Raw genomic sequence first — 111,697 nt, 5'->3', positions numbered from 1 at the left:
AAATTTTGTGCCAGATAAGAAATATGAAATATAATGTGTATAAGATGTAAATGCAAAGAACGTTGGGCGTACAGATGTCTGCCTTCGTTCCAATATAATGGGACTAAATGGCGCTCGACTTGAGGTGCTTAAAGTGCCAAAAAACAAAAAAACATCTGTAAAATTCAAAACCAGTGACTCTTTGCAAAAATCATGACCTGGTTACTCAAGATAATCTACAGACCTTGTTGTGAGCAGTTTCATCTTCTTCTTCTTTTATCTTTCTAGTAGAAATAAAGTACTTCTGTTAGATTCTTAAGTACTTCTGGCAGATTCTACTGCAGAAATAAAGTAGTTTCTACATAAAACTGCTAGAACAAGGTCTGTGGATTATCTTCAGTAACCAGGTCGTGGTTGTTTGGAAAGAGATGCTCGTTTTGAATTTTTCAAATATTTGTTTTGGGTCTTTGAGCACCTCAGGGCACCTTTATGGCTGATATCTCTAAAACTGAAATATTTACTTTTGATTTGGGGGTGAACTGAAAATAGAAAGTGTTGTTGGCATTTACATTGCAAGTAATACTGGCAGTGATATTGAGAGGTAATTGAAAGTTATATTGCAACAGATAATGGATGTAAAAATAGCACATGGTATTAAACTTAATATTGTAAATGATAATAATAGTGAGTTGCACATGACAGTGAAAGTAATAATAATGGTACAGTAACACTAAACCAAGATGGATTACACAGTAAACATTATACCTGCTAAACATCAGCGTGTTAGGATTGCCACTGTGAGCATGTTAGCATTCTTATTCATTATTTGGCTCAAAGAACTGCAGAGCCTCAGGCCGTGTTCACACAGCCAACAGCACTGCATGAAGAAGACGCAGCATCCTCATCATCTGAATGGGGCCCTGGTGTTGGCTCAGTACGGCTGCTGACGGAGAGAGAAACTTTAACGAAAAGACCCGTGCAGTATCACTGATATTCAAATATGGGTATTAATTATCTGAAGAATGGAGCTGAATCATCAGCTGAGGTCAGAATTAGGGTTCAGATGGATTCAGTGGGGGAAGGTGGGCTTCAAGGGAACATCAGGGAAATTATGGTTAAAAGACAGAACATCACAAGACATTAAAAAATTAAATAAATCTATATATGATTCACTAACATAACATGAAAAGTATAAATTGCTGTGCTCATTACATGATTGATTGATTTGTTGCTCAAGTCCACTTTAAGCCTACCTGGTAAAAACGTTATTCTGCAATTCTGAAAAAAAAAAAAACATTTAATCCTACCCCTATACATGTATATATATATATATATATATATATATATATATATATATATACACCCATATATACACTCATATACATACATATGCCCACATGTACAGACTAATCCTTCATACCTTATATTCCAATCTATTGAACCATTAATTAATTATCTTATTATTTTATCCAGTGTATATTATAACCCATGAACTTTTTGTAGGTTAGCTCTATCCCCTGCTAAAATCTTATGCACAGTCTTGGGTTGTGGACAAAACAAACTGATCAACATTTTTCACCATTTTCTGACATTTTACAGACTTCAAAACTAATTGATTAATTGAGAAAAATTAACAGATTAATCAAAATAATTGTTAGTTGCAGCCTTAATCACAATATTTTTGACCAACTACATCAATATTGATATCACAACAATATTGTAATAGTAACACTTTACTTAATGCAGCCTTTAAAACCAGGAAAAGACAGCACTTATGCCATATCATGATATCACAATATTCAACATTTAAGATGATGTCTAGTCAGATATCACAAGATCAATATTATATTGACATATCGTCCAGCTCTCGTGCCGTGTTTTTGTGTCTGAAGCCTTCAGACTGACAGATCTATTGCTCACTGTCACTGTTTTATTTGATGATTCCTTTTTATGATAGAGAAGGTTTAATGAGGTCAGAGGCTGCAACCACACACACAGAGTTAAAAAGGTGCTTGATGTACGTCACACTCCTTCACTTTCATGATGTACAAGCCTAAATGGAGCGCTGATTCTGTTGTTAAATGACCCTCTGTGGGCTTCCACCAATTGTCCAGTTTCACAGGATAGACTTCCTATTAAAACGCAGCAGCTGGAAAATGAGCAATCTGAGCGAGGGAGCCCAAGTGAGACATTAATGTGGAGGGAGGGAAAGAGAAATGGTTTGCAATTTTCTTCTCCCACCTAAGACACACACTTTACACGAAAACACACACATCAATCTCTCTGCACAGAAACCTATAACTTGTTTTTAGATCTAAAGTGGTTGAACCATAGAGACCATGGAACCGTATGATATAGCAGCTATCTGACATGTTTGTTTCTTTAGATTTTATCACTAAATATAAGTCATACCTCAGCACTAATGTTGAGAAGCCTCTCAGGTCACAGCTGGTAAATGTGTGCGAGCGGCTAATTCACTACGTTATGCAAGCTGCATACGTTCACTATATCCAATAAACAAAATAAACGTACAAAGTGTCAAGAAATTGAATATTCTCACACTTATTTTCCTGAAGAAATACAGCCGTACACCTGCTGAATTTAAGTTTCCCTCTTTTGCCGAACTAAGACGAGCTTAATTGGCTCGTTAAATTCTTGGAAAATTCTCACCAAAACCATCTTTGTTAGTCTGCCCACTCTTCCAATAACCACCAACTCTGGTTTGGTCAATTTAAACCCTTAACTCACCGTGTGAAAAGAGTGCAAGGAGTGTAATTTTGCAGCCTGTTTACTTCTCACTCCTCACCCTGCTCACACTGGTTTGGCGAGTGGGTGTGTATTGTGTCGCTGGATGAGAGTGCAGCGTGGAGCAGCACCTGTCACTCTGTAGACCAGTATATGAGCAAAATAAAATGACAAATACCACCAGAAAAGTCGGCCCAAAAAAGTGGCCAGCGGTGGATTCAGCCCATCGTCGACAGATGATGTATTCGTCCAATCACCCAACCCTAAGACACATCACCAAATGTGCCGAGTCAACATTAAAGCAACTCTCACTCTACATGACTCTGGCAGCAGGTAGCCTTCAGTAAGGGAGTAACCACAGTAAACACAGATAAAATGCTGAACTAAACAGTCTAAAGTGCATGCATATTTCAGAACGTCCAAAAAAAACCATTTGTGTGTAAACGAGAGAAGCATGTGGTGACACATGGGACGTGACTTTTGGTGAAGTCACGACCTGTGAGACATGACTTCACCATCTGGGGAAAATAAATCATGCATGAGACACACAAGAAGAGAAGTGGTTGCTTCCCGGCCTGACCTTTAGTGTGGTATTTGGTGGTATTAATAATTGTTGAGGCAGAAGTACGCCATTTATGTTTATCAACTTTAGAATGACCATAACCTGCAGCAGCTTGAACTTCGCTGCAGCTGCAAAGTTCTGATAGTTTACAATCCATCATATTATAAACTAACACAGTTCGTTACAGCAAGTCATTCAGTTTAGCTGAGACAGATTCAACATCCTTGTTCGCATTCAGAGCCGACTGGTGCACGAGCCCTGCAAACGGCTGCACTGCGTGCGTCAGATCCAGCAGACCTAATATGTGATCACAAAGTTAAAAAGCAAAGCTGTAAAAGAGTTCTCACTCACTTGATGTTAGTTTTCGGATGGATTCTTGGTAAGACTTTGACCGTCTTTCTTCAGTACTCTGTGGGGTGCATTTCACCATTGCCCTCTGTCAAAAGTAAATCCATGGTATGTGGCTGCTTCTGCCAGTCGACTGTTTAACCCAGAAATATTCAGGATAAAGTATAATTCCAGTGTTCTTGCATGTGGAAACAAACAACTGTGGCACATTTTATCCCTCGTGAAGAACGCTGGGACGATATGGACATGTTATAATATTGAGCACAGTTAAGACTAATCAGGTGAACGTTAAGCCACATTTGAACCCTGATGAACAACTAATATAGTGGGTTCATGTGAGACATGACGTTACTTTTTGTGGCACTTCGTACTGCAGCAGCTCAGCTGGTTTTGTTGTTAAATTAAAGCCTCTCTGCTCTGCTGGTTCTGTGTCTGCTGCTGCTGGATGTAAATGTACTGACAGACCTGTTTTACTTATATTTATATGCTTTGGGTTTTCTGCCAAATAAACGCAGTCGAGATGCCTAATCCAGCCTCTGTCTAACTCTGAGAATGAATCACATTACATGTACTAATTAACCTACATTATGGGGCGGACTCCTCCTCACAAAAGGATTACACCTCATTTTCATTCCTATTTAGAGCCAATAAAGATTTTTTTTTCTAATTAGGCAGAATCATGTTCTGAGCATCCTTTATATGCTTCATTATTTTGTTATAACGTGATAGAATAGTCACAGGGAAAATTAAAAAAAAAAAATCCAGTAATATAAATTTAGGTCAGGTTTACAAACTCACTCTCTGACAAAACCACAGACTGTGGAGGCAAAAACAAAGTATGTTGTCATGGAAACGCACCAGTGTCGACTGAAAATGATATTGGTCCTGAGTGATGGGTTGGGGAAAACCAAATGCCTCCTCCCCCAGGGAAATTGGCAAGATTGGAGGCAACGTCAGACTGAATATGTAAATTGAGTGTAACGAGTTGCTAATTCAGTCTGATATCAGGTTAGAGGGCTGCGCGACGCGTCGGGTCACTGACCCAGCTGCTGTATTTGACGAGCTGGATGTAAGAACGTTTTATGAGGGGAGGATAATAGAATTTTTTGGGAGAGCGAGCAAATATATTTCAGCTCTTACTCATCCCAGATAATTTATTTCATTGTTCTTTTTTTTCCCAAAAATAAAATATAAGAGAAGTTCAAATGGTTTCATCAAAAACAGGTCATAAAGGTGAATCAGCAATCCTGCCTTTGTATCAGGGCTTTATAGAGCATCAAAATCAACTGGCAGGACGGACCAATGTGTCGGTTTTCATTACAGAAAAGCTGTGAATCTTTTGTTAGTGGTGGCTGAAAATGATTTTCCATCAGCCTGCGGCAGCCTCCTCTTTCATTTTCCTCTGTGTCATAACAGACGCAGCACACAGCTTGTCCCCACGCTGGGCTTTAATATAACAGTGTTTTGATATTCGGCGCTGTTCATTGGAGCAGCCGTCTGGAGTAAAGGTCTCCGGCACACCTGGCCGCGTGACTCGAGCATCATTAAATTGATTATGAGGGACAGCCAGACATCTGATCTCATCCAGAATCACAATCAGCTCAACACGATGCAAAAAAATACATTTAGGGAAAAACATTATGGTGGATGTTTATTTGCATTGTTATCCTAAAGTCACAGTTTGTTTGACAAATAATGTTGCAAGTATTTTGTCGTTTCCTGTTGCATGGCTAAAACTTTATATGAAAGGGTGTTCATAAGACTGTTATGACACTTGTCCACAATGACTGGATGATTTCCAGCATCACATATCTGATTCTGTGCCCGTCATATTCACACGCTTACTCGGCACGATGGTCACATCATGCACGCAGCAGACACGCTGACCGTAATGTCACAGCCACAGCAGCGCTGATCACAGCCACACACACACACACGCTCAGACACATCCTTGCAAGAAGTCGATGTCAGCGATTGTTTCCAAAAACAGGATAAAGAGAAGACTGACAAAGAGACAGAGTAGCTGATGGTGTCTCCAAACAGCCGTAAACTTTCTGGCTCTTCATGCTAATGTTAAAATGAAAAATGAAAAAATATGATGCATCTCCTCAAACATTTTCTCATCCAGACTCGTTTAACTTCTGCTCCAGTTTTTTTCTCACTGCAAAGCTTCACCATAGCAAACTGTTGCACCGTGTCAGTCTGATCTTAATATAAAAATATAACAAGGTCTGGCTGTAACCTGGAGGGCTTTTGGAGAAAATGTAAAACAGTATTTAATAAATATTTAAATAGTCAATGTTTTATTATGAACATCAAATTGAATTTTAAAAGAAAAGTTGCAAAATTGGAATCAGTGCATCTCTAAATTCAATTTAACATGACATAACAACAACAACATAACATTGTGAACACACCACAGCAGACCTAATTATATAACTTATAGAAACTATTTAACCTTGAGTTTTATCATTATATTGAACTCTCATATGTGATTAACAACAGGATGAGAGAATAGCGCTGCTCAATTAATCACAGTTGCAGTGAAACGGCAGTGTTGCAAAGTGCAGTATCCAAATAGCAGAAAGAATTGCACTTTTTTGAAAAAGGAAAATGTCCATTATAATGAAGAACTGTGGTGCTGCAGAGATGCTGTGGTCTAACAATCTTGAAAGAAGACATGTTTGTTAGGTACAGACCTCAATAAATATCACATCATAATGATTTTAATAGTTTTTCATGAAACATGAAAACTGATTATTTCCACTGATCACATCGCAAATCATGCAGCCCTAGTATGAAATACACAATAACTAGCATAGAAAGTAAGCAGGTTACCAGTGCAGATGCCTTACATTGATACTGCACCATCAGGATGTAGTATGATACAGCTACAGAATTTATTCTTCACAAAGTGACGTATTTGTGATGTTATGTCATCCTGACAGGGATGTAAACATCTAGAAAGAAACACCCTTGTAAGTTTGAAGCAACTACAGTCTGAAAAATTAAAAAGTAAAACTTTATTTATTTTGTGCCTTTGTAACGGACTTGAGGTCGCAGTGATGATGTATAGTGTCTCTGCTCCACATGGTAAAGGATAATTATAATGGAGAACGGGAACATGGCCAGAAGAGAAAACCGGCTTTATCTTTGTGAAGGTAATATTTCTGCTAGTTTGTCTGAAATGGGAGGAAGGTCACGCAGACAAATAGAAACTCTGAGAAGAATAACGAGAGCGAACAGGAGAGAAAGAGAAGGTTACTTTGAGCGGAGATAGAGTGGAAAACCAACCGTCTTCATTCAGCATTGAGGACATGAACTGTTGTTGCTGCCAGAAAACATCCATTTGATAAAATGAAACACATCGATCTGGGAGATTTGGACAACAGACATTTTTTTTTCTTTTCCCCATGAATAAAATTCAGTGTAAATGTCCAGGTAGTGTGTACAGAGAACACAGGGGAGAAAACAAGTTTCTGTGGGAGAGATCAGCTGCCAAAAGGAATCACTGTCTATCTCACAAAAGAAGATATTTTCTGAAACAGTAAACCTTTTATTTAATTTACACTCGATCCATACCCATTGTTCTGTTTCAGCACATTTATACTACAGCAGATTAAGAGAGTATCAAGGCTTTCCAGCGTATTCACCGGGGACTTCAAGCTGAGCCAGCAATATTCCACCGACTTCATATATCAGCACAGTGTGCAGCATTTTAAAAGAACTACTGTGTCTCTGGACGTTCAGAAAGCTTCTCAAATTAAAAAGACAGAGACCAGCATGAGCAGGTTTGCTCGGGGCTGAATTATATCGTTAGCGGCCACTCGGTGTGATTCATAGGTTTGCGGGCCGTTTGTTTGTCGTAGCAGATGCTGCTCGTCTCCCAGGGCTCTCGCCAAACACGCGACACGTGAAGAAAGACCCCGAAGTAAACACAGCATCTTCGCAGCTACCACAGAGTACGATGAAAGGAAATGATGGATTCATGGATGCTCCCTGAGGGGCCACAGTTTTCCACTTAATGATGATATTATAGCAGCTGGTGGTAAAGCCCTGGCATGAATTACAGTATTCACAGCAGATAAAACAGAAGTCACATTATACCTGGAGTCTAGAGCCTAAAAATATGGAAATACTGACACATTATCATGTTGTTTAGTAGTTTTATTTATCTGCAACCAGGACTGTTTTCTACCTGGAATACTGCCTCCAAGTTATTTTATATATTTATATTGTGATTAGGGTTGATTAGCAAACGCAAGGCAGTTTTATTTATAACAGACATTGCATTTATCTTGTGAGGCAGCTGGATTCGCAAGATCACAGGATAACATGAGAGTCCATCTTTGCCAGGCTTCAAGTTATCTGTTTGTGTTTGTGCCAATCAGCATCCTCAGAGGAGCCACTGGCAGCTGCAGGTGTGGTTTTAGGTGTGACAACAGCGAGAAGCGTCCATGGAAACATCTCGTCTTGAACAAACGGTGGTGGCTCCTGAAGAGGTTCTGTTCTGTCGCATCTCAAGTGAAATCCCGACCACGACTTCATGCATTTTCACTGGTGGCCGTTAAAGAAACGCATCATAATATTGTGATATTTATTGAAACTTTGGCGATATCTGATGTCTTATCTTCTACACTGATGCAGCTCTGGGTCTGCCTGTCTGTCACGCAGTGTGTCTGTGTTGATCGGATGATTTCTAACCAATCAGATAGAGCTGGGGGCGGGACATTGAGCCAGACTACAGAGTGTAGTAGTGTTTTAATATGCTTTTTGTTTTTTATATGTTTTCGCTCCTCCTCTGATTAGGGTGACTTTATCTGATTGGATAAAGGTAGTCTGTGTTAGACTTGAACTAGGTTCATCCAATCAACTACCAAGGTTTTTATTTTTGTTTTTTTAAGCGCCTGCCCCTTTCCAAACAGTTTCTATGGACGGCTTCCCAGAGTTCTGTGTAACAAACCATCTGGCGTGTCAGGTTAATGTTTCGTACCCGGAGGTAGATTCAAGGTGCCGCACAGACAAGTGCCAACAACACAGTGCAAGTTAAAACAGCTAGAAGAGGTCAATCGGCAGAGTGCAGATCCCCGCAAGGAAACAGATGGCGAAGCACCTACTGCAATGCCACCACACCTGCCAGATGCAACCAGCAGGGATTTGAAAAGTTCAGCCAACATTAGCATGATGATGAGTCTGGCAGACAGTAACCATAGACTGTATATTAAATAGAATTTCAACCTCTTTAACATATCTGTCTCTGTGTTTGCACTGCAGTACTCATTTTTTGACACACAGTTGTTCGGTATTGTGTATATGTACATGTGTCTTCTTGTCCAACTCTACAAGAAAAGAAATCAGCATGTTTCCCAGAACGTCTAACCAACTAGCTACATTCAGTTTAGTATCATTTAGCTCCATCCACTGCACTCTTCTTTATATGTTCTTAATGAAGAGAGTTTCAATTAATTTAATCAGCTGAAATAGCAGCTTAAAAATTTAACTGATGAAGTGAAATCAGAATTTACTGCAGCCTTCTGTCCCAGCCCTCATCAGGGCATCATGTGAGGTTACAATACACCGAAGGCTGTCACAGATGGAGGTTTAAGTGCAGGGATGTCAGCTTGTTGTGGCGAAAGCTCGTTAATCCTAATTAGTGCCCTTCACTAATGAAGCCATTAGCCCTGTTGTTTAGCCAGAGGCTCGATGCTTCCTGCTGCTGCTGCTGCAGATGCACTTGTTTTTTATCTTGTTCTGTTTTACCGTCACTACTGGTCTTTAATAGACAATAAATGTCAGCACCGTGCACTTTAATATGGCAAATAAGGTCGTTTATAAACAACTTTAACAAATTATATGTACATTCAGTTTTACTTCAGTCACAGGGCTTGAGCCTCGTTACACTTCAGCTGATTGAATTTCACATGCAGGCAGCACAGCCTGTGTGTTCATCCTTTTGAAACTGCATCCCAGAACCACAGATTGATTCTCGAATTAGGCGATACTTCCGAAGAGAAAGTTTTGTAGCTGAGGTTTGCAAGGACGTCTGTTTGTACTCGAGCGGAGGGCGATGGTTGGCCTGAAGGCTGAATACTTATTAATCTGTGGGGAACACAAAATGCTAATGAATGAAAAACTATCTTGGCGGTGAATCTGCCCGTGCTGCACGCTGCTGGAAAGCCACTGGATGAATTATTTGGTAATCGAGCATCATCATGAAGTGGCAGAGAGAGCCACGCCACAGCACAACACAAAGTCAAATAATTCATGAGTAAATAATTCAGTAATCTTTATGTAACCATGTCATTTATGATGTTCCCACTGCTCTTCAATAAAAAGCACTTAAAATACTTTTATGTAATAAAAGATGGATCTCTGTCCCATTATTGCATCTTCACTGTAGAAGAAACTACTGCTGCAAATACAGAAAACACAACAGAAATGTGCAGCTGATACAGAAAAGTTGCACAGAATACATTCAGGGGACACTAAAAACTGATGAATAGTCTTTCTTAGCAGGCTTTTTGTGTTGCTTATTGTCTGCAATAATATCTAAAACATGCAATCAGACTTGTGGGTCATCGACTCCTGAACATCTGTCTCAAGACCGCTTTTTGAAATCTTGGCCTTGTCTTGGTATTGACTGCATTTTTTTTCCGTTTTGTCTCAGCCTCAGAGAAAGAGGCAAGGTTGCCAGGTCTGGGTGACAAAACCAGCCCCAAACCAGCTTCATGGCCAACAAAACCGGACCAGAACCAAACCAACTGCCAGCACTCAGGATATTCTACTGCCAAACCATATACACCACTTCTAAAGTGGAGATGAAAAATGTCTTTTAAAACCTTTTCGATGACACCCCCAGTGTCGCTATTTAGCAATTTATGCAAAAAATCAATTTATTTGTATTTTTATGTAAAAATCATGGAAATTTTGTGCAGTTTTTCAAAATATGATGCATGCTTACATAAGTTAGTGGTACTATTAGTAGATCAGCAGATGAAGACCGAATTGGGCCAAGGTGGAGTGTAGGTGTGTAAGAGTTCTGTGAGATAGACAGGTGACAGGTTATGAAGGGCTTTAAAGGTTAGCAAAAGGATTTTGAAGTTGATGCGCTGTGATACAGGGAGCCAGTGTAACTGAATAAGCAGAGGTCGATGGATGAGTTTATTAGGGATACCAGTTAGGATTGCGTTGCAGTAGTCCATGCGTGAGGTGACCAGGACATTGACAAGGATCTCAGTAGAGTGCTGTGTGAAGGCATGTTTCATAGATAGAAAAAGGCAGTCCCTGATATATTGTTTATATGGCTGGAGAAGGAGAGGGTACTGTCCATGATAACACCAAGACTCTTGACTTGTGTGGAGATGGGGGCATCAGTTATGGAAAGAGAGTGGATGTTTATTTTTGAGAGTGTGGATTTGGAACCAATGAGGAGCAGCTCAGTTTTCTTACTGTTGAATTTTAAGTAGTTGTTTGTCATCCATGTCTGGAGGTCCTTGAAGCAGGCAATGAGTGTACTAGGGGGGAAGAGTAGAGGTGGGGTTTGTGGTTACATAGAGCTGTGTGTCATCAGCGTAGGAATGAAAAGGAATACCGAAATGCTAGAAGAAATTTCCAAGAAGGAGGAGGTAGGTGATGAACAGTAGGGGCCCCAATACTGAACCTCGTGGAACTCCGTGATGGACTGTGGTGCTTTGTGATTTATAGTTCTGAATTTGTACAAATTGGGATCTGTCAGAAAGGTAGGATATAAACCATTTGAACACAGTGCCCTTGATTCCAATATTGGCAAGACAGCCCATGAGGAGTTGATGGGATATGGTATCAAAGGCAGCAGTGAGGTCTAGAAGGATTAGGAGCGAGAGCTGACCAGAGTCAGCTGCCAGAGAAATAAAAAGGGGAGCATGCTAGAGAAAAGTTTGGGAACCACTGAGCTACCACGACAAGTCCCTCTCTAGCTGCCTGTTTGTACCCGAAACACGTTAATATACAGACGCAAATAGTCCTTCCAGTGGACTTTAGAGTCCAACAGAATTGCTGTCTCTACTTTGTAAACAGTAACATAATAAATGTTTAACCATGTCAGCCAAACCTTCTCTAATAAAATTTGGCTACCTTAAACACAAAGAGCTCATTGGCAGAACAAAATAAAATAAACAGCAAGTCAAGTCTGTTATGCAGTGAGACGGCCAGGACAATGTCAAACATTTATCAGCACTTAAAGCAAAAGCATAAAGTGACGTTAGCCATGCTACTGTAGCTAGCTAAGTTAGGTTTTTGCTTGTGATAATCAATGACAAGACAGGCCGCTAGTTTGGTTGTATCTTGCATGTTTCGTTGTTTCCTGTTTGTTCTGTGGATTTGCATTTGGTTAATTATAGATCGTTGTATTTGTCCATGATTTCTGTGATTAATTGCATCTTTTATGTGCATGTTTTTGTGTTTGGATTAGGGGTGGGAATCGAAACCCGGTTCTTGTTGAGAACCGGCTCCCAGTGTTTCAATTCCGTGGAATCGTTTGCCAACTTTGCAAACGATTCCCTTATCGATTCTGCGCAAATGACATCTAATATTATTACCATTATCATTACTATTATCATTATTATTACATTACATAACTATGGTGATAATTACAGACAGACAAAGATCAAAGACAAGTGCATTTTTAAAATAATTTAACTCTAATCCCACCACTTTTTTTGAGTTTTTTGATCTGTTGCACCCCTAGTTAATACTGCAGGTAACTAACTAACTAACTAACTAACACTGCCTATCATGTTAGCGCCATTTGCCTCATTGTAAAACCTGCTATTACTAACTATTAAGATTAAATGAATGCCTTCTCATGCATTACATTTAGATGACCATGACGAGAGACAGAGTCTGACTGGCTCAGAGGCTGGCAGTACTCGCTCCAGTTCACGTCTAGCTTCCTGTTTGTTCTCCTTTTTTCCAAATGAGAATCGATAAGAGAATCGATAAACAACCAAATCGTTAAGCAGAATCGAAAATGGAATCAGAATCGTAAAAAACTTATCAATTCCCACCCCTACTTTGGATGTGTCTTTTTTTGTACTGCAGCAGGTTTCATTATGCTGCAACAGTATTTGTTGTCATACCGATGAAGAAGTTTTCTTCCTTTACTTGTGTTTTGTCTGTGTACAAGTGTTCTTTTATGCCGCAGTGCGAAGAAACTCATTTATTTACTTGTTCAAACCAGATCACACCAAAGCCAGTCTGACAACTCCTCTCGACTGTTTTGATGCTCAGAGGTCTCACGAGGAGTTTCATGACTTCACTTTCTGTCTTGCACGGAGATTGCTCTCATCCTGCCCTCGCGCTCAAAGAAACCCCATCAAGTAAGAGCTTGTGCGTCGCCCCGGGGTGCTCTGCGGCCTCACTACACCTGTCTCAGCTTGGAATTGGCCAGGCAGTAACGTGGATCTCTTTAGATCAGGCCGGTGTGCTCCAGTATCCCATCAGTCTCTCTTTCTCCATATTGATCGCCACCCCGCCTTCTCTTCTGCGAGTAATCACTGGCTGGCAGCGAAGGGAGGATGACAGCGCGTCTTGCATTCTGCATACGGATGAGATGTAATCTGTCCGCCGTCTCCAGCTGGAAGTGCTATCTGGCGTCCGAGGGGCACAGGAGCGGAAATGACTCTGTTCTGTTCAATCATTGTTCTCTTGTGAACCGGGTCCCTCGGACGTAACTGAGAGCTAAAAGATTTTGCTTTTGCAGGCGCACACACTCACACACACACACACACACACACAAGCAGAAGGCTGTCCCTTTGATGAGCAGCATCCTCTTCGAGTGTGTAGTTGAAAGGCGACAGTCTCTGCCACCACTGACCTCTTGGTGTGCATCTCTGGCCCCGGCTCTATTTTCTCAGTGACAGAGAGAATTTGACTCAAAGTTCAAAGTCAACTTTATTCTCAATTCTGCCATATGTTCAGGACATGTAGAAGACTGAAATGCTGTTGCTCTCAGACCCCCCCGGTGTAAACATACCAGAGGTGGCAAAAGTAAACACATCCTTTACTCAAGTAAAAGTGAAAAAGTACAGGCTCTGAAACGTACTCCAAATATAAAAGTAAAAAGTCGCCCACTGAAGGACGTTTCTACCAGCGCTTTGTGTACAAACATAAACGAACCTCACATTTTCTCCGCAGTCAAGCCTCCTACTCTGTTTCATTTTATGTTTTTTATGTTTCTCTTATCTTTTATCTTATGTAATTTTTCATCAAGTTACATCTCTTTCTCTCTCCTTGTCCTTTTTCATCTTGTTACGTCTTATGCCGTGTTTTGTTCTTATATCTTTTACGTTTTTCCATCCGTTTGTCTTTCATCTTGTTGGGTCCTTTTTCATCGACCTACCTTTCTTCTTCTTGTTACGTCCTTTGTGTCGTTTATGTCCTTAACACTGTTTTCTGTCCTGTTAGTCAATTTTCATATTGTTACATCTTTATGATGCTTTTAAGTTGTTTTTCATCTTGTTACAACATTTTCAAATTGTTACATGTTTATCACACCATTCTGTCATCTTTTGGTGTGTTACATCTTTTATATCTTGTTACATTGTTTTTCATGTTGTTATGTCATTTTTCATCTAATTACATCTTTTTCATCTTGTTACATTGTTTACGTTGTTTTCTGTTTTGTTACATCAGTTTTTGTTTTGTTACATCTTTCTTGTGCCATTCGTTTTTTATGTTTTAAATGTCTTGTGTCGTGGATTTTTCATCTTATTATGACTGCTTTGTCTTGTTACATATTTTACATTATTTTTCATCTTGTTATGTCTGTTGTCTATTTATCTATCTATTTATTTATCTTGTTACATCTTTATTGTTTTGTTAAATTACATCATTTTCTGTTTTGTTATGTTGTTTTTGGTCTTGTGTCACATTTTTCAACTTGTTACATCGTTTTTTGTCGTTACATGATTTTTAGTATTTTTTCATCTTTATCATGTCATTACATCATATGCTGTTTTATTATTTATTTCATATCTTGTTGTGTTGTTTTTTGTCTAATTATGTCTATTATGTGTGATATGCACTGATGGATAATTAAAGAATCAACTTTTCTATGTGATACTTATCCATTTTTGAAATTGTTCTTGATGTTGGGAAGGCGGCACGCAATGATGCAAAATAAAAATAATCAAAAATTCCCCTCAGATGCATTAAAACTAAAGTAACAAGCCTGTTTTAAAATGTGAGGCGTAGAAAATACAGACATTTGTAATAAGGTGTAATGAATAAAAGTAAAATGAAAAATAAATACAGAGGTAAAGTACAGATACCTGAAAACTCTTAAAGTTTTAAGTACAGTTACAAACTTTCCACCTCTGAGACACACAGTACTCAAACAACAACAGTTAAAAACAGTGGGATAGAAACAAAATGCTGAGATAGTAGAAAAAGAAGGCTAAAGTAGAATTCCTAAAAGAATACTAAAAAATGTAATATTTACAAGTTAAGCAATAGCAAAGAAGAAACAACTATAAAGTTAATAAGAACTGTATAGTAATAGTAACAGACTAAAAAACTAAACCAGCCTTCAGTTGGCATGAGGATGAGTAGATAATGACTGAATTTTCACTTTTGGGTGAACTATCCCTTTTAAAGTGACTAAACGAGAAAAAAAAACCAAAGTTCCAGGTTGCCTGATCCCTCCTGACATTGCAGTTCTGCAGAAAGCGAACCAGACGTCCTCTCTCAGGTTGGTAATCTGCAGAGAGTCGTGTGATGAAAGCAGCTCAGACTCAGATGTGACACTGCGTGTGCTCTCTGACACGGGATCCAATGCATTCCTTACCAGCGAGACTAAAGGAGCTTGTTAAAACAGCTTTTCTTTGGGGGGGATCCATTGAGGATTCAGACTGTTTGCCAAGTACATTTAAGATTCTGTCTGAGTGGTTGAACTTCAAAAAGAAATTCGGAGCCAATCCGCAGCACACCCACCAATCACTGTCAGAGCCTCCCTCGGTTCTCTTTGCGCGACAGCTTTGGAGATCTCTTCTCCGTCTCCCTCCTAGATTCGGATGGAAGTGTGATTATGGCCTCTTCTGAGTGGCAGCATCAATTTTACACAGCAGAGCTTCACAGCACAGGAAGATTAATTGCTCTACTTTGCCCTCTTGCTACCTTTGTCTTGCGCAATTTCAAACTTTGTCTAGTTTCATAGTTGTCAAAACAAGCTTATCTCTCTTCCTGGGCACAAAGCTGCTGCTGGTTATCTCCGCCAGGCATCATTTCAAGACGCCAAGTTTCATAAAGGTTCTGCAAAGGTTCCTCTAATGTGACTGAAGGTTCTGAAATGTGCGTGTAGTGTAGATGCCTAGAGGGATCGTAGAAAAAGTAGAAATAGCAGGTTTTGTCATTTGCTGTTGGTAAATGCACCGGAAAGATAGTCGACTGTTGAGTCTCTTTATTGCATCCCGAACACAGTAAAATAATGAGAAAAAAAGAAAATACAGACACAGCCTGCAGATACAACCACACAGAGGAATTATTTTTAAAAAGTCGATATAGTAAATACATTGAGCCTCGTGCAAGAGCCACTCGTATGAACAGATTTGTTCTTAAGTGTTGAGTACGACTGATTTAGGAGAAATTGTCGCATTCACCAATTTTCTCATATTTTGAATTTTCATTCAGATATGAACACAATTTATGAAGTCCAGACGTGTTGTAGGAGTTATGCAGTCTGCTGTTATCCAAACTGTTTTTTTTAAATAATGACTATATATTTCATTTGTTTGAAGACATTTTTAGTTTGAAAAATAAATTACACTTCATAATTATGTCTCCATTATCCTGTTTGACTACATTTCAAATTATAATATAAATGTAAATTGACACAAAGTCTGTCATCATTAATTTAATGATGCAGTATAACCTGCTGTCAGGTGTACTGGCTGTATATCTTCACATGCAGGTTTATGAAGTCTCTGTATTGGTGAACATTCTCACTTATTCTGTCCTCTGTCTCCATGATCTTCTTGCGTCATCTTTCACACCTTTGAAGCCATTTTCATATTGAGACATGTCGTCTTTATTTCAGCGGCAGTTCGACCTGCAGGTAACACGGCATTAATGGCACTCGAGTGTCCCATTTCTTTGCTTTAGCAGGTCTTTTAATTTCACTGCTGACGCTGTTAAAATTATAGATTTTCCTTCATGAATCTCTGAACGCAGGACGTCAAACTCTGAACTCACGAAGTTCTTCTTTTCACTCTTTGATGCCATTTTCATGAATGAACACTTGTTGACATGTGGGTCAGGAAGCGTAGCCTTATATGGCATAATTGGAGTGTTAATTATGCTAATTTACAAGTCTCGTGCACGTGCACTCAGATACGCACATGTGGATTATTTAGACATCTGACTTTACAAGCGTTTGCTTATGAAAATGTTCTTGCATGAGGCCCATTGTATTTTAGGAATTTCCTAAATAGTATACATTTAAAAAAAAAGGGAACAGGAATGTTGTGAGAATAGGGCTGCACAATTAATTGCAAATGCAATAAAACTGCAATTTGGCAAAGTGCAATATCCAAACTGCAGAACCAAATCCCAGATTTTTGAAAAAAGAAAACTGTGAGCAAACAGCATTGTAATGATGATGTAATGTACTGTAGTGCTGCATAGCCTGAAAATCTTCTTCTCCAGGTGAAAGAAAACTTGTTTGTTTGGTTCAGACCTCAGTAAATATCACATCGTCACGATTTTAATATTAAATTTAAATTTTACATTAAAACTGATCATTTCCATTAATCATATTCCATATTGCAATCACAATTTCAGTCATATGATAATAATTCCAATATTTTTGACCAAATGTTGCAGCCCTATCTGAGAATGTTAAAAGGAGACGTCTTCTACACCAGTGAGGAACGTTCTCAGAACATTCTGGGAACGTAACCATTACACTCTTTGTACGTTATGCAGTGGTGTTAAATAGGTGCATCACTGCAAAATGAATGCAAAGAAAACACTGGTGTGTGAAACTGATGAACCTGTAGTCATATACTGTACATTTATACTAAATACTTGATTCTGATTGGTCAATTGCAGTATTCTAAGGTTTATTTCTTTATAAGAGACTGTTGCTGTGAAGAACAGGACGTTAGTGTGGACACAGTTCTGAACATAGACCCTCGAGGAGCAATAAAATCATTTCTAACTCAACAGAGGCTCATTTTCAGTTGCCTCCATGTAGAACTAGTTTTAAACAGAGAACAGTTTATTACAGAGTGACAGTGACATGGACTCCATCACCAGGTTTTTTAGTTTTTAGAAAGCAACACAACATAATTTACACAAAGAGTGTAGAACAGGATATTTTGTTTTCTGTTCATGAGAACGTCTTATGGATTTGAGAGCCGTATGGCATTTTTGTTTGTATATTTGTGACATGTTCCGTCACAGTGTGGTCATGCAGAGGCCTCAGGATGTGTTTTCTGGCTCTGGATAGGATTTTGAGTTGTGTTGATTGTTGTGTGTCTTTTTGTGTTATGTATTGAGTCTTATTGTGAGCGTGAAAGCTGAATGCGTGTTGCTGCAGTATTGTTAAAATATTAATGGGGACGCGCAAGTCATTATTATGAAAGAAAACCTCAACCTCAAGGCATGACCTGCTTGCTGCACATCATCCCTTGAATAAATGACACTCCCCTGAAGGACCCTTGGGGGGGTCCCCAAACCCCATTTTGAAAACTACTGTTTTAGGAAACCTCACGCAAGATCCCCACGACCCCCTCCTACATGAACACATTAATACTATAGTGCACAAGAAACTTTTTTCAAACAGATTTGGTGTAGAAGGGTGCAGATCTCAGTAAAACCTTAGAGGGGGACTGTGGAGTTTTCTGCTCAGGGGTTGCAGAGCAGTGCGGCTCTACTGTATGTTGTTCACAAGGTTCATCATTCGAACACGAGTCAGCTCAATTAATATGAATTATTCAGGCTAAAATACCCCCTGCTCCCAGCAGTCTTTCAAGTGAGCAGACTGTTGAACCAAACTCCATTCAAAAAGCAGGTGTTTTATGGTTGGGGCATATTTCTTCACAGTAAAAACTTTAGTTACACCATCCCTTAGACTCTCTCCTGATTCACTTCAATCTACAGGCACAATCGGCAAATGTTATTTACTCTGTAACATTATTGACTAACCTGTAATGAATTGTTTGCCGCACACACTACACGTACTGACCGGCCCAGCACTTTAACAGAGCTCCAGACAGAAGTGATGTATATGGTTCATACCACCTGCAAAAAGAGTGGAAATATTTCAAATTCTATTAAATATTCTAATTTAGAAGTCAAAGTCAACAAGTCATGGCATTGCAGTAGGTGCTTCACCCTCTGTTGCCTGGCAGGCGTCTGTACTGAGCGACCTCTTCTAGTTTAATCACTGTTTTCTTGTCAAAATATATCAGGAGCTGCGTGAACACTTAACTGTCATGCATTATTCAGTGTGGACGGGTGTTCTGCTCTGCTGTGCAACGTGGCATGAACACTGGAGGCATGTGAAGTACACGCCGAGAGCGAGATGTACAACAATGATGTCCCCTCTGTAGTTTGTTGTTACATAAAACTGTATCTTATTACCAGATGAGACAGGAGACAGTGGATGTGTATTCTAAAAGTAAAGGCAGTGACAGTTACTCGCATCCAAACACAACAAGCCTCATGGCTAGTCTGAAACGTTCTGTCAGCTCTGATAGGATCAGATATTTGGTCGAATCCCCTCTGTCGCTCCCCTCTGTCGCCGACTCCCTCATTCTTCCTCACACATCCTCCACTCCGCGCCACAAATGTTCTCTTTCCCCACCATCTGACACTGACACGTAACACGAGCAAGACATGAGTGTCACTTCTGCTCCGTCAAGTTTTAAATTAGCACATTCGCTTACTTATAATTATCTCCTACTGTCTGGAGCAACAGTCTGATTAACTGCAAATTAGTTTCAACTAAAATAAGCATCAGTGTCACAGTACAAATGTTCTCTGTCCTGCGTTCACAAAAAAAATCTTCCTATATTATCAAAAATACTCCTGCAAAGTGTTTTCCTGTTATATAAATTATATATATGGGTCATTGTGACAGATGCATTTACATGTAAGCAGCATTGACCACTTAATAATAATAATAATAATAATAATAATAATAATAAAGATGACAATGGCAGTAATAATAAGAACAGAAGTGATGAAAATTACAATAATGGTGCTAATTAAACAAAGTTTATAAGTGAGCTTAAAGATTAATAAATAATAATGATGAAATATATGATAATAATAATAAATAAATAAGGAAATTGATAATTAACCAAGAAATACATAATAATAGTTAATCATTTATTAAATTAATCCACTGGAGCAGTTTAAGGAAAAAACATGTCCAAATTCTGATTTCAGATTCTTCAATGTGAATATTTTCTGGTTTCTTTTTCCTCTCTGACAGTAAACTGAACATCTTTGGGTTGTGGACAAAACAAGACATTTGAGGACGTCAGCTTGGACTTTGGGAAACACCGATCCATATTTCTTACCCTTTTTCTGACATTTTTTAGACAAACATCTGATCGATTAATCAAGAAAATAATCGACTGATTATTGTTAGTTAGTTGTTGTCCTAATTTGAACTATTTCATATTCATAAAGTTAACATTTAATATGCAAAATGCTGACAAAATGTTACCCATGAATCTTTGCGCGCTCATGTGAGTTGGCAAACCTCCACTGTGTCACTGTGTGACATCTTCATAACTGAGAACTAATCAGCTACGCATTATTTAAACATATTGGCCAGTTAGCTGTATTATTGTCCCCAGTGTACAGACAGTCTGTGAGCCATTATTGACCGATTGACTCTGACAGACCCTCCACCTCAAAAGACCACCGACAAAAGTGCAGAGGATGACGCTAACACAGCTAACATTATCAAGAAGAGGGTCTCTGCTCCGTCTCTCAGGACCCCTGATATATAACATATAGAGATCTTATTTGTGTGTTTGCTGCAGGTATATCTGCCATCATACTGCCACAGAGCTGCTCTGCTCCTGATATGTGGTGCTAACTCACAACAATGGACACGTTTTATTTTTTGTAAAGGAAAAGATCAGACAAGCAGCACAGCTGACAAAAGCTCAGGGGCAAAAAAACAAAACAAAACAAAAAAACCCTCATAGCGAAGTAAAACTTGTAACTACAACCTTGAAACTTTCTGCAACATAAAAAAAATCTGAACTTTGAATGAAGCCCAGTTCAATTTATTTTGTTGTTGTATTAGAGTCAACTCAGGGAATTCTGGATATCTCTTTTTCTGGACATCTCCATAAATCAAAAAATACTGTCAACATCTATAAAAAAAAGTTTGTAAGAATAAAAAGTTCTATAAATCAGGCTTTGAATAATATATGAAGAAAAAGCCTCTGTAAAAACCGTCAGAAGCATAAAACTGGACAGTCTGGTGTAAGCGCTTGTTATGACCCCAAGTTGGGCTGAGGGATGAGGGGTACAACATTAAATAAATTTACCCAGGAGAAAAAAGGAAGGAGAACTGAGACAAAGATGTAAACAAAGGTTCTTTAATTAACAAATGTGTCAAATTAAGTTAACAAATTAAACTAACAAAAGGGTTAACTTAACCTACTAAATTAAACAACACAACACACAAAAGACAACAAGGGTCCATGCTAGCCAGGGAGGCTAACAAGAACACAAGGACAGAAAACAATGAGTGCCTTTGCTAGCTGGCGGGACTAGCAAAGCACATGAGGACACCCACAAGAGTGCCCTTGCCAACCACGGAGGTAACAAGACACATGAAACACAAAGACAAGTGACTTCACTAGCTGAGCACGCTAGCACGCTGCTGCTGCAGGATTAGACTACAGACTAGCAGACTGTAGTCTGCTGAATGGCCCACTGGCCCCAACATGCAGACCTCTGTCCACCAAATGGCCCACTGGCCCTGACTGGCTGCACTCTCCAGGCTTTTAAACACCAGATCCTGATTGCAGAGCAGCTGCACCTGATGCCAATCACTGCAATCTGCAGGGGGGGGGGCAGAACCTGGGCACAGGAGAGCACAGCACCACACAGACACTGTGGCACGTAACAGCACTACTGAAGTGGAAATTTCTGGTTCAACTCATTTTTAGAAAATAAAATATTTAAGAAAATAAAATATATAAAAAAATATATTTTGCAAGACAGTACAGGTGAATAGAGTAAAAACACTAATAGATATTACCATGATACTTCAACAGGTTATTGCTTACTTTAATAATTATGTTTTGTATCACAGGTTAGGGTTTAAATATGGAAATTCAGCATTATATAATTGTAACTTTTGTTAAATTAAGGAAACATACAGACACAAATAGACAAAGTCAAGTAAAATAAACACCCTAAATACGTATTCTGGATGTTTTGTTCATGTTATGAAGGAAAAATAGACTCAAAATCTCAAAATTGACCAGAGAATTAAAGTGAAGTCAAGTACAAACACCTCAAAACTGTTCCAGTAGTTGAGTAAATGTACTATATTACTTTCCTCCACTGAAGGAAAACATTAACAATGAAATCCCCCATGACAATACACAAATTAGGATGTTTTCACAAGTGAGTCTGCCTTGTTATTAGTTGGTAAAGAGGTGGGGGAATAATGTCAGTGGGCTCTGATCTGAGGCTTCGGGGCGGTTATCAGCAATATCTTCTCAACAGAACAAAGCACTGCCTCCCTTTGATGGCAGCCCTAAGTTAGGAAACATGATTAAAGTGCTCTACTTTCTGCTAATCCTCTGAGGGGAAACTTGATAAATCTACTGAGCAGCAAAAAGGACATGGAAGAGAGCCGAGGCGAAAAAAAAAAAAAAAAAGGAGGAGGGGAGGGACGGGGTGGAAGCAGCGTTTCAAAATGCATCTCGTTATTCGTTCTTTACATGTTAAAGACCAAAAACTAAAGACACCTTTTCATTGGCTGCATTTAGTAATTAATGGACAAATAAGCTCAGTGAAATGTTTTGGACTGTGTGCACCCAGAGAGTTTCTTTCCATCCTGACTCCCCTCACTGTCGAGGGCGATGAAAAGTGAGATGACACACTTCACATCTCTCTCATCCTCCGTGCTAAATGTCTTTCATGGGAACTGAAGCGCTGTTACTTGCAATTATCATCCCCTTCCTGCTTCTCAATACTAATCATTCTCTATTTTCCTGCGCCTCAAACCATCTCAGGACGTCTTGCTCTGACATTTTGCATTAAGCCTCAAACTCCTTTTCTGATTGTTTACCACTTACTCTTGCGTTCAGCTCAGTCTTTTGTCTCAGCATTTGCCTGTTATGTAATGGAGATCGTCTCCCACATCTGGGTGGTGGACAACTGGATGATTTTTGCATCTGCTGCAAAAAGCTGCAGGGAAGAGTCCCGAAACCCAGGGAGGAGTTCCGTCTTCCGGTTCACTCGTCTCAAAGTCAGTTAACCATATGTCTCTGACGTCATGCTCACGGTGGAAAGGTCAAACGCTGTTAGCAAAATAATAATGTCGTACTGCTGTGCTTCAGGTTGGAAGTTGTATAAACATTCAACACTTGCTGGGAGTCTGTGGAGTTTATGGCCTTTCTGTGTGGGAGTTTGCATGTTCTCCCTGTCTCTGTATGGGTTCTCTGCGGGTACTCCAGCTTGCCCACAGTCCAGAAACATGCACATTAATCTTCTGAATTGCCTGTAGGTGTGCATGTGCAGTCCCTCCAGGAAGGTGCAATGTTTCGATTGTGAATCCTGTGCTAACTAATGAATTTTAGCCTTGGCTCTGCATCATTAAAAATTGAAAATCAATTGGCAGGTACATGTCATGATATTATTGATTGGTTCTAGCTTACACGTGCTTTCAAGTACCTGTCATATTTTATTCTACAGGAAGATGAAATTAACATATTTTCCATGATTTTGATTTTTGGGTGACATATATTGTTAAATAGGTGCACAACACATCTTTCATCTCAACTTTAAACGTCACCACGCCGAACACGAGTCAGTTAAAGGTGGAGGCATGAGGTTTGTTCATAGGCTAACGTTAGCTTTTTACTCCTGGTGATTGTATTTATGCTTCAGAAATCATAAAAGTGGTGGAGCTGCAACTTAATTATTTTCTTGATCAACAGATGTTTGTTGTTTCCCAAAACCCAAAACCTAAGATGAAGTCCTCAGATGTCTTGTTTTACTCACAACTCAAAAGATATTCAGTTCACTGTCCGGTCCTTCCAGGCGGTTGCAAAGTTGCAAACACAAGAATTGATGCAAATTCAACCACCAATCACCACAACTTTCACCAAAAATTGAGCAATCATTGTTGCTTCCTGCGAGTTCCACCAGTCATAACAGTCCTTTGTGCAGATGTCATATACGTGACTCCCAATGAACAGACTCAGTGTTGTATTATTTATTTATTTTATTTATTTTTTTATTTTTTTGTATTTTATTTTTTCATTTTGTCACAGGTAATGAAAAGAATACAGGGTTTGTCATTGTTAGATACATTTATCATGACTCTATTTTATAATTCTGTGCTCTCAGTTTCAACTGAGTTTGAGATCCAAAGTTTTTAATCCTGAGCCTTAATATCCCGTAATATTCTCCCTGGGACAAGTGGCCTTTGATTTTTAAGAATTATTTAAAAAAAATTAAACAACAACAAACAAACAACAACAATCATTGAAAAAAAATACCTAAAAATACTGCAACGTGCTGTAATTTCTTTAGAAAAGCTGCCCTGAAATAAGACATTTTAGGCCGCAGCAATCTCAAAAACAGCCAGCAAAATCCTGGAAGGACTGACTGTCATGGAGAGGTAAAGAACCCTTTGGTTATCAAAATAGTTGGAGCTTAATTTAATAATCAGTCAATCGTTGACTAATCGATAAATTGTTGCAGCTCTCTTATGAAGATTATCTTGTTGATCAGAGTCAGCATTGTAACATTTTTGTTGAAGGAGCCACTGCAAACTTCCGGGTTCGTCTAAAAGAGCTGGTCATCCCTGCAGCACTCTGTGCATCTTCTTAATCACAAACGTCCCATGCTGAAGTGATTTAAAACACTCAACACCATGGCTCACTTTAAAACACCACATTAATTATTCAGGGGAAAAAGACTGGCAGTGGTGAGCCTGATTCCACGCCTCTTGGATGTGTTTTGCACAATGTGGCCGTGCTACTTTAGAGGATTTATTTCCCACTCTTGTCATCCACCGCCACACTCCTGACTGCTTAAACGTGAGCGTTTTTTAATATTCAGCTGCGCTCTCCCAGGTGTGTGCTGCCAAAACTGTCAGGACCAAACACTTGAGCTGTTCGTCTCCATTTAGCCACAAACTCTTCTCAGCGGACGGGGCAAACAAATGGCTCCAGTTTAGATGTAATGGATTTTAGCGCTGACTGGTGGTAAAACCTCATAGAGTGTCAGGCCGAATCATGAGATAAGATAACTATTAAACCGAGGGTTCTGTCTTCTGCAACGAGAATCGACGACTTATTTTCTGTATTAGCTAATGGTTCGCTTTGTCTCAGGTTTGAAGCTTTGAGACGATTGACTGTGAGAGCTGTATTTTGTAACATAGAAGTAGTCTGAACTCGAGTGGCTGATTCAGTTGCTTTGCCTACTCGTCATGCTGTGGATCTGTACTCCTGCATCTATTTTTGGTGTCTAATACAGCCATCGAGAAGGGTTTTATTATGAAAAGCGACTAAATTAAAGCTTGACTGCACAGCAACAATGAAACATTAGACAAAGACTCACAGAGGGACTATTTTCTGCCATCCCCTCTGTCCATTTCTCTTTAAAAAAATCAATTGCACATGGAGCAATAATTATCCTTTCTAATTTTTATGAAAAACCATAATTCAGCCTTTGCCTCTGAGCCAGTTATTCCATCTTCTGCATATTTTACACATGCCTGTTGTCCCACATTCACGGAAACGCCTCCTGGCTGAAGCCATGTCAAAGAATTAAGGAGAGAAATTGTTGAAAAAAGAAAAATAAAGTGCATGAATCTCTGCAGGCTCAGAGGAGAAAGAAAGGAAGGAGGAAAAAGAGCGAGAAGAGGCTGTTTGTGAAGTTGAATGGCTCTTTGGTTTTCAAGAGAGAGGACCGGCACAATAATCTGGTCACGTTTTCATCTCAGCTTCTGTCATGCCTCGGAGCGTCCTGGCATCCGTCTGAACTCGAACAGTTGTCCGGCCTCCAAGTCTCTGCACCTCCTCGGCTATATTAAGTATCGAGGACCATGCGGGGACACTCAACAAACGCTCGCCTTTCTCTCTCTCCATCCTTTCACCTCCTCCCTCTTCCTCATTCTTCCTCTAATGAAGCCGCTCCAGCAGAGTGAAAACACATTCACAAACGTGTTTTATTTTGGTGCATTCATAATCATTTCAATTTAAAAGCATGATGTAACATTTTCATGTGCAGACACAACACTTCAGAGGAAGGGCTTATTATAATCAAAGAGGAGGGAAGTGCCAGCAGGCCTGCACCTCATCTGTTGTTTTCCTGTTCCTCATGCTTTAATGATCAAATGCCCCCTGGTGGTTCGAAAAAGTCATGTGCATTTTCATCTTCTTCAAACAGCCACTGCTTTTTGTTGTGACATTCTTGGGGCCGTTATTGTTTTCGTTGTCTGTTAACAAAGCTTTCATCTTCAAGAAGTTGCCTGAATATTACAGTGAAACATCTTTTGTCAGCAACAGGGGGATTCAGCCCAGTCAGTGCAAAGTTGCAGCTACATTTTCTAGGTCAGTTTTGAGGTGCTTGTGCTTTACTTGAGTATTTGCATATTATTCTGCTTTGTGCTTCTACTGTACAGTCTGCACTGCATCTCTGATGCAAATACTGTACATTATACAACAGGTAGTACTGACCAAGCCACCTGATAAGTCAACCACACATACAAATCATGTTTAGTGATGATATCATGTCATCACTAAAACTATAGTCTCACATTGCCAGATCTCTCTCCACAGCGTTCAGTGCCAGAGAAGGTCTGGCTCCACCTACACACATTCTACTATACGCCCTGCCTTGTTTGCATTTCTTTAAACCAATCACAAATGTCTTGGGCGGAGCTAACAGTGCTAACTACCAGTCAGTACTGTCAGTAACATTTCATAGAGGCTAAATAACAAGAACATCAAAATGAAATCAGAGCAAAAAACAAGAAACAGAATCATGAAATCAGCAGTGGGACACAGGCAGTGTTTTTCTGCTTTTCATACACACCCTTCATGAATCAGAGCCAATACCACACATAAGAGAAATACAGAGACGTCTTGCACTGTTTAAGGCTTTAAGTTTTTTACAGTCTGGTTTTGGGTATCAACACCATCATCTGAGCTCTGTGCACTAATGCAGAGAGTTCTTTAATCAGAATTAACCTGCTGAGACATTTGTTTTTGCATCGGAGGACTTGATATAAAGTATCACAGACTCATAGAAACAGCTGTTTTGCAGGATCCTTCTCTCTCTCTCTCGTTGACTCTCCTTTCATTTCCCCGCAATTTCCCGTCTGTCTGTGGCTTATTATAATCAGGGAGACTCACACAACATTGTGTTAATTACTGAAGATAAATGTTAGGAGAATTATATTGTAATGAGCAAATAAAGATGCACGACTGGCATATTTTTACTATTATAATATATTTCAGGAACATTGTGTTTAAGAGCTCCCCCTGGATGTCTCAAAGGAGGCTTTCGGGGAGCTTGTGTCCTTTTCAGGGGAGCTGAGCTCCTTTTAGCTCCCCCATAATTTAAACCATGATTACATCTTTAATTTTGTTGGTAGCCTGTTGTATAATCGCAATATTACACTCAAGGGTGAGCTGTAGTGTCATTGTTAGCACTACCTTTTTAAGGAGGCAACGTTTTCCGTTGCCTCTGTGTAAAAGTAGTTTAGTACCTCCTTAATTTAATTACTTATTTTCCTTCAACTCCTGGATGTCTGTGTGATCATGATTATGTTATTTGGTCCCGTAGACACTCAACAGTTGAGCTGTTGCTGTTTGACTTCAGACTACACCAAAAACATCTCTTTTTGATAACTGATGTAAAAAGTAACATAATATTTTTTCTCTTCGAGTCGCTGAGCCTCCTCCGAGCCCTCCAGGGGAGGCTCGCCTCCCACTTTGAAAACCTCTGCTATACAACATTGTGTTTTTCTTCTTTCCCCCTTCTATTTTGTCTTTTCTGTTCTTGAAGACGTGGTATTGATGCTATTGTTACAAAACAGGAGCAAATGGAGCTCTAATTATATGAAATAAACAAGAATATTAAAAAAAAAAAATATTGTAAAGAAGCTTCAGTGGTACGTTTATTGAAGTAAAGGATCTGAGAGTTTCTTCCTCCACTGCCTAAATGTCTTTTCATGTGTGTATGCCACCCCTGATACCCCAAAAGTCTGCCTGAGGCTTTCAAGTAAACTTTGTTCTCTGGAAGACTGCAGAACACATATTGTAAAATAATGGATTCTGGTGGCCTAGTTTTGGCAAAAGAAGCCATTATGATTGTAAAACATGTTTTGTCTTCCCGGCTGCCACAAAGGCGAGTCCTCTGGGAGAAACTGTTCGAGGAATGGCCACAATATATACGATTCGATCAATACTTTTCCACATGAAACACGCAGACCCAGTGAGGGACATTCCCTTTTGTGAGCCAGGGAGCATATAGGGAACTCCGGATTGACCATGTCAGGCGATATACTCTGACGGTCCCCAGAGACGCCTTCTCATGCCTGAACAAAAGGAATCAGCCTTTATGTAACCAAGACTGTAGAATCAGAGGCATAAAAGCCCTGAAATCCATCAATCACATGGGGCACTGACACACCCATCATCACACAGCAAACAGGGCTGAGCAGAGAAACCAGAGAAGCCCCTAAAGTAGGCCATCAACTATTCATTCTGTTGTGATACACCTACACCTATCAGGTGTGACGCAGTCTGTTCTGATTTCACCTGGCGTCTTTACCGGAATCACTGCCGGCCGAGGCAGCGAGGACGTCTCATCACACAGATTGCTCAGAGGGAAGACTGGCGCCATGCATATTTCATGAAGGCAGTCCAGTTTTAGGATAATTCATCTGCTGCTTTAGAAAGGCTGGTGAAAAGCAGCCGAAAGTTACACTCTTTACCAAAAGGGATCGCTGTAGTTTTTAAAAATTAATCAATGAACTGACTTATTAACTGTGCTCCTGTAATGACTTCAGAGGTGGGAAGTAACTAAGTACAAATACTGTCACTGTGCTTAAGTAGAGTTTTCAGGTAGCTGTACTTTACTTTGTAATTATTTTTCTGACATCTATTTTTCAACACCTTACATTTTTAAAACAGACTTGTTACGTTAGTGTTAATGCACTTGAGAATTATTGATAATTTTTATCTTGTATCACTGCGCACCTCTCTCCCAACTACAAGACCGATTTCAACCTAAATGAGGCACACAGAAAAGATGATTCGTCAGTGTATCCATCAGTGTATATCAGGGACGACAGACGTAACAAGATGAAAATGTCAGGCCAACATAACAAGATGAAAAACAAAAGATGATATAATAGGACAATAAAGTAATGAGATGAAAAAGCCTAACAAGACAAAAAAGACAACAAAACAAAAAAAATGTCATAACAGTATGATAAAGATGTAACAATACGAAACATGACATAAGATGAAAAACAACGTAAAATACGTAACAAAACAAGACGTATGAAAAATTATGTAACAAGACAAAAAACAATGTAACGACGAAAACGACATAAAAATGTAATAACACAAAAAAAGACGCAACAGGATGAAAAATGGCATAACAAGACAAGAAAAAACTACGTAAATTATGTAACAAGGTAGAAAAGGAAGTAAACTATGTAGCAAGATGAAAAAGAAGTTATAAGATGAAAAATAATGTAAACTACATAACAAAAGAGACGCAACAGTATGAAAAATGATGTAACAAAACATAAAAGACTTAACATAAAAAAAAAATGTAACAAGAGGAAAAACAACGTAAAGTACATACAAGATGGAAAAAGAAGTTAACTATGTAGCAAGATGACAAAAGTTATTAGACGAAAAATGATGTAAACTACATAAACATGCATAAACTTTGTAACAAGACAAAAAGGACGCAACAGGACAAAAAAAAAAAACAGCATAACAAGCCCTAAAATACATAACATAACAAAATATATCATAACAAGATAAAAAAAACAAAGTGCACTGTGTAATTTGACAAAAAATGACGTGAACTATTTAACATAATGACAATTTACATAAATTGTGTAACAAGACAAACATAAACAATGTAACAAAACAAAAAATGGCATAACAGCTTGATGAAGCTGTACAGAAAAATGTCATGACAAGACGAAAAACTAAGTAACAAGACAAAAACAAGCCAAAAGACGTAACAAGATGAAACAGACAAGAGAAGGAGACTAAACTCCAAACAAAAGGTGAGCTTCAGTTGGAAACAGCCGGTAGAAAGAGAGCAACGTTTTACTTTTATACTTTGAGTACATTTCAGAGTCTGTAACTTTTCACTTTTATTTGAGTAAAGAAGTTGAATCAGTCCTTCTACTTTTCCCAGTCTTTTTTTTACACAAGTGTCTGTACTTCTGCTTGAGTTAAGGATGTGTGTACTTTTGCCACCTCTGAATGGCCTCTCTCACTTGTTATATAAATGACACACAGTGTGAAAAGGACTGTGTGAGTTATCTCTCCACACAGCTCATGTAATCCAGTTCTTAAAAGTCTCCACTGAGGAGCAAAGCCTGTAATTGGAAATAAAGAAGTCAGCCAGACAGTGGGATGATCAGTACTTTATTAAAGTGTATAAAACAAGAAAACACTACAGTTCATGTCATTGTTGTATAACACACTCACAATGTCAATCTCACTCTTTTATTTAAAACCTAATTCCATGCATTTGCTCAACTCTCACACTTCAAGGTGCTTTATGCATAGTGCCAGGTTTATAACACCACTACTCCATAAATAAACCACATGAAATTGGCAGTGATCAATGACTTGCTAATTAAACTAAGGACACACACGCACACACACACACACACACACACACGCACACACACGCACACACACACACACACACACATGCACGCACACACGCACTTTTACTTAGGTCACTAGGTCATTACTAGAGATGCACCAATTCCAGTTTTTAAGTCTGATTTCTGATTTTTTTTTTTAAGGGTCTGATCTGCGAATTCCGATTTTGCAACTTTTCTAGTAAAATTAAATTAGATGTTCATTGCAAAACACTGACTATTAAACAACATTTTCTCCAAAAGTGCTCCAGATTATAGCCAGGCCTTATTATATTGTTATATTAATATTATATACTAGAGGAAACATATTTTCACAAGATTTGACAGATTCTCGATGTGATTTCTCATGATCTCATGTGGCAGCAGATGTAAACAAACAGGAGACTGACGCAGTGCAACAGTTTGCTGTTGTGAACCTCTGCAGTGAACCGGAAGTTAAACAAATCTGGATGAGAAAATGTTTGAGGAGATGCATCAGCACAGGTTCTTTATTCTTCAGCCAGAACAGGAGGTGAGATTTTAACTGTCAGTCTGTGAACAGCAGAAAACCGACTGGTTCCGGTCTCTGGCCAGTCGATCGGTGCATCCCGAGTCATTACGCTGACTTGCATGAATTTCCTGGATACTTACCCTAACCATAAGCACTTCTTGTCTAACCCTGCTGCTTACAGTTCTGATTATTTGAGGCGTGGTTGTATGAGTTACTTATCAATGGTCAGTTATTTACCTACAGTAGATGGCAGTCGACACGCACCCAGTCTGTGAACAGGGTCAGCAGCAAATGATATTATAGCCACCTAAAAAATCAAGGTCAGTTTAAGTGCACCCTATATTTAGAATAATTCACTGCTTTAGTCTGTCATCAGAAAGTCTCTTCTGACAGTTATATAAGCCAAATATCACCGTCTCCATACCAACCAAACTTTTTTTATTTTACTCTGCAGAGCACAGAGCTGATATTCTATCACTGCCGTGATGAGTAAGTTTGTTAAGGTTATTGTTTGACTTGAGTGTTTTAAAAGCATAACTCAGATTCACTACAATTCATACAATAACACAAGCAAACTAATAGATCGAGGCTAGCAACTCCTGTCCTCTGCAAGGTAAAGTGACTGTTTTTGCCTGCAGAGTTTGGTCGGTTTAGAGGGAGCGATAATGCGCTTATGTAACAGCAGTTTCCCATCAGTGAAGGTTACCCACCAGCAAGGTAAAGTGTTGAAAATTTTCTAAATATAGCGTACACTTAAACTGATATTGATTTTCTTTAGGTGGACCTTTTATAAAATATGTTTTTTTGCCGACACCATCCACAGCAGTTGATTACTCAGCTCCTTGCTTCTAGAAACTAGAAGCATGTTGACCCCCATCTACTGTAAGTAATACACTGACTATGAATAAGTACCTCATACCTCTACAAATAATCCCAACTATACTTTTAAAGGCATGGGAACATGGGAGGAAACATTTGGGATAATGTAAGTACACAATTCAACAAAATATATAATCTGGTTTTCAGAGATTTTAATGTCTAAATGTTACCTACTGTATGTTTATGTTTAATCTACTCTAACTTTAACCACTGACCCAAAAATCAGCCCTTCCCCAGTAACTGTTGTAAACTCAGTTAACTGCTGGTCTTCAGTCTGAAATGTATCCCTGAAGTCAGACACACACACACACGCACACACACACAGAGTATATAGATTCTTAATGATTGTAACTGAGATAGTTCACATTCAGATTGATAGAAATTCTGTATGCATTAATGGTTTTAAATTGATTAAATGACACTGTAAGGAATAAATCAATCCATTTGTGTTTTAGTTTAATATGAATAAAGCATGAATTTTACCATTTGATGTTTGTTTTTGCACTCCAGTGCAGTAAATCCACAAACAACCCCACAGTTCAATCGACAATTTCCTGCTCTGCAACTGACGATTATTTTCATTATCAGTTAATCTCATGATTATTGTCTTAACTGATGAATTGTTAAACACCCGCCATGATTTCCTAGAGTCCATGATTACATCTTCAGATTGATTCTTTCGTCAGACAAAACAGTGTCAAACTGATTTACTGTAACCATCTAATGCTTGGGTTGAAAATTTATTTTTTTTACTTAAAGTCCCCATCCTGAGAAATATGTTTTTCTTCTGGTTCCTGTAGGTGAGTGTTTGAGCTTCATTGTGCAAAATGGTGTATGAGCAGAGTTTGCAGCTAGAGGTCTATTTTCACATTCATCTGCTGACGGAATAATCAAGTGATCAAGTGATTTTAAGGGGCGGGCCTAAAAGCATGAAAATTAGCAGAATTATCGATTCTGAAATGTTAATGAGGTAGGAGTAGATGCCTTTTCAAAGATTTTAATAATTGTTCTAAGCGGACTCTTTGAATGTCTTAATGCAGGTCTGGAAGCAGTCTTTTAGGGGGTTCATCGATTGTCACAACAGTTTTCTAATCGCTCAAGTTGCTGAACAAAACTGAACATGCAAGCTTTGCAAAGGTTTTTTGGAGCCATAGCACTGGATTGCGTTGTATTTCCGTTACCATGTTAATCACCTGTGTCCTCACCCTTAAAGCACTGAGTCTGAGTAATTTAAGCAGTGATTATGGCACATCATTCTTGATGTTGTGTAAATGTGGTCAGTATGTCCTTGTTTTGTCTTTGTGTGTGTTTTTTGAAATGTTTTAAACAGATCAACAACAGACATGATAAATATTCAAGCTTGAAAACTTAAAGGAATAGTTTGTTATTTTAGTGAAATGTGCATGGAAATGGTTAGCTTAGCTTAGCACCAACAAATACTGAGTTACTTTTTTCACGTAGGCTTTTGTACAGATTAAATTAACAACATAAAACATATTAATCAGTGAGTTTTAGCAGTCTAGTCTTTATCCTGAGCTAAGGTATTGGCTGCTAGCTGTAGCTTCATTTTTAGTGTACAGACCTGACAGTCCTTCATCCTCTCTTCTAATCATGTGCTCCATTTTGGGAACTTTCAAAAACACTTGGCAGGTATTTGGATGAACCATCTGTCTGTCACGTCTAACACGGGCTAACTTCAATCAATCAATCGAAGCCGGTCTTTTCCATCGATAAAAGCCTCCAGTGCCGTTCTTTACTCTTCTTTCAATGGACAAAGTGGATTCTCGGGCAAATCCAGCTGACTTTGCCTCTCTGTTTGCACTTCTGTTCTGTCTCATTAAATCTAAATGTGTATGTAATGTGTTGTTATCAAGCACAAAATAAGTTTTTTCCGACTTGTACTAGAATGTGTCAGTGTGGATGTGACATCATTCTCAGCTCTATCTGCTGACCTCTGAGATAAATGGAATGCACCATACTTGTCTTCAAGACAGGAAATAATGTTATTTCCCAAAATATTAAACTATTCCTTTAACATATGGAAAATGTGCACAAATGGTAAAAAGAACAAATCTTAAATCAAAGAAGTGAAATTGAATTGAAGTCCAGAGTGTTTTTGTTGTTATCTCAGTAACACTGAGTGTTATTAATCGTTGCTACACCTGCTGTAGTAGCTGAATATAGAGTTGTCTATCCACCTGCGGTACTTGGACACAGCAGTGTAGACTCCAGGAAACTGGGCAGCAGCACATCCGCTCCCCCAGGACACCACGCCGTAGACCCGGCCCTCACATACGAGTGGACCTCCAGAGTCCCCCTGAAACGGCACAAAGGGAGGAAATATAAGAGAAAATGTGTTTTTCTTCCAGACTCAGATTGTACTGAACAAGAATCTTAAAGGACACGTCTTGTGATTTTCTATACTCGTCTTATTTCTTATAAGACTAAAACCAGCACAGAACTGATCCAGCTAACAGGTCTTGTTTGTGCAGCCTCAGCCTGAAATAGCTTGTTCTTCTGTGCCACAGAGCCCAGTTGTTGCGAGCACTGCAGTTTATTTTGACTCAATCCTACACACAACATCCTGCTGCTGGAAACACTCAATCTTGCACTAATCCGCTGCTGAAAATAGTCCCCAACAAATGCACAGTTTACTCCTGCAGAGTAACATTTGCTAAAAAGTACAGAGATCAGCTGCTTTAGGAAATTACTCAGGCTTTTAAAACAATGACTCTTAGATTACTTAAGTAGCAATACTGCAGTGTAAATACAAAGTAAAAGTAAAAAGCTGTGCATTTAAAATGTTAAATAAAAGTATTAGAAGAAGAAGAGGAAGTATTAGTGGTGAGAAGTAAAAAAAGAGTTTACTGGGAAAAGTCTGTACTGTACAATACTGTAGTGCAGATAGAAAAGGGCTGCACATCTATATATATGCAGTAAATTTATTTGTATTACATGTACTGTAAATAGAAAATACACCTCTGATCTTTCATGTAAAGAATATTTGCCACAAAATGACCTCCATGTGATTCTCTGTCACCTGACAGACATTAAAAAACATTCTATATCATATGTATTTATGCAATATACATAAATTCTTAACATATTTGAAAACTGAATTGATCGTTTTGTAGTTGATGGCTCAAACAATGAAAGATTAGAAGCTGTGAAGAGTTCAGCAAAGTCTCTGAGTTTTACAGAACCCATCAGTTTTGGTCGGCAAACCATGTGCAAGTAGTTCTTGTGCAAATTGTAAACAGTTGTACAAACTCTTTTGCATAAATGTTCCAAAACACATGCGGTGCCTTTAATAAAGGTTGAATGAATGAGAAATCCACATCACAGCAATTCTGACTTGAGAATAGAGCTAAAGTGAAAGAGAAAAACTTGATTTCACCATTGATTAAGAAACATTTTTAAAGAAATGTATTTTTTAAAAAAATAGCTGAGTTCCAGAGACAGGGCAGAGACGTCAGAGTGATTTTAGAATATCGTTTTTTGTCTTTACAGTGATGGGACTCGCTGACAGTCAAAAATATAAAAATATTTCATCCTCATTCGTAATGAACAAGGACTTTCCCACAGAGGATATTTTATATTGTAGAAATGTAGGAAATTGTCAGTTTTTGAAGAAATATATCTAATGAAGTTGCATCTAAGAATATAAAACAGTTTCTGTTCTACACAGTGAAATATTTATACAGATTTAGACACAACTTGGTATGAATTCAGAACAACAAAAGGCAAAAGAAAAAGTTAAAACAAGCAATCTTTATAAAACTATCCAGATGATAACATATGAATACACTTTGTAAAAATCTTCTTACCTGACAGGCGTCCTTTCCACCGGCGGTGTAACCAGCACAGAGCATGTTTTCTGTGATCTTGCCGTCGAAGGACTCACTGCTGTTGCATTTGTCTGTCGAGACGATGGGGAGCTTGACGGTGCGGAGGGTGGAGGGGATCTGTCCACCGCTGGGGCTGGTGTATCCCCAGCCTGACACCCGACACACCCTGCCCTCCACTATGGAGGCGCCCTGCCGGGGCAGCAGAGCGATGGAGACGTAGTTGTTCAGATACACCGGAGCCTTCAGCTGGAGAGAATAAACAGAGAGCCACTAAAATGAATTCTGTCCCAGACGGAGTAACACCCTCTGAAAGAAATACAAAAGACTACCACTAGTTTGCGTACTGCACCTTTATAAGCATGATGTCGTTGTTGTTGGTGGTGCTGTTGTACTCAGGGTGGGGAACCAGAAGTTGGGGCAGGATTTCTTGTTCTGTTCCCTCATAGATAGTCAGAGAGTAGTCACCTGCCACTATCATCATTTTATTCACCCTGCAGAGATTAAAAAGAACATTTGTCTTGTTAATATTAAAGGAAACATTTTTGGGTTTATATGAGTGTATTTTTTTAATTGCTTTGACACCTGATACAGGGAGACAAAGTAACACCTGAACTTCCACGTACTTTTACACCAGGGGTGAGCAATTATTTTTCCTGGGAGGGCAGATGAGAAATTAATCAGGCTGCCGTGGACCAGACACAAAGAGATCTGAATAATGGCCGGATCTCTATTAAAGGAATGTTCTGTAGAGAGCACTTCTACTGTTGGTCACCCTTTCTGAATTACCATGTTGAATTGTGGGCAAATATTTTGTTGGCAGTGTCCAAAACTTGATGTTTTACAGTGAACCATGCAGGCTGCATCGGGTTACAACAACAGCAACAACAAAAGTAGAAGAACACAAACAACATGGATGTGCAGCACTGAGTGAATAACGTTTACTGTAATACTGTAAAATATACAGTTCATTATCATTACCAATGAACACAGCACTGACCCCTTTCAAAATAAAGGTCTGATAATAGTTTGATGGTAAGTAAAATGCCACTGACTGTTTGTTAGATTTGTAGTTTTTGGTATTTCCATGATGACTTTGCAGGTCACTTGAAACCTCTTAGCGGGCCGCGTCCACATTTTGCCCAGGTCTGTTTTACAGAAATACAACCCCAGTGTGTAAAGGATACTTCATGGGCACAGGAACACTTCACAAAACCATTGTCAGTAAACATAGTTTGTCACTGCAACTAGAAATGTAGGTTAAGACAGAGCAACACAACTGTCATTGCTATTTTCTAAACCAGCACAGTTGTCATTTTCTTGGCCAGCGCCCCAGCACAGGTAACACAAATCAACTGCATCTTTGATCAACAAAAACCTCAAGGTGATTTCTTAATTTTGTGTTGTATTGTCTTTATAACAATTTACTCCACTGATCAGAGATGCTGCTTCCAGTAATTAATGTACCGCAGTTATGTTTCCATGTGCACTGTAATGTCACAGCAGTCATCCCTCTGTGCCTAATTCTGTGCATTCATGCATAATTCTGCACACAGATAGTTAAGACAGGAGGAGACAGTCCATCTTATCTCACCCACCTGCAGCCCATCTACTGTTGATCATGATGTTCATGATTAATTAACCGAGCCTGTCCGACCTGCAGGTTAACCACAGTGCCTGAATCACCACCACTGGGTCATTTCAGCATCTCTGTTCACTTGTCCTCCTTCTTCTTCTACTCCTGAACCCGTCATTTAAATAGCAGTGCACCAGAGGCAGACGCACCTGCCTCTTAAAGGGAATAAGAGATGATGCTCTGATTGGGTTCATTCATGTTACGCCCCAAAACAAACCTACGATTCATTAAGAGACTAAATACAACCCCTTTGCATCTTGACGCTTACTTTGCACCTATTTCATGCATTGTTTAAATAGCAAAGTGGAGTTGGACACTCTAATTACCCTGGTGCCTTGCACTTTGGACTGTGTGCTGTAGATCATTTAACTAAGGCCCGAAACCATATATCACCATCATCCAGAAACGCTGCAGACTTCTCTGGGCCCGAGCTCATCTGAGATGGACTGACGCAAAGTGGAAAAGCGTGCTGTGGTCTGACGAGTCCACATTTCAGATTTTTTTCACAAATCATGGACGTCGTGTCCTCTGGGATAAAGAGGAAAAGGACCATCCAGATTGTTACCAGCACTAACTTCAAAAGTGTGTCAGTGAAGGTTTCATTAATCCTGAAAGGTACGTACAGGTTTTGGAGCAACACTTGCACATTTTGCAGAGGTGCCCCTGCTTACTTCAGCGAGACGATGCCAAGACACGTTCTGCACGTGTTCCAACAGCGTGGCTTCGCAGAAGACATCGTTCATTGGCTCAGCTCTGCTCAGCACTATTATTGGACTGAATTTACTGTTGATACACTGGGGAGTTTTGAGGACAGATGCTGTTGTTTGTTGAGTGATAGGGAAGTAGGCAACGCCGACATTTGGGAATTTGACTGACAATCAAGTTAAAGACCAATATCAGTTTGTTGTAACATTAGAGCCTGGATCAGACACCAAACATTGTCTGAAATTATTGCTTCCTTATGAGCCAAACTGTCTGTAATATGAAAGTGTTTTGTCAGTGAGCCTCAACACCGTTATACTCTTGGGTCAGATTCCAATGACACAGAGCTCCATTGTTTCTGGTGAGCTTGTGTTACTTTAATGTGCTTTCTCTCCGTCCTGGTAACTTTACAGAATGGACAATCTGATATGGCTGATATTCACGTAATTCTTGGTATGCACATTTATACACACAGAAGTCAAGTTGAGGTCATCATATATCAATAGGCTTTTATTGCTGCGTACAACTTCCTTACAAAAAGCTGAATCGGGACACAAAGCTGTGCAGTATATTGTGACCCGAGTTTACCACTTGATCAGGTTTATTTTCTGCCTGAGGTTAACTTTTACACTCAGTCGAAAATAAATCAAAAGACGGAGAATAAACTCACCCAACGTTACAGTGTGCCGCTGAGAGCACCCAGTACTTATTTATCAGGGAGCCTCCACAGAGGTGCTGACGCTCTGTTGTCTGTATCGACACAATGTACTTGATTGAATGTGGAACTGGTGCGTATCCTCCCACAATACGTTCCTGTGCCTCGTCTCGACCTGCGACACACACAGAGGAAAATAAAGTCGAGCTCAGGCTGCAATCTGAGAGAGGGAAGCACATAAAGCAATCCGCAGGGTTTTTTTTTTTTTTTGCTAAGAGCCACGCAGAGCTAACACAGTTGTAACGTTATTACTGCAGCTGCAGCATCAGCAAGAACAATACGAGTCATAAAGAAGACACTGGTGTGATGCTTCTGGCCCAACAGATCAATGAAAAGCAATCTCATCTCTGAGGTACACTGATTCACAGTGAGTCTGACAATCATTATCTGTCTGATGTTACATAACACACAGTTTTGGAGACAACAAACTGACTCAATTTGGATTTCTACTCTCTGTGTGCTGGTTTGAATCCTTCTGTCAATAGCAATGGTGGAAGAAATAGATTTTTACTATAATAAAAACTACAGTGTAAAAATACTCGGTTACAAGTAAAAGTTGTGCATTTAAAATCTTACCCAAGTAAAAATGAAAGATATTTGCATAAAAGACACAAAAATTACCAAAAAATAAAATGACCACTTCTGCAGAATGGGCATCAAGCTGCTCTGCTTGCAGGTTAATGTTCATGTCTGTGCTGAATGTGGTCACATGTTGCTCCAGTTAATTGATTATATATCAGTTTATTCTGTCACAGTCTACATTCAACATTATGTCCATTTTCTAGATTAAAACGTTTACGGTGTACGGTGAGAGGGGCTGCTGTCTGACTAGTGGCAGACAGCTGCATAACTCCTTAGAGGCAACAGTTAACTGGCATTGTGCATGAATAAATTATTGATAAGCAGTTGAACCAACTAGTATTTCTGGTGCCGACTAGCGAGGGTGGCGATGTTTAATTGTGTAGTCGACTAATCACGAACATCCCTACTACTGGCTTCTTTATGATAGTACCTCCTAGTTAATTAGTTGATTATATTTTGCTTGAATAATCTGAATTTGCAAGCAGCCGAAATGCAAGTGGGTTTTCTCAGGTGGGTGTCTAGCGTCGCCCTCAGGGACAGGGTGAGGGACCCGGAGTGGAGCCGCTGCTCCTTTGCGTAGAAAGAAGCCTGTTGAGGTGGTTGGAGCATCTTGTAAGGATGCCGCCTGGTGCCTGGAGGTGTTCCAGGCACGTCCAGCTGTGAGGAGGCCACGGCGCAGAGCGAGGACTAGTGGTGGGAACTGTTACCCAACTTCAGATAGGCAGCTGAAGATGAATGAATGGAATCTGCAAAGTAACTAAAGCTGTCAGACGAATGCACTGTAAAAAATCATACAGTCAGTGAGGTTTAACGCTGACTGAGAGCTTGAACATTTTACAAGATTGTGATCTTTTTAGAAAAAAATAATGTAAAGACATGCAAACATTTAAATGGATCTGTCCATCAGAACGTGTGATTTATTTTGACTAAAAGAGTTCAGTTAGGCTGTAACTGAACACTGAGGTCACACTCTTTGTCTTTTGTTTTGTGAGTTTAGAGGATTTAATAATTTGCAGTAATTTTATATTCTACAGTTAAAAATGAACATGTGTTTAGTGTTTTATAGGCTTCATAAGGTGCAAACTCACAAGTCACAAATCTTACTTTAGACTCCACGGTTCCCTCTAAATTGCAGTACTTCAGAAAAGAAAAATGCACATGTAACTTTACTTGAGTTATTCTGCAGTGGTGGAATGTAACTAAGTAACTAATTACTCAAGTACTGTACATTTTTTGGGTACCAGTACTTTACTTGAGTATTCCAATTAAATGCTACTTTATATTTTTAATCCACTACATTTTGTCTTAGACTCAATAAAATTTAAAAAAGAGACACAACTTTAATCTTCAGTGAAACAGTGAAATGAGGTTTTGTTGTTAAAATGGTGTTAAACTCGGTGAAGAGGGCTGATGACTAATGATTAATTTCATAGCTGATTAATCAGTCAGTTATTTTTACAATTAAGAAGAAGACATAATTATCCATCCCTGTGGGAAATTACATGTTTTCACTCTTGGTATTTTACAATCACAGGCCCAAAATACACACAAATGCACAAACAGGACACACATATAGTCAGGGTCTGGTGTTTTGCTCTAGGGCACCTAGAGTTCCCAGGCGGTGAACTGACACCTCTCCAGCTTCCAGTCCACATTCTGTACTGACTAGTCCGTGATGGACCAAGCCAAGTCCTTATGGCTAAACTCCATCAGGCGTGGCTGAGTCACGTTACGGCTGCGCCACGTCAGCCGCAGCTGATCGCAGCCGTTCTACACAGTGCTTGTGATTCCACCAGCAGCGTCCCAGAGGCAACTTTCTGCTCCGCCCCACTGTGAATATGCACCAATTCTGTTTTTGACGGATTCCACACCAGTTAGCACAGAGCAGATCAAACGGGCAGGAAGTCAGACACAGAAAAGGCAGGGAGAATCTGGTTAATTTTCAAAATAAAAGACCCCGTGCAGACTCACGATCATAAAGAGAGGACAGAAAAAAAACACTATTTCACCACGTAGCCTGCTTATCCACGGTAGACGCACAAAGAGCAAGGAAAGAGGACCCAATCAACAAAATCTGAGCAAGGAAACACAATCGGGCGGGAAAACGCTCCGCTCCTGAAACACCTCTGAAACGCTGCTGGTGGGGCTTGCAGCCGTGCGGAGGACGGATCAGAACCGTGGCGCAGACGTGCCGCGTCTGGTGGTATCAACCAGTTACAGACTGAGCTACTGACACCCCATGATTGATAGTTGTTTGTTTTCAAATGTCAGAAAATTTTGAAAAATTGTTTTATTCACAACTCAAAGATAATCAGTTCGTAGAGGAATAAAGAAACTGAAAAATATTCACATTTAAGAAGCTAAGATCAGAGAACAGCAAACTAATGACTTGGTCCCACCTCTGCTGATTCAACTTTGTTAACAGGCCAGTGATTCAGTTTAACGCAACAGAATTTTATTCCTGATAGAACAGGCCGTTACATTGGGAAATAAAATTTGCAGAACAGCTGACTCAATAAATAAAGACTTTAGAGACTTGGTGGCACCTGGAATCAGGATTTCTACAATTCTGCTGCAGCCCTGAGAGTATCTGCAGTTTTAAACATTTGAAATGCTGTCGGGGCTGAAACAATACCCTCCTGTTACTGTCCTAGATATTGATCCGCAGCTATAATTAGCAGCAGTGATGCGTGTCAACAGCAAAATGGTAACTCTAGACTGTGTACTGTACATGGCATGGATTGGGTGTGTGTGAGATACACACTCACATACAGGTATATGAGAAAGCGTTATGTAACATCCTCGGAGCTGAGCCTTGAGTAACGGCACTCCTATTGTGTGTCTGAAGTTTGTCACTGTACACACCGCTGAACTTTGTCACAAGTATGTGATTCACCGCTGACTGCAAACAAGATGAAATTAGTAAAAGTTTATCAGTCTGCATCCAGCATTGTCCCACATCCTAGACATGTACACAATGTTTATCAGAGTCTTCTTTCACCTTTTATCTTTGAGACATAATTACAGGCACAAAAGGGGGTGTTGCCCACAAATACCTCTTGTTGTTTTGTTGTTCGCCTTCATCTGTTGTTGCAGAGGTTTCAAGTTCTTTTGGTGAATGAGCACACTTTTACTGACCTTCTTATTTCAAAAGCTCGTCGTCTCAGAAAGATATCTTGTGCAGTGTGTAAAAATGTGCATGTTACAGGTGCAAACTTTAAAGTTACTGGTTATACCAAAGTTTAAAACTGAATTTCAAAATGAAGATAATCAAATTCAACAAATGCAAAAGTGTCATTATAAATATAATAAAGCAAAATGATGCTCCGTCCAGTTTACCGCTGAAATACTCTTATCTTTTCGTTTTAAGTAAAACCTATTTCAGTGTCCTGTTGTTCAAAAGTTCTCCTGATAAATAAGAGCACTTATATGATTATACTGAAGTTAAAAAACAAACTTTAAAATGTGAACAAGATGCTCAGCAAATTAAACAAACTGTAAACAGGTGTATTTATAGTAATATATACCTGTTTTTACAAACATCTTGCAAATATCATAAACCAAAAATGATGCTGCGTTGAATTTACCACTGAAATCTTCTCATCTTTTCATTTTAAGTCAAATCTATGCTGATGTCCTGTTGTTTCAATGTTTCAAATTATTTTGATAAGGTGAAATTTAAAAATTAAACTTTAAATTGTGAATAAGACGGTCATCAAATTCAACAAACAGCGAAAACTGACCTTATCATTTCAAAAGCTCGTTGTCTCAGAAAGATATCTTATAAAGAAATATATCTTGTGAGTAACAATGTGCATCTTACAGGAATTTTAGTGTTACTGGTTAAACCAAAGTTTAAAATTTAACTTTAAAATATTAATAAGAAGATCAGTGAACTCAACAAACTACCAACAGTAACACAGAAGTGTGATTACATTTTTTTGCCAGTCTCCTGTCGATGTTTCACATTATTTTGGTATAGAAGCACACTTTTGTGTGTATATATCTACATAGTAAAGTTTAAAATTAAACTTTAAAATGTGAACCAAACGGTCATCAAATTCAACAAACTGCAAACGGGTTTATTTGCAGAAGTACAGTAGTGTGGTTACAAATATAAACAGTCTTATCTTTTCATTTTAAGTCAGATCAGTGCCGGTGTCTGTGCATCTGTTGTTGCAGAGGTTTCAAATTCTTATGGTGAATACACACACTTTTACTGACCTTCTCATTTCAAAAGCTCTTTATCGCAAGAAGATACCTTTGTTGCAGGGAGTAACAATGTGCAGGGGTTTTAAACCATGTTACTGGTTAAACTAAAGTCTTAAATTAAACTTTTAAGGGTGAACAGGACTTTACAAAGATGAGTCAAAACAAAATGATGCTCTGTTGAATTTACTATTGAAATATTCTTATCTTTTCATTTTAAGTCAAACTTAGACCAGAGTCGTCTCTGACTTCGTGCTCGTGTGATTTATGGTTTAAGGCAATAAGAAGTTCAGTCATGTCCTGATGAAAATGCCTCTGAGTCACACTTTCTTATCAAAAGACCATCTGAGGGGAGCACCAGGACTCACAGTGCCAAAGCTAAAAAACATTGATAAGATTCATGAAACCAAAACTGTGTGTTGTTTTCCCAAGATGTTAGATAACATAATCTGCATCCAAACTTTTCTGTCACTGCAACCCAGAGTCTGAACATCATTACAGACTGTTCATGCATGAAGAAGAAAACCTATAAATTCAAAATAAAGAGGGTTACTTACAGTTTACAGCCAGGACTTCCAACAGTATGCAGAGTAATAAAGATGGCAGCTCCATAGTGAAACAATGGGAGGAAGAGTGTGAACACACACAGAGAGAGGCTCGTGTGTGTGCGCTGTGTGCCCTGTGTGTGGCTCCTCTAAACTTGATGGGAAGGCATTACACCTGCTCGGGTTTCTTATAGTTCCTATTTCCGTTTCCATGGACACCACCTTGTCCTGCACTGATATATAATTGAAGCTTCCACAGCGCGGCCCCTTGTCTCACCTCCTCCTTGACCTACTCGTGCCGTCCTATAGCCTCTGCCATTGTTTATATAATCACCCAGTTCACCGAGACCCGTCCTCTGTCCCATCAAAGGTGAAGCATGGACTGTCTTTATTGATTTTACAGAAGGCCTATAAATAAGATCTCAATATTTTTAGGCTATTTATTGACACATATTGCTCAATTTTCACACATTTTCTTTAAAATAACTTGCTTTAAATTCGCAAGTAGTGCAAACATATGCTGATCTTATAGAATCTAAGGAGCTGTGCATTGTCCCTGTCAAACAAATAAGATAAGATTTTCAGGTTTTTACACAAAAAAAAAGATTACATGTGGGCATTAAAATCATAGAATCATAAAATATACTGCATAGAACACTACCTGCACTCTAAGAAATAAAGATGCTAAAGACCCAATCAGACGGTTCTATTATACTGAGAACCATCTGTGAAAGGTTTCACCCAGACCCCCCTATGAGAGGTTCTACAACCCTGATTCCAAAATCTGTAAATAAAAACAGAATTAAATGATTTGCAAAAAAATGTTTTTACCTAAATTCAATTGAATACAGCACAAATGCAAGATAATTAATGGTCAAACTGATAAACTCCGAACAACAACGGCTCTAATCCTGTTCCTGTCATTCGACAGTCCACACACGTTATGTACTGGTCAAGAGCCTGCAAAAACTGGATCTGTTGTTGTTATGGTAATTAGCTGCTCCAGCCCATTACCACTGACTTTTTTCCAACCCCATCCCAGTACCATGATTAATAATGAAATTAACTCCCATCCCGAGGGAATCTTACGGGAATCTCGTGCTGTGGGATTCCTGTGGGATAAAAATGTCGTCCTCTACTTGATATATGACTTCAGGTTCTCAACAGTCCGGGGTCTCTGTTGCTGTATTTTGTGCTTCATCATGCGCCACACATTTTCAATGGTCAGGACTGCAGACAGGTCAGTCTAGTACCTGAACTCTTTTACTACGAAGACACACTGTTGGAACACGTCCACAATGTGTCTCAGATTCGTCACGCTGAAATAAGCAGGGACGTCTCTGAAAAAGACGTCGTCTGGATGGCAGCATATGTTGCTCCAGAGCCTGTTTGTACCTTTCAGCATTAATGGGGCCTTCACAGATGTGACAGTTACCCATGATGCCATGGGCACTGACAGGTAACAATCTGAAGTTAAGATGGACACATACAGTATCTGCTTTTAAAAGATACAGAAAGACAGTGCATATAGACATCCATGATTTCTGAAAACAGTTTGAAATGTTTGAGTGGAGTTTGAGTCCACTGACCTGGAAGTCAGTGATAAAACTTTGCTGACTTGTCTCTTTTATTCTTTTTATTATTGTTGTTTTCAGTAGCAATTTTGTTAGATTTAGGCAACAAAACTACTTGGTTTAGAAAAAGATCATGGTGTTTACACTCCAGCTGCAAAGAACATTATTGACAGCGACACCTGGGTGCTTGTTTCTGTCAAGCTACAGTTTATACACCTGGGTGTAAATAGCCAGATTGGCTATTCCCCCATGGGTGCAAATAGCATTATTGGCTACTGACACCTACGTGCAATTAGCATCTGCCTATTCAAAATGTAAGACACCACCTAGCAGGGCTGCATGATTCATTAAAAAGTCATATTGCAATTATTTTGACTGACGTTGTGATTTCGATATGCAACATGATTAGTGGAAATGATCGGGTTTTCATTGCAATTCTCATGTTTATTGAAAAGAAAATTGTGATCATGTGATTTTTATTGAGGTCTGAATCAAACAAACATGATTTCCTTCATCTGGAGAAGATTTTTAGGTTTGGTCATCTCTGCAGCACTACAGTACCTCTTTATAACGATGTTTTCTCACACATTTTTGCTTTTTTCTAAGAATTGTGATTTGGTTCTGTACTTGGACATATTAATTGTGCAACCCTAATACCTGGTCTCATGAAAGTGATATAATATCAATGCCCAGCCCTGTTGTACAGTTGCCCTGATGTTGTATACTCCTGTCAGCTGTGTCCAGTATTTGACATCTGTCAGCTTGTGATCGTAGCTCTTAATGTGATCAAATGTGCTGCTGTCATCCTAAATGAAAGACGGTACAGAAAAAGTCTCTGCAGCTCTTCATCATCGTACAGTCTCCCCTCACTGATTTCTCCAGGAAGGATTAATGAGGGGCTTCAGACTGATGACAAGCAGCAGAACCTTCTTTGTATGCGACCCGGTCGAGTCGGCGCTGCTGCTCTACATCTATTCTCGGGCCGGGCGTCATTAAAAATGGAGCACGGCTCAGGCAGCTCTCATCACCGCTACCGTCCCTCTGCGGAGTTCCTGACCTCAGCCGGCTAATAGCCCTCTCTGCTGCCCTCCCCGCCACTGATAGCTCCAGCCGCGCTCTCGCTACCTCTCACATCCCCTGAGTGCTGACCACTGCCTTTTTTCCGCATGACCCGCTCCTCTTTCCAAGAGCTGTCATCATCATCGCACACGGCTGCCAGCGCTCACATTCATCTGTCAGACACTGGAATGAAAAGTCATCTGTGTTTGTGTGTGTGTGTGTGTGTGTGTGTGTGTGTGTGTGTGTGTGTGTGTGTGTGTGTGTGTGTGTGTGTATCACCAACCACAATGCTCTAATCCCTAAAATCTCACTCACAGTCACTTTTATATCATCTCAGCACATTATCAGCACAGATTGTTCTCGTTTTAGTGAGTTAGGAGGCGTTTAATGTCTATCAGCACAGCAGTGTTTGATTTACTACATCTGTCAGATTTGACAAAGATTATAAACAAAGTTAATGAGCGCTGACACATTTAATGAATGATTTAAAATGTACTTGAGGATTGAAAGAGGTCTGTGTTTTGTTTTTTAATTACTCACATTAGCAAAAGAAAAACAGAAGTCGCTTAAAAAATTACTAATTCATGAGTGTAACTGTGTTTCCCTGAAGAGGAGACATGTAGATCCTGAGATAATCTTGGTTTACAGTCTTTAGGCCGAGGTGGCACTGAAGTCTTATCGGTGCCAGTATCACCTCCTCTAATGGTACCAGTGACTCAGCACGGGCCTCCTGATCAAACCTTAGCAAGTCATCCTTGGTTACAAGCGTGGCCGAGGTATTTGAATCTTTCACTTAAATAAATGTAGCGATGCCTGCAAGCTAGTTCAGGCAGCCAACTTGAGCTGCAGCACCCGTGACACGCCTCACACACGTACCAAACGCACCCTTCCAGTGCCACTGCTGCCTGCCATCAGCGTCACTGCCTGTTCCTGCATCCACCTGCAGGCTCCGACAGGGGGTCCGAGATACGTGTTCATTTCATCACTCCTCTATATCTCTGTGTAGAAATAATCTGTGAGGAGTGATGAGGTCGGAGCCAAGACGCCAAACTCTAATTATGTTCTGCTGCTGCAATAAACATTCTTAAGTGTGAGTTGTCTGATTGAAAAGTAGTACTGTCACCGGGTAGAAATACTTCAGTAAAAGTCATGCTTAGAAAAGTACAAAAGTACTGGTATTAAAGTATGCATTAAGTTCCAAAAGTTAAAGTACTCATTATGCAGAGTGGCCCCATCATCATTGTATTATATTATATCATAGGATTATAATTATTGATGCATTCATGTGTTCATCATGTTGAGCTAATTTACTGTGAGGTAGCTTCTGGATTTTTGAATAAATTTACATTTTGTCATCTCAGTCTGATGTAGCTAGTAACTAAAATGACCAAATAAATGCAGTTGATAATGAAAAGCACAATATTAAAGTACAGGCATTTATTTAAACAAAAGTATGTTGAATGATACCAAATGTTTGGGTATGTAGTGCAGGCTATATGATTTTGGATGCAGCAGATTTGTGGAAATGGGTGGTGTGGTGACTAGTGGTGACTAGGTAAGATCAGCAGCGCTAACCAGTAGAAAACATTGAGCCTCATGCAAGAACATTTTTGTATTTCTGTCTTAAATTTCTCATACGAAGAAACACACCACATCAGATTCAGCAAACGCTCGTAACTTCAAATAACTGTAAATGATCCTCCTGTTCATATTTGACTGCATGTGCATGAGACTTGTAAATTAGCATAATTAACACCCCAGTAATACCATATAAGGCCCATATATCATGTGCCCAATGGAGAAGGTAAACAGGAAGTAGCATAACTTAAAAAAATAGCACTTTACAAGGGGAAATGAAAAATTGCTAATAGCCTACATGGAGCAATATGTATTTTTCATAATTACAAATATCCTTGTAGTGTAGAATGAGTGGTAAACATCCAGCTGTGATGACCAAGCTGACATTGTGAAATCTAAAAAGTCATTATTATTAACAACATTTTATCAGGTCAGACATATCAGTCATATTCTCTATAGTCTCTTTAAGTCTTCACTGTTCATGAGTCATATATGTAAGTTAACTTTTGTCCTTCAGTTAATTCAGTCCAGCAATGAACAGTTTCAGTTCTGGCAAATATTTGGCAACAACAGTTCTCTGTGTAAGAGGTAATTTGTCTGGTTCAATCTGTTTTAATTTATTCATGAGTCAATCTGCACTTTGTAAACATTACATTACAGCTGAGATGATTCAGACATCTGATCAGGAGGCCTCCTGACACCTGATGTGTGTCTGTCACCTCCCTGTGGAGGAGGTGAAGGGAGGAGGAGGAGGAGGAGGCAGACACAGCGCACCAGAAGGATTAATGTCTCAAACCCTCCCCTGAAAGCCTCTGGTCCCTCTGGGATGAAATGTACAGTGTGTATCTGGATCTCAGTTACTTTTCTGAGCCTGATAACACTGCAGGTCCGACCAGATAAACAACAAGCAGCTCAAAAGTTATGATTTAAATCAGGCAATTTATGATTACAGCACAAATAACCAGACCTAGGATCTGATCAAGCTGTTTGTCATACTCTGCTTCGACCACTCGGGGTGAAAGTAACTAATTACAATGACTCAAATTACTGTAATTAAGTCATTTTGGTTACCTCTAATTGTATGAGTTGTTACTCACACTTAAAGGTTCTACAAGGGACTTTTAAATTTTGTTGATTTTGGAGCCCCCTGTGGACAAAAGCTGTAGAGTTTATTCTTCCACAACCACATCAGAAACAAAGCTATGTAGATAAGAATGTCCTCCTGCTGTCTTGGGGGGGGAATGAACATTTTGTGGCCTCTGCCAAAAGAAGTTTGGGAACCACTGGTGTAGTTCGTCCTCTGAAAGTATAGAGATTCAAAACTGTGTCTCCCTGCAGGAGCATGTGACTCATGATTTAACCAGCATTAGTGGCTCCTCTGTTACCTGTTTGACATGTGCAATGTTGTGTATGTGTGTGTGTGTGTTCGTGTGTTCGTGTGTGTGTGTGTGTGTGTGTGTGTGTGTGTGTGTGTGCATCATTTTTGTGTTAAATACTATATATTCTATATAAGTATATCGTGTTCAGCCTTCTGTCCAACGTGAAACCAGCTGGGAGGTTTGAAAGTTTAAACAAATTCTTACTTTCATATATGGAGGATTTATAGCCTTTTTGATTCAGTGTATGCCTTCATTATTCATTATTTAACTAAAATCTTTATTTAAATTTTGATTGATTTGAATTTTAAAGAAATGTAAAAAAATAATAATAATAATAATAATTATATAGCAAAAGATAAACCAACTAAATAGTTGGATATATTTAACAGGGAAAAAATTAAATATCAATAATATTTAACATTGACACTTACCAATTAAATTACATTTCCTTTATCTTTTACTATCCGTCTCTCTTAACTCTAAATCACCTGCCTCAAATGAGGCAAGTCTAATCAAGGCTTCTCTTTTTCCTTCTTAGTTTAAACACTTTTTCACCTGTTTCTCACACCTCTTGCTTAATGTTCAGTCATTTATTTTTAATATAGAGCTGGAGGGACTGGTTCATTAACGTAGTGAAAATTAAAGATTCATCATTCCAGTCGTTTTTCAAGCTAAACTGCAAAACTCTCTCTGCTTCCTGCTTCCCAGATGTGAATTTGCTGCCTTGCCTGTGTTCTGTATCATTATATCATGCGATCACTTGCATGTGTGCATGAGTGAGTGTGTGTGCGTGAGTGTGTGTGTGTGCGTGAGTGTGTGTGTGTGTGCATGAGTGATCAACGGACCCTCAGCTGGACAGATCAGCCTGATTCTTTTGGACCTCTGTGATCCACAACTTTTGAAAAACGGGCCTTATGTTGTCAGGTCATCTCAATACTGTGAACGTGATTTCTCAGGAACACCTTGAAGGAATTTCTCCAAACTGGCCTGCAGGTGACCACTTGGACTCAAGGATGAACTGATTCGATTTTGGTGGTCAGAGGTCAAAGGTCATGGTGACATCACTAAAAACATAATTTGCCATAACTCAAGCAAGTTGCTGCCTGGAAATGATTCACTCGAATCACACTTTCATTAAATTCCTTTGCGGTAGGTGCTTCACCATCTGTTTTTATTAATCACTGAATGAACCATTCCTTTGTTAAATTTCTGCACTAATGTATATAAGAAAACCTGTATGCAATTAATGCAGATTTAAAAAGGGACTTTGTCTTTAACTTGTTTTGATCAGTGTTCATTATTTTTGAAATGAGGGAAAAATATGTTCTGTAGTTCAGGAATGCAAATAAAGTTGTTTTTTATTATCATTATTATTATTATTGCATCCACTACAGACACACAAGAAAACACATCACATCACGGTCATAAACATTTCTTCTGCCCATAAACTTGGTCTTGATGATGATGATGATGATGATGATGACTGTGCAGAGGTGTTCCCATCCCAGATACCTTCATATCCCAAGGTGCAAGCAGAAAAGTAGAGCTCAGAGACAAACATAATGGAAGAGAACACTTCAGCTTTGTCATGTAGTAGGTCAGACTCATTGTTGCAGCGTGAGATGGTCGCGGCACAAAACCAGACGAAAAGATAATTTAAACAAAAGATTTGTATGAGGGTACAGTTACACTATAAAAGGCTACAGGAGAGCGTTGGTCCCACCAGTTGGAGATACTCTGAAGGTCGCTGTGTTTGGACTCACAGGTAAGTAGAAGGTGATTCTAACTCTATTTGTTCAAAGTTATTGATCAATAATCAGGGTAAGATGGTGTTTTCAACAACAAAAACTATTACCACTTTAATTTCTGTGATATAAGCATCTGTTAGATTGTACTGTACTATAAACTGGACTATAAAGTGGAATCAACTAATCTTCTCAAGTTTATTTAACTTAAATTTTCTAGCATTTATTTTACACATTTCCTAAAGTCAAATCTTTTAACTTGAAACAGGGTTCGATGTTTATGTTTGTTTTTTTCACTTAAGAAAGTAGGTCAGAAATCTACTTGCCCTAAGTCAATTTTTACTTGCCCCTGTACAAACTGTTTAAAAAAAAAAAAAAAAGTGGTGATGACCAAGTAGCAACAAAGAAGACTGTCGTGTTTATTTTAAGGATCGTAGTCAGTTGCATTGTCTTTAAAATGTCAGAAAATAGTAAAAAAAAATAAAATAAAATGTCCATCCCAGTTTTTCAAAGTTCAAGGCGATGTCTTAAAATCTCTTCTTTTGTCAAATCCAAAGATATTCAGTTTAATAATATATTTTTAAAAAAAGCAAATCCAGAAAACTCCATATTTGAGAGGCTGAAAACAGCATGTCTGCCATTTGTCCTAGAAAAATTATATTAAAAATTACTCATTTATCACAGTAGTTTAAAAGTTTAACTTTTATTTGCCACTTGCCTGGTTGGGCAAGTGAGTTGTCAGATTTATTTGCCTGACATGGCACTGCAAGTGGGCAGCCATTTTTGTTGTACCCTGCTGAAATGATAAGTTGAATGAATGTGTTGCACAGTGTTTGATCAACTCATTTATTAAAGATTATAAAGAAACATGTTTATCATATAAGCAGACTTCACAGCATGCTTTGTTTCCATTGTCATGAGACCTTATTTTTTTTCATAGTTTGAAGAAAACATACACGATGGGAACTTCGATATTTAATCTGTTTCCTCAAGTACTCAAGTGAATATATCAAGTTTATTTGACTTGAAAAGTTTGCTTTGAATCTTTACAAATTCAGTCAAAATTTTAAGCCATGCTGGACACTAACTTTCTTTGAGTTCAATACAATAATAATAATATTTTTACAGTGTAGTGTCAAAAAAAATGATGGTGTTTCAGTGAAATATGAATATAAGGCCCAGATACTGATGTTTAATCAGTCCCTCCAGGATTTTGCTGGCTGTTTTTTGGATCGTTGTGACCTAAAATATGTGATTTTACTGCAGCTTTTCTAAAAAAATTGCAATGCATATTGCAGTGTTTCTGGGCATTTTTTGCAATGGAATTACAGGAGCAAGTGAAAATTGCAATGGGATTTTTATTTTTTATTTTTTTGTATAATTCATTAAAATAAAAGGAAACTTGTTCCAGGGAGAACAATAACGTACTCTGTTCTGAGTGTTTTAAGTAACCTTGACAAAAAGTTTGAAGTGCACCTGTGGGGTATTAGACAAAGAAGGAAAATTCATAAATGTCAGTTAAAATGACACATATTCTGTTCTTTTCAGTACCTGTGACAAAAACAAAAAAATCATAAATACAAAAAAAAAAGTGAAGAATTAAACAAAACACTGAGTCGGTTCACTGAGACGTACTTGTATGATGTTCTAGCAGGGTTCTGCTGTGTAGGTGGAACTCATGGGAAGCAACGATGGTTGGTCAGATTTGTGGAAAAGTTGCAGAGTTGCAGAGTTTAGACAAAATTGCAAAGGCCACGCAGATTCACAGGGACTGGTTGAATTTGCATGAATTGTTGTGATCGCAACATCACAACTTCCTGGAGGGACTGATTAATTGTAGTTCATTAATCGACCGCCAACCAGTAATAAGATTTAGCCCCTGATTTAAGTTTTTAATAGAAGAAGGGTGTTACGTGCAGCAGCCTCTCTGTCTCCCTCCTCCCTCTGCCTGCAGAGAGACCAGGGTCTCCAGCCCCCTTCTGTTCCATTAGTCATGTTGTCTTTGTTTAATACTTTGGGTCTTTCATAATAAAGCTTGTGGGTTAAATCAGTACCTTTTTGGTTTGGCGTCCTCATTTTATATGATGCCGCCTCCTGCCCCTGGACAGCCATGTTTCTTTTTGTATGGAGGCCGTAACATATTTGGAGGCTCGTCCGCACTGACGTTTTTGTAGGTTTCACTTTGAGGCGCAGTGTGGTGTTTAAACGCTGATGGCTTTTTGGGTTTTTTTCCTCTGTGTTGTAGCTGTTTAGTTTTGTTTTGGTACAGTTACTTGTGTCGGCGAACTGTAACATAGTGAACTTTTTGTCATTAATTAGTTACACCTCATGACTTACACTGTAAAAAAAATATACAGCATTTAATCAACTATGTTTTTCTCATCAACCTAACAAATATACGTAAAGTTTTATTTATTCTAGTTAATTAAACCGAAAACTTTGTGTAGTCTTTTTATTGTCAGAAAGCTTTTAACTTGTAAACATTTAGTCTTTTAACTTTTAGTCCTTTGACATGAAATGATGAGTTGAATAATTGAAAGAAACATGATCCGCGCATTAAGAGACTTCCCAGCATGCATTGTTTGAGAGTTAATTTGTTTTTTTACACTTTGTTCGTACTGAATTCGGTCCTCTTTTCGCTTTCATCAGGAGCAGCTGGAGGTTCTTTACATGAAATGAAGAAGTGACTTTTCAAACTGAGAAAAAATGAACGAAAATCAAATTTGTTTGTAATGTTTGTCAACTTAATGTTCAACTAAATATCTTGTATCTTATTTACCCTTTTTTCTTAAGTACAGCTGAATTAAAACTACACTAGAAAAGTGAATTTCTTTTGCATCATTACAGATTACCTCAACTTGTCTTTAGAAATTCAGTAAAATTGAAATTTTAAGGCAGCCTGGGCACTAACTTTTTGAAAGTTAAACCTATTAACTAGTATTTTTTTAACAGTGTACAGCAAAATCCAAAAACATTTCATCTACAACGTGTCTTTAAGTGTCAGACACTGAACATAAGGGTTAGACTGAGACATTTCACACATTTAGAAATGAGGCTGTCTATTGTCAAATGGTATAACTCTGCTTTTGTTTTACACAAAGATAATTTGATTTTATCAGTATTAATGAATTACTTGGCACATTATATACTGTGTGTGGGAGGTACTAAAAGTTGTGTTTCTGCATTACAGATGATTCTTAAAGACATGGCTGCACTGCACATGTCTACTGTGCTGCTGCTTTTGGTTTTCTCAGTATCAGGTAAGTTCCTCAATCACAACGTTTAACGTCTAGTTTGTGTTAATAATTAATGAAATGTATGAAATCCTCAAAGTGTAGAACTAGAACTGCACACGAGGAGAAACAGATCTACCAAATCTGTGTTGACGTGGTCTTCAACCTCTCCTCTGCAGTGCAATAAGAATATAAAAACCATGGAGCGGGTCTGTTCAACTGGTGGCTCGTGGGCCGATTCCGGCCCTTTAACAACCTCAGTCAGGCCCTTTGATCGTTTACAAATATGAACAAAAGCAAATAATTGTGATTTTATTTAAATAACCTGCTAAGATTATAAGTTTCTAGGTGTTTACTTGGTTTAGTAGAGGATCGTAATTTAAATCAGTTACTGAGTAATTAGACGTTTTCTGTAAACAAAAGAAGTAACAGGTGACCTGTTCTTGCCGTCTACAGAGACGTTTGCAGCGAGGATCATTGGAGGACAGGAAGTGCGGCGGTACTCTATCAAGTATCAGGCATCACTGCAAAATGAGAAAGGACAGCACTACTGTGGAGGAACCTTAGTGCACCCTGAATGGGTGGTGTCTGCTGCCCACTGCTGGAGGCCGTGAGTACTGACACCAACTTCTACTCCACCATGTTTCACATGAGATACTGAACGTTTTACTTTTTAATTTATCCAACAACCTTTAGATACTTTTCAGTTTAAAACGACTGAGCAGATTTAAAATGGTTGAACAACCAAAAAGACATTTATATAAAGTTTGGTGATTAAAATTAGCTCCAAATCCATCAGTAACAACATTAATAGTAATCTAGTTGTTCTTTTTTCCTAATATTTTTAGACTTTTACTAAAGTAAAATTTTGATGCAAGATTTTTACTTGTAACAGGGTATTTTTGATGGTGCTACTTTTACTTAAGTAAATACTTCTTCCATCACCGAGTAATAATACTAATACCACATTGTAAAAACATTTCTTTACAAGGAAAAGTCGCGCACTGAAAATCTTATTTAAGTAAAAGTATATGATCAGGAAAATGTATTTTAAGTTTTAAAAGTAGTCATTGCAGAGACATGGCTCCTGTGACAAATGTATTATTACATATAATTATTACTCTTACATTAATATAAAATTAGGATTTTGTTGTTGCAGTTGGAGCTCAGTTCGTACTATTTTGTAAGAGACAGTAGCTGTTGATTATTTGCACTATAAAAGCAAAAATACAAGGAAACTTTCCTCAGTACATTTTTGAGTTTTCAGTCCAACTCAAACTTTTAAGTTCTGGAAAAAAAAGTTTTACTAGTTGTACTAAATAATAATGTTGATATAATTTACTTTTCTTCTTTAGATAAACTTTAATCTTGTTGAGTAAAGTCACTGAAGTGAAAGTGAATAATGGTTAATAATTTAATATTTTCAGCTGCAGCCATTAAATTTCAGAGCACTCAAATAATGACAAATCAGGTTCACAGCTCACAGTGAAAAACTTTTGAAAAACAGGATTTGAGGTTTTTCTAAAACTCAAAGATTCAAGTTTATCTTAAGAAGAAAAGCAAATTGTTCTAACAGGAGATTATAGATTGGCAAAACTTTGGTTTATCTCAAAACTCAATTCTGAGTTTTCTCAACTTTTTGTGTGATGATTATTTTCTTCATCTTGATTGTTTGGTTTATAAAATCTCTTAAATCTGAAAATAGTGGGAAATATCCATCACCATTGCTTAGACCTCAAAGTAACACCTTCACAATGTTTCACTGCAAGAAAAAACAGTTTTTCGGCCCAATAAGTGACTGCAAACATCTGTAATTCTTGACAGTCCACAGCTGTTCACAGCCTGTGAAGTCTGCGTTCGACTGCACCATAAAATTATCAAGACATTTGCATGAAAAATTAATCAAAGTAGTCGCGTGTTAATTTTCTCTTACTTGATCAGTCGATTGTTTCAGTTGCATTAGTTCATTCTCGTGTTTTGTGCAAAAAATCTTAAGTTGTAAAATAATTAAAGCTGTCAGAAAAATGTAGTGAAGTAAAAAGTATCTCTGATGTAGTGGAGTAGAAGAAAATACTAAAGTACCTCACATTTATTAAGTACAGTACTTGAGTAAATATACTTAGTTACATTCCACCAGTGGTTTTGAGAAGAGTTAAGATGTTAATTGATTGATTGTGTAACTGTATAATGAAGACAATGTTTTTTGTGACTGAATTTTTCATTTTACTGTATTTCACAGTTAAAGGGACACTTCACCCCAAAATCAAAAATTCTAAATCATCTGGCTTGTAGATAGATAAGTAGCACTACAGGCCAAATATGTACTTTTGATTTGGAGTGAACTGAATGTGTTGCTGTATGATGGGGACAGAGTGTTTTCTGGACAGCAAAGACGTGAACTTGTCATTTTACTGTATTTCACAGCCACAGGTTAAATTTTGAAGCACTTTCCGTCTGGTTTTGTCCATCAGGAGCAGCCTGATGAAGGTGGTGTTATGTGAACACAACCTGGAGACAACAGAAGGCTTTGAGCAGGTCTTTAACGTCTCAAAGATATTTGTCCACAACTACAACTACAAGAATTTCAACAATGACATCATGCTCATCAAGGTAGGCAGAGGAGCAGCAGATATGACGCACGCGTGTCCACTTCATGGTCAAACTGTCTGAGCTGTAACTTTGTGTTGTTTGTGTTGCAGCTGAGCGAGCCGGCACAGCTAAACGCCAACGTCCAGCCAGCTGAGCTGCCTGACGAAAACTCTCCTCCGCTGTTTTCGGACGTCTGCACAGTGAGCGGCTGGGGCGTGACGCAGATTTACAGTTACTACCTGTCCCCCGTGCTGCGCGCTGTGGACGTGAGAATAATGCCTTACTGCACTTATTACTACTGGGGGAGGATCACTTCAAACATGCTGTGTGCTGGATCCAGGATGGGCGGCAAAGACTCCTGCCAGGTACAGATGTTTGTGTTTTTTACTTTTCTCATGCATGTGTTGCACGTTCACTGTATTGGATGCTTGTACTTAATACCTTAAAAAGAAACTGCACACTTAAATCTTCTTTTCTTTAGCTGTAAACTAAGTGATAGGACTGTACGTCCTGGTAAATCCGCTCTCCTGCTTCTTAACAGTGATAAGAGCTGACTTTCTGACTAGTTTATTGCAAGTTTGACCTAAACTCACCCGTGAATTAATCAGGGCACTTGTGCACAGCTGATAGGTGCATCCAGCTGTGTGCTGCTGGAGCAAGGGGCAGAACAGGGTAGGATACCCCTGCGCCCCTGGTACAAGATGGCAAAGTTGGACTTGGACACACCCTGAATAAATTAAATCCATTGCACCTTGCACTTTCAACTTGTGCTTTAGATCAGCGTAAGATAGGGCCCCTGGTGTTTGTTGATCATGTGATTTGTCTTGATGATCCACAGGGCGACTCCGGAGGTCCTCTCATATGCAATGGCAAGTTCGAGGGCATCGTGTCCTGGGGTATCAGCTGTGCAAACCCATACTTCCCTGGAGTCTACACCAAAGTGAGACAGTATGTCCAGTGGATCAACTGGATTATCAACAGTAACAGTCCTTGATGAGCAGCCAGTTCACGACATTGTTCCCAGTGGCCTTTTTCTGACATCACTAATAACTTTCTTTGTGTGTTTTATATCATCTTTACACACTAAGTTAATTACAGTTCATAATGTTGGGGTACGCTTTGTAGAGCCAAGATTATCAATCATTTCTAGATAAAAAGTTCCCTGAAAATATGTTAATACACTCATAATTTTCATTAATTACTCTGAAATGAGATGCAGAAATAAACTCATCATTATTGTAATTATTATGCTCATTATTAGTAGTAGCAGGTGTAGTAGTAGTTGTTATAATAGTATCGATGTTAAATCTGCATTACAGTGATCCAGTGATGGTTAAAAAAAAACAAAAAAAAAAAAAACAGCCTGCAGCCCACTAAAAGGTTCCATGTGAACACTTAGAAATTTTTCCACTGAAATTAAAACAGAAACAATCTGTATAATTTTTCTTATTATTAAACTCTTATTGGGCCTTTATTCTGAAAGGGTTCAGTGCTGTGTTCATTGGTGATGATAATGAACTGTATGTTTTATATTAAACTATAATGTTGTACAGCCATGTTGTTTACACTGTTCTTCTACTGTTCTACTGCTTTTCCTGCTTTTGCTGCAACCTATATTTGGCATGCATGGTGTCGGGGCCACTGGCCACTCCTGAAATCTGATTGGCCATTTCAAGTGCCACACATCAGCTCTGCCTGAAGACTGCAAGGTAGCAGTCTGAGGAAGAGCTGATAGCTCGAAACGTCATGCTAATATGCTGTTCAGACGGAAGCTCTTTTGGTGTGCGGATTTTTTCCTTTCCTTTGACGTTTGATAGTTTGTGATCCAGCTCCCAAACCACTGGGATCAGGGATGTGTGTGTTTTTTTCACATAGCTGTTCATTCCAAGCTCCACCCTATTTTCCTCAAGTATTATTGGCTATCTGTCCAGTGAGAGGCGGGACCTTAGTTTGAACCAACTTTTTGACAATTATATAATTTTACTTTAAGGATCATTTTACAACTCAGGAATAATAATTATAATTAAGTCATAGTTCCCTTTATGATATACACAAATGGAAAAAAGTATGGAAGCTATATTTTATATTTCTGTGATGACGCTCTGTTGCGATGTGATCAGACTAGTTATCGTTTAAATTAAAATTTTAAACACAGGAATGTATGAAACTGTAATGTATAATTAAAGTTGATAAAGCAAATGGTAAATTAATTTAATTCCGACTTGTGTGACAAGTACACACATGCATGCACACGCACACGCACGAACACACACACACACTTCATACCATCCCCCGCATGAGTCATTGCCTCATTTGGGCCACTTCAGTCAAAAAAGTTAAAGTTTTGGACCTTTCTAACAAAAATAATGAGCCCACAGTTCCTTGACATGGTAATTCAGAGAGGGTGACCAACTGTAAGAGTGCAGTACTTTGTTAGCCTGCTGGCTGATAAACATCTACATGCATCACCGGTGTGCTCTATATACTGTAGCACACTTCTGACTCTGACATGATTAGAGATTTATTAGGAGTTTTAAGGTAGCTGTATCTACTGCTGATCTAACAGTGACATCTTGTGGTTAAAAAGTATAATGCTGTCTAACATCACAGCCGTTGACTGTAAAGTAGATTACATCAGTTTTGTTCATAGTGATGACATTGTACAGCAGCTGAGTGGCTAAGAAGGTTGATGCTGGCTGGAGGATATTTAACAAGACATCCACAGCACTTTTTCATTGAAATCATCTTTAAAGCTGTGTGTTGTGTGTTATTTCATATTTGTGTCTCACTAAAAGCAGCCTGATTAATTTCTCAAGTGACCCTTCATGGAAAATAGTTGCCCGCCCCTGCAGGACTCACTAGAGCTGGGGTGAATGGTTAGAATAATGAAAATTATCACTAATTGAATTATCACTTCACCAGCACTATTTATCAATATTTGTCTTATTCTAACATTGAATACACAGACACAATATAAACACACTATAGAGTGCTAGAACTGTGTGTTAAAGCAGAACAGATCACAAAATGCCTGTTATATACTGTTTATTAAATTCCTCCTTTAAAAATCATTATTAGGATAAAATACCAACTGATCAGAGTAAAATTAAAGCACTCTCAAGGTATTTAAATGCCCAGACTCTCAAAGCCTTTATCATCACGTCTAAATTGTTGTTATAAACACAGTTATAAATCCCTTGGTACCCACAGCAACATTGTCACATTTATTTTCCTAACTGTCCATATTAAATTTGATTGTATGATTATTTAATGCTTGCTTATTTCCAGAGTAAGTGATCAACAGAGGACTTATGTAGACAACAGGATCTTTTCATTTGACACATTAAAAGACTTTCTGTTACATGAGTGATTGTGTATTTTGGGGACTTAATTAAAATGGAAAAAGTTACACATCAGGGTTCAGGTACCAGATTTCTCAATAAAAATAAAACAAAGACAGCTGTTCTTTTAAAATGCACTTAATAACTTTTATTAAATTCCATCAAAGTTACAGGTCAATAGAGTGATTTTGTTTTATTTAGTAAATACAAAAATACATCAAAGTGTTCAGCACTAAAAATCACAAAACTTTAAAGACTAAATATATTTTAACTATATAATATATATAATTGTCTGAACTGCTGAACCTTTTTATTTATTTTTTCTCCTCCTTCTTCTTCTGTCTTTTTTTTAATTATTATTATTTAGATTTTCCATGAAAAACCCAGGCAAATATCTATATTGATGATTATGATTATTTGTGATTTTCAATAAAGATTTTTAAAAAAACAGGAAGTAAATTAAAGAAGTAGGTCGTCGTCATTCTCGCGCATGCTCAGTTGTTTTGTTTACATAATACCGCCCTTGATAGAGATAGGTGAGGACTGTCTGACACAAGCGGACTGAAATAACAGCTTAAATTACCTTTCTGAGGTAAATTATGTCTGTGAAACACGCTCTGAGCCGGGGGCTCGAGTTGGGCCGGTCGGTCTTCCAGCTGGGTCTCCTTAAAACCGGTGGCCGAGTCGTAGCAAAGCTCCGAGCTGACCGTCTCCGTGTAGGCCCGCAGGTGCGCACGGTTCAGCCTCAGGCTTTCCTGCCGTCTCGGTACCGATATTACCGCACCTCCCTGAAGGGCCTGGCGGCCCAGCTTCAGTCCGCCGGATTCGGGAGGAGGTTCGGCGGCGGGTCTCCGCGGAACAGGGCCGTGTTTCTGGCTTTCGGTCTCGGCGTGGGACTCATCGAGCAGCAGCTGGAGGAGGACAGGAAGAGCGCTGCGACCTGCCAGGAGATCCAGGTATGATAATAAAACCACACAAACTGAGGTTCGTAATTATATGTTATACTGCTGCTTATATTTTCTAATTCACTGTTTAACTGAGCTAACATAGTTAGTAATTACGCTTTATACGAGCTATTCTTCGTGGTGGAGAGAGTACTGAAGATCTACACTCAATTACAAGTACTGTTACATTTCAAAAATATTACTCATTACAGGGAAAAGTAATGGGCTTAGGAATATACGTAAGTAAAAGTACAAAGTATTCTTCTGAAAAAATACTCGGAGTATAACTTTTTAACCGTTAATGTTCAATACATTGTGTGCCATCAGATCAGCTTATTGGCAACAAAAATACAGATGAAAAGTTTGTATATTAATTCAAATTGTACTCAGAACTCAATTATGATTAAAAAACTAACTAAATGGATTACATAGTGAAATGCATACTTAAGTATACGTAACAGTACAGATTTGAAAATCTACTTATAAAAGTACAAGTGCCCTAAAAACCACTAAATTACAGTAATTTGAGTATTTGTAACTAGTTACTTCCACCCCTGGCTATTCTGCAGACTTGGATCAAAGTCAAAAAGTCAGTAAAACAAAAGTGTCTTTCTCCTCCGTAAGTTGTATAATAAACAAGGTTCACATTTCTAGTAATTGTAGTTAATTCACATTTTGTATATTCAGATATTTTTCTCCCAAAATGTGTCACTACCTAAACACAGTAATCACATTATTTTGAAATATAAAAAAGTGAAAATTTTACATAATTGCACTCATGTTCATCTTCTTTCAGTTTTTATGCTACTTATACCTCTAATCTGCTTTGTAACTGAGCTGACAACCATAGTTATTAGTTACTTTTTACATACAAAACTGATTTTGCATATTAGACATATGATTGGGTTCTAAAATATTTTACAATTTTAGGCTACATAAAGATTAAAAATGAACCGTTTTAATGGTGGACCATCCATAAGACTCGAATATTGCATAAAACCTAATTTATTTATTATTTATTTATTTTGTTTTACTCCAGTGCATGGATACTCTCTATTTTTTGTCCTAGTTAACTTAGGACAAAACATGCACTAACACACACCCCTACCTTTCTGTATCTTAAAAAATATATATTTCTCCCAATCTGCAGGCGGTGTTTAGCAAGAAAAGATTCCAGAGCCCACTCAGGCCATTCACCTCTGGATATAAACTGGAGGATTACATTATTGGGAATCAGATTGGGAAAGGCTCCAATGCTGCTGTGTACGAGGCTGCAGCTCCGTTTGCCCCTCCGACGGAGAGTAAACCCTCCCTGGTGCAGCTGAGAGAAGATGAAGAGGACGTGGAGGCGGCTCCTCGATCTCTCACATGCTGCTCACTAAAAAGATTCCCTCTGGCGATCAAGATGATGTGGAACTTCGGGGTAGGTGTTCTATAATAGTCCACACTTTTATCTGTTAGACCTGTGCGGGACATCATGCACAGAAAAGTACTGACAGGTGTTTTGTGATGCCATTTGTTTGCAGGCGGGGTCGTCAAGTGAGTCGATATTAAAATCAATGTCACAGGAGCTGGTGCCTGCAGGTCCTCTGGCCGTAAAGCAGGAAATGGAACAGATCACTCTGGATGGGTAAGTATTAGATCTTTACTGCTCTCAGACTTTATCACTAGTCCTTGTAAAGATGCTCAGAAACATCTGTGACCTCTCTACATGCAGAAATTTTGGAGTCCTGCCCAAAAGAGTGTCAGCACACCCTAACGTGATCACGGTGCACCGGGCTTTCACAGCAGACGTCCCACTGCTACCAGGTGCCCAGGAAGAGTATCCAGATGTGCTGCCAGCCAGACTCAACCCTGCTGGTCTGGGCAACAACCGCACTCTTTTCCTGGTCATGAAGAAGTAAGTCCTGCCACCTCTTGCCCCCTTGATCAGTTAATCTTAACGTTATAATCCTTAAAGGTATAATCTGCAATGTTTTCCTGAAAAAACAATGTATAGACTCATATGACACATTTATATACCACTAGAAGTGTGTGGTGGGGGCTGTATCTGCAGAGACCCTGTCCTCTGCATGTATTTGTATTTTTTCTCATTGTTTTGCTGTTTCTGGGACATTTCACTAAACCAAATCATTGGTATCTGACGTTGTGATGAGTTTGCAAACGCCTTGGACAAATCCTACTGACTCTACCTTTAAGTCTGGGCTGATTGAGAATATGCTTGGCCGGTATAAAGGTCTTACAGCACTCCAGGGTAATCATGAATCCCAATGGTATGGTTTTCTATACCGTCCTAAATACAGACATTCATCTTTCTATGAAACTGAGAGATGCTGTATTGTAGTGTGCAACAAACACCACCAGGGGTCAGTCTCTCTGCTAATGAATAATGCAGTGCAGCTGAACTGAGAAACATGGCATGTGGGGGATAAAGTTACAGGACTAACTAGTAAAAAAAAAAGAATGCCTCTTCTCCAGTTTGAGAGTGTTTAGTCCTGATTATAAAGGTGAACCAGCAAACACTGCAGGCAGCTGATGATCAGTAAAGTTGCCAGTCTGGGAGTAAATGCAGTAAAAACTGCTCCCAACAAGGTCTGTGGATTATCTTGAGAAAACGAGTCATGATTTTTGTCAGGAGACTTCACTGCTGAATTTTCCAAGTTTATTCTCTGGCACGTTGAGCACCACAAGCTGAGTGCCATTTCGCCCCATTTTATTGGAGAGAAGGCAGACATCTCTACCACTGATATCTCCAAAACTCTGCAACTCACACCAGAACTATCTGATGGATATATAGTACTACAGGTAAGAGAAAAATATATTTATGATCCCTTCAATGTGAACTAGGAGCAGAGGGCAATGTTCAGTTTGAATTAGCAGTAATATAATAGCTCTGATACAGTGTTAATAAAGTGAACAGTGAGGCTTAAATCAAAGATTGAGATAAAACACTTGACATACAGGCTGCAGCACTTTTTAAAATATAGTTTATATAAATAAAAAGAATGTAAATATATTGAATGACTGTTGCAGAAAAACTGGCTTTGATTTCATAAAAATGTTAAGGATTATAATTTTAGGAGTTCAGTAAAGTGGTTTAAGCTCATCCTATCTTCTTTTGTGTTTTAGTTACCCCTGCACGCTGCGACAGTACCTGGAGGAGTCCACACCGAACCGCAGGCAGGGCGCCCTGATGCTGCTGCAGCTCCTCGAGGGGGTGGACCACCTGTGTGGACAGGGCGTCGCCCACAGGGATCTCAAGTCAGACAACGTGCTGCTGGAGTTTGACTCTGGTCAGAGAAATATTCAGTCAGTCAGAAGAACAACATTTTGGAGAGTCTGCTCCGTCAGTTCTGTGTTGAAATTTCAAACTGATTTTGCTTTTCTGCAGACGGTTGCCCTCGTTTAGTGATTTCTGACTTTGGCTGCTGCCTGGCTCAGGGTGACTCGAGTCTGCAGCTGCCCTTCAACAGCATGTGGGTCAGCAGAGGAGGGAACGCCTCCCTTATGGCACCAGAGGTAGGTTCAAGTAGCTCTTTATTGTTATTAAAGGGATAGTTCAGATGTTTTAAAATGGGATAAATCTTGTAGAAGGAGCAGATGTTTATAACAGTTAAATTGAGCAATATCATAATGGAGCTTTGCAGGCAGTGAAACAGACAGTCATTTGTCTCAGAATACATTGCAAGAAAAAAACGTTCCACAGAATTCTGTAGATTTTCATTTTGGATCACCGCTGAAATTTCAAAAAGCAAAACAACCTGCAGATTTCACTTGAGCCTGAGTATTACCTACAGTCGATGGTGGTCCCCAGTTTGGAGAAGAAGCAGCAGGAGTACTGGTGTAGGAAGCTCAGCAATGTACTGCTGTGGACAGGGCCAGCAGCAAAATGTACGTCAGTATCAGGTTAAGTGTACGCTACATTTAGAGCATTTTCACTGCTTTACCCTGCTGTCAGGCAGACTTTTCCAACATTAAAACACAGTTATACAAGTCAAATACCACTCACTCCAAAGCAACCAGACTCCATTGACTAAAACATTAATTTTACTTTGCAGAATGCAGTAGCTGCTGTTCTATCGCTGCCTCGATCGGTCAGTTTGTTTGCGTTATAGTGTGACTTTGGTGAATCTGACTAAACCCTTTTAAACTCAGAAGTCACAGAATAACACAGACAAACTAACAAAACAGTGCAGTGGCAGAGCAGCGACACCTGTGTTCTGCAAGGTAAAATTACTGATTTTACCAATGGAGTTTGGTTGTTTTGGAGAGAGGGATGTTAGGTTTATATATTTAGCAGAAAAGTCTGTCTGACAGCAAGGTAAAGTGGTGAAAATATTCTAAATATAGTGCTGTCCTCAGCAGTACATTATTCAGTTCCTACACCAGTAATCTTGCTGATCCTCATCTTCTATAGGTAATACACTGACTGTGGACACGTACTTCATACAAACACTTTTCAAATAATTCAAACTATCCCTTTAAGTAAAATAACATGCTGAATATTAATACAGAATATCATCAGTTATAAATCTCTTGTTCTTGTTATGATGTGTCTGCCCAAAGGTGACCACTGCAGTTCCAGGGTGTGGGGTGGTGATTGACTACAGCAAGGCGGACGCCTGGGCAGTGGGCGCCATCTCCTACGAGATATTTGGCCAGAACAACCCGTTCTATCGAGCAGCGGGACTGGACAGCAGGAGTTACCAGGAGAAGCAGCTTCCTTGTCTGCCCTCCAGCGTTCCAGCGGATGTTCAGTTAGTGATCCGACTGCTGCTCAGGAGGAACCCAGGCAAGGTACAGCAGGGTCGGGAGGGGTTTGTTAGGAAACTGAATGCTCAAACCAGTTTTGTGTACAGTTAAATCACTCTAAATATCTGAAAAAATAATTTAAGCAAGGTGACAATGTCACAAAGTTCATTTATATATCATTTTATAGTTTATCATTTGTATAATGAGATGCTTAAAATGTAGCTATGGTTTCAGGAAATGTGTTTAAAAAGTTGGAAAAAACTGTAATAATTAATATTTATTTGATGCTGCGGCGCTCATGTGTGCATTATCGTTTCTCTGCAGCGCCCCAGTGCCCGTGTGGCAGCTAACATGCTGCATCTCAGTCTCTGGGGACGGAAGGCCCTGGCCAATCAGGACAGCGTTGGCATGAAGAAGCTGGCCGATTGGCTGCTGTGCCAGTCCGCTGTGGTTCTCCTGAGGGGCCGCAGCGGACCCAGCGGGAACACGGTGGAGGCGGAGCTTCAGAGGAGCTTCCTGTCCAACCTGGACCTGGAGGAGCTGCGCACGGCCGTGGGCTTCCTCCTGTATGGACGAGAGCAGCGTCAGGCCTGTATACTGTCTTCTTAGACCCGCTGTCACTCATTCAGACGCGAGTCATTGATCCAGAGCCTAGAGTTCATACCTGATACTCAGCTGGACCTCTGTGTTTATTATGTCTATAGTCTTTACATCTAATGGCTATTAAGGCAAACTCCTCTGACACTGTACTCTTAGACTATTCTGTATAATCTGTGGCTTTTATTCCTGCAGTTATGGTTAATTCTCAAGTGGTGAAACTCACCTTCTTATATTGTCTGATCTCCCCTGAATTTGTTGCTACTGAAAGTGCAGAGGGCTGTACTACGAAGCAAATTTAATGAGTTAGCACGGTGTGTTGAGTCTAAAGTCAGAGTTTTCAATGTCAGGAAGGTGGCTCTCTTTTAACCTGGCTAGATCACCATGGTGACTGCTGAACTCATAACCTGGTCGGGAGCAGGTTAAGAGTTTCAGATTGAATCGGCTGTAAATCCGATGAGCAATATCGATTGTCAGCTGAGGGAAGACGTTATATATACAAAGTTGCGGAGTCGTACGTTAGTGATGTCACAGAACAAAGCTGTGTAATATAATTACAGTGGCAACTGTATGCATCACATCGCCACAGGAACCTCAGTCAGTGATGTGGAAAGTCTTGTTTTTTCGCCTGTTTGCCTCAGGTCATATTAACACTTTAAATTTTACACAGCAGATCATCCACACCCTAAAAGAATGATAAAAATAATACAGACTACTTTGTCTTAGTCTGATTTTCACTGCTGACACTGCAGCTCAGAACAGGCTGGAGCCAAGACTGTTTGCCTCGGAGGCTTTTCTTTTTGAAATCCATGGCTACCCGAGAGAGATTTAAGACTAGACACCGTCAAAATTTAGAGGAAAATGTGACTATGACCCACATTTTAGTTGACAAAATCTTGATTAAGTTTTTAGAAGTGGAGAATGTAAGAATTGCTTTAGGTACAACAATAGTAGATGAAAATTATAATGTTAAAAAAAGAGCCGTGATTCATTTCCATTTAAAGTCGCAGGGAGCCACTGGAGAGGAGAAAAAGAGCCCAGAGCTGCAGGTTCCTGAACCCTGGCTGATTATATTCAGTCAGTTACATTCATTTCACTTTGATTTGACCAAAATCTAAAGTGATTTCAAAGTCTTCTTCATTATGAGACAGTGTCAGAACAACAGCATCATGTTTAAATCTGTTCTATCAAGTTTAAAGTTTAATTTGCAGTTGTCATGTTAAGAATAAACAGGCGCATTAAGTTGATTAGTAATGATCTGACAGCGTTCCTCTCTTTACTCATTTGCAGCATATTGCTGTATTTTCTCAATAATTCTCCGTTATATCAGCCTGTTCGTCTTGACTGATACTGGAATTTCTAATTTTGATGCAATACCTTGCGATACCAAATACCTTTCACAAAGAATAATTGACTCATTTTGGCATAAATTGTTAAATTTTTATCAAAACATTGATATCACAGGGCAATAATATGACAACGGACGTTCAGAAGGAGCAAATGAGACGTGATGAGAATAAAACAGAAGTGTGAGTAAGTGATAAATCTAAGGGACTGTGCAGGATCTGCAGCAGTGTGTGTGTCGGTATTGATACCACAAAAAAGGGACTATTGAAAGCATTTAAAATTTTCAGTATTGATGTTTGGATATTTTTGACAACACAAGTACACGCACAGAGCCTGAGGAAGACAACGTGGGTTAACAAAGAAAGTTGAACTTGTTACGTTGTGTTATCTCCTGCGTGGGTTTCAGGTTTTGTCGAACCACCTCACACAAAGGCGGCCTGGTTGTGTTGAGCTTCCTTCGTAGTTCAGCCCTCTGATCCGCGTTCCCCTGAACGTGTTCTCACAAACTCAGCATCACTTCAACATCAGCAGGAGTTAGAACAAAGTGCTGTCAGCTCCGCTTTGTGCAGAATGCAGCAGGTCTTGTAGGTGCATTGCATCATGGACTATTTAGGCTTCTGTGTGTGGAGGAAAAAAAAAACTGGTATCTGTGTTTTCTACGATTAATTTCTCCTGAAATGAGAGAAATATAAGGAACTAAAGACTACTGGTATTTCTGTTATGAGAGTTCTATATTCTTTTACAAGCGCTGATGCACTTTTTAGATATTTGCCAGGAGAGACCCCACACTCACACTGTAACTGTCATCTGTGTGTTTGATTAAAATGGTCTTGGATGCAGATATTTGATATTAGAGTAAAATTAGCCAGAACCTACCGTGTAGGGCAACAGTTTAGTTTTACATATTCACAGGTAACGTGCAGCCGGCAAACAGCTTCCCAGCAGGCGTCTGTCAGGCTGTGAGCCAAACAATCACTTATTCATCCATTCTGCACCACATGACGCATGTAAAAACCTCCCCAACACTGACTGACCCTCAGGATGTGATTTTGTTTTTGTTCCTGTGGTTTGCACTTTATGTCCATGTTTGCACTCGCTCAGAGCCACTTTGATGGTTTACTGATGTTTGTTTGTTGCCAGCTTATCTGTAATACTTATTATTATTCTGAGAAATTATAAAAGCTTTGAATAGAGATGCTCAACACTTCACACTTTATTATAATCTGTTATCAAAACTAGTCACATTAAAACTACAGTTTTGGCATCATAACCACGTGGCCAGTGAGGGAAATGATAGAGAGTGTGTAAGTTTTCATAATAAAGATGGTGAGAAATATTTTGGATAAATGTAGATTTTTCTGCTGTGTTTCAGAATAAAAGTATCTGTCTGAAAAGAGCTCTGAAAGGAAATCATTCTTCTTCTTACTTTAACTTGTCTGGTTTCTAAGTTACTCCATGTCACCACACACACACACACACACACACACACACACACACACACACACACACACACACACACACACACACACACACACTTCCAAACACATATGTTTTGTTTTGACAGATTTTATTTAGAGATAAATTTTCCTAATAATCTGAAGTGATCTCCGACTAATCTGAACCATGGGGTAGAGCTTCTATGCCCTGAGAATTTACAGCTCAGACGTTGGCGTGCACGATTTGTCATCAGTTACAGTGTTTGGTTTATGAGCCGGAGCGTTGTTGTTTGCCATGTAAACCAAAGATCATAAATGAGGGAGGGGGATACTGAAGATCTGGCAACGGGAAGCCGTAAATCAAATAAACTGGAAAGATTTTTCCACAACAGTAATGACCCTTTGAGACAAACCCAGTGTCTTTATTCACACACACACACACACACACACACACACACACACACACACACACACACACACACACACACACACACAAACATAAATCCATGCAGTGCTCACTTGGTTCCAATTACAACACAACCTCTTGTCTACTTTTATTTTGCTTGTGTTTTAATTTTTCTTTCCTTGTTATCTGCTGTGACAAAAAGCTTCTTGAACTGGAGGAAAGAAATTGAGACATTTTGGCGACGTGCCCAGGAACATGCACAACAGAATCTGGATATTACTGCAACTGAACAGTGTGAGTTAGTATGTGAACAGTGAATTTAAAGTCCACCAGAGAAACCTTTCAGCCTCCTCCTCCATCACACAGACCTGTTTTTAACTCTGCTCTGATGTGACAGAGGTTGAAAAGTGTTTGAACACCACTGAGATCAAATACTGCTTTGATATGATGGAGGATGAAAAGAAAACAGGTTTTATTGGTCAGATGGGTAAACAGATAGATACACTGCCTGGTCAAATAAAAGTCACCACCTGGATTCAACAAAGCAAACAGGTCAGATCCTTCCACTGGATAATCACTGCAGTGATTAATATGTTTCAGCTGGTAACAAGTTATTGAACTCTAACTGATGCAGTGAGCAGCTTCTCATTTCTTAAACAACCATGTCAGAAGACAAAAGATGGTCCTCTGTTTCAGAAGAGTCAAATTATTGACCTGCATCAAGCAAAGAAAACAACTCAGGAGATTAATGAAACTACTAAAACTGTCCAACACATTATTAAAACCTGGAAGGAAGAAATGTGGTCGGAAAAAAATCTTGAATGAAACGTTTGGTGAAATCAAATCGTAAAAAATCAACAGTAGAACTCACAGCTGTGTTTAGTGAAAGTAAGAACATTTCCACAAACAATGTGAAGAGAACTGAAGGGATCGGGACTAAACAGCTGTGTAGCCTCAAGAAAACCACTTATCAGTGAGGATAATCAGAAAAAAAGGCTTCAGTTTACTGAAAAAGTTTACTGGAAAAAGGTCATGTGGTCTGATGAGTCCAGATTTACCCTGTTCCAGAGTGATAGGGGCATCAGGGTAAGAAGAGAGGTGGATGAAGTGATGCTCCCATCATGCCTAGTGCCTACAGTACGAGCCTGTGGGGGCAGTGTTATGATCTGGGGCTGCTTCAGTCGCTCAGGTTGAGGTTCAGAAACATTATGATGTCAGCTTCACTACCTGAATAAACTGAATGATCAGGTTTTTACATCAGTGTTTTTTTTTCTTCTCTGATGACACGGACATATTCCAAGATGACAATGTCAGGATTCATGGGGCTCAAATAGTGAAAGAGAGGTTCAGGGAGCATGAGACATCATTTTCACACATGGACTGTCCACCACAGAGTCCAGACCTGAACCCCACTGAGAATCTTTGGGATGTTCTGGAGAAGACTTTACACAGCGGGGCGACTCTCCCATCATCAATACAAGATCTTGGTGAAAAATTAATGCAACTCTGGACAGAAATAAATGACGACATTGCATAAGGTTATCGAAATGATGCCATGGAGAATGTGTGCCATAATCAAAGCTAAAGGCGACGGCAGTGTAGGATAAATTTACTGTCTACATCCAGATGTGCATCCTGTCCCTGTGTGCTGTACAGTGTTGACTTTTCCCAGTAAACTTTTACCCACTGCTGAAATCTGAATCTAGAGTTAACAGCATTCAGCTGGACAAAACTGGCAACAAAAAGAAAAGCAAGACAGAGATTTCCAGGGTTGCTGTCATGGTGAAAAACATCTAAACTAAATACCAGCCAACTACTTGCATAATAACTCATTTTGAAACATGAATGAAATGTTTTAGCTGAGTTACTCCCTGTAGATGTGAAATAAAGTTGTGAAAACTGCACTTAGAGTTCAGAGAACGTTAAGGCTTACAAAATGTGTCAAAAAGAAAAAAAATGTATTAGTGTTGTTTGTTTGCTTTATTGAAGCATAACTCTATATGGATGAAGGTATGTCCATATACTTTTGTCTATTTTGGTCCGAGGCTTTTTCAGTTGTCAAAAAAAGACAGCTGTTACTTAGTGAGGTCATGTTTCAGGGCCACATGTTGCACATTTTTAATAGCAGGGGACCCCGTGACCAAAATCGGCAATTACATTTTTTAAATTTTATTTTTGCTACAGTAGCCTGCAACTAATAAAAATAAAACAAAAATGCATAAAAAGTTTTCTGGTTTCCACTTGAGGTGTTTTTGTGTTTCAGGTCAGGATAAAACTCACCAAACATCTGGAGAATAGTAAAAAAAAATAAAACTACAATTTTCAAGGCATAATTGCAAGATGAATATCTACTATGATCAAATTCATGAATTTATGCTCACTGTCACAGATCAGAAAATACACTTTTCATGATTTTTCATTGAATGCAATGTACTGATATTAGAAAATGTACTTTGTAATTTGAACTTTTGAATACTTAAGTATTTTTAAAAGCAAGTACTCTAGTACTTTAACTTAGAAAACTCAGAATACATTGTTTTGTTCTCTGTGGAACAAGTTGCCTTTGAGTTTAATGAATTCTACAAAAAAAAAAAAAATTCTTTCTTTTGCAATGTTCACTCGCTCCTGCACTTTTATTGCAAAAAAGCCTAATGCTTTGCAATTTTTTTAGAAAAGCTGCATGAAATCAGGCATTTTAGGCCACAACAATCCCAAAAACAGTCTGCGAAACCAGGAGGGACTGAAATGTGACTGCAAAGTCTCAGTTATCAGTGATTCACCTTCTGACAATTGAGAGAGAAAAATAAATCTTCCAATAACATCAGTATGATGTGTGGCCATTATTTCACTGGACCAGTATAGAACCTGTGCAGAGATTTATTTTCCACTGAAATAACATTTGGTTTCTGTGGCAGTTAGTGTCACCTCGTGGTTTCAGCTCGTGGGAAAGCTGCAGCAGACGATGCGTTCTGGATTCTGATCGAATTAAACCATGTCATTGGAAAGAAAATATCTTTATCTCTCTCGCTGCTTCGCTTCTTTTGTGACCTTTGCACAAATAAGCATCCATTACCTGCTCATTAACTCTTATCACATTAATAAAGATAAGGGAGGTTGTGCAAGACTCCGCTCTTGAAAGCTTTGGTTTCACTTGTGTTTGCAGTTTTTATAATTTAGACTTTGGAATCATAAATGAAAAAACATAGCATCGCAAGTTGTGTAACTATAAATGTACGGTGGTAGAAGTTATGTTTCTGTCTCACGTGCTTTTATTCAGACAACGCTGGTACTGAAATACAAATGTCTTCAGGTTTTGTGCTGCCAAGTTCTTATGTCTGCTGAGTTTTATTCTGGACACTTGCTGTTCATGCAGCTGCCACACACATCTGTCCCACTTTTCAGTTGCCTCAGGAAAAGTTTTCCAAGACGTCAGCCTCAAACCTGTGTGAAGACAGAAAGATGATATTTATTGTTGCTGATATCAGTTATGTTTAGTTTCCCGTTCTTCCACTTCATTGTCACTGTAACATGTTTTATTACTTATTGCCTGTGTTTTATTTCTGAATGTGTTTTGGCAATCCTGTATTTTGTTATGGTCTTGCCAATGAAGCCTCTTTGATTTAAATTAAATTGAAATTGAAAGAGGAAAAAAGAAAGAGATAAACGAGAGAATAAAACTCTCATACACCTTCAGTATGAGTTATATACAAAGTTAACTCTCACTACCGTCCATCTCTCATCTCTTCTTTTATCTTATCCTCATCTTATTCTTCATCCTCGGTGTGTGAACAGCATGTCGAAGCTGGTTTTTATGTTGGAAAATTGGTCATGAACTTTCATTTCTGGGTCCCTTCAGGGTGTCCTTCAGTGGACAAGATGATTCAGTCCCATGTAGGCCGCCCTGCCTGCCAGAAGATTAACTGGCCTCTATGTGCCTGTAAATAGATTAATAGTTAACATTTCTGATTTTATTACAGAGGTGTGGTAGTTGTTGTACTTTACGTCACATTATAAAACAGTTTTAGTTTAAAACAGGATTGTCTTTTTTCCATAAATGCAGCATGAAAGTCCTGAAACTTCAAGTCTTATGTCCTTATGTGTCCCAGATTAACCTCTAAGAAGATCCAATAAGGGTCTAACAGTTGGAAATTAAACACTTTAGCTTACAGTGAAGTTCTGTCCTAATAAAGTCTAATAAAGGATCTAAGGGTAAAATAGAGGGTCTATTAAATGGTGTAATAAGGGTCTTATATGAGTCTAATAAAGGGTCAGATAAAAAAAAAAGGCTTTGTAAAAGCACGGCTGACCTTTGTTGTAACCAAATTGCTGCAATTAAATCTCAGCAAAACCCATATTAGTCTGTTTATCATTAATCCCTTGATTGGCTAAAGTGTCTAGTTCCAATATTTTCCACTGGGTGGAAATGTTGCTATAAGAAATCATCGTCTGAAAAAGGAGAGACAGAAAAATCATAGTTGACAGGTGTGAAGACTTCAAGGAGGAGAAATCTGCAATATATTTCTTGTAATTTATCATAAAAGGACCACGATATGTTATCAGAGATTCAGGAAATATGTTAAAGTTGAAATACTCGCTTCACTGACAGCTGCAGTGTCCTTTGAAATTTCTATTCCAGGCCAGAATAACTGTTTTAGTTTGCATGGTTCACATGAATTAGAGTTCAAATTGAAGCCAAAATTTCCCTGAGTAAGTGTCTCTTTATGAGTCATAAGAAATCATTAATAATCTTGTAGAAGGAGTAGATGTTTATAACGGTTAAATTGAGCAAAATGTTAATGGAGTTTGACAGGCAGTGAGGCAGACAGTCACTGAACTCAAACTCCAACTGACAGTTATAAACAGCTGATCAGTATACAGTGGAGGACTCATCATCACTTGTATTGTTAAATTACAATAAGAGGTGAGAGGAGGATGAGGGGAAAACAACTCGTTTTAACCACAGATCATATATTAAATAGGGATTCAACATATTTAATAGATGATCTGCGGCTCCAACTCAGTATTCGGACTGTTGTACATTTGCATATTTCTCCTTTAAATTTTCTCCGCAGAGACAGAAACTTTGACCTGTGTGGATATCTGTAAGTGACAAAATATAATTACTTTTTGTGAATGATCTTTGTAGAAAAATAAAGGACCATTGACAAGAGATATAAAGGGTTTCTTTTAGCTCACTGGGACAGAACAAAGAGCTTCAAACATCTTTTAAGATCTCAGAGACGCCAGAAACACTTTGACTGAAAAGGATCACTGCAGCTGTTTCTCTGTGTTTCAGAGCAGGAAGAGATCATGTCAAAGGGTGATTCTGTCAGCAAACAGCAGACATCTGGGTGATGAACATGGAAGTAGAAGAGCAGATCACACACACACACACACACACACACACACACACACACACACACACACACACACACAGCAATGATGCTGATTGGCTCAGTTTCAGGAGAACAAACTGCTGGTTAAAATCTTAAATCTGCAGCATAAGCAGACAAAACAAACAACATGCAAACTCAACATTTTAACTTTGTTTTTAACACTGTGGAGTTGTCAGCCTTGTAAAAAAAGGTTGCTGTATGTGTGAAAATAATACGACCAATAATTCCTTTAAACATGCAGCATAAAAGAATTAAAGGTGTAACCTTCCTTTTGCACATTTGATGGTGGAGACAGGAGAGAAAAAATGAACATGAAACATTATTACTACAGCAAATTTAGACTTGTAGAATTTCTGCAAATAGAAATGAGTTAATAATGTGTAAATCTACAAATTCATATGAATAAATATATCTCTCTCATCAAGCTTTGTAGAAAAAACAGCAGATACTTAAATAATGATGGCGTAGGCGCCATGTGAGCCGCTGGACCAGCACACCTGTCTGGTAATCCACCCATGTGAAAAATGTGACGGGAATTATCTGTTAAAGGTGTGAACAGTTAATTGTAACACACTCTCAAAATACAAGTTTGCCTTTGTTTGTCATCCCATGATTTAATGCACCGAATAATCTTTGTTGCTGTGATTTCATCTTCCAGGAAGTTTGATTTTCTCTCTTTGGTCCGTAGTTATTCCTGACTAAACCCCCATTTGTGCCGCATTATTTAAAGGGGGGATTTCTGATTGTAAAGGAGGTGCCGTCAATTTTAAGTTAATGTGGGTAAATTACAAATGAACTTCTTAGAACCTGCGTAAGCAAGGTTTAGCAAGGCACAACGCACATTAATCTACAAACTATTTTTGATGCATTCAATTGAAAACAACATCAGTTAAGACAGGATGTAACCTTCAACATAATATTTGTTAGCTTGTTTGCAACTTCGTCAGTTGTTTTACCATGAGCAAAATTAACTGGATCATTTGCATTAAAATATAATCATTTCCACACAGAGAGGCTGGTCACTGATGTACTAGTGGATGCACGCTGGGGGTGCAAGTTTGCTATTGGTCACTTGATTCAAGCAGCATCGCAACGTCGGCTTCCTACATTATCAAAGTCCCCAAGAAACAAGAGCAACTGAGCTGCAACCTAAATGCTGAAAATGGCAAATTAGCACCTGGGATGGTAATGATACGAATATAAACATGCTAACAGCGGTTACCTTTTCTTTTGCAGTGATGTAGTCATTTTAAAGCCACAGTTTGCCTCCTAATGTGCAAATGTTCCACCAAAATAAGCTCCCGCTCAACACTATTTTGCAGCAGCACCGTCACTGAAACCTGGGCTTAGCACCGCCCAAGACATTCGTGATTAGTTTAAAGAAATGCAAACAAGAGAGGGCGAGAGAGCAAAATGTGTATGCATGAAGCCAGACCTTTCAGCGCTGCAGAAAGAGGTCTAATGATGCACATGCAGAACAGGAAGGGCCCAGTAGAGAACCCTGTGGAACACCAGTTGATAGGGGGTCAGATTTAGAGTGATCTTTTTTGACAGGAGGGGAAAGACAGGTGAAGTGAGTGGTGGATCTGAGGGACAAAACAAGCACATTGGCTGAAGTGTAGTACCACATATGTAGACTGACAAACAGAGAACCAACAAAAAAAACACAACAAAAACAAAAACAGGGGACGGGGAAACACCTGACACATGAAGAATGAGGAAAAGGAATGACATGATGTGGTGATGTTCAATTATAACTCCAGTTCCCAAGGAGTTGGTGCATCGTGTAAAACGTAAATAAAAACAGAACACAGTTCCTTCAAATAATTTGTGACTTGTATTTAATTGAATACAAAGATACAAAGACAAGATATTAAATGTTGTAAAAGATGTAACAAGACAAAAAGTACAAACTTTTTACTTTTACTCCCTATAGTTTACCACAAACATCTTTACTTTCTACTCCTTGCATCTTCAAAAAAGCTTTGTTACTTTAGTTGTAATGTATTTGAAGGGTTATTAATTATTTTTTATTTGCATCCCTGTACAGTGCCTTCCCAACATCAAGACGAATTTCAACATAAACGCACGACAGATGCAACAAGATGAAAACAATGTAAAAAAAAAAAAGTATCAAGATGAAAATGATGTAAAACATGTAACAAGACAAAAACAACGCAAAAGACACAATAAGACAAAAAAGACAAGACAAAAAAGACGTAACAAGACAAAAACAATGTAAAAGAAGGTGAAACAGAAGGAGACTCAAACATAGAGAAAAGGCAAAGTTCAGTTTCCTTTACACAGAAACAATCAGTAGAACTGAGGACAACTTTTTACTTCTATACTGTTTCAGAGCCTGTACTTTTCCACTTTTGTTTGAATAAGGAAGTATCTGTACTTCAATAATACAGAATGTGTGCACTTTTGCCACCTCTGCATCTGTGATGGTATGAGGGTGTGTTAGTGCCCATGGCATCATGGGTAACTGTAACATGAAGGCGTGATTACTGCTGAAAGGTACATACAGGTTTTGCTGCCATACAGTGAGACAATGCCAAGACACATTGTGCACGTGTTCCTACAGCGTGACTTTGTACTAAAAGAGTGTGGTGCATTAAGAAGCGCAAAATACGACAACAGAGACCGCGGACTGTTGAGCAGCTGAAGTCCTATATCAAGCGAGAATGAGAAAGAATTTCACTTTCAGAAACTTCAACAGTTAGTGCAAAAGAACTGCAGAAAAAAAAAATCAGATTCAGTTCAGGTGAGTGGATCGACCCCAAAATACTGATACTACTTACATTTTGAAGCAGGTACACAAACTCTCACCCAAGCAGCACGACACGAGAAATGCGAGATCTCGCGATACTTTCACACCTGTTTATATCCTACCTGGAAGCGAAATAGTGATTCGTTATGCGTAGGGTCGACGTCACAAACTTTCAACAAAGAAGAAAATGTCAGAGGACTTCGACATCATTTCTTTGCTCAGCCGTATTTGTTTGAGCCTGGATATACGGACGAGGAACTCAGACAGATGGACGAGGCAGCTGCAGCTCAAACAGACCCGCGTGCAGCCGTGGACCACAGAGCGAGAGCAACGCAACGCTGTTTTCCACTGAAGCTCCAGGAGTGTTTTGTGAACTGGAGATCTTCACCCGTCCTCACATCAGCACAGGGGTGAGTAGATATTGAGTGAATTTTCATTTTTGGGTGAACTATCACTTTACATAACTTGGTATCCTATTGAAAGCAAACTTTGGGGTATCGGACATTCCTGCTGTGATTGGCCAGCAAAACAGGAGAAGGCAGGTGCAGTTACAGAGTGGCAGGGTTGGAGGTCAGGGGGTGTGAGGGATGTCTGGAGAGGGCGGGGACTATTTGCATATTCATTCATATTCATAGTCATCCTTGAATACTAAATGAAGGCAAGGTGAAGAACTATATGTAAGCCAAGTATTTGAACTGATTTTGCAAAAAAAAACAAAAAACTTATCAAAAACAATTAATTCCTTCTTGCAGAACTTTTTATTTAAAACATGACTGGAGGTGAACTTTAAAATAAATATGTGTTGAAAAGGATTTGCAAATCACTGCATTCTTTTTTTTTAATTTATGTTTTACACAACATCTCAACTTCTTTGGAATTTGGGTTCGAAGAAAATGAGTCCCAGAGCATAATTTGAGGAGAAGATTTGTGCTTTTCATAAGACAGCCTGACAAAGGACAGAAGATCAGAGCATTATGGGTAATAGTGAATGACCTTGCAGGCTGGTTAATGTGTCTCTGCCATGTCTCCCTGCAGGTCTGTTTCAACACATTCCTCACAGCCATTACAGAATGTCTGGTATTTTCTGGAGCCCACGTGCGGAATATTTAACACAAAAACTCAGTTTGCACCAATTTTCTTCATTGTGTAACAGTTTGACATAATTAATTAGCCCGGCGGTAAAGCTCTCATCACATGGGTGCAAAGCTGCTGCCATACCGGGCCGTTAATCCTTCTTCTACCTACTGTTGGTCTGCATGTGTTAATGCACAGTGAAGCGCGCACAGCCCGCCGCTCCCTGCAGCCCGGTCACCGTGTTGTACAGTCAGAGGAGCACTTGGCGGTGCTTTTTGCTGTCGGCTGAGTAAAGGCGTGTCCCGGAGTCATGCATATAATAGCCAGACGAGCTGCGATAGGCTTTGGCTCCCCAGTCCTCAGCGCCCTGTGCACCAGCAGCAGCAGCAGCAGACTCACCGGCAGCCGCAGGCTCTGTACGATGGCCGATCTCTCCTCAGACAAAGTGGTGTTCGACAAGCCAAAGGTAGGTTCATCAGACTCTCAGAGCTTTAATTATTTAAATGGAAAAGCGGTGAGTTATTGACAGGAGGAGCTTTTCCTGGTTTTACGCACGTTGTGAGCGCAAACGCCGTCCGAGCAGAAGAGCCCAGGAGAGAAAGAGAAGTGGAACCATCACAGAAAGAAAGAAAACAACAGTTAGATTCAAATATATACATATGAACATTTAGTGCCTTCGTAGTTTGTGTGTGAGTGAGTGTGTGTGTTTGGTTCCTGTATATAAACAAGGAAGAACATTTCTCCTGCCGGCAGTTTGACATGTGACTGCCGGCTTTCAACACGATCACTGCTCTTATGAATGAACTCAGCTTTAAACAGCAGTCCACACATTTATTTAGATTTTTCAGACGGTTCATTCTGCCACAGAAGAAAGAAATAAGGCCGATTAATGAAACGGAGTCGTGCTTTTGAACAGCTGGTCTTGTACTGAATGTACTTTCCTTTTTAAATTAATACACCGGTTAAAGACAGGGCTGCAACTAACTGTTATTTTCATTATGACTAAACAGCGTTGTTGTTTGTAGAGCTGCAACGCTTAATCATTCTGAATCATTCTTTAGAGAAAAGGTAAAACTGCTGTGATTTCAGCTTCTTAAATGTGAATATTTCCTGGTTTCTTTGCTCCTTTACGACACTAAACTGAGTCTGTTTGGGCTGTGGGTAAAAACTATTGACGTGTGAGGACAACATCTTGGTCTGAGGTAAACACTGATCCACATTTCTGACACTTCAGAACAACTAATCGATTACTAGAGAAAATAATCAACAGATCCCAAGTTGTTTTGTCCATTAAATGTCAGAAAACACTAAGTGTTTCCAAAAGCCCAAGATGACGTCCTCAAATGTCTTATTTTGTCCACAATCCAAAGATGTTCAGTTTAATGTCAGAGAGGAGTAAAGAAAATATTCACAATGACTCAGAAACAATTAATCAACTGTTAGTAATAGTTGCCAATTAAAGAATTGGCATCTAATCATTTAAAGGCATAATATGCCAGATTTTCCTAAAAAACAGTGTATAGACTCATATAAACCTAATTCTTTTCAGTTATCGCTCATGACCATGTAGAAGTGTTTGCTGGTGTCTGTATCTGCAGAGACTCTGCATGTATTTCCTTATTCTCTCATTATTTTGCTGCTCGGGGCGCTTTACCAACCCAGACGCTGGTATGTGACGTTCTGGCATTTTTCTAATAACGTCTAATAACTAATAATGTTCTTCTGATCCCACTGAACCATAAACCAGGAGAGAAACTGGTCGACAGAAACTATGTTGATAATCGATAATCATTTATGTCATGTTTTCATCAATATTTGCTTATTAATTAATTTATTTATCCTGAGGGAAATTAATGTGCTGCAGTTTTACATTTAAATTTCATTCAGCAGCTGCTTTAAACTAAAGTGATGTTTATCTGAGAGGTGAAGGAACAGAAGCAAGGATCTAGTCAGGAGAGAACAAGATGAGTAAGTGCTCTAAAGCAAAGTTCAACTCTGATAGGACGGGGTGCCTGCAGTGCAACATGTAATACACAGAGTACAGAGGATGTGTTGAAATTTTTTTTGCAGTCAATCAAGAGCAGAAGTGTTCACTGAGTCTTTAGTCTTTTCTTAAAGACTGAGAGGGACTCTGCAGATCAAACAGAATTTGGTACCTCGTTCCACCATCAAGGAACTGCAAAAGGATGCAAATACGTCGACCACAAAAGCACCTCTTTCTTAAAAAAAAGCTGTTAACAGGCTTGACAAGCTGTATTATATTTGCCATAAATAGGACCCTTATTTTAGCAGGAGGTGGGCAGCTATAAACCTTTCATAAGTTTTTATGTTCAAGTTAGAGTTTTTATGAAAAAAGTCAAAATTCTCTGATTCCAGCTTCTTCAATGTAGAGTCTGGAGGATTTATCTGAGCTGTTCTTAAACGCATCACGATGTCAAATTAAGTCAAGTACCAATCGATCAATTGAGAAAATAATCAACAGATTAATTAAGTATGAAAATAATCATTACTTGCAGCCCTGGTTCATGTAAGGATTCTCACTGAGTTTCAAACTGAGAAATCCCCGAGGTGTCTGTGGAAACACGACATGCAGGCTTGAGGTACATCTGAGTTCTTGGAGAACCTCATAGGTTCTTTGAGTAACTCAGAGGTTCTTCAAGGAACTATCAGGTTTTACAGTGTAGCTATGTTTGCACGATATCAAATGTCAAGTACAGACAAGTGTAGACAGTTAAGTTGAAATGTTCAATAATTAGAAACAAGAAAAGAAGAATAGATTGTAGGGCTGAACAATTCATCTAAATTTCATCAAAATTGCAATATGACCTACTGTAATGTTCAAATCGCAGGATGGACAATATTTGTTGAAGGCGAATTATGTGTCCAAATATTGTGGATCAGCAGAGGTGTCCTGACCAACACATCGTTCTCTAGACTTCAGAGAACATCTTTGTTTAGTCCAGAACCCTGAAAAAAAAGAACACATCATAACCTTTTTAATGTGTTTTTCCATTAAAATGAGAATAATGATGGAAAAATTATCCTTTCCTCCAATATCACAAATCATATTGCAGTTGACCCCCTGCTAAGCCCCGCCCTCCTTAGTTACTGTTGCTAAGCCTGCCAAACTTTCCATTCTCACTGCATTTATGCACTTTATGATGACAACGGTGGCAGATTTACATGCTAACATTCGCAGCTTATGTTAGATTTCTTCAGAATCGTTCAGCCCTAATTGATTAATCTAGAAAATAATCAACAGATTAATCAACAATGAAAATAATCGTTAGTTTCAGCTCTAAACTAATGTAACCATTTTTCACTTGTATTCATTCAGCCCCTGAAACTGTTCTGAGTCCCGCCTCCTGCTTTTAAACCTCTGGTCTACTGTATATCAGTTACTCCATAACTGATAACAAAAATAAACGTCAGCTGCAGCTCGACACCTGACTTACGTAACTAAGCCTTAAATGCACCTTTAACTGTCAGCTAGTTGGACTTGCTCATCAGGCCCTCAGGCATGAAATGTAAACTCAGTGTGGTGCCCTTTGGAGTCTGACTGGTCTGCCGGGCAGGAGCTGACGGCTGATAAGAGCAAAATAAATGACTCAGTGGCAGAGAAGTGGAAAGACACACAAATATACATATATGGGCAATCTGTGTGTGTGTGTGTGTGTGTGTGTGTGTGTGAGATCATGAATGGTTAAAGAGGTGAGACCTCTGGGAGTGCTGGCTGCCTGCAGAGATAATCTCATTAAATATTAATTAGCTGTTGTAGATGTGATACCACTCGTGGGGCCGACGTCTGTTCCTTCACTGGTTCATCAACGCTGCAGCACAGAAACACGGTTATTAAACTGCGTACTCATGTCATCATGGAGCTCACTGGTATAAATGAAATATAATATAACATATAACTATGTTTTTATTTGTGTGTAATTGTCTCAAAATACCCAAATGACCCGTCTTTTTTTTTTTTTTTTACATTTTTGTGTACAGGGCTGCAGCTAACAATCATTTTCATCATTGTCCCATTATTTTCTCAATTAATCGATTATTAATCTGTAAGAGGTTTGGTCCGTAAAATGTCAGAAAATGGTGAAAAATGGTTTTAATCGAGTTTTCAAAAGCCCATGTCGACGTCCTCAAGTGTCTTCTTACGTCTAAAACCCAAAGAGGAAGAAAAGAAATCAGAAAATGTTCACATTTGAGAGAATTTGGATTTATTTTAATTAAAAAAATAACTCAAAATGTTGAGGATTTATTTAATAATCAATTAATAGTTGCAGCTACTTGTATATATATTTCTGTTATAATATATTGTTGTGTATTTTAGTAATGCACATTTTTTTATATACTGTTTTCTTAATTTGCCTATGCTTATACATGTTTTTTTATATATAAGCAGCAGGAGCAGTATTACATTTGCTTTACTGCACTGTAGTGACAAAAAGAGCTTAGCCAGAAGGTCGGTCTTTGTTCCTACTCTCACCTGTGGTCATGAAGGGGTCATGACCAAAAGAACGAGATTGCAGATATAAGCAGCCTGAAATGGGTTTTCTCAGGAGGGCGGCTGGCGTCTCCTTCAGGGACGGGGTGAGACGCTCAGTCACCCGTGAGCCGCTGCTCCTTTGAATAGAAAGGAGCCGTTCAAGGTGGTGGCATCTCGTAAGGACGCCACCTGGTCGCCTCCCTGTGGAGGTGTTCCAGACACGTCCAGCTGGGAGGAGGCCACGGGGCAGACCGAGAACCAGGTGGAGGGATTATATCTCCACCCTGACCTGGGAACGCCTCGGGATCCTCCAGTCAGAGCTGGTTAATGTTACCGGGGAAAGTTAAGTCTGGCGTCCCCTGCTGGAACTGACACCTCCGCGACCCGACTTCGGATAAACGGTTGAAGATGGATGGATGGGAACATCTGTAACGTCATCACTGTTTTGAACTGCCGTGTGTCTACAGTAGCCCAGAACGGACAAATCAAACACTGACTCTATAGATACAGCCATTTACATTTTTCACAAGCACTGGAGGCACTACAGCCTTAGACAGTATAAAGGTATGTAGAGCTGCAACAGTTAAGTGGTTCAACTATTTTGATAATCAGTTAATCGGTTTGAGTAATTGTTTTAAAGAAAAAATGTCAAAATAATCTGATTTCAGCTGCTTTAATGTGAATATTTTCTGGTGTCTTTACTCCTTTCTCACAGTAAACTGAATATCTTTGGGTTGTGGGAAAAACAGGATATTTGAGGACGTCACCTCGAGCTTTGGGAAACACTGATCAACATTTTTTTAAATCAAACAACTAATCAAATAATTATCAATATCAATGAAAATGATTGTTAGTTGCAGCCCTAGTAGACATGAATAAAAAGCTGAATCTGCCAGAAAGTAAAATGTTAATTTATTTGATTTATAAAAGGATGGTGTGCAAACACATTGATCATTTATAAGAAATGAAAACATGGTTGCACCAATAACGACCTTATAATGATTGAGTCACAACTGGAATTCAGGATTGTGCTTCTGGGTGTGAACTTCCTGTATTTTGTGTCTTAATAAAATTGTGTAACTGAATGTCAGTCACAGATTGTTAGACTTAATGCTACATGCAGTTTTCTTATTCATTCAATCAAGAGGCTGTTTCAAGATAGATAGATTCAAGATATTATAGTTCCCACTGACTTGTCTAACTAACCACAGTGTATCAGAGGAAGTGCTGTGTGTACTGAGAGAATCACCACAGGATTTCCTCATCATGAAGATGAGTTAACCAGCTGTCTGCTGTCTGATGCTGCAGTGTCAGTGACTCTCCAGGCTTTTAAGCAAAGAAAACAGACGTAAATACAGGAGACACTCGAACGCTTTCAGACATACACAGAACTGCTCGTTGCAAACATTTGGATGGAAACATCTGATCTCAAGATCTTTTCTTTTTCTTCTGTCAACAGAAAAAAATGGACACAGCTGTACAACATGTACACATTTTTTTCCCCTTCTACTTAAACACAGAGCAGGTTTGAAAAGCAGTTGGTATTAATAAGGGCTGCAACTATCAACAACCTGGAATAACCTGAAAATAGTTCAGTATCTATTATCAGGTTGCCCCTGTTTTTCTTTTAAAATTAATTAATAATCAGAAAATTACCCTCAAATTCCAAGCAATTTCTCCAACGTTTTTCTGATCCAAAATAACTCAGAAAAGTACCCTGAAAGTGGAAATTTGTTGAAAAGGGAACTTTAGTCATGAATATACCGCAGGGCTGTGTATTGGCAATAATCTGGCGATATGATACGTACCACAATGCAGTGGTTACAATTCAATATATTGCGATATATTGATAATATCAATCAATCAAAATAGTCAATATTCTGTCCTTAGTGTGTGTGTGTCAGTACACAAAGCAACAGATAGCTAACAATTTTCATTTTCACTGAAAAAAAAAAAAAACTATTAAAATCATGATGATGTAATATTTGTTGGGGTCTGCACCAAACAAACATGTTTTCTTTCATCTGGAGATTTGCAATTAATGCAGCTGTAGTTTTTTTTTCTTCCTGATTCTTTCCCGCTTCTACTTTCAAACTCGTCGACCTCCATCCTCGCACGCTGCCCTTCTTCCTGCACGTCCCAGGTCACAACTGAAACATTTCCTGATTGAATGATCACCTGACTGTGTCATGTGACTAAAACAACCAATGAAATCAACAGCAGGAAGTAACGCGAGTATAATAATGACTTACTCCCAACCGAACAAAGAAGAGACATGACAGTTCAGATAGATAACAGCAGTGCTATCGATGTACCGCTGCCATCAATCTTTGCATGTATCACGATATCTTTTTGACAATCGATAAAGTATCACAAAACAAAATATCATAAAACATTTCTTATGTCCTTACAATAAATTAGGTTTCCACTGAAAATCTGGCACTTAAAAAAAAAAAAAAAATCTGAGTTATTATCATTATTATTATTATTGAGTTAAGATTTGTCTGGTTTGATTCAGGGCATTTGACTAAACCTGAACAATTTTGAAAAAATGTATGAAAAGTGTGATTATTTTGACTGATATTTCATTTGTGATCTGATTTGCGATATTAGAGTTATGATAACTTTTACAGAATTATTCTCATTTTGATTGAAAAACATGTTTAAGTGACTATGGTTTGATTTTTTTCCCTGAACCAAATAAAGATGGGTTGTTTTTTTAGTCTGCAGAATCTGATGTGTAGGACAGGACGTCTCTGCCCCCCCACATTCATTCATTTACACACATTTTTCCTTTAACAAATATTGCCCCTCCTAAGATGTGCAGCCCTACATTTGACCAAAGAATGTGAGTATAAACACTGAGCTGAAGCTGTTTTGAACATTACTCACTGCTGACATGCGTTCACTCTGTTCCTGTCAGTTCTGTACCAAAATAATTTTAGGAACTCTGGAAATATCTGCAAAGTTTAAAAGTTTAAAGTTTAAATATCAGCAAAGTTTAAAAGTTTAAAGTTTAAATATCAGCAAAGTTTAAAAGTTTAAAGTTTAAATATTACTAAAGTTTAAAGCAGCTTCATGGCCAACAAAGGGGGTAAAGACTTCATTTATTTTAATAAAGATCATCTGTCTGCACCCTGACAGCTCCTCTGATGGGATTTTTATCCATTCAGACTGTTAAAACTTCTGATAAGGATCATTTTTCTCCGGGAAATTCCCCCAGAGTGATCTCTTCCAAATACAACCTCTCACAGATGACAGAGTTTTTCTTCTCAGGAAGCTTCTTGGATGAAGCTCAGCTGTTGTCGACTCGTGGACTGAGTTCCTAAACTTTATGGATCCAACGATGAGTCTCATGACATTTGAACTGATTGATGAATGTTCTTTTACACTGAGAGGTCCAGAGTTTAAGACATTTGTTTGAAGCCCCTGAAAACCATGTCTTAAATTTGAAGTATTTCTAAATCAAAATGAAAAAAAAAATATCTTTAGGTGTTATTAATGAAGAATTAAACATTCAAAAATCCAATTAATCTGCTTCATCAGGACTGTGTGGGTTTGACTTAAAGTCACCAAACATCTCAGCAGCTGTCATCATTTTTTCCTAAAACCTGATCAAGGAGCAAAGAATGAACCCAAAATCTCTCATGTTAAATAACCAATACTGTTCTGTAAAGTCACATCTAATAATTATTTCCCTTGCTGATTAATCGATTAATCATTTGTGAAATGTCATAAAGAAAGGAAAAGATGATGTTCACAGTGAAACATTGTGATGGACAAAGATATCGTTGTTGTATTTCTGTTATGTGCTTCAGCAATAAAGCTGAAAAAAGATAAGAGATTTAAACATATTTTAATTTTTGCATCTAAATTAGACCATGATTTTATTGGGCAGTAAATAGTTTGATTATATAAGCCGTTTTTCTTTTAGTAAATCAGGTGCAAGGAACTAATGAACCCATCCTTCACTTTTGCGTTCTCTGATTCCTTATTCATCAGTTCTAGGGTGCTGATTTTTTTTGAGAAACTACTCTTATTGGCTTTTTTTGTATGTGCAAAGATTTTATTGCACTTTTAGTGACAAGATTTTATTGTGCAAACGGGAAATCTACCCACATTTGGCTCTTGCAGTGTCTTAATTTCAGACCTTGTCCCTCCTGACACTGAGTGTCTTTTAAAGTTTTTATTTTAAACACCTAAACAAATAAACATTAGTTAAGCTATACGCTAAATTTACAATATTTTCACCACTTTATCTTTGCCTTCAGACAGCATTTTCTGACAGGAAGCTGCTATAAGCCGAAGCAACTCCAAAGCGACCAGACTCCCTTAGCAAATCAATAATTTACCTCCTAACTTCACCAAAGTAAAGCTGTGAAAATATTCTACGTATAGCGTACACTTTAACTAATGCTGATTATTTTAGTGGCTAAAATATGTTCTGCTGCTGACGTGTCCACAGCAGAACATTACTTAGCTTCCTACACTAAACCACCACTTCAAAAAAATCCAGACTATCCCTTTAACAGCAGCAGAAAGGCAGTAAAACATCACATTTGATAAGCTGGAACCAAAGGATGACTTTGAAAACAGTCGCAATTAAATTTATCTTCATCGACTTATTGATGATTATCCTAATAGTTTCAGCCCTGCTGTTCTGAACCTGACAGAAAACAGCGTGTTATAGCTGGAAGCTGATTGAGAAAATAAGACTGCAGGATGTTCAGATAAATGTAGAATAAACTGATGAAACTGGAAAATGTAAACCGTAGCGCCGTTCTCCCAACTGCTTGTTTTCATGGGTATAAGGAGCCTTAATTTAAGGCTTATTTCTGTAACCATGCTCATTTTCTCCTTCTTCTAATCCACTCCCATCCAGAAATAAGGATTAAATGTCCGTGGTCAGAAGATTTTAATCTAATTCTCGCCCAGACTGATGAGCACAGTCCAGGCCTCAGTTGTTAGAAGGAGGAGCGTGATTTATCTGTGTCATCTGCCAGAATAAATCAGGGCTCTCAGCGCTGGAAGGAGAGACGACCCTTCTGTGGCACCCCTGGCCTTTTCACCATTTGCAGCCCAGTCATGCGTTCTGCATTCACGATGGGCTGCAGCCAAAACACTGAACTTCAACACCAGCAGCAGCAGCGGCGGCGGCGGCAGCAGCACGGCTCTCTCTGTTACTGTTGTCTGCTTTAACACCACAGGCTCCCTGACATTTTTCACTTCCTCTCCTCTATCATGCGGCGTGCAGTCAGAACGGGCCAATTAAAACTATGAAAATGACAAACACTGCGGCAGCAAACTTCTGGAGCAGGGATGTTAATGATTCACACATAAATGTCCATCTGTTGGAAACTAAATTGTTTTGATTGACTGATTACTTATTATTTCTCACCCACAGGTTGAGCTGCACGTGCACCTCGATGGAGCCATCAGGGTGCAGACCATTCTTGATGTTGCCAAGTAAGTTATTTATTCTGCGTTTAATTAGAAACTTTGATATTGATTTTAGACTTGATGTGTTTGTACTGAGATTCAGATACACGTTTGGATGGAGAAGAAGATAAGAAAACCTCTTTGTTCCCTTTGTGTGCTTTGAAACACCACTTTTCCAGCTGATTAACCAACAACTGATTGAATAAAAGAGGACAGAACTGATAATCACCTGAGCACTTGAACCGATTAATATCAGCTGATCACAGATGTATTAATCAGCCAATAAGTAACAATAAATTGCAAAACATAAATACAAAAGATTTGTTTAAGATATTTCAGAAACACTGTTGCTGTTAAATTACAAATAACCAGTGGTGGAAAGAGTTCTGAAAATCTGTACTCAAGTACAAGTACTGTTACATTACTAAAATATTACTCAATTACATGTAAAAGTACTGGTGTTAGAAAAATACTTAAGTAAAAGTACAAAGTATTTGTTGCAAGAACTACTCAGAGTAGTAAGTAGGGTTGCAAATTTTGTGTGTTTTCCTGAACCAAAAGTTGAAAATGCTAACGATTGATCAATCATTGATAATTAAAAGATTACAAAACACGTTTATTTTCAAATTTTTTTAAAAACTCTTTCTCGTCCACATTTAATTTTCCTCATTCAATAAATGTCTCCTCCAGAAAAAAACAACAGTTAGACTACTGTGTAAATATCCACAAGTACATTTTTAATTGGTTAATTTGTTAACAGCAATTAATTGATTAATGGTTAATCATTAACATCCCTTCTCCAGACGTTTGCTGCCGCAGCGTTTTTCATTTGTGTCTCATAGTTTTTATTGGCCCGTTCGTTATCAGATCAATGTACTGGTTCCTATAATTCAGATCAAAGGTTTGGACATTATTTCAAATTGTGCTCAGTACTCAACTATGATTACTTAAGTAATGCATACTTGAGTATGAGTAAAAGTACAGATTTTAAAATCTACTCAGAAAAGTACAAGTACCCAAAAAAATCTACTCAATTGCAGTAATTTGAGTATTTGTAATTAGTTTCTTCCACCGCTGCAAATAACAAATCACATTATTACAGAATAGTTGGACGATGTGTTAAAACTTTCCAACTGGACATCATCAGCACATCCATCAGCAACTGGCGACGTCTTCATCCCAGCTGTCCCGTCTTCTTGAGTCTCAGCTGGACGATGTGTGCAAGCAGCAAATTCACTATGTTAACCAAAACAAACTGTGTCAAGAAATTCAATATTATTATACATATTTTCCTTTTAAAAAAGAGAAATAATCAACCGATCACCTTCAGGTTTCAGGTTTCTGTCTTTTACCAAACTAAAACGAGCTACACACTTCATCCAAACTCAGCAGAAAAGAAAAAGCACGTTAAACTCACGAGAACCGTCTTTGTTAGTCTGTCCACGGTCCGAGCGATCACCAGCTCTGGCTTGGTCAGTAAGTAGCTTGGTAGTAAGCAGGACTTCTAAACAATTTTCCTTTACAGTTAATTCATTTGGGCATTCAATCTTACAGTGTACATAAAAATACATGCTATGAATTATTGTCCAAAACAAAACTAGACTCTTTGTGAAAGAGATAAATGTAGAAAAGGTAAAACTCATTAGAGCTGAGCAGGACAGGAGAGTCTCTGTGGGTTTGTCACTATGAGCGACTCCTTTGCACATAATCATAGATACACATAGTTGGATTCATTGCTAAAGTAAAAATATTGTTTAGAACAGCTTTAACTTTTAAATAAAGGTGTCAGACTCATAAAACCAGCATCAATGTGTCTCTAAAGTAAAACTCACAATAGGCTTAATAAAATCAAATGTATAGATGTTGAGTTGAAATTAAACAATGTACTCATTTTAATTTCAACACTGTCCCTAAACTGCATCTTTTTCTTTCCTGTCCTCCCTCCAGGAGACGCGGCATCACTCTGCCGGCTGATACGGTGGACGCGATGAAACAGAGGATTATCCTCGAAGAGCCTGCCACCCTCACCTTCTTCCTGAGCAAGTTCGCAGAGTACATGCACGTGATTGCGTAAGTCGCCGCTGACATGTCGCCTTGAGAGATTCAGTTTCATAATTGCCAAAGGTTTTTTTTTTGTTCCCTTGCTGAGCAGGTGAGAGGAGCGCAAAGAACGAGATTAGAGTGATTAAAAGTCAGGGTCCACCTCATTAGTGTCACAGGAATGTTACGACGAGGGTCAAAGTCCAGTCACACTGTTTATCACACGCGTGTGGTGAAGTTACACAGCTTTTAAAGTAAAATATTTTCACTGCTTTACCTTGCTGTCAGACAGCCCTTACTGACTGACTGACTAACTTCCTTTCTGGTAGAAAAGAAAGAAGTTCTGGTAGATTTTAAAGTTGTTCTGTTAGATTCAGCTGCAGAAATAAAGTTGTTCCTACAGGAAAGTGTTCACAGAAATCTGTATGGAAGGTAGACATCTCTACAGCTGATATGAAAACTCACACCAAAAAAAACATCTAGATGGATTTAAAAAAAAAAATAGGTGAGAGGAAAAATATGTATTTTTGATTTGGGGGTGAATTGTCCGTTAGGCCCACCTATAAAAATCAATATCAGTTTGAGTGTATGCTTTATTTAGAATATTTTCACCCCTTAACTTTGCTGTCAGAAAGCCTTTTCTGACTGGAAACTGCCGTTATTTGAGTGTTACGCCGTTTCCGCCTCCCCGTGTTTAACCCCTTTGCCGTGTAGTTCTTTTTGTATATTGCAGTGTGTGAACTCCAGCCCGTGGTTGGCCTCCAGCTTCGAGGGGCGTTACCTTCGCCATCTACCCACCATTGGCAAAATCAGTAATTTTACCTCCCAGAGCACAGCAGTTACTGTTCTACTGCTGCCTCTGTTTCTGTTATTTTATGACTTCAGTGTAGTAAAAGGTTTGTTGAGATTCACCGAAGTTGCACAATAACTTAAACAAACACAAATTAAACCATGCTTTCATTGGGCAGTGAATCGTGTGATTATATAAGATGTTTTATAGCCTCATAATGATTAGAATAATAAACCCATCCTTCATTTTTTAACTCTCTTATTCATCAGTTCTAAGGTACATTTGCACAACTAATTTTATTGGCTTTGTACATGCAAAGCTTTCATTGCACAAGATTTTACTCTGCAAACGGAAAATCTACCCACATTTTGCTCTTGCCGTGTCTTAATTTTCAGAATTTTCAAAATCAGTAATTCTGCCTACTAAGTTACCTGAAGTATAGCAGTGAAAATATTGTAAATATAGCATACACTTAAACTGATATTGATTATTTTAGTGGCTGAAATATGTTTTGCTGCTGACCCTGTCCTCAGCAGTACATTGCTTAGCTTACTACACTAAACCACCACTTCAGAAAATCCAGACTATTCCTTTAAAAGCAGCAGAAAAGCAGCTTCTGTGCTGGTACTCCTGCAGCTTCTCCAAACTGGGTGCATGCTGTCCACCATCTATTGTAGGTAATACACTGACTATGGACATGAATGCCTCACACAGCCACACTTCAAATAATCTGAACTATCCCTTTAAAATCAAAATCTAAAACCAGACTGTAGTCTAGTTTGTGACTGATGGTATTGGGATGGATGTAAAACACACCATGTGTAACTCTGCTGCACGATGCTGGGGAGTGGGGCGGATTTTAAATGCCAGACATGCAGAACAGGACCACATCACTATCCAGATCAAGTGTCACCTTGGCAACCAAACTAAGAGGAGAGTAGAGTTGTTCGGGACCCTTTCCGGTGTCACTTTGTCTTATATTTAGTCCTCCAGTGACAGGGCTGAACTGTTAATAAAAGACCAAACACGGTCTTTCAGATACTCAACAGGCGTGAAAGCTTCAACAATGGAGGTCTGTAGAGGCTGGGCTGCAGAGCACAGTTGTGCTGAATGGACCCTTCTGTATCAAGGCTCTTGAAAGCCTTGTGTTGCTCTTTATGGCTTCAACAACATAGGGAACTTGCTAGCTGAGTTTAGCTCATGCAGAATTGTTGTATGAGCGTATGAGTGATGTGGTGTTGTGTGTTTGGGGGGGGGGGGTTGAGAAGAGAATAACAGGCATGCAGACCTGTGCAATGAGCGGTCACTGTCGGTGTAAATGCTGGAAGCGGCGTTGTTGTCCGTCACATGATGTGGGACGGAAAGTGTCCTGCTGAGTCTGAATGTAATGAGGGAAATGGAGCTGTAATATTTCCACAACACTGCTCTGTAGTGTCATGCAGGTGTAAAATGAGTAAGTTCTTGAGATGCGGAGGGTGGCTGAAATTTACATTTAACTAAGGGCTGGTTTGGATTATTTCAAGTGGGGCTGATAGTCAGTGTATTAGCTACAGTAATACATATGGCAGTCGATGCCTGCAAAAAAAAGATATTTTAGCCACCTAAAAGAAGTCCAGCTAGACAAATCAGTGTCAGTTTAGGTGTATGCTATGTTTAGAATATTTTCACTATTTCATCTTGCCATCAGACAGCCTTTTTCTCACTGCCAACAGCAGCAAAAGAATAAGCCACCAAACTCCATAGGCAAAATCGGTAATTTTACCTCACAGAACACTGGAGTTGTTGGTCTAACTGCTGCCTCTGTCTGTTAGTTTGTTTGAGTTATTGTGTGACTTTGGTGAACCCAAACAAACTTTTTAAAACACTGAAGTCACAAAATAACACAAACAAACTACCAGACAGAAGCCGCAGTAGAACAGTAACTGCTTTGCTCTGGCAGGTAAAATTACTGATTTTGCCAATAGAGTTTGGTGGCTTTGGGGAGAGCGACATTTGGCTCGTATAATGGCAGTTTCCCATCAGAAAAGTCTGCACAGCGATGAAAATATTCTAAACATAGCACACACTTTAACTCCCTTTGATGTTTTTTCAGTTGGACCTTTTTATTTAAAGGGACAGTTCACCCCAAAATCAAAAATCCATATTTTTCCTCTCACTTATTTAATTATCCACCAGACATGTCTACAGCCGATATCTCCAGAACCCTGCAGCTCACACCAAAACTATCTAGACAGATAAATAGCACTACAGGCCAAACAGGTAAAATATGTATTTTTGATTTTGGGGGTGAAAAGTCCCTTTAAGTGGCTAAAATCTGTTTTGCTGCTGATACAGTTTCACTTCAAAAACACAAACATCCCTGTAATTCAACTAATTTCTAATTTATTATATTTCCCCACAAGGGAAGGATGAAATAAAATATAAATCCAGGATTATAAAGATCCCAAAAAGTCACACTATCACTATCTTTCATAAAGATTTTTTCCTCTACTCCTTGAAACCTAAGTAGAATTGTTTCATTATATCATTTTACATAAGTAACATGAAAAATCTGACAATTTTGATAATTGATTAATTGGTTTGAGTTATATTTTAAGAGAAAAAAAAAAACAAAGTATTGGATGATGGCCTGTTGATGGTGTTATCTGAAAAGTCAGATCGCCACAGTCATTATTACGACTGATCCTGAGAAAGACATGAAAGTCTTTACTAAATTTATTCACAGTCCATCCAATAGTTGACCAATAGACCAATAGTTCACTAAAAGACAAAAATATCAACTTGTTCGTGGCACCAGGGGAAATGTCAGGACATTCCCAACGTCATGAAGCACATGGTCTGTCTCCACTCGACTCTACTTCCCTTTGGTACTTCTTCTTTGGTTTTCCACTGCAGATAGTGGCTGATCGTCATAGTGATGCTCTTCCAGCAGTTGGAAAACAACACACACGGGTGCTTTGGTTGGTTAATCAGTTTGAGTGATATTTTAAGGAGAAAAAAAAAAGAATGCTTCTGAGTTGTTTTGTGTGAAGCAATTAAGGAATTAATTGACAAAATAATCGACAGATGAATCAGCTATTAAAATAAATGTTAGTTGCAGCCCTGAAGTCAGATATATCATATGAGTAACACCGTGTAAATGCCTTTATTGCTCATTATGAAAGGATCATAGTTTAGATGATGGGAGTAGCGGTGGCTAATGGTTTTGTTTGGCCCTCTGAGATAAGAGGTTATCAGAGAGGTGTGTCATTCAGTTTGTGTTTTTCTTTGTTCTTTTTCAGTGGAGACAGAGAGGCCATAAAGAGGATAGCCTATGAGTTTGTTGAGGACAAAGCCAAGGAGGGAGTGATTTATGTCGAGGTCAGATACAGCCCGCACTTCCTGGCTAACACCAAAGTGGAGCCCATTCCATGGAACCAGGGGGAGTAAGTCTTTATTTGAATAACCACAGCCTCCGATGAAACCTGTGTTGTGCTTTACTTATTCTGGCTCGCTGAATATTTTTTTGTTGTTTTTCTTCTTCACCCAGAGGCGACCTGAGCCCGGACGACGTGGTGCACCTGGTTAACGAGGGCCTCAGGGATGGGGAGAGGGCCTTCAATATCAAAGCCAGGTCCATTCTATGCTGCATGCGCCACATGCCAAGTAATGAACTGTTCATGCTCCTGTCTGCCAAAACAACCTTGTGAGATAAGGTTCCTTACTGTACTGTCCTCTGTCCTGTGTCAAAGCTCTGCAGCTCCTCAGTTGTTCTGTTAGATAATGAGCAGGAGCAACACACTCAGAAAGACACTCAGGGAGGTTTAGACAAGTTAGAAATCTATATTATTCTAATTATAACATATGCTTCGTGTTGTTGCTATCCAGTGAAAACCATGTATTCATCTGATTTTTAGTTTATCAAATGTTTCAAAAGCGTTTCTTTTTAAGTTGAGAAAATGTTTAAAGGGATGGTTCACCCACCCTTCTCACCCTCACGCCGATTAAAGGTCGGCTTTATTTTGTTCGTCCACAAAACACTGCTGGAGTTTCACAGGAAAACAGCGCTGCAGAATCTCCCAAACAATGGGAGTGAATGGTGACCAGTTTTCAAACGTAAAAGGCAACTGGAAAAAAAAAAAACAAACATAAAATGCCTCCATACTGCTCGTCTAGCAAGTCTCCTAAATTTCTGACATGCCGTCTGCACACTGTCACAACACACACACACACACAGTTCAGACAGTGTGCACGTTGATGTGCACGTGAACGTGGCTCCAAGCTAAAGATCTACAGTGAAGATTCAGACTAAAAACATGGTGGGAATAATATTTGGTCAGCTTGGCATGTTTGGGCTTTAGGAGACTTGGATTACGCCAGACACGCAGCATGGAGACATTTTATGTTTTTATTCTGTTGTTTTTTTAACATTTGAAATCTGGTCACCCTTGGCTTCCATTGTTTGGGAGGTTCTGCAATGCTGTCTTCCTGTGAAACTCCAGTGGTGTTTTGTAAACTAAAAAAGCTAAACCCGACCTTCAGTCAGCATGAGGATGAGTAGATAATGACTGAATGTTCATATTTGGGTGAACCATCCTTTTAACAAGACTAAAACCCAGCAACGCCCACTAAAATCTGACTTTTGTCGGGTACATTCAGCATTCACACCCAGGTCAAATGACTCTGCAGTAGTCGCAGGTATTTATCAGTTCCAGCTCCGATCAGCAGTAACTTAAACATGTCAGCCGGGTGAAAACACTAATTTTCACCCCTTTCTTCAGGAGAAAATTGTCATCATAAAGCTGAAACCACAACTGTTTTAAGTTAATGTTTTGGAGATACATGGTTCTCACTGGACAGCACTAATGTGTATTAGTACTATCAGCGGTAGTTGTAGTAGTAGTGGTAGTAATACCAGTAACAGCAGCTGTGCCGTTCACTGTGTGCAGTCTATAAGCTGAAACCAGTGAAGGTAACATGAGCAGTTTGTGTCTGAGCAGTGATCAGTCTGTTTCTGCTCCATTCATGCAGCTGTTTCCTGTGTAACCCAACAGCCAAGTGCAATTCATATCTGCAGCTCTGTATTTTACATTACGTACTTCTTGAACATATACAGGATATCTGTTTGTGTCGTTACAGATGAGAACATAAAGTGCTATTTTAAGAAAACATTCAATTCTACAAGCTGCAGCACAACTGTACACAGACTCTTTGAACAGGAAGCAGTCTGATATTTCCATGCAGTATCTAACTTATATGCAAATTAATCAAGATGAAATACATATGAAAATGGAAAGTAGAATTTTAGATCTGAAAATCTATGTAACTAATAAAAGTAGGTTATTTTTTCAACAGTAAAAGTCAAGGTTTGACATTTGGGGAAATATAAACTCTTATGCTTTCTTGCCAAGAGTTAGATAAGAACTGACTAAGAGCTGACTCAGGAATATATAGGGAAATTAATTGATTTGTGGCTTTTTTCCTTTTTTAATTTTGCCAAATCCACGCATCTGGAAACTCTCAGAACTCTTGGAAAGAAAGCAAATTCTCAAAATGTCAAACTATTCCTGTAAGAACCAGCCCTGGTTACTGTCAGCCAGACAAATACAGTCACTACTGCATGTTGGTTAATGTTGTCCTGTGCTTCTCATAGTTGTAGATTGTTGCAGAATGATGTGGCATGATGCTGTGACCGTATCATCACATCTCATCTACGCACCGTCATGTTTGTACTGTCAGGATCAATCTGTGCAGTAACATACGTGTATTTTAAATTCTCCAGGCTGGTCCATGGAGGTCGTGGAGCTGTGCAAGAAATATCGCAACGAGGGAGTGGTCGCCATCGATCTGGCAGGTGATGAGTCACTCAAAAGCGAAGCCAATCCACAACACAGGAGCGCGTATGAGGTGAGCAGGCAGAGATGCCAACATAGTACCAGACAGCCTGTCTGTATGTCAAAACATAAGGAAGATTAAAAAGGTGTGTCTTTGTTTTGTATACTTTAATTACTGTCTGACATGCCAGACTATAACTTGTCCTACCACATGAGCAGTAGTGGTTATAATGTTAACCAAGTTCAGCTGAAGAACAGCTTGTTTTACTGCTTCAACGGGAGAGTTTTGTGCCCTTGAATGTTTTCTTTTAAAGTCTGTTATTTCTCACACAGTGAAACAAGATCTGTGATTGTTGGAGGGAAATTGCAGACAGTATAAATACAGAAGTAGACCGCTTACATTGGCACTGACATAAAGTACATATCATTTTTATTCATAACTTACTATCTGATTTTAAGGTTGTAAAAAGATTTTATGGTCACAGAGTCCAGCTCATGTTCTCACAGGCTGCAGGCTGATTTATGGAAATATGACTGCAGTTTATCGCACCAGCAACTTTCAGGAATCCTTAGAAAGAATTTGAAGCTCCGTCTGATAACTATAGAGAGGACGCATTGGCTTGGAGATGCTTTTCTTGTAGCCACACTAGCAGCTTTGGCTCCTGGTCCAGACAGAAATATTTTGGCAACTATTGGATGGACTGCAGTGAAGCTTTTTTTTTTTTTTTTTTTTTTTTTGACATTTATGGTCCCCAGAAGATGACAATTAGCAGCAAAAGCAGGCCAAAGTTATTACTTGCCTTCTGAAATATCCCCTAGATCTACTTAATAACTGTGGTGATAAAATTTTGTCAATTGACAAATTCTGATCCCCTGATTTTTTTTTCTCTAGCACCGCTAGCACTGCATTATCATTCTCTTTGTGAGCATCGTGGCTGTGGTTAGCATGCTGAAGTTGCTGAAGCACCACTGTGCAGTCTGACAGAGCCACTAGAAAGACTATTTTAGCTACAATTAGCTTAGCTTAGCATAAAGACTGGAAACAGCTGACCTAGTTTTGTACAAAGTTACAAAATCTGCATATGTGTAGCTTAGCTTACTGGAGGCTAGCAGTAGCTTCCAGAGGCGGGACCAAGTTATTGTTTTGCAATTCACAAGTATGTTTCAAGTCTTTGTACTCAAATCTAAAGCATGTTAGCATCATGGCTGTGGTTAGCATGCTGAAGTTAGGCATTTGGCTAAAGCACCACTGTGCAGCCTCGCAGAGCCATTAGAATGACTGTTTAAGTCATGATTAGCTTAGCTTAGCATAAAGCAGTAGTTTCCAGAGTTATTGTTTTGCAATTCACAAGTAAGTCTCAAGTATGAGTTGTGTGAGTCCGAAACAAGTCATAATGCACTTTTCACCAAATGTAATGCCATTTTAATAACAGAGAACTTACTGTTCTTTGTGCATCGTCAAGCCATCAGCTCTACTTTGTTTAGAACTAACAAACTAGCAAACGTCACATCAAACTAAGATGGCGAACATGGAACAGTTCACACCTGCTCTGCATCAGCATGTTAGTATTTTCATTGTGAGCACTGAGCTTGTTAGCATCATGTCTACTGTTGGTATGCTGAAGTTAGCCACTGATACAGCCTTACACATTTTGCTTGGAAGGGGAGCGGAAGATAAGGTGTTAGCTGGATGCCACTAAATAATATGTACATGTCCTTTAACTTCATGTAGCACCACCACCATGTCAAAACTTTAATTTGTCCAATACGTGGACATAAACTTGGTTTCTGGACAAATATGTTCAAAACTAATGGCATTCCCATCAGCTGGATGTAATTAGCAAATGTTTGCATGCTAACATGCTAGAGTAAGATGCTGACCATCCTAAACATTACACCTGTTAAACAGCAGCATGTTAGCATTGTCATTATTAGCATATTAACTGAGAAAAGTCTTTAGCTAAAAACACTGCTGAAAATGTCTGTCAACTCTAAGAGTGCCCAGAGTGTGTGAGGGGAAAAAAGATAAGGTATCAGTCAGGGCCTTTGATGTGTTTTTGGGGGTTTAAAGGATTTTTTTTTTTGAGGATATATATTTGCCTTTGTATTAGGAAACGTGTGTATACAGATTACTGATGTAGTAAATTTAAAATGCAGTCATAACTTTTTGTGTAGTTGTGTATAGTGTTAAATACTCGATTCTGATTGGTTAATCACAGCAGTCTAGGGTCTGTTGTCTGTATATCAGACCGTTGCTATGAAGAACAGACCGTTGCTATGGATGCAGTTCTGATTATAGACTCTGGAGGAACAATAAAATCATTATTAAATCCATAAAGTAATTTTTTAATCAATATTTTGTATCAAATTATTGATTTTTTGGGGGATAATGTGCAGTTATTAGTGCAAAAGAAACTCCTTCGGGATGATAAAAGATGTTTCATGCCCAGGTCCTGCGTCACTCTTCTAGGGTTTATTTCGCAACAATGATGTGCTTTCTTATATAATGTATGCGTGTCTCAACTCACCACGCCTTGGCACACCGAGCCGTGAGTACATCATGTTCCTCTTCTGCCTAACCACCAGTGTTTATTGCCATTTCACACACTTGGCACTGAAGGCTACTGTAGATGTAACCGTCAGGTTGTGCAGGCGCATGCCCTCGGTTACCATGGAGATATGCCAATTATCATAATGCCAACAAGTTTCAGTAGTGATGGGAATTATGGCTCCTTGAAGGGATCTGGATCACATGACTCTTTTCTTCTTCATGAGCAGCTAATCATCCTTTTTTTTTTTAAGAGAGGTTATTGGTTTTATCTGCAAAATCATCACCAGGACGTCCATTTCCAAATTTAAGAATGCCACGGTCCAATTTGAAATCTGAAAATCTTCTGAGGCCCACCCAAACCTTTCACCACAACTCTGATCAACACGAGACTAATCGTACCAATGACGACATATAAGATACTTCCTGTGTGAATGTGACAGGTCACCAAATGCGGTGTGACACCTGTTCAAGTAGGACAGACAGTTGACATACTTTAAATCCCATGACATATAAACAACATAAAATAAACGCAGCCTATTTATAAAATTGAAACTTAAAAATGTTTTGCTCATTAATTTTTCATGACCTTTCATTCTCATTCAAACTTTGACATCTCACCAATATAATTAATTTTCCCTGTGTGCACAATTTTTAGCAGCATTTAATTACTCAAATCACCTCCATTCTACAGAAAACTTCTAACTATGAGCCCTGCCTGCCTTTAGATTGATGATATGATCTCTGTCTGTCAGCACACATGGCGGCACGTACATACACATCAACACAACGCTCAGTCAGTGCACGGACAGCGTGCACAAAAAAGAGAAAGACAAAAGACATCATTCACGTCACATCACAGTCACTTTTCTACGTTTTTTTTCTCCGTTGTCTGAGAAAATTCTCCGACTGATGAGGACTTAAATATCTTTATTTGCAACCAACACAGTGCGAGAGTAAAACCTAAAACTCCCCAAACCAATTTCCTCTTAATCTCCGAGGCTTCTCAGTAAAACCTAATTTGGTTTTCAGCCTGCGTTTATTGATTAATTCAGAGAATACCGCAGTAAGTAATCAATTTTAACTGTCAGACTGTGCTGAATGTGGTAGATTAATTAGTTAATACACTGCAGCGCTGGACGTGGACCAAGTCTTACCTTAAATTAATTAATGACAGGATGGGTGGAGGTGACTTCATGGGGGCAGCTCTTACTTTTGCCCAGATATGTTATACATTTCTAGTTAAATAAGAAAATGACTAGTTGTGTGACTCTGTTATTGGTTATTGGCGTTGGTGTTCTATTACACATTTTTATATTTTTTAAGTGTATTTTTTTTAGAGTATAAGAGTTCATGTTCATGAGATTCTTTGTGTCATAATGGAGGAGAAATCAGCTCTAATATAATTCAGATAGGGCTGCCAGACTTTGTACAACTGATCTACTTTGGTATTTAAAGTACAGAAGGTAACAGAAGGTCCCTCATCACTGCTCTACTGTCATAATAGATTTTTTCTGGCATCGAATGTAAGAACATTGAGGTGTTTTTTAGTCATTTATAGTTTAAGACTACAGTGTATTTTGACTTTCAGCTCACAACTTCTCCCTCCTGGTTGCTAGGACCACGATAAACTGGCCCTGATGTTTGTTACCAGGGCAACTCTAACAATCAACTAACAGCATGAGAACAGCCCGGACTCACAGAGCTTTTGTTTTAATGTTAGCACCGTCCACACGGTGTGTGTTACTATTGTGGATTATATTACTTTTGTAATTATTGATGTATGATTCTTATTGAGGTGAGATTCCCTTTACAAAAAAAAATAAAAAACAGCTATTGACCAGGTCATGATCCATCAAAAACAATCAAACATCAATAATTTCCTAAAATGATCTGTTCGTATTTATGTAACTCAAACTCAAATTTGCAAAATCAGTACCCTGTTTTAAATTCTGAAAATGAATTTATATAACCTTATTTAAAATGTGTAATTTTGGGATTGATGGGTTCATTTAACTAAAACAAGGTTGTATAATAAAATTAATGTTTTTAGTCCCTTTATGCGACACAATGCAGGTTTGAATAAGTGTGTGTAAGATACAATTTTAAGTATGTTTGTTTGTATGACTTGATCAAAAATGTACTTTTTAGTACTTTTTACTTTCTTTGTGTTGCATGAGTACAGTGTATGATTTTATATTTTTTCTGTTTAATTTTTGCTTAAGAAAAGATGAGACAAAGTTTATTAATCCCACAGTGGTGACATTTACTCATTACAGCAGCTCAGCGATCAAAAGTACATGTAGTAAAGAGTTAGTGATCAACAGAAATACACATAGAAACAGAATAAACTATGAAATACAAAAAATATATCAAATGAAATAGAAAAAAGTTTATACACAAATTATATACACCTTTCACTTGTACAGATGAAACTACAGTTGTGCAGGATATTTACACACACGTTGTAGTACACACATGGTGTGTAGTATTTTGCTAAGAGAAAAAATATAAATAATATTTCTTTATGAAATGGATGATTGCACAGAGATTTGGAAAAAAGTCACAGCATCATTTCACAGTATGATATTGATCAGTATAAATATAAATATAAAATGTATTGCACAGGATAATTGCAGATTAGATATGTGAGGGACTAACTGACAGTATAATATGTATAAATTATAGTTATTTAGTTACTATTATATAAATGATTGGGGAAGAAGCCAAAAGAATTAAAAAAAAGCCATGTAAAGCCATATTCATATTTTACTAGTACAGTATATTATATTATATATATCCATGTTGCTCAGTTATCCAGAAAGGTGTTTTCTCAGCGTAGAGAGTTTCTGAAATCCTGTCAGGCTGAATCGATATTGATGGAAGAAACATGAACGATGGTGCTTCAATGATTAACAGACAGCAGAGGTCAGAGAGCAGAGTCCACGGTAATATTGAGAGTTATCTTCATAACTACACGAGCTGCAGATGCTCACGTGCAGATTAAACGAGCCACGGTCGATGTGTTCAAGGTTAAGAATGAAAATCAGCGGGATGTTTTCCATCTGAATAAATATACAGTAAACATATTAGTTTTATTCTTTATTTAACTGTGGAGAGTGTTGTGTTTTTCTGCAGAACATCACAGCAACAAAACATCATTTCACCTCTGAAGTCAAGCAAAGAACTTGAGAACTGGGACAAAACTGTATTTTAAGGTTCTCAGAGTTCTCCTAATCAAAATACACACTTTAAAACCATCATTCTCATTTAGCTTTGATTGCAATATTGTTTAATAAATTTGTTAAAAATTAAAAAGTTTACCAGAAAGTTTACCAAAAACATTTAACATTTTCGTACATGTTTTATATTATAATACTATGACTGTTTGTGTGTCTAACAGAGTTGACAAAATTTAAGTCCAATTTAATAAAAACTTAAATCACTGGGAGAGTTGGGTTCTCCAGCGTAGTTGAAGAGATACAAAATACACTTGTCCCAATTCTCTAGAATGTGTGGTAAGAAAATCATTACAAAAAAAAGGAAATAAAAAAGAAAAGGAAAAAAAATCAGTTTTTTAATGCAGGTCATAAACTGTCCCAGTTCTCAAGAGTGGGTTTGTGCGTGGAAACCAGATGTTTGGCTGTGCTGTTCGGTCACTGATTTGTTCCTCGATTGGCTTTTGTTGACAGGAAGCGGTGCGTTGTGGCGTCCACAGGACCGTCCACGCGGGAGAGGTGGGGCCGCCGTCCGTGGTGAAGGAGGTAAGCCACTTGACAATAACGTGAGACATTTCTGAGGAGGGTGGTGGAGTCATCCGAGGACTTATTTATACTCAGTGTTCAGCTCTGTGAAACTCATAACCTCAACCAAACAAAACAATGAGGTCACGCACTAACAATAGAAACGAACAAACCGGCTGTTAGAGGCAGACGTCCAAACGCAACAAGAACAACAAGAAGAGGACAGACGGTTTTTAATTTCAGTGTTCCGTCATTTGTACCAACAGCAACGAAAGCAAAAAGGAAAGCACGTACAAATACCAGGGATGCAGGCAGATTTTTTTTATTCAACACTGATAACCAGAGGTGGCAAAAGTACACACGTTCTTTACTCAAGTAGAAGTACATATACTTGTGTAAAAGTAGAAGTACTGATTCAGCTGCTTTACTCAAGTAAAAGTGAAAAAGTTCAGGCTCTGAAATGCACTTAAAGTACAGGAAGTTTCTACCAGTTGTTTGTGTTCGAAGCTGACTGAAATCTCTTCCTCTGTCTTTTTTGTCTTGTTACATCTTTTATTTTTCAGTGTTGTTACGTCGTTAAAGTCTTGTTACGTCCGTCATTGAAGGTGCCGTGTAATGATGCAGAATAAAAGTAATCAACAATTCCCCTCAAAGGCGTTCAAACTAAACTGTTTTGAAATCATAGAAGGAGTAGAAAGAACAGATATTTGTGTTAAAATATTGGGAGTAAAAGTAAAAAAAGTTGCCAGAAAAATGAAGTACAGATAACTGAAAACTTGAAAAGTTTTTAAAAAACATTGCATTACATTTAAATTTATGCTTTAAACCGGATCCCAAGTTTTTTTTGGCACCGGGGTGTGTAAGAATTTCTGATTATTTTCTGATATTTACTGTGCATCCTGAACAAATACAATCATGTACTGCAGTTATTTGTCAGTTTGTGTCCATCTCCGCTGCTCTGTCTTAAAGACTTTGGTGTAAACTCAGAGTGTGTGTCAGTGGACGGTGGCTGCCATAATAAGCCGTCTCTGTCTCAGGAAGTCATCCTTCAAAGTGACACTTGGGTTCAGCTGTGTCACAACAGTCGCCTCCAGAAATAGCCTGCAGATTCAGCTGACATGTGGCACACGGAGGACTTTTTTGTGGTTTATAACCTTTTGCGTCCACCTCGTGAACCCCCATCTGATATTTTAGGCCGTGGATGTACTGAAAGCTGAGCGGATTGGACACGGTTACAGAACCCTGGAAGACCAAAAGCTGTACAGGAGCCTGCTGGCGCAGAACATGCACTTTGAGGTAAGGAACTATCCAGAACTATCACCATGTTCCACACAAAGCTGAACCACTGATGTAATTATTATTTTAAAATGAGCCTGTTCTCTATTGACATACGCTCTCAGAAATAAGGGTTCTAGAAGGGTTCTATCTGAGGTTCTGCCCAGAGCCATTGCCTTTGAAAAACCCTTTTTGGAATTTAAGACTTCTCAGTAGAACCCCTGGGTGTGTTCTAGTTAAAACCCTTGGAAAATAGAAATGCTCTCCATATAACCCCCTGAATGTGGTCTAGATAAAACCCTTGGAACATAAGAGGGATCTTGGTAGAACACCCTGGGTTGGTTCCATACAAAGCCTTTGGAATATAAAAGGGTTCCAAGCAGGACCCTCTGTCTGGGTTCTAGATAAAACCCTTCAAATATAAAAAGGTTCTCATTAGACCACCCTGAGTAGGTTCTAGACAAAACCCTTGGAATATAAAAGGGTTCTTGCTAGAACCCTCTGGCTGGGTTCTAGATAAAAACCTTGGAATATAAAAAGGTTCTTGGTAGAACCCCCTGGGTGGGCACTTGATTAAACCTTCATAATATAAAAGGGTTCTTGGTGGAACCCCCTCACCTCAGTGGGTTCTTGTCAGCACCCTTAGAGGGTAGAAAGATTTTTGATTGAACCCCCAGAAAGGGTTCTCCTTTGGAACCACTTCTGTTCATCACTGTTCTATCAGGTAATAACAGTGACACAGCTGACTGACAGATTGTTACAGTACAGACCAGTACAGGAACAGAGGGATCCGCTGCCCCCTAGTGGAACCTGGAGTATCACAGCTGGAAGAAGAACCCACTGCAGTGTCCTGTGGTGTCTCACTGCTGTGTGTGCGGTTCTGTCTGCAGGTGTGTCCTATTTCCAGTAAGCTGACAGGGGCCTGTAGCCCAGACTTCACCCAGCATCCTGTCGTCACGTGAGTTTATTTCACATGAGAGTCTCATAATTAACCCTCATTAAAGTCGATTTTAATTAATTTTTCTTGTATTTTATTCTCGTTTCCTTTGTGCAGGTTCAGGAAGGACCAGGCGAACTACTCCCTGAATACAGACGACCCTCTGATCTTCAACTCAGACCTGCACCTCGACTACAACACCGCGCACACGCACATGGGATTCACCGAGGAGGAATTCAAACGTCTGGTGAGATCAAACGCGTGAAAAATCAGGGCAGCGGTTCACAGGATGAAGGCGTTCGAGTGCGGTCGGAAACGATAGCATGAGGTGTGGACGCCCTGTGCATGGCAATCACCTCTGCTGCACGCTGAGGTGCCTCAGATCATTTTAACGATTACAATTCTTCATTTATTTTAAACCTGTGAGGAACCGTTCTTCACATCCAGGAACCATCGGGTCTGTGTATGAAGTTTACTTTAGATCATCTGAATCACAAACACAGTTATTATTTTACAATGGGCCTGTTGTCTTTTCATCTTACACTCTCAGAAGTAAGGGTTCTAAAAGTGTTCTACCTGAAGGCGGAGGTTCTACCCACAACCATGTGTTTCTGAAGAGCCCTTTTCACGAAAGAGAAAGAGATTTGTCAAGGGTTCTTTGTACCACAACGAAAAAGAATTTTTATTAGAACCCATTGGATAGGTTCTAGATAAAACTTTTGGAATATAAAAGGGTTCTCAGTAGAACCCTCTGAGTGCAGTCTAGTTCAAATCCTGGGAATATAAAAAGGATCTCCATAGAGTCCCCTGAGTAGGTTCTAGATAGAATATGAAATTGTTCTCAGAAGAACCCTCTGGGTGAGTTTTAGATAAAACCCTTGGGATATAAAAGGGTTCTCAATAGAACCCCCTTGGTGGGTTTTAAATAAAACACTTGTAATATGAAATTGTTCTCATTAGAACCCTGTGGGTGGGTTCTAGATAAACCTCTTGGAATGTAAGAGGGTTCACTGTTTAATTCCCTCACAGTGTTCAATATAAAATCCTGGGAATATAAAAATGTTCTCCATAGAACCGCCTCAGTGGGTTCTAGATAAAACCCTTGGAATGTAGAAACCCTGAGTCAGTTCTAGATAAAACTCTTATATAAATATAATAATATATAATATAATATAAAAGGGTTCTTAGTAGAACCCTATGGGTGAGTTCAAGTGAAAACCCTTGAAATATAAAAAAGTTCTCAGTAGAACCCTCGTGGTGGATTCTAGATAAACCCTTGGAATATAAAAGTGTTCTCAGTAGAACCCTCGGGGTGGATTCTAGATAAACCCTTGGAATAATGCAGGGTTCTCATTAGAACCCTCCGTGTTGTTATAAGAAGAGTTAAACACGGTTCTTTACGGTCCTCAGACTCTGTGATGTGGACGTGAAGCTTCATCGAGCAGCTGCTCAGTGAAATAAAAAGGAAACAGCCGACATGATTCTGTCCAAAACTAACAAACTGTCCGTCAGCAGCTGTCAGACTCACTAACACCTCATTGTCTCGTTTGTTTAATCAAAGTGTAAAACCAACATGTGGTTTTATGGCGGGTTCTGCACCAGAATATCTCCTGACTGGGAGCAGGGCGTCTGGCGTCTTGTCCTCACCGTTGCCAGGCAACCAGCAGTGGTTAGATGTTCTCTGGTCGTTATGCTAAGCTAAGCTACCTGCCTTTTGTAGAAGTGTAAATCACTTTACTGGTTTAAATGATTTTGTTCTGTTGAGTTCAAAGATTCGGAGTTCCTTCAAAATACAGTAAGCTGTCGTACGTCCAACAGTAAGTGAACGCATCATAATTCAGCTGATACAGTCATTGATCTTTCTGACTGTATTCAGTTAAATAGTCTGTTTTTTGTATTTGAACATAAAATTTTAGAAAACTTGTGATAGAAAAATGAATTGTGTTTATGTTCAGTCGTCTACTGTTGAAGTTTCATGGAGATATGAGTCTTTTTTTTTTTTTTTTTTTTACCTTTTTCACTTGTAGTGTAATGTGTTGAAATTTACATTTCATATCTTTAAATGATGTTTTCTGCAAATGAGTTTTTTCTCACAGTCTGAGCCAAAATGCAGCACTTACATGCACCAGACTTTACAGTTGTATTCCTTTTCACAGAGGAGTTTGCTCATATATCCTTCATAGCCTGATTTATTTAAATTTTATTCCTAAAAACATGTTGAAAATTGATTTTTTATGGCCATCGACATTATTTTTTTTTAAATTAAGTTAGAAAAATACATACCAAAATACCCTTCCTAAAAATTTTTTTAACTTGTGTCAACAAAATAAAACAAAACTTTTACCTGCCTTTATCCATTATGTAAATATCTGCTCTGTGAATGTATGCAGATTAATGCATATTTAATTAGATCATTTAAATCTTTTACTCTTTTCATCTGTAGTTTTTTGCAAAATGTATAGAATTTACATTTAAGATATATTACTAGTTTTTTGTCTCTTTCTCTGAGACAGAAATCTCCACTTCAGTAGCACTTAAACTCACCAAACTTTCCAGTTTTATTCCTGCCTGTTTTCTAAAGGTTTTTGCAGAGGGGTTTGTTCATAAACGATTCATAGCCTGATTTATATGACATTTTATTCCTAAAACATGGACAAAATTGATTTTCAGAAAACTTGTAACACAAAACATAATTGTCTTAATGAAAGTAATCAGCTGGGGAAGTTTCGTGTTATTTAAATCTTTGTCCCTGTTCATCTGTAATGTCTCCCCGCTCATGAACTCTTCAGTTCACTAAATGAACGTCTTATCGTCTTTTTGTGTCTTACAGAACATCAACTCTGCAAAGTCGTGCTTCCTGCCTGACGACGAGAAGGAGGAGCTCCTCCGCAGGCTGTACGAGGCCTACGGGATGGTGCAGAGCACCGCCTGTTAAACCGGACGAGGACGTCTGAGCAGGAAACTAACCCAGGGACACGCCGCTCTGAATCTCCCCACCTGACACAACCGAATGTCTTCTTCCTCATTTTGTCACCAGACATAAAGCCTATAGAATAATACATGCCGTTTCTCACGTGGCGGCGGCCTTCAGCATCACGTACCCGTACATCATCAGCTCGTGTTTTTGTCAGTATTGCATCTACATACTTAGATACCTTTAAAACTTTAGTTTACAGTTCAGTTCCAGAGGATGTCAGGGTGCAAAATTACGAGCACGGAAGTGTTCGTGACAAACTCTGGACACACTCTTCATCTTGTGTTTACATCCTGTTGTCATAAAGAGAATCAGGGAAGCTTCTGATGCACAAATACTCAGTTCACTTTGTCTGTCGGCCTGTTGGTGGAGGATAAGGGAGGTTATCTGGTGTTCATCTCTGTCTTTGCCGAAACATTTTTGGTGTCCTGTGCGTCTGTGGGTGAACGCATGAGGTGACAGAGAGAATTTAACTTGGCCGGGGGGGGAAATACTGTGAATATCCATAGTTTGGTTTAAGGGTGAAGTGAATAATCCAGTGTCAGAAACATTCATAATGTGCTTTTTACCCTCCACCTGTTAAAAACTGCAGGAAACATCAGGTGAAATAAAACAGCTTAATACCAAAAGTGTAGTCTTATATTTGAACACTAGGTGGCAGAATACTGTCACCTACATGGACAAACCACAGATGACCTCATGGTTTTGAATTTAATTACTCTCTAAATTCTTTTGATGTACTTATATATTTATTTAAAAGATTTTTATTTCATTTTACTAAATAAAAAAAGCACTTCCATGTATAACAGACACATTTATGACACTTGTTAAAAGCATATTTGAGCAAAATAAAAGCTATTATGAAACCTTCCTGCATGTCAACTGCCTTCTTTATGCTGTTCATTTACAGCAATGCATGATGGGGTTTTTTGTATGCTTTGACTGAACATATATTTAAAATAAAAGGGAAGGAAAAGTTTTTCTACTTCATCCTACACTGAATATGAAATAATATTTATGTTGTTACAGAGATTTTTCAACTTATGTTCAGTTCTTTTAATTTGTTGTGTTTTCCTGCTTATATATTTTAGTTTATTTTAACATGTTCTATATAAAAAACAAAATAAAATAAACAATATAAGTCACCAGACCTTACAATAGAACGTCCTCTTACCTGTTGTGTTATTTATCCATTCAGATGGTTTTGGTGTGAGCTGCAGAGCCTTTTCTCTAATATAATGGAAAATAAAAAAAAGTAGGGTATGAATATAATTGTCACTTGCACTAAATGGAACAGGACCTTATTTGGTATCATTGCAAACAACTGTGTTTACTTCACTATTTCCATTGTTTTAAGTGCAATCAATCAATCGTTCAGTTTATGAAATGTGAGAAAACAGTGAACAGTGATTCTGCTCACAAAGATGTAAAACAGAGAAAAGCAGCAAATTTCAGAAACCAGAGAATGATTGACTGCTTTCCTTAACTGCTTACCAAAATAGTTGCTTGTGCTACCAAAGGCTCATGCTTGTGACAGCATGGGATGTAAACATTGATGACATCTATCTATATCTGTATAGATAAAGATATAGATATCTAGGAGGTCCTCTGAAATACTGCAGAAGGGCTGCAGAATTATTTTCTTTCTTTAAAAAAATTAAATAAGTCTGAAAATACACATTAACATGGATCCAACATATTATTAGCAAAGATAAAACAACCTATTCACAGGGGCGTCTCTGGGGTTGGGGGCACTGGTCACCACATTATCATTTAGTATGATTGGGTATCTGTCCAGTGAGAGGCGGGACCTTAGTTTCAACAACCTAACTGATGAGTATTTTAAAATGTGCATCGTTTTCCTTTGCCTACTTTCATTTTTACAAGGTTAATTCAGCCTACTTAATAAATTAATAAGTGATTAAAGTCATAAATCATAAAAATAAAAGTATTTCTCAGGAGTCTCACAGCCTGAGGAAAGATGTACAATGGAGGTAGGAAAGCTTTTTTTTTTTCTTTTTTTTTTTTTCACATGGCCTTTGTTACATACTCAATTCTG

The 111,697-nt window shown here is 38.7% G+C and overlaps 4 protein-coding genes across 5 annotated transcripts; 3 read left to right on the top strand and 1 right to left on the bottom strand.

Annotated features, from left to right (window-relative positions):
* Positions 1 to 33,979: 33,979 nt before the first annotated feature.
* LOC146324667 (trypsin-3) lies at positions 33,980 to 44,490 on the bottom strand. The gene is made up of 5 exons (XM_084719910.1): positions 44,377 to 44,490; positions 38,984 to 39,143; positions 36,328 to 36,469; positions 35,958 to 36,224; positions 33,980 to 34,447 (listed from the first exon to the last, which is right to left on the bottom strand). Exons 1-5 carry the CDS (start codon positions 44,429 to 44,431, stop codon positions 34,277 to 34,279), a joined length of 795 nt encoding a protein of 264 aa, XP_084576036.1. The 5' UTR covers positions 44,432 to 44,490; the 3' UTR covers positions 33,980 to 34,276.
* A 6,797-nt stretch (positions 44,491 to 51,287) lies between these two features.
* On the top strand, positions 51,288 to 59,077 carry LOC146324666 (trypsin-3). Of its 2 annotated transcripts, none has more exons than XM_084720268.1 (6): positions 51,288 to 51,730; positions 54,890 to 54,959; positions 55,389 to 55,542; positions 57,404 to 57,542; positions 57,632 to 57,886; positions 58,360 to 59,077. In XM_084720268.1, exons 2-6 carry the CDS (start codon positions 54,890 to 54,892, stop codon positions 58,513 to 58,515), a joined length of 774 nt encoding a protein of 257 aa, XP_084576394.1. In that variant the 5' UTR covers positions 51,288 to 51,730; the 3' UTR covers positions 58,516 to 59,077. The 2 variants fall into 2 exon arrangements, with proteins under 2 accessions (XP_084576394.1, XP_084576393.1); XM_084720267.1 differs by having other exon boundaries at positions 51,290 to 51,719.
* A 2,277-nt stretch (positions 59,078 to 61,354) lies between these two features.
* pink1 (PTEN induced kinase 1) lies at positions 61,355 to 68,037 on the top strand. Its single transcript, XM_084720266.1, has 8 exons — positions 61,355 to 61,818; positions 62,957 to 63,229; positions 63,333 to 63,436; positions 63,524 to 63,706; positions 64,936 to 65,099; positions 65,198 to 65,325; positions 66,373 to 66,603; positions 66,883 to 68,037. The coding sequence occupies exons 1-8, from the start codon at positions 61,462 to 61,464 to the stop codon at positions 67,165 to 67,167; spliced, it is 1,725 nt and encodes a 574-aa protein (XP_084576392.1). The 5' UTR covers positions 61,355 to 61,461; the 3' UTR covers positions 67,168 to 68,037.
* Positions 68,038 to 79,754: 11,717 nt separating this feature from the next.
* Positions 79,755 to 110,507, top strand: ada (adenosine deaminase). The gene is made up of 11 exons (XM_084720265.1): positions 79,755 to 80,053; positions 89,484 to 89,545; positions 91,466 to 91,588; positions 95,630 to 95,773; positions 95,878 to 95,993; positions 98,110 to 98,234; positions 104,402 to 104,473; positions 105,647 to 105,748; positions 106,618 to 106,685; positions 106,782 to 106,911; positions 109,495 to 110,507. Exons 1-11 carry the CDS (start codon positions 79,898 to 79,900, stop codon positions 109,597 to 109,599), a joined length of 1,203 nt encoding a protein of 400 aa, XP_084576391.1. The 5' UTR covers positions 79,755 to 79,897; the 3' UTR covers positions 109,600 to 110,507.
* The last annotated feature ends 1,190 nt before the right edge of the window (positions 110,508 to 111,697 follow it).

Source organism: Lutjanus erythropterus, chromosome 6, assembly GCF_056507025.1.
Source record: "Lutjanus erythropterus isolate fLutEry1 chromosome 6, fLutEry1.hap2, whole genome shotgun sequence".
In the NCBI taxonomy this organism is placed as follows: Eukaryota; Metazoa; Chordata; class Actinopteri; order Lutjaniformes; family Lutjanidae; genus Lutjanus; species Lutjanus erythropterus.
The sequence above is the reverse complement of the archived record's forward strand: the minus strand, read 5'-3'. Positions and strand labels throughout refer to the sequence as shown.

Bases quoted from the DNA above. Each gene is read 5' to 3' on its own strand.
- LOC146324667 (XM_084719910.1), bottom strand. From the start codon at position 44,431: ATGGAGCTGCCATCTTTATTACTCTGCATACTGTTGGAAGTCCTGGCT. The intron at 36,470-38,983 runs GTGAGTTTATTC...TAATCTCTGCAG, and splicing joins GCGGCACACTGTAACGTTGG to GGTGAATAAAATGATGATAG. The intron at 36,225-36,327 runs GTGCAGTACGCA...TATTCTCTCCAG, and splicing joins ACGACATCATGCTTATAAAG to CTGAAGGCTCCGGTGTATCT.
- LOC146324666 (XM_084720268.1), top strand. From the start codon at position 54,890: ATGATTCTTAAAGACATGGCTGCACTGCACATGTCTACTGTGCTGCTG. The intron at 55,543-57,403 runs GTGAGTACTGAC...TTTGTCCATCAG, and splicing joins GCTGCCCACTGCTGGAGGCC to GAGCAGCCTGATGAAGGTGG. The intron at 57,887-58,359 runs GTACAGATGTTT...GATGATCCACAG, and splicing joins GCGGCAAAGACTCCTGCCAG to GGCGACTCCGGAGGTCCTCT.
- pink1 (XM_084720266.1), top strand. From the start codon at position 61,462: ATGTCTGTGAAACACGCTCTGAGCCGGGGGCTCGAGTTGGGCCGGTCG. The intron at 61,819-62,956 runs GTATGATAATAA...CCCAATCTGCAG, and splicing joins CGACCTGCCAGGAGATCCAG to GCGGTGTTTAGCAAGAAAAG. The intron at 63,230-63,332 runs GTAGGTGTTCTA...ATTTGTTTGCAG, and splicing joins AGATGATGTGGAACTTCGGG to GCGGGGTCGTCAAGTGAGTC.
- ada (XM_084720265.1), top strand. From the start codon at position 79,898: ATGCATATAATAGCCAGACGAGCTGCGATAGGCTTTGGCTCCCCAGTC. The intron at 104,474-105,646 runs GTAAGCCACTTG...CTGATATTTTAG, and splicing joins CGCCGTCCGTGGTGAAGGAG to GCCGTGGATGTACTGAAAGC. The intron at 105,749-106,617 runs GTAAGGAACTAT...TTCTGTCTGCAG, and splicing joins CGCAGAACATGCACTTTGAG to GTGTGTCCTATTTCCAGTAA.